At 45.6% G+C, this 106,472-nt stretch overlaps 1 protein-coding gene and 2 long non-coding RNA genes across 3 annotated transcripts; all 3 read left to right on the top strand.

The window, feature by feature from the left end:
* The first annotated feature begins 2,451 nt into the window (after nucleotides 1-2,451).
* LOC308475441 lies at nucleotides 2,452-29,774 on the top strand. Its single transcript, XR_013985198.1, has 4 exons — nucleotides 2,452-5,596; nucleotides 12,898-13,002; nucleotides 24,234-24,354; nucleotides 27,600-29,774. It is a non-coding gene; the product is annotated as an uncharacterized lncRNA (long non-coding RNA).
* On the top strand, nucleotides 13,026-15,891 carry LOC308475407. The gene is made up of 3 exons (XR_013985155.1): nucleotides 13,026-14,198; nucleotides 14,488-15,147; nucleotides 15,595-15,891. It is a non-coding gene; the product is annotated as an uncharacterized lncRNA (long non-coding RNA).
* Nucleotides 29,775-29,854: 80 nt separating the features above from the next.
* Nucleotides 29,855-64,323, top strand: CHRDL2 (chordin like 2). The gene is made up of 11 exons (XM_081002247.1): nucleotides 29,855-30,264; nucleotides 32,011-32,123; nucleotides 34,163-34,256; nucleotides 37,756-37,901; nucleotides 39,147-39,240; nucleotides 42,636-42,685; nucleotides 45,420-45,588; nucleotides 49,129-49,323; nucleotides 52,687-52,860; nucleotides 57,849-57,941; nucleotides 63,148-64,323. The coding sequence occupies exons 1-11, from the start codon at nucleotides 30,189-30,191 to the stop codon at nucleotides 63,225-63,227; spliced, it is 1,284 nt and encodes a 427-aa protein (XP_080858373.1). The 5' UTR covers nucleotides 29,855-30,188; the 3' UTR covers nucleotides 63,228-64,323.
* The last annotated feature ends 42,149 nt before the right edge of the window (nucleotides 64,324-106,472 follow it).

The raw sequence follows: 106,472 nt of genomic DNA, 5'->3' as shown, positions 1-106,472 counted from the left end.
AACCCATAGCCACGGACATGCCTTGGACCTGGTGTTTACCTCCATGGATGTTGGTGTTCTGACACTAAGTAAAAGCGAAACAAAAGAAGTGCCATGGTCAGACCACTTCCTGGTGCAACTTGACTTCTCCGCGACCCTTCCCCTCTGCAGGGAGGTGGGACCGATTCGGATGGTCCGCCCCCGCCACTTAATGGATCCAAATGGTTTCCAGAGAGCGGTAGGGGATGCTTTATCCCATGTTGATGGCCTTTCAGCTGATTCCCTGGTGGCCCGCTGGAATGTGGAGTTAACCAGGGCTATTGACTGTTTGGCTCCGAAGCGCCCTCTCCGATTGCATGGAGCCCGGATGGCCCCGTGGTTTTCCACGAATCTGAGGGCAATGAAACAATCGTTGAGACGGCTAGAGCGCCGGTGGCGGATGACCCATTCTGAAGCTGACCGGACACAGGTTAGAGCTCAGTGTCGAGCCTACCAAGTGGCGGTAGCGACGGCGAAGAAGGCTTTCTTCGCCGCCTCTATTGCATCTGCAGAAAACAGCAGCAGGAGACTTTTTCAGGTGGTCCGCAATTTAGCGGAACCACCTGCTACATCGGGGCCCAATACGGGCCACATGATCTCCTGCAATGATTTTGCAAAGTTTTTTGCAGATAAAATCGCTCAGATTCGGGAAGAGGTAGACGCCACCGTGGGAGCAGGGCCGGGGCGGGGGAGTGCTAGAGTCCTGTCTAGTCAAATTGTGTGGGATCAATTCCAATCTGTTACCTCCGAGGATGTGGACAGGCTGCTTGGACGAGTGAAACCAACCACCTGTCTCCTTGATCCTTGCCCATCCTGGCTTATAAAAGCTAGCCAGGAAGGGCTGGGCGATGGGCTTCGTGGGGTGGTGAATGCTTCCCTCCGTGAGGGAGCCTTCCCAGACCCGCTGAAAGAGGCGGTTATTAAACCGCTTCTTAAAAAACCATCTTTAGATGCGGCCACGATGGCCAACTATCGCCCAGTCTCAAATCTTCCATTCTTGGGCAAGGTGATTGAGCGAGTGGTTGCTGAACAACTCCAGGCACGCCTGGAAGAAGCGGACCATTTGGATCCCTTCCAATCGGGATTCAGGCCTCATCACGGGACTGAAACTGCCTTGGTCGCACTGGTTGATGATCTCCGGCGGGCTAGGGACAAAGGTGAGAGCTGTTTCCTAGTTCTGCTGGATCTCTCAGCGGCGTTTGATACCATCGACCATAACATCCTTCTGGACCGTCTTGAGGGGCTGGGAGCTGGGGGCACTGTCATACAGTGGTTCCGCTCCTTCCTCCTGGGCCGTGTTCAGAAAGTGGTGGTGGGGGATGAGTGTTCAGACCCTTGGGCTCTCACTTGTGGGGTGCCTCAGGGTTCTGTCCTCTCCCCCATGCTTTTTAATATCTATATGAAGCCGCTGGGAGAGATCATCAGGGGGTTTGGACTGGGTGTTCATCAGTATGCAGATGACACCCAGCTCTACCTCTCCTTTAAATCAGAACCAGTGAAGGCGGTGAAGGTCCTGTGTGAGTGTCTGGAGGCGGTTGGAGGATGGATGGCGGCAAACAGATTGAGGTTGAATCCTGACAAGACAGAAGTACTGTTTCTGGGGGACAGGAGGCGGGCAGGTGTGGGGGATTCCCTGGTCCTGAATGGGGTAACCGTGCCCCTGAAGGACCAGGTGCGCAGCCTGGGAGTCATTTTGGACTCACAGCTGTCCATGGAGGCACAGGTTAAATCCGTGTCCAGGGCAGCTGTGTACCAGCTCCATCTGGTACGTAGGTTGAGACCCTATCTGCCCGCGGACTGCCTCGCCAGAGTGGTGCATGCTCTGGTTATCTCCCGCTTGGACTACTGCAATGCGCTCTACGTGGGGCTACCTTTGAAGGTGACCCGGAAACTACAACTAATCCAGAATGCAGCAGCCAGACTGGTGACTGGGAACAGCCGCCGAGACCATATAACACCGGTCTTGAAAGACCTACATTGGCTCCCAGTACGTTTCCGAGCACAATTCAAAGTGTTGGTGCTGACCTTTAAAGCCCTAAACGGCCTCGGTCCAGTATACCTGAAGGAGCGTCTCCACCTCCATCGTTCTACCCGGACACTGAGGTCCAGCACCGAGGGCCTTCTGGCGGTTCCCTCACTGCGAGAAGCCAAGTTACAGGGAACCAGGCAGAGGGCCTTCTCGGTAGTGGCGCCCTCCCTGTGGAACGCCCTCCCACCAGATGTCAAAGAGAACAACAACTACCAGACTTTTAGAAGACATCTGAAGGCAGCCCTGTTTAGGGAAGCTTTTAATGTTTGATGTATCATAGTATTTTAATATTCTTTTGGAAGCCGCCCAGAGTGGCTGGGGAAACCCAGCCAGATGGGCGGGGTATAAATAATAAATTATTATTATTTATTATTATTATTATTATATAGCACGTGTGTGTGTGTGTGTGTGATATAAAGTCTCAAACTCAGACCCATCTCAGACCTTCCAAGTCTCTCTTTTTGCCTGGGACGTCCCTGATTTACAGAAGCTATCCTAGTTTCTGATTTTATATATATACAGGGTGAGTCTTTTAAAAGAGTATCCACGGGGCCTCTTCGAAAGGACTCACCCTGTATATAAAACATTGTTTCTCAGGTCAGCTCCCTATTTGGATCACTTTTCCTGTTTGCAATGCATAGTCTGTCACACACCAACTATAAGTATCAGTTATATATATATGAAGCTTTTTACACGTGAAAGTCAAATGCGAGGAAGCATCCAGAAGCCACAAAGAGATGGATCTTGTCCTTTGAGCTCCCTGGAAATTTAATTCAGAACCAGAGATTGTCTTTTAAAGTCCAACTGGAGTGGACTGTTGACTGTTGATCTGAATTGGACGGATGCCTCAGATACTTTCAATTGTGGCTACTGTTCTATATATATATAAATAGTATTAAATTTCCCTGAATTAAATTTCCAGCTTCAAGACTTATTTATGCCCACAAGCCTATGCAACAGTGGCTTGAACCATTTTTTTCCAGTACCCAGCCATTTTGCAGATTTTTCTGCACTGCTTTGAATGTTTTTTTATACTGCTGTACACACATTCTGGATGTTTTGCGATTGAGCGATACATAAATAAAAATACCGATTTATTTTTTTTCTAATGGTAGGCGGAGAGCTAGCTGGGCAGTCCCACAGTTTGGTGCCACAACTGAGAAGGCCCTGGATTTTATTTATTTATTTGTTTAAAAGAATTTATGTAATGCTTGATTTAAAAAAACAAAAGAAAACAAAAACCCCAAGCCTCAAAGCGGTTTACTGTGCTTCTGACAGTGGGGGCATCATTTAGCCTAAGGCCTCAGGAAAACACAGCAAAGGGAAGTTGGTACATGGGAAGAGCTGTTCCTTCACATAGTTATAAATAAATTCATGGATGTCAGAATCTACCGTATTTTTCGCTCCATAAGATGCACCTGACCATAAGATGCACCAAGTTTTTAGAGGAGGAAAACCAGAAAAAAAATATTCTGAACGAAACCGTGGCTGTATGATTTTTGTGGTTCATGCTGTGGCCACAGACATGTGATCTGATGGTGAATTTGGGGTGACCCAATGCAAAAATCCTGAGGATCCATGTGGATCCGTGCTTTGTAACCACGTTTTTGCGCCATTCTGGCCCCACGCAACAGTGTATGCGTGATTTTTTTGGTGCAGGCTGTAGCCAAGGACATGCTATGTGATCTGATGGTGAATTTAGGGTGACCCAATGCAAAAATCCCGAGGATCCATGAGCTTTTACCTCCCCCCTCCCAGGCAGCCTCCGCTAGGGTCCCTTATCTCCCTCCCAATCCCACCGATCAGCTGCTTCCTTTCAACACCCCCTTCCCGCTTGTTTGCCTTAGTGTCTTTTCCTTAGCTGGAGCAGTTTTTTGCTCCTCCTTTTCTTCTAATTTCCCTCCTTATTGCTTTAGTCTTCCTGTTTCCCCCCTTTGCAAGTTTGCTGTCTTTACCTCCCCCCTCCCAGGCAGCCTCCTTTATCGCTAGCCTCCCTTATCTCGCTTCCGATCGTTTGCGATCAGTGGCTTCCTTTCAACACCCCCTTCCCTCTTTCAAAAAAAAGAGCAAAAAAAGAGAGCATGATCTGTGTTATGTACTGAAGTTCTCACCCTGGGCCAGCAGGGGGATACTGTAGATAGTTTTCACTCAGGTCCACATATGCAAATAAGGGATTGAAAGTGACGTTCAGTGATTGGATAGTTACAGAAAGTTGTTACAGTTGCTTTGTAGTGGAGCTCTATATAACCAGGCTGGCTGAACCCTTCAGTTCAGTTCTGTTCTGACCTGTGAATAAACAAGAGCTGTTTGAAGAATCGCTGTGTTGTCTGATATGTTCACCCACAACTTAACAATCTGATTTTCGCCCCTGGGCAATTCGGCTCCAGGGACAATGCATTCTCTCCATAAGAAGCACAGACATTTCCCCTTACTTTTTAGGAAGAAAAAAGTGTGTCTTATAGAGCAAAAAATACGGTAGCTAATATTTGGGATAGTAAGGGAAAATGCAAGCTACAGAACTTCGCCAGCTTATTCAAACCAGCCTGGTCAAGCTGGCTGAATGCAAGCCAAGATGAAACAATGGCCGGGCATCTACGTATTTAAGAAGGTTCTCAGGTCTGTTCAAAACAGGGGTTTGCCGAGGTGTGTGAGGTGACAGGGAAAAGCGTTGTTTTACTGGAGGCTTGATTTTTTGGAGAAAGATGCTGGGAAAAAGAAGGAGAACGAAGGCCAAAAACCATCTCAGTGCTAGCTGGAGGAGGCTGCACTAAGAGACCGGGAGCCGCGACTGACGGCCGCTTTGGAGCCAAGCTTGCTGAAGCTATGAAAGGGGCAACAAGAGATACTCTTGGGATATAATGTTCTGCACCCCTCCACGGCAGACTTCCAGGTGTCATTCGGAATAAATAACAAGATGAAAGATGAAAAGATCTTTTTTAATAATTCAAGTAATTTAGCTTTAGTATGTATAATGGGACATGAATCCAATATCTCCATTCAGATCAGGTCTCTCCATAGTTTTTAGTTTGGTAATGAGTTGTAATTCAGCAACTTCTCTTTCAAGTGTATTTCTAAAATAAGACAGCTACTTTAAGATCTTGTATAGAAGGCAGTTAGAAGCTAATTTTGGTCATCTATTCCTTTAAGAATCCCTTGCCCTTCCCTGTGGAACCAACTGCCATAACAGTCCTCAACAGTTATAAGGCTGAAGTATCTGACGAAGTGTGTATTACACATGAAAGCTCATACCTTGAAAACTTATATTGAGTTGATCTTTAAGGTGCAACTGGAATTATTAAAAAATATTTTTCATCTTGTTATTTATTATGACTATGACAGATCAACATGGCCTTCCACCTGAATCTGGTGTCATTCGTAGTTGACCTCTCCCACGCACACTGTCTTAGGTGACTTATTCCAGTTTTCAACTTCGGCTTTTGATCTCAAAACGTTCTGTTTATCACAGCTGATTCCTCTGTTCGTCTTGATTGGAATCGGAGGGACCGGCCTGTGCACCATGCACCTTGCTCTTCGCAACCCTGCTGTCAGGTAAGTGCCACCCCTAAGGGCAGGATCAGCCCTTGGCATGGTGCTGACAACTGCCATCCCCGCAAAACCACTTCACGTGCTCCCCGCCTCCCAGTGGCCCCTGGGTGTCCTTCACTGATGGATGTGATGCTGCGCTTTTGAATGGGGCCTAAGCTGGACTCCCATCTGTGGCAGCTGCCCACCACTTTACGCAACTCAGAATTAGCCACAGGGATCCGTGGCCTGAGTGGATAGTAGTGAGTGTTGATTTAAAGCAGAGTCTCGTGCCCAGCGGAAGGATGAGGAGTACGTGCTGCATACTCTATATTGCTTTATTTACAGTTCAAAGCTGGTATATTACAGAAAGACATCTTGCCTCTGCCGGAGCAGAAAATGCATCCTCTCTCCTCGACAGCTCGGAGAGAATCACAAAGTGAAACAGCAAAGTACAGTGAAAAACAGGAAACCAGTGTACGTCACATCCAGTCTCCCTTTCCCGTGAGAAACTCCAACAGTACAGACTGTGGAATGTAAACACCTGTCTCGTGACAAGCCCTTTCGCTGCACAGTGAAGGAAAGCAGAAACCAACATCCTCCCCCTTTCTGTGAACATCACTGGGCAGCGTGTTCGTACAATATCAGTACAAACCCAACTTCTGCACATAGGTACAGTGTTGATCCCTCGATACAATCTTGGACAATACATCAGCAGGAATTTCATTACCTGGCATATAGGACACCGTTACGAGTCCCTTCTGAATACATTCCCTAGCATGCTGCAACTTTAATTGCAAGTGCTTCGTGCTTTGCTTACAACCTTCAGACTTCAGCAAAGCCAAACATGCTTTGTTGTCCTGGTAAACCTGGATTGGACATTTGACAGGAATTTTCATATCTTTGCACAATTGTACTAACCATTCACAATCCTTAAGTGAATACGATAGTGCATTCAGTTCGGCTTCACAAGTACTTAAGCTAACTGTTGTTTGCTTCTTGCATGACCAATCAAACAGACTCTGATTGTACATGTAGCAAACTCCAGACGTACTTTTCCTGTCTGTAGTGTCACTTCCAAAACTTGCATCTGCAAATATCTCAAGACCACCAGACTTCTGATTGTTAAATCTCAGTCTGTAATGCATAGTGCCTTTCAAATACCGCGCTATGCGTTTCAGAGCTTTCCAATCCTTGACACTAGGATTGTTGACTTGTCTGCTTAGCAAATTACAGCTAACAGCAATGTCTGGTCTTGAACATCTGGCAATGAAGTTTAGCTTGCCTAGCACACTTCTGTACAGTGTAGTGTCAGAAAATGCTTCTTCAGTGTCATCTACCTGATAACCTGTTGTCATCGGTGTGTCTACAGGGTTAGCATCCATCAGATTTAGTTTGCTTAACATATCAGCAATTTTCCGTGACTGGTGTACTAGAATGTTACCATCTTGATCTCTCTCTATTTCCAGAGATAGGTAGTTGTTTACCTCACCAAGATCTTTCATGTCAAAGTGCTCTTTCAGTTGAGCTAGGGCGTTATTGTACATTGCGACATCTTTCCAAAAGAATAATAAATCATCAACATAAAACAAACAGTACAGTTTCTTTTGCCCCTCCTCTTTGACAAATACACATGGATCAGCTTTTCCTTGCTGAAAACCTAGAGAAAACAATACTTCAGTGAGTTTTGTGTGCCAACACCGTGCACTTTGTTTGAGACCATAAAGGGATTTCTTCAGAGCACAAACAAATCCCTGTTTTACCTGTACGCCATCAGGTGGAAGCATATAAAGTGATTCATCTAGAGATCCGTACAGAAAAGCTGTGTTAATATCATGGTGACTAATGTGTAGATTTTCCTCTGCAGCTAGCTTGAGCATAAGCCTAATGCTTTCATATCTCACTGTCGGTGAGTAGGTCTCGTGATAGTCTTCACCTGGTACCTGTGCAAAACCTCTGGCTACCAATCTGGCTTTGTGTCTGACTATCTTGCCATTTTGATCTGTCTTCGCTTTGAAGACCCATTTGCTTCCAAGCAGTTTCATTCCTGGAACTACTGGAACTAGCTCCCATGTTTTGTTCCTTTCTAAGGAATCAAGCTCAGCCTTCATGGCATTTAACCATGGCTCAGCTTCCTTTGAATCCAAACCCTGGATTTCTTGGAAACTTGAAGGTTCAAATACCTTCTTGGAGCTTTTAACAGCTGTTACTGCTATCGTAGCAAACTCATCAGCAAATCTCTTTGGAGGTCTGCCTTTTGTGGCTCTCTGTGACCTACGAATTAGCCTTAAGTCTTCAACACTCTCCTCTTCCTTCTTAGGAGAAAAACGACCTACTGTGAACAATGGTTCCTCCAATTCTTGATCAGAGCTTTCAGAGGGTCGCATAGAGGCTTTCGCACTCTTGAAATCCTCTGAATCACCCGATTCAGTTTCAGATTCAGACTCAGAACCTTCATCAGTGGGTTGTTGTGGTTGCTTTTGACTATCCTCAGTCTCATCACCGTCATCAGGATAACATTGGAAAATTCCCACATTCTCCCCCCACTTTGCATTGTACTCAACACTTCTCGTGAGCTTAATTGTCTTAGAGTCAGTCATCATTATTCTGTAAGACCCTTTCTGATAACCTAGAAAGATACCATGCAATCCACGCTTGTCTAACTTGGAGTTTTGTGGTGAGCGAACCCACATGTCAGAACCAAAAATCTTCATGTGTTTGATGTATGGCTTCTTGCCAAACATCTTCTCATAGGGGGTACAACCAATCGCTGAAGATAACCTGCGATTGTAACTGTAAACAAAACACGAGAGAGATTCGGCCCAATAACTCTCTGGAAGATTGGCATCATGCAGCAAGGTTTTTAACCCTTGAAGCAATGTCTGATTTGCCCTTTCCGCAAGTCCATTCTGCCATGGCGAGCGAGGACTAGACAAATCGTGTTGAATTCCTTTCTCAGTCAGAAAAGCTTCAAACTGCTGAGAAGTGAATTCCCCCCGCGATCAGTGAAAAGAGTCTTTATCTTCTTACCATGCACATTTTCCAACCAAGCACAGAATTCCTTGAACCTAGGAAAAGCCTCTGATTTCTGCTTGAGATTGTGCACAAAAATATATCTAGAAAATGCATCAATGAGAACCATGAAGTATCTATTTCCACCCAAAGAGGGCGCTAGTGGTCCAACCAAATCAGCATGAACAACCTGGTATGGTTCTGTAGCTTGCCTACTAGACACCTTACCTTTCGCAGCCATTTTCACCTTGTTTGCTGCGCATGCTTTGCACTTCATGTGGTACCTGCAGGGTTTAATAGTCATACCTTCAACCAAGGCAGGCATTTTAGATACTGCCTCAAAATGCAAATGACCAAATTTTCGGTGAAAATCATGAATACATTCTGCATGCAAACTTTTGTTAGAACCTGCAATGCAACAAGTGTCATCCTTTTCAACATCATCATAATACAAAACAAACAAACGATCAACATATTCAGCATGCAATACATAATCATTTTTCTTTGTGATGATGCACTTCTTGTTCTTGAAGGAAACGTCAATGTTCCGCTCATTCAGCTGTCCAACGCTGAGCAGATTATGTTTGGCGTCTGGCACGTAAAGCACATTTTGTATCGATAAGTCCAAACTGTGAAGAACAACAGTTCCGTAGCCTTTACTGGGAATAGTGTGGTCATCCGCCTGGTGAATCGCACCTTCCTGCGGTGTAAAAGACACAAACAGTCTCTTATCGTTGCACATGTGGTGGGTCGCCGCTGAATCAACAACGAAGAAAGATCTAGACGTCTTCTGGACCTCTGCAACCTTTGGAGTGAAGCGTGAAACCATAGCCTTGTGCTGCGTTGTCCTAGACACCGGACCTTTGCCTTTGCCTCGGCCTTTTCCGCGCGATGAGCTTTCGCTGCGCTGCTCTGTCTTGGCCCTGGGATATCTGCATTCCCTCTTCATATGGCCTAGACGTCCACACGAGTAGCATTTCACTGCCTTCAAAGCTTTGGCGCCATCTGGTGGTTCCACTGCACTATGGGATGACGTCTGTGAAGACTCCCCCTTGCCCATGCAGCTAGCACCCCGGCGATCTGCTTCATTTAAAATCACGGCAGTAACAAAGTCCACTGTCAGCTGAGCAGTTGGCTGCACAGCAATCTGGGTTGCAACAGACTCCCAACCTGAACCCAAAGATTGTAGTATCATGAAAGAATACACAGCCTCTGGAAAGTTGAGTCCTCTCTGTTGCAGCTCATGTCTCAGATTTTGCATCTCCATCAGATGTAAACACACATCTCCACCTTCAGCAAGAGCCATATTATGCAGCTTGTTAAAGTAAAACATAGTGGATCCAGCTGCTGTCCTTAAGTGAGCTTCTCTCAAAGCGTCCCAAATTTCTCTGGCTGAGGTCTTATCACGCAATAGACAGAGCTCTTCTGGGGATACTATCAATGTAAGAGTTCCCCTTGCTTTGGAATCCTTAGCTTCCCATGCATCTGTAACTGGAACTGGGGGGGTTTCTGTAATCACCTCAAACAAACCCTCTTTCCGCAGAATTGCCTCTGCATACAGAACCCAGTCCGCGTAATTTTTCTTGTTGAGCTTAGGAATCCCACAAGCATCCTGAAGGGCCATCATGACTCTGGCATTAGCCTTCAGCGTCATATATGCTGCTTTAAATCTTGCTGCGTCACTGCTGCAGCTGCTTTATTCCAAAAGCGCACTTAAAAGTTACTTTCGATTTCCCCAGCATAGTAACTTGTGCCTGGGAGCCTTTTGCCTATTCCCGGCAAAACGGCTTTGAAAGATCAAAGTCCAGCCATAAAGCCATTAACTAGAAGTGGCAGGCTGCCCGGAGCAGTAGCACATACCTCATCAATCACTTTTACGCGCAGAGCAGATTCCGTTCCGATCTGTCCCTCTGCATTCCGATCCTTTGCCGGCACTCCGATTCGACTTCTGGAGCCCATAACCACGTGTTGATTTAAAGCAGAGTCTCGTGCCCAGCGGAAGGATGAGGAGTACGTGCTGCATACTCTATATTGCTTTATTTACAGTTCAAAGCTGGTATATTACAGAAAGACATCTTGCCTCTGCCGGAGCAGAAAATGCATCCTCTCTCCTCGACAGCTCGGAGAGAATCACAAAGTGAAACAGCAAAGTACAGTGAAAAACAGGAAACCAGTGTACGTCACATCCAGTCTCCCTTTCCCGTGAGAAACTCCAACAGTACAGACTGTGGAATGTAAACACCTGTCTCGTGACAAGCCCTTTCGCTGCACAGTGAAGGAAAGCAGAAACCAACAGTGAGCTTGGCTTCTTTTTAAAAAAATATAATTTTTATTAACAGGCCAATCAAATCACATTAATTCCAAATCACATTAGTTCCAAATTATACAGCCAGATTTTTAAAATTTTTGTTGGGGGTACCCATACTTCAAGCTCCGAAAGGGATCCAAACTTCACTCTTGCTGCTGCTGCTTTAATTAAACAGTTCTAACAAGTTCTGTCCAGATACTCTCTTTATTATTTTCCTCATCTTCTTGTTGTTATCATATATTCCTTTCTTTGTGATCTCTGATAATCTTCACAAGCGGGTTGAAAACAAATGCATTCTGTGTGGGTTTTACACTCTCCAAGAGTCATATCACATAAAGGACAGACGCCATTTCCACACCTCCGTAAAGAACATTCCCACAGTCTGTCCGTTGATTTCCACAGGCTTGCCAATCTATATCTCAGGGGGACTTGCCAGGTCCAGATCACATTCCGATAACCATACATTCACATTCCGCTGACCCTGGTCCTCCTCCCCCTCGTCCTCCTATGGGCAAGCCTGTCTTAACGAAACTCCATTTGTAACTGCGTCATAAAACTTTCTTTCCATTCCCCGATGTTTCCACCAGTCCTCTCTTTGATCAGTAATTCATTTCCACACAGTTCTTAACTCCTGCTTGTGATTAGTAATTAGCAATGATTCTTCTCTCTGGAGGGGAGGGTTATTGGTACTCACATAAGACAAAATAAGAAAAGTTTTTTCCTCCCCCTCCTTTCCGTTTTACTCCAACATACCAGTCTTTTAATGATGATTCTTCACTTGATTTATTTGTCCAGCCCGTCGCTCCGCTCACAGAGATCCCATTAATCAGCAGTCTTTACTCCCGATCTTCACTTGATGTATGTGCATTAGCTTCTTTCCAATTATATATTTCCAATTATATATTTCGAGCTAATGCGAACCAGTGCGCGATTAGAGACAGCATCAGGGAGAGCCGACCTCACCCGAGGGCTTTGTGCCAAGTGTCCTCACCCCCTTCTTTCGAATCCGGGCGTGAATTATGGACACAGCTGGCAAGGCAGTCCCCCCCCATTCCCTTGGGGGGGCAAGGGAGGCTGCATGCTCCCATATCAGCCTCTTAATTACCTCATGTGGGTTGGAAAGATGTTATTGTCGGCCATCTTCCAATGCGCCCCCTGGTGGCCCCCGTGAGCTTGGCTTCTTTTCAGAAGCGACACTGCCACTGAAGAGTGTCTGGGGACCCAGTGGCAGGGACTGGTGGCCTGGCTGGACCAGGCTGATAAGCACCCTTCCAAGCTCCTTGGGGGCAGACCTTTTGCCACTTCTTTAAGTGTTGCATCTTAAAGCACCACCTGAATAAAATATGGCCTGCCATGCTCCAGAGGTATAATAATAATAATAATAATAATAATAGTTATAAAACAAATTATAAAACCACAGTAAAACATTAGCATCAGCTTCTTAGCTTTAGAGTAAGAAAACCAACCATATAAGCACTGCCATTCCTCAGCCAAGTTGTATCCAAGGCATTGCAATGAGCGGTACAGCATAGCTAAAAGGGTATTTGGGAAGAGAGTAAAGCCAATGAACTGTCTGAGCAGAAAGCACAAAGTCTAGCAGGGGCCTATCATGGAGAAAGTGTAGGATTGGGTCGCCACCATTGAGTTCTGTCCAGCACTGCCTCACAAACTTGCTGTTGTCTCTGGTGCAAGGCAGTGAGAAGCTGCCCTTGCATTTAGGTAACTATGCGTTAACTGGCTTTAAAGGGCTTTTACAAATACTTGTGGTACGATGGACTTTTTTTTACTCTGATGGTGTTTCCTGCTTGGCAGGGGGTTGGACTCGATGGCCCTTGAGGTCTCTTCCAACTCTATGATTCTATGATTCTATGATCCCACATTATAAAAGAAGTGTGCTCTTCTGGTGGCACTGAGGAGGCCATGATTGTTAAATTTGGTGAGAACCACGTGCCAACAGTTGGACAGAGCGTTACGCTTTATGCTGTATGTTTTTCTTCTTCTTACAAAGATGTACTCCTTGCTGTCTGCCTCTTGTCACGTTTCTCTGCTTGGCTGGGACAAAAAGAGCAACCCAGAGCATTGGAACAAGCTGTGACCCAACGACCAGTACACGGTATGGTATGAAATACTTAACTAGGGTTATGATGCTGGTTATCCTATAGGCCAGGAATGGGAACCCTGGTGTCCAGCAGAGATTGTTGGGACTCCAACTCCCATCAGCCCCATCCCTGAAATCTACGGAAGATGGGCTAATAATAATAATAATAATAATAATGGCCATTTGGTGGGAGGAATAATAAGCTTCAGCTTTGGAAGGCCTGGTGTGTGTGATCACAGCATTTGGGGTTGGGCTAGATGACCCTTGGGTTCCTTCTATGATTCTTCATTCTCCTCTCCAGTTCAATCTTCTAAACTCTGACTGAATAAGCAGGAGAGATCCCTGAGTTTCTGCCATTGACTTGTGGTTCTTTCTGCAAAATTGCTTTTAAGCCCATTAAAGTTGAATGATTAGAGATCCTTTCCCCCACTGAGGCAAAAGTTGTAGCATCCAAGTCACCTTCAATGGTAGCCCCACATAGAGCGCATGGTAGTAGTCCAAGCTGGAGATAACGCTTAACCGTGCTGCCCTCTTTCAGTTCTATGCGGTGAATGCAGACTATGACAAGCTGAAAAAAGGAGCGCCCAGATATCTGAAGAGCAAATGAATCTTGGAGCTATAGTTTGGGTCTTTGGGTTTGATGCTTTTGTAACTGGATCTGTAATGGCTTTTAGTCAAATACAATAAATGATTGATTGATTGATTGATTGATTGATTGGTGAAAAAGTGCTTTTTTACTGAGATGCTAACTTTCTCTCTGCATGTCATTCCTTGCACAGCTTCCTGTGCAAAGATAAGGCTTGTGCATTTGACTAATGTTGTGTGGAGGTAAATGCAGCCCCTGGGCTGAAAAATGTCCCCTCCTGCCCCCTTGGGTTTCCAGTGTGGCCTTCACAGATATTGGCACAACGTGGGGGGGTGTGTGTGTGGCTGCTGAGCTGCACGCCCCATTGTGAGGGCTGAGGGGGTGATGGTGATGCCTCCCCAGCTGCTGCCATTGTCTGTGGGTTGACTGTGATGCCACAAAAGCATTTGGCAGCTGAGCGGGTATAAATGTGGGCCAAGGTGCAAGCCTCGGCAGTTGCCCTCCCCAGAGAGAAATGGGCAGCTCGGTGGCACTCAGCCCTGGTGGTCTCCTGCCCCGTGGCAGCAAGCTGGCAAGCGGAAGGAGGCAATCGCCCGGTGCTGGGATGCTGTGGAGCAAGGAGAAGGCAAGTACAAAGTTTACTTGCTGGTGGGATCGCTACTTGAAGGCGACTGATATTCAGCTCTGAAGCTGGTTGATGTCTGGCAATGGACCTGGCGAGGCTGCAGTTGGTGGGTGGTTGTTGGAAGAGTTTGCATTCAGGCTAGTGGAGGCCGCAAGGCTACGCTGGCTGAGATGGATGCAAACTGGTTTGGAAGCCTTGTTTGTTAACAGGCAGCCATACAGAGGAGGAATCTGGGGGGACGCTGTTGGATGGGGGCCGTCCCACTCACCTGTTTGCCTTTGCCTTACAGGGATGTCCGGAGCCGGTGAGGTTTTCCCCAAGTCCAAAGTCATGAAGAGAACCGCAGGACATCCCTATTTACATCAGAGAAATGAATGCGAAATACTGGCAGTGAGCAATGGACAAGGCTGTGGCCGTACCTGAGAAAAGGAGCTTTGAAGGAAGACTGCAGGCGGACATCTGCATTGCAAGTGATGGGGCAGTGGGGAGAGAGAAGAAAATGAGGGAGGAAACATTAGGCCACATTAGGCGCACCGTCCGTCCATTGGAAGTGCTATGAAGACGCTTTGAACAGGAATGGCTTCCCCTCAGGGATTCTGGGAACTGTAGGTGGTTAAGGGGACAGAGAGTTGTTAGGAGGGTTAGGCTTAGGCTTAGGAGTAGGAGTAGGAGTAGGGTAGGGGTAGGGTTGAGTTGGGGTAGGGTTAGGGTTCCCTTCTTGTCAGGGAACTTTGGGAAATGTAGCTCTAGTTAAGGGTTAAGGGTTAGCGTTAGAGTTAGCGTCAGGGGTAGGGGTAGGGTTCCCTTCTTTTCAGGGAACTCTGGGAATTGTAGCTCTGGTTAGGGAGTAGGGTTGGGGTTCCCTTCTTGCCAGGGAACTCTGGGAATTGTAGCTCTAGTTAAAGGGAAAGGGTTAGGGTTAGGGTTAGCATCAGGGGTAGGGGTAGGGGTAGAGTTCCCTTTTTGCCAGGGAACTCTGGGAATTGTAGCTCTAGTTAAGGGTTAAGGGTTAGCGCTAGCGTTAGAGTTAGTGTCAGGGGTAGGGGTAGGGGTAGGGTTCCCTTCTTTTCAGGGAACACTGGGAATTGTAGCTCTGGTTAGGGGTAAGGGTAGGGTTCCCTTCTTGTCAGGGAACTCTGGGAATTGTAGCTCTGGTTAGGGGTAGGGGTAGAGTTCCCTTTTTGCCAGGGAACTCTGGGAATTGTAGCTCTAGTTAAGGGTTAAGGGTTAGCGCTAGCGTTAGAGTTAGTGTCAGGGGTAGGGGTAGGGGTAGGGGTAGGGTTCCCTTCTTGTCAGGGAACTCTGGGAATTTTAGCTCTGGTTAAAGGTTAAGGGTTAGTGTTAGGGTTAGAGTTAGGGTTAGCGTCAGGGGTAGGGGTAGGGGGTAGGGGTAGAGTTCCCTTTTTGCCAGGTAACTGTGGGAATTGTAGCTCTTGGAGGGGAACAGGGGGTCTCCTAACAACTCTCTGCACCCTTTTCAAACTATAGCTCCCAGATTCTTTGGGGGAAGAAGCCATGAGTGTTTAAAGCGGCTTCATAGCACATTAAATGGTGTGGATGTGGCCCTGGCCTCCCTCACCCCACTGCCCCTTATTATTGCGGAATTGAAAAGATTTCCCCATGCAAATCTCTCGGAAACAATGTATTTCATCTGGAAAAATATTTAATAAAGATTATTTTTTATTAAAACCTTTGAATGTGTTTGAACTGTGTTTGAGTGCACAGAGAATGATTTCCCCATGAAAGCAATGCCTTTAGATTACAGAATCATGGAATTGCAAAGTTAGACGGGACCGAATCTTTTGCTCTACATGGGGCTCAAAGGACAGCCCTGAGATTAAGGGTGGCAGTAATCTGAGCATCCTGGACCCTGCCCCATGGTTCTCCTTGCCCTCCACCAAACACCCATCAAATGTAACAAAAAAGATATTTACATTTCCCTGTTTCCCAGCCTAGTTAATCACACCCTTTTGTCTTCATCTGGGTTTATTATTTCTGGAATGGCTACCTGTCTGGCACTCAGGTATCAGGATGCCAGGGATTATCACTCAGGCAGAGGGGCTGCTGAGTAGCTGAGCTCACATGTCTATATGCATTCCTGAAGTTTTCCCAGTGAGCCAGTACATAGATACATTTATCAGCATGTTTAGCCTGGAGAAGAGGAGGTTAAGGGGTGATATGATAGCCATGTTCAAATATATAAAAGGATGTCACATAGAGGAGGGAGAAAGGTTGTTTTCTGCTGCTCCAGAGAAGCGGACACGGAGCAATGGATCCAAACTACAAGAAAGAAGATTCCACCTAAACATTAGGAAGAACTTCCTGACAGTAAGAGCTGTTCGACAGTGGCATTTGCTGCCAAGGAGTGTGGTGGAGTCTCCTTCTTTGGAGGTCTTTAAGCAGAGGCTTGACAACCATATGTCAGGAGTGCTCTGATGGTGTTTCCTGCTTGGCAGGGGGTTGGACTCTTTGGCCCTTGTGGTCTCTTCCAACTCTATGATTCTATGATTCTATGATCAGTGGATTCTTACATTTGGTATATCGTGCAGCAGAGGCCCTTTGAATAGATAGGTAGAAACAGTGATGAAGTGCTTTGTGGGGACAAATCACAAAAGTCACAAAAGTGATTGTGCTGGTTTTGGTAGTGGGCTGCATGTGCATGATATCTGCTGGAGGGGCAACCGCCCCTCCCACGTATTCATAAATTCCTGCAACAGTACTGAGGTAAAATCAGTCACTGAATGGTTTGTGCACCCAAAAACAGAATGCTCAATGGTCTACTCCTGAGTAATCAATTTAATCTCCCTTTCACTTTTCTCGTTTGCTTCTGTTGTATCCAAAAATTAGATCTCAAGTAAAAGGTCCAGTTTAAAGTTTACAGCTGTGTCTGTTTTCCACGTGGTGAAACAAAGTAGAGTTAAATTGATCTCGTGAAAATGGTTTCCCTTTTCATCTTTTTAATAATAATAATAATAATAATAATAATAATAAACTGGTGAAACCAGTTCCTGGTTCCTGCTTGCTAGTTTTCTACAGGTTGGCTAGATGGGCCGACTCATCCTATGTTCCTATGTTCTTATATCTGATATTTTAATTTAAAGAAATGTACCAAAGGTGTGAATGAAAATCCATGTGTAACCAGCATGCATTCCACCACAGTTCCCAGCAGATGTCTCTGTTGCCCAGAAATACAATAGTTCCAACTGGAGTGTTAATTGACGAGGAATAATCACATACACATGCAGATCAATGGAGATCAGGATAGCAAGTATTAGTTCCCCTTTAACATTTATATTCTTAGCAACTCTGAATGCTTATAATCATAGGGTGGCTGGGTGTCCTACTTAAGAAAGGACAGTCCTCTGAAAGAGTTTAATTGTAGGGTAGTCCAGTCTGAGTCTTCATTCTATTAAAATCTTTTGCGTAGTTCCAGCTGCCTTCATAGGGTCAATGACTAATAATAATAATAATAATAATAATAATATATTAAATTTGTATACCGCCCTTCATCTGAACACCACACAGCAGTTCACAACATGAAACTACAAAATGGGGGAAATACATAATAAAACAAAAACACATTTAAAAGGTGATATAATGTTAATCAGCCAAAGGCCTGGTTATACAGAAATATTTCCCCCTGGTCCCTAAAGATATGTAATGAATCTTTCTTTCTTTCTTTCTTTCTTTCTTTCTTTCTTTCTTTCTTTCTTTCTTTCTTTCTTTCTATTACTATTTATTAAATTTATATCCCACCCTTCCCCCAAAGATCACAGGAGAGTTTACAACATAAAAACCACAAAATGCATGACACAATAATAATAAAACAATGATCCCCGCCGCACAGTCACAGTTGTTGTTGTTATTTATTAAATTTATATACCACCATTAAAACCACCCAATGTTGAACCTTTAAAATATTTTTGTGTGTATGTGTGAGACTGTTCATAACTCATACTGTTAGGAACTTAGGTGGGTCAGTCTGGATGTTGCCCTGAGATGGTTGCAGAACCGGACAGGCAAGCAAGACAATGGCCTTAGCTGGCCATTTAAGTGTCTTCATCATCATCCCAAAAGAATGAGCTCCTTTGCCGAAAAGGGAACTATTTATATATGCGATGACAGTGGCAATAATGTTGTATGCCCAGGGATGGAAGGAAGAAAGAACCCCATTGAAAGAAGAATGGATACAGTATTGAAACTGATGGATTTTGCCGAAATGGCAAAATTGACTGGGAAGATTAGACACCAAGAGGACAATAAATTTAAAAAAGAACAGCCTAACTTTATAGAACATATGAAGGAACACTGCAAATATCTCAAAACGTTAGCAGGATTGGACTAGCACTTGTAATTTGACAAAGGATATTAAAAGGGAAATTGAATAGTTCGGATTAAGGTATTTAGATGCAGAAAAGAGAAGAGATAATTATTTGAAACTGGGGAGAGGGGTGTGGAGAAGTTCAGGGGTTGGAAGAACCCCCATAAAATACTGAGATTGTTTGTGGACTAATGCAAATAATAATGTATGTAAAACCTTTAAAAATAAAATTGATATATAAAAAAAGGAATGAGCTCCTTTGCAAGAGGTACAACTAAGTGACGGGGCCATCTTAGCTTTTCCTCCACGCCCTCACTTTGCTGCTAGGTAGAAGAAGGAGAGCCCAGAGAGTTGTCCGTGAGCTGAGCTGGAAGCTGGAGACACAGAGACCCGTTTGCTCTGTGCTGGAACCAAAGCTGTGAGCAATGGAGAAGCAAGGTCTGTTGGGCTGTCAATGCTGTGAGACCCTCCATCCTATGCTCAGGTTGTATATACAGTGGTACCTCGGGTTAAGAACTTACTGTAATTCGTTCCGGAGGTCCGTACTTAACCTGAAACTGTTCTTAACCTGAAGCCCCACTTTAGCTAATGGGGCCTCCTGCTGCTGCCGTGCCGCCGCAGCATGATTTCTGTTCTCATCCTGAAGCAAAGTTCTTAACCTGAGGTAATATTTCTGGGTTAGCGGAGTCTGTAACCTGAAGCGTATGGACCCGAGGTACCACTGTACAGTCATATCTCGGGTTGAAGTAGCTTCAGGTTGAGCATTATCGGGTTGTGCTCCGCGGCGACCCAGAAGTAACGGAACGCGTTACTTCCGGGTTTCACCACTCGCACATGCACAGACGCTCAAAATGACAACACACGCATGCGTGAAAGTGGTGAATCGTGACCCACGCATGCGCAGACGCAGGTTGCATTTGCTTCAGGATGCGAACGGGGTTCCGGAACGGATCCCGTTCTCATCCAGAGGTACCACTGTATGTGTAAATTGTTGGGAAACGCTCTGGGGTGCCCCTGCAGCCCCCGAACTCCAAGTGTCCTCTGGTATGCGCAGCTCTGGAAAAGGCATTTCCCTTCTTCTCCAGTGCGCTTCAGCGACATATATCAAATGATAAAAAGGTAAAGGGACCCCTGACCGTTAGGTCCAGTCGTGGCCGACTCTGGGGTTGCGGCACTCATCTCGCTTTATTGGCCGAGGGAGCCGGCGTACAGCTTCCGGGTCATGTGGCCAGCATGACTAAGCCGCTCTTGGCAAACCAGAGCAGCGAACGGAAACGCCGTTTACCTTCCCGCCGGAGCGGTACCTATTTATCTACTTGGACTGGCGTGGTTTTGAACTGCTGGGCTGGCAGAAGCTGGGACGGAGCAACGGGAGCTTACTTCATCATGGGGATTCGAACCGCCGACCTTCTGATCGGCAAGCCCTAGGCTCTGTGGTTTAATCCACAGTGCCACCTGTGTGCCATATCAAATGATATATGCACACTAATCTTCTAGCATAACACAGCAAGAAGCGTGAGACATCGTAGAGTTAATCTATGTATTTATTTACACACTATGTATAGACAAAGGAATCATGGCACCCTCTCTCTCCAGCTCCAAGAGAAGAACAGGAACAAGTAAAAGCAAAAGTACAGCACAGTGGTACCTCAGGTTACATACGCTTCAGGTTACATACGCTTCAGGTTACAAACTCCACTAACCCAGAAATAGTACCTCAGGTTAAGAACTTTGCCAAAGGATGAGAACAGAAATCGTGCGGCGGCGGCAGTGGGAGGCCCCATTAGCTAAAGTGGTACCTCAACTTAAGAACAATTTCAGGTTAAGAACGGACCTCTAGAACGAATTAAGTTCTTAATCAGAGGTACCACTGCACAATAGTACATACAGCGGAAGAGATAAGACTGTCTTACACTCCCACACTCTTCCCAGACAGGCATGTGATTTACACCAATCTCATCTGCAGCTTTGGAGGTGTGAAATACTAACACACTCAGGCTGTATATATGTGTAAATAACACCAGATATCATAAAGATGCCATAGTCCAGGGGTCAGTAACCTTTTTCAGCCGTGGGCCGGTCCACCGTCCCTCAGACCATGTGGTGGGCCATACTATTTTTTTGGGGGGGGGGGAAATGAGCAAATTCCTATGCCCCGCAAATAACCCAGAGATGCATTTTAAATAAAAGGACACATTCTACTCATGTAAAAACACGCCGATTCCCGGACCCATCTGTGGGCCGGATTGAGAAGGTGATTGGGCCGCATTTGGCCCACGGGCCTTAGGTTGCCTACCCCTGGCATGGTCTCTGCTGACCTTCATTCCAAGGAAACTGAACTTGGGCAAACGCTAGAACCCCTGCGATCTCTCACCGCTCAGAGATTGGGGTGGCGTGCAAGAAAACTTTCATTCGGGAAGCAACAGAAGAAAGGGGAAGCAGGAAAAGATTGAAGAGGTGTCTGTGAAACTTGGTTGAGTCTTAGCATTATGGAGTTCAGTTCATCCCGAAGGCTATCGAGAGTCCAACCTCCTGCTCAGTGCAGATAGCTGAGAATAACGCCAGCAAGACAGAGTCTTTGGGTTATTGATTGCATGGTCCAAATGCTCTTAGCACCCATGTGTTCTTCCTAATGCTCAACCCATTGGAGGCTGATCCATGAAAGCAGGGATGTCCAACAGGTTGACCGCGATTGGCAGGTCGAGCCCTGGTTGTTAGAAGTCGATCACGGTCGATTGCTGGCTCTTTTTCGTCTGTGGGGGGGGGAGGAGCATTCGACCTCGCCCCCTCCCTCTGTCCTTTATCGCACACAATTTCAAGAACGGAAGTTGGAGTTTCCACTAGCGAGATGACTTATTGTTTATCAATTTATGTCGCAGCCCCACCAGAAAAGCGACAGAAGTATCAGCTGTCCCTCCCTAAAAAAAGGTCAAAAACTTTGACCTGCACCCCTAAGAAAAGGTTGACAATTTAGACTTGGTCCCTTAAAAAAGCTGAAAAAAACCCCAATGGGTAGATCACAGCCAGTTTTTTATAGATCACAGTCTCTTGGGAGTTGGACGTCCCTGCATTAAAGCAAACAGGGGCACTGCCCACCGAACTCAGTTTGCCTTCTGCTAACAGCGCCAACCTGCAACCTGCAGAGAATACTTTACCAAACCGTGCCCCAAAATATACACCTGGACTTGTTTCGATTCATTTCTATAGGAGACTTTGCAGTTTTTAAAGTCATAATTAGGAAAAATTGTAATAATCACATATAAAAGAAACAGTACACAAGAAGGAAATAAGGAGGCCATTTACAGAATAAAGGAAGTCTTTTATTTTTATGTTATGTTTTCTTTTCTTTTTTTAAAAAAAGTTTTTATTAACAATTTCAACATAACAAATTATCAAAACATATTATATTCATTATTCCCCCCTTCAAACCCTCCCCCTCAATACTTCCCTCAGCTCCTCTCTCTGATTTCTCAGCACATATTATTCTCTGCATGTTATAAAATTATACATATCCTTACATTATCAATCTACCATGTTATCAACCAATAAATTTCTGTAAGTTTATTCAAAACCTGCGAAGGAGCCCAATTCATTTTGTTGTATTTTTAAATAACTTGTAAAAAGCTCCCATTCTTCCATAAAGTCACAGTTGTCCTTGTCCCGCAATTTGTATGTCAATTTAGCCAACTCTGTTATGTTTTCTTTGTGTAAGGGGATAGGAGTTTAATTTTGATAATTCAATTGTCAATGGAGGTGGGTTTGTTTGTATGTATGAGCTGTTGTGGACTATGTTGCGAACAAAGTAAAAAAATTGAAATTGAAAATAAAAATAAAAATAAATACAGCATTGTAGGCTTGGAAGGGACCCCAAAGGTCATCCAGACCAACCTCCTGCAATGCAGGAATCACAGCTAAAGCATCCATGACCGACGCTTAGAAACCTCACCTAAAGGAGAGTCCATTACCTTTCAAAGCAGTCCATTCAGCTGTCGAACAGGATGGTGTTCAGGTGGTATTTAGCGCCCATCAGACTGGCTATGCTGTCTCATGGCTGGTATGTCAATGGAGGCGCAGGTCAATTCTGTGTCCAGGGCATCTGTTTACCAGCTCCATCTGTACACAGGATGAGACCCTCCCTGCCCGCAGACTGCCTCGCCACCAGAGTGGTGCATGCTCTGGTTATCTCCTGCTTGGACTACTGCAATGTGCTCTACGTGGGGCTACCTTTGAAGGTGACCCAGAAACTGCAATTAATCCAGAATGGGGCAGCTAGACTGGTGACTGGGAGCGGCCGCCGAGACCACATAACACCGGTCCTGAAAGACCTACATTGACTCCCAGTACGTTTCCGAGCACAATTCAAAGTGTTGGTGCTGACCTTTAAAGCCCTAAATCGCCTCAAAGTCCTAGTATATCTGAAGGAGCGTCTCCACCCCCATCGTTCAGCCCAGACACTGAGGTCCAGCTCTGAGGGCCTTCTGGCAGTTCCCTCCCTGCGAGAAGCAAGGTTACAGGAAACCAGGCAGAGGGCCTTCTCAGTGGTGGCGCCCACCCTGTGGAACACCCTCCCACCAGATGTCAAGGAAATAAACAACTATCTTACTTTTAAAAGACATCAAAAGGCAGCCCTGTTTAGGGAAGTTTTTAATGTTTAATGCTGTATTGTGTTTTTAATATTCGAATGGGAGCCGCCCAGAGTGGCTGGGGAGGCCAGGACAGATGGGTGGGGTATACCGCATTTTTCGCTCTATAAGACGCACCCGACCATAAGACGCACCTAGTTTTAGAGGAGGAGAACAAGAAAAAAAATGTTCTCTTCCTCTCTCCTCAGCGCCTCTCCAGCAAAGCGGGAGGAGAAATGGAAGGGGCTCCGTTTCTCCTGCTGCTTTGCTGAAGGGGTGCTGCGCAGAGAGGGGAAGCTGCGCAGCGGCTCTCCAGCGAAGCGAAACCAGGAGAGCAAGAGGGATTGATCCCTCTTGCTCTCCTGGCTTCAGCGAAAGCAACGCGAAGCCTCCGGAGCGCAGCAGGAGGAACACTTCCGCTGCGCTCAGGAGGCCTCGGGCGGCTAGCCCTGAAGCCAGGAGAGCAAGAGGGATTGGTGTGCACCGATCCCTCTTGCTCTCCTGGCTTCAGCGAAATCTGTGCAGCCTGCATTCACTCCATAAGACACACACACATTTCCCCTTACTTTTTAGGAGGGGAAAAGTGTGTCTTATAAAGTGAAAAATACAGTAAGTCATGGGTAGGCAAACTAAGGCCCGGGGGCTGGATCTGGCCCAATCACCTTCTAAATCCAGCCTGTGGACGGTCCGGGAATCAGCATGTTTTTACATGAGTAGAATGTGTCCTTTTCTTTAAAATGCATCTCTGGGTTATTTGTGGGACATAGGAATTTGTTCATTCCCCCCCCCCCCCGAATATAGTCCAGCCCCGCACAAGGTCTGAGGGACAGTGGACTGGACCCCGGCTGAAAAAGTTTGCTGACCCCAGGTATAAGTAATAAATTGTTGTTGTTGTTTTGAAATGGGATAGGTTCCACAGATGGGACTTCCCCGTGGGTTTGTGTTTTGTCAAGCTCACCCCTCTACTCTTTGCAAGTGAAAAGAAACCTGAAGCTGTACGCTGTGCACATCAATATAAAATAACAAAAGGCTTGATTTGCTTTATGAGATTCTAACATGCACTTTTCTCTACCTGGGACCTAAATATCTTAGAAATACTTAGCAAAGATGACCCGTTGTTTAAAGGGAGCTTCACCCCACAAGGAAGGGGGGCGTCACTTCCCCAGCAAAGGAATTCTTCCTGTGATGAGGAACGAGTCACTTCTGATTCATGGTAATTTTTTAAACTAACCAGCGCATGAAACTCACCTAACTTGCTTGATAATATCGTCTTAGGCAGGGAGGCAGAATCGCTCTTCCTATATAATATGAGCTTAAGATGACTTAACATCTCTACATGTATTTTTATTTCATTTTTTTATTTGTTTAATGAAATTTATATACCACTTGATTGTAAAAAAACACCCCCAAAACCTCAAAGTGGTTTACACAGGGAATAAAACAATAAAATTACCAGTATTTGTCTTGGAAGGCAACACTGTGTGTGGTAACTTTTTAAAAAAACAATAAATTTTGTAAAAAAACCCAGATAACCTAATAATCGCCCATCTTGTCCAGCATCCTGTTCTGGGCTGACCAGATGCCCATTACGGGAAACCCGCAATCAGGATTCGAACACAAGACCACTCTCCTCTCCCATGGTTTTTAGCAACTGATATTCAGATACATTTCTTCCTCCAGCCGTGAAAGCAGCGCATAGCCATCGTGGCCAATAGTCATCAATAGCCCTTTCATCCTCCATAAATTTCTCCAACCCTCTCTTTTTAAAGCCACGCAGGCTAGTGGTCATCATTGCCTGCTGTGGCAGGGAGTTCCACAGTTTAACAATGCACTGTGTGAAGAAGTCCTTTCTTTTCCCTGCCCTGAATCTTCCAACCTTCATCTTCATCGGATGTCCATAAATTCCAGTGTTATGAGAGAGGGATAAAAAAATAACAATTCTCTATTCACATTCTCCATGCCAGGCCTAATTTTACGGACTTCTATCATGACGCCTCTTACTCACTTTTATCTCACCTGGCAAACTGCTGCGTTTTATACCCCTCAAAATGGATGCCAACCACAGTTCTCTTCTCTCTAGTGTCTTCTGGTGGATCCTAAAACTTTAAGAGCCTTAATAATAATAATAATTGTACCCCACCCATCTGACTGGGTTGCCCCAGCCACTCTGGGTGGCTTCCGGCATATGCAAAAACATAATAAAACACTAAACATTAAAAACTTGAAAGTTTCATAGCTCCCTCACATTCCAATCGTCATTCCACTTACCTAGGAGGAAGCCCCACCGAAATCAGTGGGATTTGCTTCTGTGTAGGCATGGTTAATAATAATAAAAAGGTAAAGATAAAGTTACCCCTGTCCGTACGGGCCAGTCGTGTCCGACTCTAGGGTTGTGCGCCCATCTCACTTAAGAGGCCGGGGGCCAGCGCTGTCCGGAGACACTTCCGGGTCACGTGGCCAGCGTGACGAAGCTGCACTGGTGAGCCAGCACCAGCGCAGCACACGGAACGCCGTTTACCTTCCCGCTAGTAAGCGGTCCCTATTTATCTACTTGCACCCGGGGGTGCTTTCGAACTGCTAGGTTGGCAGGCGCTGGGACCGAGCAACGGGAGCTCACCCCGCCGCGGGGATTCGAACCGCCGACCTGACGATCGGCATGTCCTAGGCGCTGAGGTTTTACCCACAGCGCTACCCGCGTCCCTACTACTACTACTAATAATAATAATAATTTAAGTATACCACGCCCTTCCCGGTTCAAAAACCGGGCTCGGGGCGGCTAACATCATATTTAAAACACTTAATTGTAAAAGCGGCATAAAATAACAGTATAAAAACATGAATAACAATAAAATTCAAAGTTCAGAAATCAATTTAGGGGAAATCCATCTAATAAGCAAAGCAGAGCTAGCTGGCTGAATTAGTCCTACTTGGGCCAGGGGAGAATTAGCTGTGGGGTCTCAGAGTGGGTGATCTTCATAAAAGGGGAGGGGGAGGGAAGAGAAGGGAAATAAAAGATCAGGCTGAATTCAAATTAAAGGCCAGGTGGAATAGCTCTGTCTTACAGGCCTGACGGAAGGAGGTTAAATCCTGCAGGGCCCTGGTCTCATGAGACAGGGCATTCCACCAGGCCGGAGCCATCACTATGGTTATTCATGGACCTGAAGGTCCTCTGTGGGGCAGACCAGGAGAGGCGGTCCCGTAGCTACAAGGGCCCTAAGCCACAAGTCTGGATCCAACCTTCTCTCCAGGGCCCCTCCAGACTGGTGTTTTATTAGGGGTGCATTTCGCAACATGTTCTTGACACAATAGTAGCAGTGGGTTTATTCTGCTTGAGTTTTGTTCTGCGTTGCTTCCCCTCTTTGGAGGGCTCTAGCGCAACGAAAGCGGGGCAAAAATAAACCGGAACATTTCTGGCGTAAAAAGTTGCAGGATTTCAGCCGGGGGTTATAGGGATAAGCACTGATTGCAAATGAAGGAGTGTGAAAGGAGTGCTGATTAATCTGATAATCAAACTTGCAACACTGTTCCGAATGGCATGGCGCAGAATTGGTGCCTGACCTAGTACCCTGTTCCCTTCAAATTTCTTTTTCCTTTAGTGTTCTATCTAGTGTTCAACACCATCATACACAAGGCTTAGTGGCAAAGCGCTTACTTTGCAAATACCCTCACCTGAAAGACTGAGAGCCACTGCCAATTATTGTAGACAGTGGCTACTAGTCATGATAGCTATGGTCTGGTGCTCTTAAAGCTCTGAGCTAGACCTAGAGCTATTGGTCTGGCTCATTATAAGCCAACATTATCCTGAGTTTATTGATTTATTAAATTTCAAGGCTGCCCATCAGGCAGAGTCTCTTGGGGGCTTTTACAAAAAAAAAAAAAACACAACAAAATACATAAACATAACTCAGTGTTGTTGATGTTTTACAAAATGCATGAAAAGTCATAAGCCAGCATAAAGTAAAACCACACAGCATGAAATGGATAAACATAAAGAAAACATTATAAAAACCAATGGGGGGAAAACATTGGAGGAAAAACACATTATTTGATCTACAGTATTTATATCCTGACTACTAAACAAAGTTCTTTAGGTGGTTTACAATGTAATTAGAATTTTAAAAAGGCCTGAGGGAATAAGGCAGGCCTACATAGTTCACATTTTCTGAAACAATAGGTGAACCAAAACACAGCCGTCCTCCGAAAAATTGCACTCCTCTGAATTTTGCAATGCAGTTCGCCAGCCAAGCAGTGTGTACAGAAATGCACACAGTGGGGTAAAGGATACGTAAAAATGAATGTACAAGGGGAAATATCATGCAGAAATGCATTGTGTTTGGGGAAATCGGTTTGCAATTTTTTTTGCAATATTGCATGTGAACATGCAAACATTGGAACAAATTTTCGCTAAAGTGCTGGTGGGTTTTCACGACGGCTCTTCTCTTCCCCTCCAAAACACAGAATGGAGAGAACTGGATTTAAGACTGGAAGAGCGAGAAACCAAGAGATACTGAAATCTGCAGATTCGCCCTAGGACCAGGTGACCGTCTCAGGCCAGGGCATTTGACAATGGGAGCATTGCCGGCGAATCTAACCTCTTTTTGCTGGCCTCTTGCCCAGCCTCGTCTAGGTGGGGCAGGGTGGGGGCTGGAATCTGGGGAAGGGAGTGTGCCAGTCACACGCTGCGGATCCTGAACCCATGATCATTATAGCGAGGAGTACTGCCTGAGGAACAAGGAACCCAGAGTGGATGCCAAAACCATCCCGGGTTCAAGGTCGATGCAGATCTTTTCAAAGTGACAGGTTCACCATCAAAGGAGCCGAGCTGTTGCACAACTTCGATTCGCTGCGGGGTGGTCCTCAGGGCCTGTCTGAATTGGCCCCACGTGCTACCCTTGTGCTTGTGCCAATTAAGAAACTGCAAAGATGTGAGAGATAAGGGAGGCTGGAGCAGATGCAGTCCCTCCTTCGTATAATCGTAGACATGGAAGCGACCTCAAAGAGCATCTAGCTCAGTGGTTCTGAAAGTGGGTGGTATCGCTCCCTAGGGGACAGGGGATTTTTAGTGGCTGCTAAGAGGCAAGGGATGCAGGGGGCACTGTGGGTTAAACCATAGAGCCAAGGACTTGCTGATCAGAAGGTCGGCGGTTCAAATCCCCACGACGGGGTGAGCTCCCGTTGTTCAGTCCCAGCTCCTGCCCACCTAGCAGTTCGAAAGCACGAAGTGCAAGTAGATAAATAGGTACCTCCAGTGGGAAGGTAAACATTGTTTCCGTGCACTGCTCTGGTTCGCCAGAAGTGGCTTAGTCCTGCTGGCCACATGACCCGGAAGCTGTACGCCGGCTCCCTCGGCCAGTAAAGCGAGATGAGAGCCGCAACCCCAGAGTCGGCCATGACTTTACCTAATGGTCAGGGGTCCCTTTACCTTTAAGAGGCAAGGGGGTGGCAGTGGGGGCGGCAGCGAAGGTGTAAACAAATATCAGTGAATAAAGTCCATTGGTTTTGTTGAATTACCGTATTTTCCCATGTGTAAGATGAGGTTATTTTATTTTAAAATTATGCACAAAAATTGGGGTTTGTCTTATACATGGATGGTGGAGAGGTGGGATGGGCGATTGGTGGCTGCCGCGAGCAGACAATTGTCAGCGGCGTTTTGCGGGCGATTGGTGGGTGCGCTGGCTATTGGCTGCTGCGGCAATTGGGTGGCAATTGGCGCTTGCTTTTGGCAGACGATTGGTGGCTTCGTCGACGTGCGTGCGTTTGGCTGGGGCGGTCCTGCGGATGAGTGATTTTCAACCCCCCCCCCAATGTTTAACAAGTCCAGGCAACCCCCACCCCCGAAAAAAAAGCTCAGGAAATGTGGGCACCCCCCCAAAAAAGAGGGGGCATCTTATACACGGGGACATGCTATGCATGGAAAAATACAGTTATTAAATTTAATAGTTTTTGTTGGATTTTGAATACATGCACAGTTAAATGGAGCCAGTGTGGTGTAGTGGTTAAGAGCGGTGGACTCGTAATCTGGTGAACTGGGTTCGCGTCTCCGCTCCTCCACATGCAGCTGCTGGGTGACCTTGGGCTAGTCACACTTCTCTGAAGTCTCTCAGCCCCACTCACCTCACAGAGTGTTTGTTGTGGGGGAGAAAGGGAAAGGAGAATGTTAGCCACTTTGAGACTCCTTCGGGTAGTGATAAAGCGGGATATCAAATCCAAACTCTTCTTCTTCTTCTACTGCTTTTAATTTAGTTGTGTTATTATATTCCTTCGTGGGTCATGCAAACAGCGGTTCTGTACGATGCTTTTTCTAGAACGCGTTGGGAATGAGTTTATGGAAGCTAGTAGGGGGCAGTTTCCCCCCCCCCCGGCAAAAAAAATTAGGAACCACTGCTCTAAGTTAAGGTGTTTCCAGACGCTTTGGCAATTGTCATCATAATTATTATCATCATCAGAGCCCGCGACTGAGATGCTTCCCCAAAAGGTTCAGATAGACCAGTTAGACTATTTCCTTCATCTCCCAGGTTTCTTCTCACGAGGGAGGAGAGGATGGAAACATCTGAATAGTTGCTGGCATTTAACGAGCGAAGAATCCAAAAAAAGAAAGAAAGAAAGAAAGAAAGAAAGAAAGAAAGAAAGAAAGAGAAGTCTCAGAAATGAAGGAGTTAAAGTTTTCCGGATTTCAGCCCCTCCTGCTGCTTTGCTTAAGAAAACTTGGGAAGGGGGGGGGGAGAGAAGAGAGAGGTTTTTAAAGGCTGGTTTTTTAGAAATTGCGCTCCAGTGGTTCCTTGCTTTCCCTGAAGGAGGCATTATTGCTGAGCCCAGGGCACCTGGATCTGCCGGCAAGGACCAGCGCAGTTCTCCCAGGTGGATGGCCAAGAAGACATCTGCAGGCTGACGACTCTGGTCTTTGCTCCCTCCAGAAACTCTCCAAAGAGAGGCAGATAGATAGATAGATAGATAGATAGATAGATAGATAGATAGATATCGGGATACATCTACATTTTTTCTCTTCTTTCCCTCGCTCTCTCCTGGCGTCACATCTTGAGTGGAAGAATGGTTGCAGAAGTCCAAGCGGTTATTTTTGGCCTGGGATGCTTGCTCCTTTATTTAACTCTGGAAACCGATGCCGGTAAGTGAACTGCGATGGAAAGGCTTAAACAAAAATGATAGAAAGGTCCAGGTGAACGGATGGGGAGGCGGAGGATCTGTTGGCTGAAGGAGGCTGTGTGGTGCAGTGGTTAGAGCGCCAGCCAAGGACCTGGCAGAGACCAGGGTTTGAATCCCTACCTGTTTATGAAGTTCACTGGGTCACCTGAGGGGGGGGGTCCAGTCACAGTCCCTCTCAGCCTGACTTACCTCGCAGGGTTGCTGTGAGGATTAAATAGGGAGAGGGAACCATGTCAGCTACCTTGGGGATGGATGCAATAAATAAATAATAATAAATAAATAAACCTGGGCATTCAGCGTGTCAATTTTGACTGCGCAAATATTGTTAAGATGTTTAGATTTGCGTCTGTTATGAGATTTGCATCTAGCAAAGGGAGATAAAGTCAGGAAGAGGTGGCTTGACCTGTTTCTATAATATTCCTGCAGCACAATGATCGACTGGGGGTGCCTCTGATGCGAGACCCGTTTGGATGTTCTTCCTGGGACCCCTTTCCTTTTTGTTGAGGCTTGTGCTAGGGAGATTCTCTGGGCAGATTGTGCCCTATTTGAGCCACGTGCATGTGACTTTTTTTGCTCACCTTTGCAACAGGGCCGTCAGGAGCGCACCAACCACCCTGAGTCAGATCTCATGCAACCGGATTCAATCAAATTGCTCTTTCCCTCTCAATCTCGGCTCCAAATTTGTAGCAGAGGTGACGCTGTTGCAATGATGAATGGGGGAATGTCTCTAGAGCAGGCATAGGCAAACTCCGGCCCTCCAGATGTTTGGGACTACAATTCCCATCATCCCTGACCACTGGTCCTGTTAGCTAGGGATGATGGGAATTGTAGTCCCAAACATCTGGAGGGCCGGAACTTGCCTATGCCTGCTCTAGAGCATGGGTAGGCAAACTAAGGCCCCGGGGGCCGGATCTGGCCCAATCGCCTTCTCACTCACCTCACAGAGTGTTTGTAGTGGGGGAGGAGGGGAAAAGGAGATTGTTAGCTGCTTTGAGATTCCTTAGGATAGTGATAAAGCGGGATATCAAATCCAAACTCTTCTTCTCTTCTTCTTCTTCTTCTAAATCTGGCCCGCGGACGGTCCGGGAATCAGCGCGTTTTTACATGAATAGAATGTGTGCTTTTATTTAAAATGCATCTCTGGGTTATTTGTGGGGCATAGAAATTCGTTCATATTTTTTTTCAAAATATAGTCCGGCAACCCCACATGCTCTGAGGGACAGTGGACCGGCCCACGGCTGAAAAAGGTTGCTGACCCCTGTTTTAGGGTCATTCTACCTCCTGATTAGGGACGTGGGTGGTGCTGTGGGTTAAACCACAGAGCCTAGGACCTGCCGATCAGAAGGTTGGCGGTTCGAATCCCCACGACGGAGTGAGCTCCCTTTGCTCGGTCCCTGCTCCTGCCCACCTAGCAGTTTGAAAGCACGTCAAAGTGCAAGTAGATAAATAGGTACCACTATGGCGGTAAGGTAAACGGCGTTTCCGTGCGCTGCTCTGGTTCGCCAGAAGCGGCTTAGTCCTGCTGGCCACATGACCCGGAAGCTGTACGCCGGCTCCCTCGGCCCGTAAAGCGAGATGAGCGCCACAACCCCAGAGTCGTCCGCGACTGGACCTAATGGTCAGGGGTCCCTTTACCCTTTACCTTTACCTCCTGGTTGCTTTTCCCCTCCCCACTTTGAACACGACACCCTCATGTTTTGATTTCCAGATCCGGATGTCTCCTGCGTATTTAACAGCAAGAAGTACAAGGCGGGAGAGAGCTGGCACCCTTACCTGGAGCCGCAAGGAGTGATGTACTGCATCAGGTGCACCTGCTCTGAGGTACCTTGCGAAGTCCTTAAATGACTTGGCAGCAGGATCTCCAGATGATATATTTTGAGCGACGATGACCTGAGCAGCCATCGCCATCAATAATACGTATATGCTGCTTAATGTGCCAAATCCCTAAGCGGTTTGCGTAAAGCACAGTAAAATAATTTTTAAAAATGAAAGTGTATAGGCGATACAACATTTTAAACCAAAAAAATACCAAGAAATGTATCTGTGGTTTTAAGCAACAGCAGAAGTTTGAAGAAAGCAGGGAGGGAGTGACGCAGTACTCAAGGATATTTCATGTTTGATGTGAGACCAGTGCCGGATTTGGGTTTGATGAGGCCCTAAGCTACTGAAGGTAATGGGGCCCTTTACATGTCCAGCTGTCCTTTGTCAACAACAAATTGTCACTGCTTTTTGTGTTGAATATATGCTATGTGGTAATTTATGGACCTAATAGGTATCTAAAGCCATTTGCACATATTGCCATGCAACCTGTCCATGCACATAACAAAATATGCATTTTATCAAAGTAATTGTTGAACTGAAACCAGTGATATTTTAGGGAGCAGGCTAGCAGGCGGGGCCCCTGACTTACCTCATAGGAGCCTACACAACACAAAACACTGTTGCCGTATGTAGGTTTTATTTTATGTGTTTTTTATCTTATATTTTAGGGACGCGGGTGGCGCTGTGGGTTAAACCACAGAGCCTGGGACTTGCCGATCAGAAGGTTGGCGGTTCGAATCCCCGCGACGGGGTGAGCTCCCGTTGCTCTGTCCCAGCTCCAGCCAACCTAGCAGTTCAAAAGCACGTCAAAGTGCAAGTAGATAAATAGGTACCGCTCTGGAGGGAAGGTAAACGGCGTTTCCGTGTGCTGCTCTGGTTTGCCAGAAGCGGCTTAGTCATGCTGGCCACATGACCTGGAAGCTGTACGCTGGCTCCCTCGGCCAATAAAGCGAGATGAGTGCCGTAACCCCAGAGTCGGTCACGACTGGACCTAATAGTCAGGGGTCCCTTTACCTTTACCTTATATTTTGGAAATGTACATCCAGTTTTTTCCCCTTTATATTTTCTGTGGGCCCCAAAGAGAGTGGGGCCCTAAGCTATAGCTTGTTTAGCTAATACGTAAATCCAGCACTGTGTGAGATGATGGGGTAAGGATTGGCAGGCGTCTGCTCTGTGTTATCTGCCTTGTGGCTACAGTCAGTGATTTCAGCTCGGCTGAGGTGACCATTGCCCAGCAGTGATTTCAGCTTGTGGAAGCTAGCCAGGTCTGCATACCTAGCCTAGCATCCCATCCTCATCACCAGTGAAGTATAGGTGGGTTCCCACGAGGCAAGACACAGCGAGAACAGCAAGAGCCTTCATTGAACTACATAACTGGGAAACGGGGGCGAAGCAACTGCTTATATACATTCCTGAAAACCTGGGCCACTCCCACTCCCAACGTGATTGGCTGTCTAAACTTCTAAACTGCGAATCACGACTCAAAAGTTCGAGGGCCAATGGCAGAGGCCCAAATCCTGAAATGTTCTGTGATTGGACATCATGTATCAAATCAGAACACAGGAGCTCATCAGAATTCTCAGCCTAGACTCAAGCTCAGGCAAACTCAGACCACTGAATACAGAACAGGTTTGGCTGTCTATCGATCTATTAATTGATTCTAAGTTTTAATTTATATATTTTAAACTGTTGCTATATCTGTATTGTCCCTGTTATACCTAATTGCAAATTCAAATATATCCCTATCGTGTTTTTTGACTTCCTTGATATTGTATGTGGGCTGGAACTGGTCTGTGACCGAAATAATAAAATTCAATTCAATTGAGTGATTGATTGATCTATCTGGATAAACGTTGACCAGTCAAACAAAGGAAATGAAAAGGCATGGAGCTGTTTAAAGACTTTCGCTTCACTAAGAATTGTGTTCTTGAAAAAAGCTGAGGCTTCCAGGTCAGAGAGCAGAACTGGTGGGGATTTGTTCTGACGATAGATATTGAGCCAATAATTCAACCTCACTGATTATTCCCTTTTCCATGCAGGATACCAATGTCAGCTGCTCCCAAATCCAGTGCCCGCCTCTTCAGTGTCCGAATCCCATCAGCGACCCACACCAGTGCTGTCCTAAGTGCCCAGGTAAGTGGATTTGAATGCCCCTCCCTGACAGCACACAAATAGTTTATACATATCTATATCCTGCTATTTATAGCAGTGCCCCCCTTCCCCAGAAATGTACGTGTGAATGCATTGGTGGGAAATATCCTCATATGGGGCAGGGGGGAGGAGACAAAATTGCTGGAAAAAAAGTGTCCAGTAAAAGGCTGATGACTTTTCATGACTTTTCAACATGCAAACTGATGCAGAAATGTGGAGAATCATCAAATCGTAGGACTGGAATAAGTTCGGCCCCCGAAAATGAACTTAATATTTTTTTTAAAGTGAGGAAATAAAGCAGGCACATTTTTACCAAGCAAGATAATGTGACTTCAGTCGCAATCTCTTCTACTCAAAGATAGGGATATGGGATTAAAACAGTGTCTTGTGAGCACTTTGCCAATGTTATTTTTCAGATAAAGGTAAAGGTAAAGGGACCCCTGACCATTAGGTCCAGTTGTGACCGACTCTGGGGTTGTGACGCTCATCTCGCTTTACTGGCCGAGGGAGCCGGTGTACAGCTTCCGGGTCATGTGGCCAGCATGACTAAGCCGCTTCTTGTGAACCAGAACAGCGCACGGAAACGCCGTTTACCTTCCCGCCGGAGCGGTACCTATTTATCTCCTTGCACTTTGATGTGCTTTTGAACTGCTACGTTGGCAGGAGCAGGGACCGAGCAATGGGAGCTCACCCTGTCGCGGGGATTCGAACCGCCGACCTTCTGATCGGCAAGTCCTAGGCTCTGTGGTTTAACCCACAGCGCCACCTGCGTCCCTGCATATTTTTCAGATAGCCTCCATTAATTGTAGCATTTGGTGAAAGCTGGGAGAGAAGCCCAGCCTTCTGAATTTTGGGGGTGGATTTCTGGACAACTTCCCAAACTGCATCTGGATTCTGGCACAAAACTATAGGCTTCACCCTGGCACAACGTCACTAGGCTTTGCTACCAACGTTTCTTTTTCAATTTCCTTTTTTAAATTTAGTAGGAAGTCTTCTATCATCACCACCTGGGTTAAGAGGGGAATTTGCTGATATCAGTTTTCCTTTATATTTCACCCACATCTCAGTGATATTTCTTAATCAGGGATTTTCAATATTCTGCCACCATTGCCTGCTTGGCTTGAAAAAAAATATATTCGCTAACTTCTCCCTCATTTCCTGTGTACAGTGGACCCTTGGGTTATGTACCACTCTGGATACGTAATCTTTGGGTTGCAAAAGCGGCAAACCTAGAAGTGTATTCTTCCGGGTTTCGCCACTCGCACATGCGCAGAAGTGCTGTATCGTGCCATGCGCATGTGCAGAAGTGGCACCTCTGGTTACAGATTTTTTGGGTGTGCATGGACCCCTGAAACGAATTAAATTCAGCGGCCAGAATATTGATTGCAAAGAATTGGAAGGGGGAGAAAATACCATCATTATTAGAATGGCAAAGCAAGCTCTGTGAGTTTGTGGAAATGGCAAAATTGGCCGCAATCATTAGAGGCTATTCAAATCAGAGAATAATTAAAGAGTGGGATGGAGTGAAGGAATACATGAAAAAATATGGTTTCGGAACTGGAATATTAATAAATAATGTGTAAAATGTGCAGGGTTAAGCAAGGAAATAATAAAAGAATCAACTGAATAATTATTAAACTACGCCAACACAACAAGATGGAAGAAGTTAAAAAAAAAATTGAGATCACATCACACATGGGTGAAGGGGAGTGGGGGGTATAGGGGAATTTATAAAAAATTCTAATATAATATTTCTAATTGCGTTGCATTTATATATAGCAAAGGGAAGTCTATAGCAATTAGGTATATTTTAATCTAGTCAACTACTGTATGGAATAGGCTTATGTTACAAAACGAATATGGATTTTGAATCTGAGGTTTGTAATTCTTTTTCGGTTTTGGAATAAAGTTTAAAAAGAAAATAAAAGAAAGAAAGAAATGAATTAAATTCATAATCAGAGGGTCCACTGTACCACTCTCTAACCATTCTATCTCTCCTTGCTCTGTTATCCCATCTAAGATATATCTTAACCGATTTGCTATATAATATAAATTTATGCTGGGGAGACAGAGTCCTCCTGTTTTCTGGGGTTTATGGCATCTTCTTTTTGTTAATTCTAGGTTTCTTATCCCCATTACAAAATGTATTGATCATACCAACATTTCTACAATCCCTTTCCAGCCTAGGGGCTTCTCTGTGTTGTGGGTAGTGTGGCTGTGAGTCCCTCTTTAGAGTAGACAGTCCTCTATTGCAGCAGCACCCAAACTTTTCCAGGCTGCTGCCCCCTTGGTCCCACAAACGCCTCTGCAGTGCCCCCTATCCTATAAAAAGCAATATTCGGAACAACGGTTCGCATGTCCCACTAAGGGAGATAACAACTCAATCAAATCCAAAGCAGCGGCAATTGATTGCACACTTACTCAAAATCCAATTTAAGCCATTTAGTTTAATTAACTCAACAGGATGGATGAACCTGATTCAGCGATTCTAGCTTTTCAAAATCAGATAGTCATTGACACCTCCAGCACTCCCTTGTTTTCCCCTTGGCTCTTAGCACCCACTAGGTGACTCCCCCACAGGGAGTGGTACCACCACCCACTGTGGAAACCACAGATCTATTGGGGGGCCTGTCTGGTCGAAGCCCAGTTTAAAGATGAAGGACTCTAAGAAGGGAGAGCAGGTGTGTGTGTGTGTGTGTGTGTGTGTGTGTGTTATGTACTGAGTTGAATAGGATCCAAAACGCAGCAGTCTGATTGGTCCTACAACAATAGGATCCAGAATGTAGCAGTCTGATTGGTCCTACAACAATAGGATCCAGAATGCAGCAGTCTGATTGGTCCACAGGAACCACCCAATCCAGCTCCAGGTGGAAGGGAATCTGCAACCTGATTGGCCTATAGGTGAATCCCGGAATTAGCCAGTCACGTGGGGCCCATTGTGTAAATAATGTATATAAAGCAGACATTCTGGGGGAACTTCCATTCCTCCTCACCACTAGGAGCTGAATAAAGAGCATGAAATCTACTCTCGACTCCGAGTATATTTCAGTGTGTAAAGCCATCTTGGTTTGTGTTAGCAACACCAAAGTGACCTCTCCGGGGCGCATACCTGGTGGTCTTGGGCTGCCCAGATGACAAGACTCCCCTCTCAACCTCGCTGCATGTTAAATTGATGTTTTAGGGGTTGTTTTTAAAAGTCTGGAACGGATTAATCCTTTTTGCATTACTTTCTATGGGAAAGCGCGCCTTGGTTTTGGAACGCTTTGGTTTTGGAACGGACTTCCGGAACGGATTAAGTTTGAGAACCAAGGTACCGCTGTACATAAAATTGCCGGAGGGTCATTACTTCTTATTGGGGCTTGCTTGCCTGCCAGAGATCATTACATGTGGTTTGCCACGGTTGGCCACTCCTGGAAAAATCGTTGCAGGGGGATGTAGGGAGAGAAAATGTTCTCGATCGTGTCTTCTTCTTCCTCTGCAGAACTGCTCACCCCGCCTGGGGTCCAGACGCCAGCCAATTCCTCCTGCCGCTACAACGGAACAGCCTACCGGCATGGCGACATCTTCACCCACAACGAGCTCTTCCCTTCCAGACAGTCAAATCAGTGCACCCAGTGCAGTTGCTCAGTAAGTGGCTTCGGGGAGCCGTTCTGGTCGCCTCTCCCCAAAACGGACGTTGAGGAGTTGGGAAAGGTTTGGAAGAAGGAAACCCAAATGATCAAATCTCACGGAACAGGGCAACCCGAGCTTGTATCAAAATTGAGGAGCTGCAATGTATGACAACAGGCCTGGGGAAAACGAAAGAAAGTATTTGCTTAGCACACACTAACATCAGGGTAGGGGCCTCGTGGGCATACGATACGATACGATACGATACGATACGATGATACGATAATCTTTATTGTCATTGTCCCATACAGAACAATGAAATTGAAAAAATCTACATAAGACATTCAAAACCAACAAGCCTGCTATCCCAGCTATCCCAACCTGGTTAGCCGCCGAAAAACTCTGATATCCCATTTTTAAATACAATATACTCCCATAGAGACTACCTTAAAAAGGTAAAGGGACCCCTGACCATTAGGTCTAGGCCGACTCTGGGGTTGCGGCGCTCATCTTGCTTTATTGGCTGAGGGAGCCGGCGTACAGCTTCCGGGTCATGTGGCCAGCAGGACTAAGCCGCTCCTGGCAAACCAGAGCAGCGCACGTGAGCGCCGTTTACTTTCCCGCCAGAGCGGTACCTATTTATCTACTTGCACTTTGACGTGCTTTCGAACTGCTAGGTTGGCAGGAGCAGGGACCGAGCAACGGGAGCTCACTCCATCGCGGGGATTCGAACTGCCGACCTTCTGATCGGCAAGTCCTAGGCTCTGTGGTTTAACCCACAGCGCCACCCACGTCCAGAGACTACCTTACCCTGCGTTTAAAACCAAATTCACATATGGATAGAAACTGTTTCTCAGGCGGCTAGTCCTAGTCTTTATAACCCTGGACCTTCTTCCAGAAGGCAGAAGCTGAAAGAGATCATAAGTGTGTACTACCCTGCGCTATCTCTGCAGCTTTCTTATGGTACCCGGAAGCATAGATTTGATCCACCTTACCTTGGAAACCCAGCTAGATGCGCGGGGTAGAAATAATAAATTATTATGATATGTTTATTATTGGAAAGGCAGGCGTGTACAGGCAGGAGCCTTTTCAATCATAAGCTGGGCACCCAAGCTCTGGGGAAACGGACGGTTAGACTACTGCAATGTGATGTAGCTGGGCCTGCCCTTGAAGACGGTTTGGAAATGTTAGCTAGCTCAAAGCACATCTGGTGGGGATGTGCTGCTATTGACGAAGTATCTGGATTTCTTGTGTTTTTCTCAGGAAGGCCACATTTACTGCGGCCTGGTGACCTGCCCAGAGGTGTTGTGTGCTTCTCCCGAAACCATGCCAGGCTCCTGCTGTCAAGTCTGCAGAGGTAATATAAGAACCATGATCCTCGCCACATCCCTCGCTCCTGCACCATGGACCTTTGGAGGGGTGGGAAAAACAGCCAGAGATCTTTTATTATTATTATTATTAAATTTTATTGAATACAAAAAAGAATATCAAATTAAAAAAAGAAATACAAAACAAATTTCATACATATAGACATAAATATGATTATTTATACATCTATAAAGCAATATTCAGAAAGAAAGAGAAGGAGAAAAGACTAGACAGAGAAAGAAAAAAGGAATAAAGGAATAAAAGAAAAAAGGATTTAAAATAGAAATTTAGAAAGTTCCAGATCTATGCTTGCATACTACTATATATTTCCATCTTGCAAGACATCAACCTTAATTAAAATGTTTTTAAAAGACTTCCACCATTTACACCAAGATCTTGTCTGCTGCCAAACACTGCCCTATGTTAACATTTCCTGGGTTGCCCTGAGAAGGAATTGGTTGTTTTTTTCTTTTTCTTTTCTTTTTCTTTTTTTATAATAATTTTTATTAAGTTTTCCATATTTAGTCACGTTTTATTACATAAATCTATAACCTTAAGCATTGCTCAAACAGAGCATCGACCTCCTTCCCTCCCTCTTTCTGACTTCCAAACATCTTTAAGTAAATCCTTAGCATTTCTATAACCACTTTTTAACCTTCTATCTTCTTTTAACATTTCACCTCATTATATGTAAAACAGCTCCTTATTTTAACATTATAAAATGAAACATTTGTACTAAGGTCAAAGCCTTCTGGGATATAATATGCAATGAATTAAAGAAGGTTTTTAAATATAATTTCAACAAAATACCAGAGGCATTTTTGTTAGGTTTAATTGGAGAGGAAATTCAGGAAAAAGATGTAAATTTGTTTATGTATGCCACAACGGCTGCAAGGATACTTCTGGCCCAGAAATGGAAGCAGCAGGAACTTCCTACGTTGGCAGTTAAAGATGGTGGAATACGTCAAGTTGGCAAAGCTGTTGGGACGAGACGAACTGTTTCAAAAGGACTGGAGCAAATTTATATTTTACATGAAAGAAAATTGTAAACATTTGAAAACGTTTTTAGGAATTGGTTGTTTTTCTAGCGCCATCTCAAGCTCCTTTGCTCTCCTCCTAGAGGAAGATTATTTTTCTGGGTGGCGCTGTGGGCTAAACCACAGAGCCTAGGACTTGCCGATCAGAAGGTCGGCGGTTCGAATCCCCACGACGGGGTGAGCTCCCATTACTTGGTCCCTGCTCCTGCCAACCTAGCAGTTCAAAAGCACGCCAAAGTGCAATAGATAAATAGGTACCGCTCCGGCGGTAAGGTAAACGGCGTTTCTGTGTGCTGCTCTGGTTCGCCCAAAGCGGATTAGTTCTGCTGGCCACATGACCCGGAAGCTGTACGCCAGCTCCCTCGGCCAGTAAAGTGAGATGAGCACCGCAACCCCAGAGTTGGCCACGACTGGACCTAATGGTCAGGGGTCCCTTTACCTTTACCCAGGAGCATCTGGAGCTGTTTTGCTGCCTGAGGCAGAGGTCTAGGGCAGCAGGCTAGTTTGGGGGCTGCAGGGCAGACCATGTGGCCCCCATTCCTAGCTCTATTCCAACACCACCCGAATTTACCGCCTGAGGCAGCTGCCTCCCTCTGCCTCATGGAAGGACCGGCCCTGCCTCTCCCCATCCCATCTGAACTCCTTGCGTTTGGTTATATAGGGCGGTAGAGGTAGGGATTCTGTGGCAGGGGTCAGCAAACTTTTTCAGCAGGGGTCCACTGTCCCTCAGACCTTGTGGGGGGCCGGACTATATTTTGAAGAAAAAAAATATGAACAAATTCCTATGCCCCACAAATAACCCAGAGATGCATTGTAAATAAAAGGATGCATTCTACTCATGTAAAAACACGCTGAATCCGCGGGCTGGATTTAGAAGGTGATTGGGTCGGATCCGGGCCCCGGGGCCTTAGTTTGCCTACCCATGGACTAGAGCAGGCATAGGCAAACACCAGCCCTCCAGATGTTTGGGACTAAAATTCCCATCACCCCTAGCTAACAGGACCACTGGTCAGGGATGATGGGAATTGTAGTCCCAAACATCTAGAGGGCCGGAGTCGATTCCTGGACCATCTGCAGGCCAGATTTAGAAGGTGATTGGGCCGGATCCAGCCCCCTGGCCTTAGTTTGCCTACCCATGTTCTATGGTTTCTTCAAGTTCTCTCCCTTAAGAAGTTTCTCTCTCCCTCTGTTTGATATAGTGAATAGTCACTTCCTTGGGAGTGAAGGGCAATAGGGTGTCATGACGGAGGGGTGTGTGTGGTCGACTGCGTTTCACCTCGGGGTACTCCTGTTAAGCCCAGAGATCCCAGATATTTGCTGCCCTCACAATTTGAAAGTTAACTTTCAACTGGGTTAACTCTATGCACACATAACGTTAACATTTGATATGCAGCAATCGCTTCTTAAAGAACTACACGTAAAACGTTTCAGACGGAAACATTCGTTATCTTTCAAACAGAAACAAGAAAGAAAACTTGATCAATTTAAAAAGGGCCACAAAAGTGCTTTCAGGCCAATAAGTGAAAAATGGGTGCGTGATGTTACAGGCACCAGCCAGTCCATGCTGTGCTCAGTGGCCATCTTAAAGCTGCAGATCCATTTTTTCTTTCTTTTTTTTAATAATATTTTTCATTAAATTTTAACATATAAATTATAGTACATACCACAAAACTTCATCTCTTATACAATCTTTTTTGGACTTCCATCAACTCCTCTGATGATCCACCGTTTTAACCACTTCTTATGCAATTCTTAAAATTATATTACCTTTAATTGTCTTCACTAACCAACCCCCCCTTCCTTTTTGCAATAATTCTAATAATACTCTTCACAAAACTTCTTGCAAACCTACAAACGTAGTCTGTTCATCACAAATACTTTTCAAATAGTCTGTAAATTTACTCCAGTCTTCCGTGAATTTATGGTCCCACCGGTTTCGAATCCTTCCTGTTAATTTATCCAGTTCTGCATAGTCCATTAATTTCATCCTCCATTCTTCTTTCGTCGGTAATTCTTCTTGCTTCCATTTTTGGGCCAATAATGTTCTTGCTGCTGTTGTTGTGTATAAGAACAGCTTACATTCCTTTCTATTTATATCACTTCCTACAATGCCCAGTAAAAATGCTTCTGGTTTCTTTAAAATGTATATTTCAACATTTTTAAAATCTCATTATATATCATCTCCCAGAAGCTTTTCAGTTTTTCACTTTACTTGCCACCACTCAAATAATGTTTTGGTCAGGTTAGGAATCTGAATAAACAGGACAGGCTAAACTGATGGACCAAGATGTATGCTTACTATGTGAAGCTCCCACCTAGATCTATGCTCTTTCTTTCCTCTTTGCAGATAATTCCTTTGAGAGGTTGATAGAAGAGCCCCAATTAAACAGAGGCGTCGTAAGTAAAGCTTTCAGTTTTTATTTCTTTAAAATGCACAATTCATTAAGAGGCATGTTCTTATGACATCGCTCACTAGCAGGTCGCCTTGCGTGCAGTGAACGTTACGGGTTCTCAGAATTTGCCGTGATAAAAGGTGACATAGAGAGAGTGGATAGAGGAGGGGTTTTTTTATAGATTTATAGGTTTTTTTATATAGATTCATAGAATTATAGAGCTGGAAGGGAGCCATCTAGTCTCTACAATGCAGGAATTCCAGCTGAAGAATCCCTCTCATAACACTGGAATTGAAGCTGCATTTTGGGAGATTCAGGGCAGATAAAAGAAAGGACTTCTTCACACAGCGCACAGTTGAACTATGGAACTCCTTGCTACATGAGGCAGCAATGGCAACCAACCTGGATGGCTTTAAAAAAGGATTAGACTAATTCACGGAGGAGGAGAGGGCTGTCGAAGGCTACTAGCCAGGATGATGATGATGATGATGATGATGATGATGATGATAATAATAATAATAAAATTATTTATATCCCGCCCTCCCCAGCTGAAGCTGGGCTCACAGCGGCTAACAACAGTAATATAATACAGCATTCTAAAATCAATTCATTATAAATTCAGTTCAAATCAAATTGATGGCAACCATTGGGCTAGAGTTCTGTGAGGATTGCCAAAGGAGGGGGTCAGGCTGTGCCTTGGCCAAAGGCCTGGCGGAACAGCTCTGTCTTGCAGGCCCTGCGGAAAGATGTCAGGTCCCGCAGGGCCCAAGTCTCTTGTGACAGAGCGTTCCACCAGATCGGGGCCACGGCCGAAAAAGCCCTGGCTCTGGTTGAGGCCAGCCTAACCTCCCTGTGGCCCGGGACCTCCAAGATGTTTTTATTTGAAGACTGTAAGGTCCTCCGTGGGACATACCAGGAGAGGCGGTCCCGTAGGTACGAGGGTCCTAGGCTGTATAGGGCTTTAAAGGTTAAAACCAGCACCTTAAACCTGATCCTGCACTCCACCGGGAGCCGGTGCAGCTGGTATAGCGCTGGGTGAATGTGATCCTGCAGCAAAGACCCCGTAAGGAGTCTCGCCACGGCATTCTGCACCCGCTGGAGTTTCTGGGTTAGCTTCAAGGGCAGCCCCACGTAGAGCGAGTTACAATAATCCAGTCTATAGGTGACTGTCGCGTGGATCACAGTGGCTCTGTGTGTCTCCACAGTCGGAGGCAGCAGTGCTTGTGAATCCCAGTTGCTGGATACCACAGGAGGGGAGAGTTGCTCTTGCGTTTGACTCCCTCTTGCGGGTTTCCTGCAGGCATCTGGCTGGCAACTGTGAGAACGGGATGCTGGACTAGATGGGCCGTTGATCTGATCTAGGAGGTTCTGCTTAGGTTCTTATTCAACTGATTTCCAGCACCGTCCCATTTACAGTCATACCTCGGGTTACAGACGCTTCAGGTTGTGTTTTTTTGGGTTACGGACCGCCGAAACCTGGAAATACCGGAACGGGTTACTTCCAGGTTTCGGCAGTTGTGCATGCGCAGAAGTGCTAAATCGCACTTTGCGCATGCTCAGAAACGTCAAATCACAACCCACGCGTGCGCAGACGTGGTGCTGTGGGTTGCGAACGCTGCGGGTTGCGAATGTGCATCCCACACGGATCACATTCGCAACCCGAGAGTCCACTGTATTTATTTATTTTTAATTGCAAACAAAAAGAAAGAAAGGACTTTGGCCTACATCCACAGTGATCCATTAATCCCAATCTAAAAATATATATCAGTATAGGCAGCCCATATATCACAATAGCTATCCAAATGAGATTGATGATTAGAAGGTATACAGTGGTACCTTGGTTCTCAAACTTAATCCGTTCCGGAAGTCCGTTCCAAAACCAAAAGTGTTCCAAAACCAAGGCGTAATTTCCCATAGAAAGTAATGCAAAATAGACTGATCCGTTCCAGACTTTTAAAAACAACCCCTGAAACAGCAATTTGGCATGAATTTTACTATCTAACGAGACCATTGGTCCATAAAATGAAAGCAATAAACAATGTGCTGCAGTCACACAATCAATCAATCAATCAATCAATCAGTCAGTCAATCAGTAGCTGAACTGGGTTCCACACAGTCACAAAAAAAGAAAGAAAAAGAGCCACAAAGATGCAAAATAAATAGCAAAAACAGACAGACCTCAGCGTAACACTCAAAGCGGAAGTGTGGCACTCAAATCGGAGCACGTTTGGCTTCCAAAAAAAGTTCGCAAAGCGGAACACTTACTTCTGGGTTTGCAGTTTTGGCTGCCAAGTTGTTTGAGTCCCAAGGTGTTTGAGAACTAAGGTACCACTGTACTGTGCTTTCAAATGTAGAATGTAGAAAGGTCAGCGAGATCTTCAGACCACCGAGTGACGGGCGGTGGATCTTTATCCTCCCAACCCTGAAACATAGCTATCAACGTTTTCCTTTTTTTAAGGGAAATTCCCTTATTCCGAATAGGATTCCTCGCAAGAAAAGGGAAAAGTTGACAGCTATGCCTTGGAATCTCTTTGCCTCCGTAAGGGCTCTCGGAATCCGCTTTCGTTGCCCCCCGTTAGTCCCCGCATCTCAGGAACTGTAACTCTAAAGAGCCTTTAACTGAATGAGACTAGAATTAGAGTTGGCTGAGACACCTGAGGGTCATCCAGCCTGACCCCATGCAATGAGATCGCCTGCTGAATTGACTGGGGATCTTTCCATGTTGTCTGGCTCTGCAGAGGCACCCCCGTTACCACTGCGCGGTGGGTGCCGGGAGCAGAGGATCTGCCGGAGCAGTTGATCCCCCGACGGGCGCCTCGTTGGAACTGATTCCCAAGAGCATCAAGCAGAAAGTGGGGAGTGGCGGAACGACGGTCAGAATCATCCTGAAGGAGCAGAACAAAAAAGGTAACATCAGTTCAGGTGAACACTGCAATGTGCTTTAGGCGAGCCTTCTTCCCTTGCGCCTGAAGCTGCGGTCAGCGCAGGATTGGGGCATATCGGATTTTTCAACTTTCCTTTTTTGAATAATTTTTTTTATTGGCATTTTTGATAATTTTATACATATTTAACATAATCATTTCAAACATTAAAATACATGGTTTTTTTGAACTTCCTTCCCTCCCTTCATGGGTTCCACGTTTAAATTTGTTGCATCTTTTAATAATAATAATAATAAATTTTTATTTATACCCCGCCCTTCCTGGTTCAGAAAACTGGGCTCAGGGCGGCTAATAACAAATTTAAAACACTTAATTGATGCAAAGAAAAACAGCATAAAATACAGTATAAAACGTAAATAGCAATAAATTCAGAATTCAAAAATCAATTTGGGGGAAAATCCATGCAATAAACATAAGATGATCACCAGGGCTAGCTGGCTAAATTAGTGCTATTTGGGCCAGTGAGGAGACCGGGGGAGAATTAGCTGTGGGATACCAGAGCGGGTAATCTTCTTTTACCATTATCCATCTGTTATATATCCATGATTATCATAAATAATTCCACATTACAAGTGTCATTACATCCCTGCCAAAGATTTTAACTGTTTATGATGGTCCTTTAAATAAATTACAAATCTGCTCCCGTCTTTAGAAAATACTTGATCTTCCTGGTTTTGGATTTTCCTCATCAGTTTCGCCATCTCTCCTTACTCCATCAGTTTCGTCTTTTGTTGGTACTTCTCCTTCCTTCCATTTCTGAGCTAGGAACATTCTCACTGCCATCGTTGCGTACATAAAAAGTATTTTGTCTTTTTCAACTTTCCAATTCCCGAAATGATTGGTGCCACAAAGTTGCAATGTGACTTGAGAATTCAAAAGATATTTTGGTTACATCAATACAATTGAGTTTTGCTTGGTAAGAAACGAGTGTGAAAATGTGCGCAGAAATCATTAACAATGATGGCCAAGGAATTGCATTCATATTATTTATGTTTTTAGCACGACCTGACATTTTCAGAAGGTAACGTTAAAACCCTTTGCTTTTCCGGAAGCAGTTGATGCGCTTCTTCATCAAATGTAGACTTACCAAGCTAAAGTTATTCAAATAATAATAATAATAATAATAATAATAATAATAATAAAAAATAGCAGATTGGAAATTCTCACACTCCAAAACATATTTTTCAGACCTCTCACGGATGAAATAAGCAAAAATTAAGCTTCGCGCCCTAAAAAGGCACACCCTAGTGCACGTGTCGTATGATACAACACCTGGGCTGCTCAGAGATCTGCAAGAGTTGGGCTCTGCCATTGATTTGTTTGCAGAGAGGTTACTGTGGGATGTGATCCGTGAGAGGCAGTCAAGTACAACATTCCTTGAAATGCTAGAGAAGACATGCCAGGAACTTCCTGTTCCTCCTGGCTGGAGCATCCTTCCTTTTGCATGTATTAGAAGGTGGGTGTGACCTAACCTGTCCAGGTAACAAAAGGACGAGTCACGCAGCACACCTCTCTCTCTTTTTGACTTTCTTCTTCATTTGACCAGCTTCTAGCTAGGACTGCTCTGCCAGCTCTCAGCCAGCAGAAGCACTGGGATTATTCCCCCATATGGGGTAGATCCACATGTACATATTTGTAACTAAGTCTGCTTTCAGGAATCCAACCGTGAACTGATGTGAGTAAACTTCTTTTATTGACTTTGAATAAGAGTGTCGTGTCTTTATTCTTTTAAGAGGGATTCAAGGGAACTTACCAGGAACGTACAGTTCAATCTGAGACACTCTGAATTGTATAATAGTGAGAGGCTCACACGAGCCTTCAACCAGCTATCTGCTGTGCATATAAAAAGGGGGAATGTAACTCTGCTACATAAAGGAACTTGCTAGCGCAAGTTAGGAAGGATATGAATAAACAATATATCCTCTCCTGCCACCCTGAACATTCCCACAGTTACATGACAACAAGCATTGATTCCCCTTATCCCCCAAGCCCTGCTCCAACTGAATCTGTCCCTATGCACCTGCCATCTTGCTGGATGTAATCCATTAGTACAGTCAAATGCAACATTCCTTATTTCCCTAGCACAGGGAGAGGGACATCCAGTCAGTGTAATTTCCTGTTCCGCTGGTCTGGAGCGTCCTCCCCCTGCGTGTGACCTGGGAGATGCGGCTGGCTCTGGCTGACTCCATAAAAGAGCCGCGTCACGCAGCCATTTTCTCAGTTCGTCTTGAAGTTGTCTTGTTCCAGTGTTGTCTTGTTCTCTCTTTTGCTGCCACGCTGCTCTCCTGCAGCCACTTTGTTGTCTTAATGTAATCTTGCTCTCTGCTGGCTCTCACGTGAGTTCAGTCTCCCTATGAGATGAACTCACAGTTTCTTTATGTAACTACCAGGTAAAGCCTGCCTTTCAGGCATCAAATTGTGAACTGAAATGTGAGTAAACGTCTTGTTACTTTACTCAGAAAGACTCTCGTGTCTTTATTCTTTTAGGAGGGATTAAAGGGGACACCAGGAAATGATCTTAACTAAGAGATTCAAACAAATCTGCAAACTAGCTTCCAGCTATATTGAGGGGAATCTGCTCTGCTACATCACTTACTAGCTTGAGAGAAGGAAGGATAATACTTATTCAATATATCCTTTCTTACTATCCTTAAGGACGCGGGTGGCGCTGTGGTCTAAACCACTGAGCCTCTTGGGCTTGCCGATTGGAAGGTTGGTGGTTCGAATCCCCACAACGGAGTGAGCTCCTGTTGCTCTGTCCCAGCTCCTGCCAACCTAGCAGTTCGAAAGCATACCAGTGCAAGCAGATAAATAGGTACTGCTGCGACGGGAAGGTTTCCGTGCGCTCTGGTTTCCGTCACGGTGTCCCATTGTGCCAGAAGCGGTTTAGTCCTGCTAGTCACATGACAAGGAAAGCTATCTGTGGACAAACACTGGCTCCCTTGGGCTGAAAGTGAGATGAGCGCTGCAACCCCATAGTCACCTTTGACTGGACTTAACCATTCAGGGGTCCTTTATCTTTAGTCATGTCCGCCTCTTCGTGACCCCCTGGACCAGAGCACGCCAGGCCCTCCTGTCTTCCACTGCCTCCCGCAGTTTGGTCAAACTCATGCTGGTAGCTTCAAGAACACTGTCCAACCATCTCGTCCTCTGTCGTCCCCTTCTCCTTGTGCCCTCCATCTTTCCCAACATCAGGGTCTTTTCCAGGGAATCTTCTCTTCTCCTGAGGTGGCCAAAGTCTTGGAGGCTCAGCTTCACAATCTGTCCTTCCAGTGAGCACTCAGGGCTGATTTCCTTCAGAATGGAGAGGTTTGATCTTCTTTGGACTCTCAAGAGTCTCCTCCAGCACCTTTACCTTTTACCTTCCTACTATCCTTAACTTTCCCAGACATCTCAAATGGCTTGAACTTGGACTGCACTCTTTATTTTTTTTGTATTTTCACCTGTGGTCTTCTCTCTTTCTCTCTCTCTCTCTCTCTCTCTCTCTCTCTCTCTCTCTCTCCAGCTTGTGTATACAACGGGAAGACCTACTCGCATGGAGAAGTGTGGCACCCCACGATCCGCCACTTTGTGCTCCTCCCCTGCATCCTGTGCACCTGCAAAGACGGGAGCCAGGATTGCCGGAAGATCACATGCCCCAAGGAGTACCCCTGCGAGGAACCCGAAAATGTGGAAGGGAAATGTTGTAAAGTCTGCCCAGGTAATAAACAGACACACTGACTGCATTTCATGCTTGTGTGTATTACCCCTTTGCTGTATAGGAAGGGGGGGGCGGCAGATTGCGGGGGGTGGGGGTGGGGTGGACTAGATGAATCTCAAGGGTCCCTTCCAAGTCCACAATTCTAGGATTCTAGGACTAGGAAGAATACTAAGGTGGGGCGTGCACAGAAATGCATATATTTCCAAAACACATGGGGAAAGATGCATGCCAAAATGTGAATTTTAGGCAACACTGAATACAAAAATGTGTACGTTAGGAGGAATTTGTACTCAGATCGCAAACTGGTGTGGAAATGTGGAGAACGGATAGACACCATATATTACAAGGACAGGAAGAAACATTACAGACAGAATAATTGCCACACACAGGAAGAACCAGAAGAGAGTTTGAATGCTTCACCTGTGGGTGTATTAATCATTTCATGTGCCGATACGAATGGAAGCCGTTAAAACTGCAGCTGCAAAGTAAAGGATTGCTATTTCGACTGGAGCCTAATTGGAATTTGTAAGATCTTGGAAAGCAGAAATAAAGCAAATCATCAAACCATCAATTCTAGCTCACAGGTTGCCACCTAAATTGTTTAATTTGGCATCTTGGTGATTGGTATTATTAGTTGTATTGTAATTTGGCATTGTTATAATGAGGTTATGGGACGTGGGGGCACTGTGGGTTAAACCACAGAGCCTAGGGCTTGCCGATCAGAAGGTTGGTGGTTCGAATCCCCGCAACGGGGTAAGCTCCCATTGCTCTGTCCTAGCTCCTGTCAACCTAGCAGTTTGAAAGCACACCAGCGCAAGTAGATAAATAGGTACCACTCCAGCGGGAAGGTAAATGGCATTTCCGTGCGCTGCTCTGGTTCGCCAGAAGAGGCTTAGTCATGCTGGCCGTATGACCCGGGAAAACTGTCTGCGGACAAACGCCGGCTCCCTTGGCCAGTAAAGCGAGACTGGACTTAACTGTCAGGGATCCTTTACCTTTTTATAATGAGGCTATTATTGGATTATTGTAATTGAAAACTAATAAAAAGTATTTTTTAAAAAATGGAAATGTGGAGAGTGGGAAAGTGGGAAAAATTAGAATATGGGAGCTCGCAAAATGGGTGGACTGGCCCATCCCAATGCAAGGGTACGCCAGGGTTATGTGAAGTCTACAAATCACTCGGTGCAAATGTGGCTCCCACATCTCTGCCACAAGAAATTTCACAGGTTCCCTGAAGGATGAACTTTGGGACATGCTGCTTGTATGCAGAGCTGCCACCTCTGAATTAAACACCACTTATTTATAGCTCTGTCCCAGGAAGAAAATCTCAAGGAAGTGGCCACTGCCGGCTGGGGTGATCAAGAACCTCGACTAGACACAATAAACCCAAACTTAATTTATTAATTACTCCGCAAGCAAAAATAGAACATTACCAGTGGCGGGTGAAGGAAACACCCCGAGGGCCAGACTACGTCTCCGTGAGCCCCTTGGCAGGCCAAAGATAAACATGGCAGGCGGTTGGAAAACAAGAATGATGCAGGGGGAACCGGGAAGAGTGTAAATGACACCTCGGCGTGGGTGTGTGAAGGAGCCAGCGGGGTGTCACTCATTTGGGTCCTGGAACTGGGACCATGCCATGACCTGAGGCTTTGGTGGACTGTCTCGCCAGAGTGGTGCATGCTCTAGTTATCTCTCGCTTGGACTACTGCAATGCGCTCTATGTGGGGAAACAGGACAGGGGAAGGAAATGTGGTTCATGTTGTTGTAAACAAAAATTGCCCTTTTCCCTTATGGGGTATCCAAGAGCCTGTATAGAGTCCTTACATAGGTTCCCTATTGGTAGGAGAGAATAACAGAGGCCAACCAGAGAATATTGAGAAGCAAAGCAGCTAGTAAGCTTGATCTTTATTGATCTGTTGCAACAGGGTGCTCCCCTCAGACACAGGAGAGGAGGAGGAACCCAGAACAATGGTGCGCAAGGCCTTACAAAGACTTTTGAAATTGCCACCCTGTAGATCAAGAACACCCCCAGAAACATCATGCATACATCACAGAAGGGGTGTAACCTAAGACCACCACTCAGATACATCATACCTACATCACAGAAAAGGCGGTCTTAAAACAGAAATTTGAATGTTGTTTTTCTCCTGTCATTGTTTATCTCCTGTCTGACAGGTTACTTGATTGGATTGCCTGGGGAGCCTGGCCAGTCTTTTGTACTGATAAATACTTAGTTCCTGGGCCATGTCACAGGCTCACACCCTATTCATATCTTAAATGTGCCCTTAAGACAGGATTTGTGAGGAAAGAGACAATGGGGAGGTTTCCCACTTTGACCTTGCAAAGGAAACATTTGCTCAGTTTAGGAATCAAAATGGTTCCAGGTCGGTCTTCCTGTGCTGATCTATGTACATGCTTGGTTGGTACACTTATGAAGATTACCATATATCTAAGACCTCAAAATTCCTATCACAATATGAAGGAGTGCAGAGGCGGTGTGGGCAGCGGGATGAGCTGTCAGGAGTTCAGCCTACACTCGAGTAGGACCCTGGCAGAGACACATACCCGACTGGCATGTTCCCTCCCTGCTGGTCGATTGTTCGGGAGCTTCATAAGCTTTCTTCAGTCATCACAATGACCGATGCCAACAGAAACCGGCACACTTAGGGATCTGCAGAGTTTGCGCATCTTGCGTGACAGACCTCAGCAACTCAGCATTTTGGCTAATCTACCTTTATTTACATATAAACACACACGATGCACTGCAACATGGCTCCCTCTCTCTCTAGCATCAGAGAGAAAGAACAAAGGACAATAGTCCCACTTCACGGAACACAGTAACACAAACATCCTGTCTCCTTCACGTCCCACTCTGTGGAGTCAAAACGCATACTGTCATGTGATAGACAACAATCCCATGACTGCAGTCATGGAGCAGGAATTCTAACAGGCTCCGTGCAAGGCAGTGGAGAAGCAAGGGAAGGAGGGAGGGGCGCTGGGGCAGCAGTTGCAGTGTGTAGCCTCGAGCGTGGGGGTCTTTTGAGGTAGAGTGGATGGGGGGAGCGGTGGTAGAGGCATGTTTATTATGCGCAGAGCTTGGGATGCAAGCACACACCACACAGCCGAGGAGGTGGTGTGTTGCGGAGCTGGCAGAGAGCTCTGGACTGCGGGAAAACATCCAGAGTGTTCCCGCCTCCGACGGGCGCCCGAGGCACACAGGCACCAAGGCCCCGCTCCGCCTCGCTTACCTCCTGCTCTCCCCTCCCCGGACTCTCTGCCTGGTACCCTCCACGGCTTGGAGCCCTGGCTTGCAGCGCCACTACGCCCAATGGTAAAGATGTCTCTGTTTGTGTGTGCTTTTAGAGGACAAAGAGGCGCCCACCGACAGTGGGGTCGATACCACCAGATGCCAAGTGTCCGTCTACATGTTTGTTCCGTCCTCCGCCTCGGAGAACCCCAAAGAGAACTTGAGGAAGATTGCGATCGAGCGGGAATCCTCGGAAGATGTCGAGATCTACATCTGGAAGCTCGTGAAAGGTGAGGAGCTCTTTTGAACCTGCAGCGCTCTCGCTTTTTTAATGAGTATTATGAGTTTCATCTATTTATTTCGAGGACTTATACACAGTCTTTCAACCAAAGCATTTTCTCTTTTTTAAATAATAATTATTATTAATTTTCCATTTAAACCTGTTTCATTGAATTCTTCACCAGCCAATTAGTTCAACACTTGTAAGTAGAGAGATATGCAATTTCTTCATTAACCAATCTTTTTTTGAACAGATATAGACATCAGAATTGGACATTTGCTGATTATACAAAGCTTCACAGGCTGCTCTCCGCTGGGTAAAGTCTGGCACTGTGATTCATTTAAGGACTTTCAGAGACTTCAGTTTGTTAGTTTTGATGTTTTGAATTATTCCATAAAGTTTTTCACGTTGTTATTGTTTCTGCCCATCGTGTTGCTTTTAATAGAGAATCAGGCAATAACCTGGGAAGTAAAATTTACTTACTTAGAATCTGGCCCAAATATAAGCCGCTCCTTTAATGCAGCAGTCTGGTTGGTCCTAGAACAATAGGCTTCAGAATGCAGCAGTCTGGTTGGTCCACAGGAGCCACCCAATCCAGCTCCAGGTGGAAGTGAATCTGCAACCTGATTGGCCTACAGGTGAATCCCGGAATTAGCCAATCACGTGGGGCCCATTGTGTAAATAATGTATATAAAGCAGACATTCTGGGGGAACTTCCATTCCTCCTCACCACTATGAGCTGAATAAAGAGCACAAAATCCACTCTCGACTCCGAGTATATTTCACAACTTGAGAGTCCAAACTCAAAGCAACTCGGAAGGAGGGGGTAGTAAATACTTCCAGAGTAACAAATGCTTTCTGGACCAAGAGAGCAGGTCACCCAGTTCCTTGTCATGTTTGACCAGTGATATCACTTACAACCTGTCAGCGGTGGAGGCGCTATGTTTGTGGGGGTTGCCTGTTTTATACGGCGTTCGTTGGGTGGTCCCTAGGCTGGAGACCAGAGGAGAGGAACCACCCAAAAGGAGTGATGTGGAAGGAAAGATTCTGGGCAGCGGAACAAGCCAAACTGAATTTCAGGTTTTTGCCAATGAATTGCCCCCCCCCCCAAAAAAATCACGCGCAGAAGGTTGCCGTGTGAGAGATTGTCCCAAAGTCGCTCGGTGAACTTCAAGGCCAAGACAGGATTTGAACCCAGGACTCCGCAATCCTGGCACTCTAACCGCTAGACCACACAGCCCTATGGGCTTGATAGGAGGCTAATGGCGCACTGTCCCCTCTCCGCCTGCCACATTGCAGTGTAGTGGTTGGGCTAAGGTAGGATGATGGTTCTGGGGGTGGTCTTCGACTCCAGGATGGACAATTTAAAATGTCTATATAAGGATGGGCACACCTTTGTTCTGGGTCTTCCTCCTTCTCCTGCGTGTGGGGGAGAACCCTGTTGCAACAGTTCAGTAAAGATCAGGCTTACAAGCTGCTTTGCTTCTCAATATTCTCTGGTTGGTCTCTGTTGTTTTCTCCGACCGATGGAGAACCTGCAAAGGACTCCATAAGGGCTCTTGTGTTCCCCGTAAGGGAATAAGGGCAGATTTTTGTTTATTACATCATCATCATCATCATGGATCCATCCGAAGTCTGAGGGCCCATTTCACAGAATCGTGGAATTGTAGAGTTGGAAGGGTCCTCAAGGCGTCATCTAGTCCAACCCTCCGCAATGGAGCTTGCCTCTGTGTGGATGGGGGTCCAGGAGGGGTCTCTCAGAGCAGGGCCCAGACCCCCAAACCATTTTTTCTGAGTGCCCCAGATGTTTCTCAGTAGGTAATTAATTTTGGGGAGATCGAATGGGAGTAACCGGGTAGGATATTTACACGAAGAAATAAACTAATTGAAGATGATTTTATCTAGAGTTGCGAAGGGGGGGTGTTCAGGGGGTGATAATTGAAGGGGAACTGAGTTTATTTGGAGCGGGATCTGTGGTGAAGTTAATTGGAAGGACCTGACCTAAGGTAATCTGGGGTGGAGCCCCAATTAATAGGAGACTATCTGGCAAAGGGCTGGATGTAAATATCAGTTGGCATGTCTTCTGTGGCATTCAAATTATGGATCTGCATTGTGTATGTGGGAATTAGCATATGCAAATTCCATGCAAAGTTGTGCCCCGAGGCTGCAGCCCCACATCTTTTATGTGCCTAGCAAATTGCCCCTGCTTTAAGTCTCTTGGCAGGATTCGCCTCTGTGACTCAATGTGGGCGCCCTCTCTCTCTCTCTCTCTCTCTCTCTCTCTCTCTCTCTTTCTCTCTCTCAGAAAAAAAGGCACCTCAGTCCGTTTTCCTCTCCGCTTTAAACAATTGACTCAATGGCAGCGGCACAGAAAGGCGCATAAATCTGCAGACAAATATTTTTATATTTCCTGTTTGAGCCACGTTTCAAAACGTCGGGGGATTAGCAGAAACCCAAAACCCAGTTGCTGTGTCTGCCAGGACGGATGAAATATGTACCACGTTTGGCCAGAGCTGTGGAAAAAAAGGGAAGGGAAGGGCAGAGAGGAGGAGGTTTCTCTTAGATAGGAGAAGGGATGAACGGGCAAAATAGAATAAATGCCCTTTTTATGCTCCGTGTTACGGCACAAGCCGGAGCTCCAGGTGGTTCGACAATAGAGCCAAAGAGTCATAGGATTGTTGGAGGGGGTCTCCAGCGGTCATCTAGTCCAGCCCCCTGCAATGCAGGGATATCAGCAGAAGCATCCATGACTGATGGCCACCCAACCTCTGCTTAAAAACCCCCAAGGAAATACCATATTTTTCGCTCTATAGGACGCACCGGATGATAGGACGCACCCAGTTTGGGGGACAGGAGAACAAGAAAAAAAATATTTTGAATCCCAGAAGCCATAACAGCAAGATACCGTGGGACTTCTGGGATACCGTCTGGCTGTTCTGGCTTCTGGGATAACTGCGCCAAGCCTCTTCAGGGCAACGGGATGAAGGCTCCCCCTGCCCGGAAGAGGCTGCGCACAGCTAAGGCAGAAGCCAGGGCAGGCGCGTGGCTGAAGGGTTGCTGCGCAGTTCAAGCGAAGCTGGAAAAGGACAGGCTTCGCAGGACAGGCGCGTGGCTGCGAAGCTGGAGGAGGAATAGAAGGAGACCCTTCTGCTGCTCCTCCGGCTTCTAGGCAGGCGCGTGGCTGAAGGGGTGCTGCGCAGTTCTCCCTCTCTGAGCAACACCTCTCCTGTGAAGGAGAGGCGCTGCGCAGAGAGGGAGAACTGCCCAGCGCCCCTTCAAGTGAAGCTGGAGAAGAAACAGAAGGAGACCCTTCTGTTCCTCCTCCGGGTTCTCAGGACAGGCGCCTCGCTGGGAATCTGGAGGAGGAAAAGAAGGAGAAAAAAAGTGTGTCCTATGGAGCGAAAAATACGGTAGTTTGAGCCTGTTCTTAGGTTCGCTTCCAGCGACATACCTGAGGCCGGGGAGTTGTCCATGCACGTGACAGAATGAGGTGGTCGAATCCTGGCAAGGCAGCATGGCCTGTGCCACTTCAGTCTGCATAAGAACATGAGAAGAGGCTGCAGGATCAGGCCAGTGGTCCATCTAGTCCAGCATGTGGTTCTCACAGTGGCCAACCAGAGGCCCATTGCGGTGTTAAGCTGTGGGCCAGACCAGGGGCGAACGAAGGCGTCGTGACACCCGGGCAGGGCGTCGCTACGTAGGGCGCATGTGCGGTGTCACTATGTATGACACATGTGCTGTACGTAGCGACGCTGCACATGCGCTGTCCATAGTGGTTTGCCAGCAGCAAGTTTTATAACATATAACTTTTTTAGATTCCCCTTTTAAACTCACAGCGGTTAGCTTGTTGCAAGCTTGTTTAAGCTTCTCAATATTAGATTCCTGTAAGGTAAAGGTAAAGGGACTCATGACCATTAGGTCCAGTCGCGGACGACTCCGGGGTTGCGGCGCTCATCTCGCTTTATTGGCCGAGAGAGCCGACGTACAGCTTCTGGGTCATGTGGCCAGCATGACTAAGCCACTTCTGGCGAACCACAGTAGCACACGGAAATGCCGTTTACCTTCCCGCCGGAGCGGTACCTATTTATCTACTTGCACTTTGACGTGCTTTCGAACTGCTAGGTTGGCAGGAGCAGGGACTGAGGAACGGGAGCTCACCCCGTCGCGGGGATTCGAACCACCAACCTTCTGATTGGCAAGCCCTAGGCTCTGTGGTTTAACCCACAGCGCCACCTGCATCCCTTTAGATTCCTGGTAATTTCCCTTATATCCCTCTTAAAAGAATAGACACGACACAATCTTGTGTAAAGTATACAGTGGTACCTCGGGTTAAGTACTTAATTCGTTCCGGAGGTCCGTTCTTAACCTGAAACTGTTCTTAACCTGAAGCACCACTTTAGCTAATGGGGCCTCCTGCTGCCGCCACGCCACCGGAGCACAATTTCTGTTCTCATCCTGAAGTTCTTAACCTGAAGCACTATTTCTGGGTTAGCAGAGTCTGTAACCTGAAGCGTATGTAACCTGAAGCGTATGTAACCTGAGGTACCATTGTATATAAAAGAAGTTTACTCACACATTCAGTTCACAGATGGATCCCTGAAGGCAGACTTAGTTACAAAGTATATACATCTGGAATCTATCCCATATGGAGATAGTCCCTTTGTCCTCTGTTGGCTGGAAGCATCTCTAGCTAAAAAGCTGTTGCTCCAACGATGGAGGAAGTCAAAGAGTATGCAGTGTGCCTTGTCCTTTTGTGTTACCTGGTCAGGTAAGGTCACGCCCACCTCTAGTCACATGTAAGAGGAAGTAAGTCCCAGCCCAGGAGGAAACAGGAAGTTCTGACTGGCTGGACCAAAAATCCCCTTGCATGTCCACTCCAGGAAAACAAGGGATGTTGTACTTGACTGCTATCTATGTATCACATCCCACATAATTTTCTAAACTATGCATCTGTGTCTGGTTATTGGTGGTTGTTTTTTGTTTTTGTTTTTTTTGTAGGAATCTTTCATTTGATCCAGATCAAGAAGGTCAAGAAACAAGAGTTCCGGCAAGAAGTGCAGAACTTCCGGCTAGTTTCCAGGACAAACGAAGGTATGGTTGACCCGAGCAGAGCTTTCGAAGGTGGCTTGGCGGTTCAGATCGGGTCCGTTTGGGGCTTTGCCAACACAGAATCCCAGAGAGGTGGTGGTTTGGTAAAAATGTTGTTAACTCCAGCGGGTGGAACAACCGAACTTACAAAAATGTATTTAATTCCCCCTCCCCTCTCCGCTGAAGCATAAAGGTAAAGGGTAAAGGGACCCCTGACCATTAGGTCCAGTCGTGGCCGACTCTGGGGTTGCGGCGCTCATCTTGCTTTACTGGCCAAGGGAGCCGGCGTACAGCCACAGGTCATGTGGCCAGAATGACTAAGCCACTTCTGGCGAACCAGAGCAGCGCACGGAAACGCCGTTAACCTTCCTGCCGGAGCAGTACCTATTTATCTACTTGCACTTTTGACGTGCTTTTGAACTGCTAGGTTGGCAGGAGCAGGGACTGAGCAACGGGAGCTCACCCCGTCGCGGGGATTTGAACCACCAACCTTCTGATCGGCAAGTCCTAGGCTCAGTGGTTTAACCCACAGCGCCACCCACGTCCCTTCCATTGAAGCATAGCTGTCAACTTTTCCCTTTTCTTGCGAGGAATCCTATTCGGAATAAGGGAATTTCCTTTAAAAAAAGGGAAACGTTGACAGCTATGCATTGAAGCAGGAAAGATGAGGTAGGATTGCAAGACCAGTGGGGTTGGGGTTGGGGGGGGGGGATGCAATAAAATTCAAAGACAAGCTACCTTGAAACATTTGGCTTTCTTAGCTGTTGAGGTTAATGCACACACCCCCAGACACTTTACTTTCTGGTACAGCTAACAACATCGTATGGGGGCTTCTTGTAAAACTAAGCATGCCATGTGCGGCAAAGCCCTCTTGGGAGTCTACCACTGAGATTCCAGGTTGGGGGGTGTGTGTCTTGAGTGTTTGAATGCTCCCCAGTGGAAAATAACTCCTGGCTTGCAGAACACTAACATGCCAGAGAAAGTTTGGAGTCTTTTGGTTAAGGGGGGGGGGGGAGAGAAGATGCCTGGGAATGATATGCTAGAGCAGCCATAGTCAGCCTGGCACCTAAATAAATAAATAAATAATATTTATACCCCACCCATCTGGCTGGGTTTCCCCAGCCACTCTGGGCGGCTCCCAACAGAATATTAAAAACACGATAAAACATCAAACATTAAAAACTTCCCTGAACAAGGCTGCCTTCAGATGCCTTCTAAAGGTCATATGTTTATTTTCTTGACATCTGCCAGGAGGGTGTTCCACAGGGAGGGCGTCACTACTGAGAAGGCCCTCTGCCTGGTTCCCTGTAACTTTGCTTCTTGCAGGGAGGGAACCGCCAGAAGGCCCTCGGTGCTGGACCTCAGTGTCCAGGCTGAACAATGGGGGTGGAGACGCTCCTTCTGGTCTACTGGACTGAGGCCGTTTAGGGCTTCAAAGGTCAGCACCAACACTTTGAATTGTGCTCGGAAACGTACTGGGAGCCAATGTAGGTCTTTCAAGACCAGTGTTACGTGGTCTTGGCGACCGCTCCCAGTCCCCAGTCTAGCTGCCGCATTCTCTGTTCCCCAACAAACACTTCCCCAACCTGACAAGCACCGGAAAGGAACGGAATGTGGGTGAGCTTCAAACCAGCTGCCCTTGCAGACTTAACCAGGTGCGAACACATCGCCTTAAGATAAATAGATAAAACTTTATCTGCATTAGCCAATGGCCATAGCAACAGTAAAACAGTACAGTATACGCAGAAAAGGAGATTGGATATAAGAGCACAATTTAAAGTCCTGAATCAGCCGTCAGTTAGTGGCCCTTATTCTGACTGCCCCTGCTATGAACCTAGCAACCTTTGCTGTTATTTGATAGAAGAAAGGCCATTGTGGCAGTGGTTGAGCGTCCTGGGATGGTTAGTATGAGTGGGGTGATGATCTCGTTCCTCAGGTCTTTGGAATCGACCCTCGAGTACCACAGATGGCAAAACATCCAGTCTTGCAAGTGTAAAAGCACGTCTGTATTTTGGGATAATAAGTTTGTGCAGCTATGGGGCCCGAGAATCAAAATGGAGAGGTGGAAAATGAACATACCAAGGGCAGAATTTCCTTATAGTGGCCAGGTCGTTCTGATGCTCGATATCTTTTAGACATTGACCAATTAGACTGTTTGCTTTAGTGGGGCCCATAGTGAGTAGGCGTTGTGGGGATCGGCCACAAGAGTGAAGTTTTTGATAGACGGTTTTAAGCCAGGCACTTTTATGGGAGTCTTGAAGTACTAGGGATAGCAAACCAGGGGGATTTGAGTTTAGGCGGAGCATAAAGTTAAGAGTTCTTTGCCAAGTCCGTACTTCTACTGAAGGGAGACTTGCCTCCAGTCGCAATGCACATTGCCTTAAGCTCGCAATTTGTTCTGTTCTGCGCCCTCTTAGTCACTGGACTGCTGGACGTCTTTCTTCTGTCTCTGCACTTTATGGGACATCAGAAGCTGCCAGAGACACCCGCTCACATTTCGTCGAGGGCGGGTCGAGGGTTACGAAACCCCCACCCACGCTGAATCGCATCCCTTCCCGAGTCTGTAGAGCTGCTTGGTGTCTAATAATATGCAATCCATCTGGCATTCTGGGAAGCGGAAGATGTGTCAGACGAATCCATTCCCCCTCCCCATATTAAAAATAATCCCCCATATTAAAAATAGCTCCTGGAGAATTCCTGGAAGATATGTAAGTGTTGTTACCAGAAACTGCAAGGACAGACTTTGCTTTCCTGTAGGAATCATTTGTTAAGATTGCTTAAAAGGCCAGCAGACAGATACCTCTCTAAGGTTAGCGATTGTGTCATGGCTGTTCCGGAGCATGAAAGACGCAGAACGTCATTAAACTCTGGGACTCGCTCCTGCGCATAGCTGTCAACGTTTTCCCTTTTTTAAGGGAAATTCCCTCATTCCGTATACGATTCCTCACAAGAAAAGGGAAATGTTGACAGCTATGCTCCTGTGGGAGGCAGTGATTTCCACCAAACTTTAAAAGAGAATTGGATAAATTTGTGGAGAACAGGACCATCAATGGCTTCTAGCTATGATGTGGCTGTGCTCTGCCACCATAGCTGGGAGACAGAAACGCTCCTGAATACCCCTTGCTGGAAACTACAGGAGGGGAGAGGGCTTTTGTGTGAGAATTTTCTGCTGTGGTCTAAACCCCTGAGCCTCTTGGGCTTGCCGATCAGAAGGTAGGCGGTTCGAATCTCCGTGACGGGGTGAGCTCCCGTTGCTCTGTCCCAGCTCCTGCCAACCTTGCAGTTCAAAAGCACGCCAGTGCAAGTAGATAAATAGGTACAGCTCCAGCAGGAAGGTAAACAGCATTTCTATGCACTCTGGTTTCCATCTCAGTGTCCTGTTGCACCAGAAGTGGTTTAGTCCTGCTGGCACATGACCCGGAAAGCTGTCTGTGGACAAACACCGGCTCCCTCGGCCTGAAAGCGAGATGAGCGGCGCAACCCCATAGTTGCCTTTGACTTGACTTAACCATCCAGGGGTATTTTACCTTTTTACCTTTGGGGCATCTGATTGGCCACTGTCAGAACCATAGGTGCCAACTCTTAAGGGGCCCAGGTCCCTCTGCTGCCCCCCCAATAAAATATTTGCAGTGGGGGGTCAACAGTCAGTTGCAGAGGAGGCTGATCACAGTGTGGCTTGGCTTCAGTGGCTGCTGGGGAATTCCCAGACATGTCCTCTTTTGAGGGCGAGGGTCCTATATTCTCATCCGGAGAGAATTTTACATTTTAACGCAAATGTCCTGGATTTTGAGTTTTTTAACTTTTGCATGCGTCATCAACCCCCCCCCCCAAATCTTCTGGTCAAGTTGGTGCCTCTGGTGAGGACAAGTTGCTGGACCAGAAAGACTGTTTAGTCTTCTCACCTTCTTAATGTCTGCCACGAATCTGTTTTAAACCCACAGACGTCCATGACCTTTCCATATCTTGCAGCAAGTTTCCATTTAATGTTTGAATAATAATAATAATAATAATAATAATAATAATAATAATAATTTATTATTTGTACCCTGCCCATCTTCTGGGTTTACCCAGTCACTCTGGGTGGCTCCCAACAGAATATTAAAAACACAGTAAAAGATCAAACATTAGAAACTTCCCTAAACAAGGCTGCCTTCAGATGTCTTCTAAAAGTCAGGTAGTTGTTTATTTCCTTGGCATCTGATGGGAGGGCGTTCCACAGGGCGGGAGCCACCACCGAGAAGGCCCTCTGCCTGCTTCCCTGTAACCTCACTTCTTGCAGGGAGGGAACCACCAGAAGGCCCTCGGAGCTGGACCTCAGTGTCTTTGGTCAGCTCGAATCTAGAGGCAGACTTGGAGAGGCCCTTGGCTGAAACATTGGAAACCCACTGCCAGCGTGGTCCAGCCTTTGGCAACCTGGTGCCCTCCAGCTGTTTGGCACTACGGCTGCCCTGCCAAGTGCCAGGGCTGGATCTACTATGAAACTCATGAAGCTGCAGCTTCTGGGCCACTAATCCTGGAGCGGCCCCAGAAGCAACTTGAGTACACATTGCTTTAAAAAATTGGCGCATGTAGACCCAATTTGAGTCATGCAACTCAAACGAGTTATTTTTGTTGTTGTGAAGATTTCAACAATCTCAGAGTCTGAGAGCCAGAAGCAAAGTTGTTCTAAAGGGGGTTGCGATCTGTTCTGGAACAACTCCATTGAAGACGATATTGATGGGACCCAATGTTGCGAAGGGGCCCCCATGACAATTGAAGCTTCATGGTCCCCAAAATTTAGGTCCACCACAGCCAGATGCAATTGACAACGCTGGCTGGGAACGATGGGAGTTGTAGTCAAGGCATCTGGCGTTTCGCCAGGCTGCCAAAATCTGGTGTAGGCAATACCAAGCTAGGCGGACCCTATGTTTTAACCTAGCCAAAGTCATCTTCCTGCGTTCCTTATAGAGGGCGTGTGGTTTGCGAAGGAATAGATTCATTTCGCAAAAGGCGGTTCATCTGCAGAAGGAGATTCTCATTTGCAAAAGGTCACGCTGCAATAAATTAGTATTTAAAGTACCAGAGGATCCTTTCTCTTTGCTAGCATTTTTTATTTTTTGGAGGATGGGGGGTGGGGGAGAGATAATATTCTATAAATAGTTTATTGCCCTTATAGGGTATACGTTTCATGGGAATAGTGAGTAATGAATATCCTTCTATCTTCTCTCAGCTTACTGGAACACGTTCCTGGTGCAAGGCCCAGAGGCGAAGATCTCCGAAAGTCCGGACAGAGAAATCAAGAACTTGTAAAAGAATTGGGGGTGGGGGGTGGAGTCTATTGATATTAATATATATGGGGGAAAGTTGCCTTATTGAGTAAACTATCGCCGCAGAAGCAGGAAAGACAATCTGCAACCAGCTTTGTGAAAATGCCAGCAAATTAACCCCTGGGAATGAGGACGACCAATATGGCTGCTTGACTTCAACGCTCTAGGTGCTGCCGATGCACCCAGCCTTTCCAAATACTGCAAGAGTGAATGGATGGCTCTTTTGCCTGCTTCCTGCGAAGGGTAGTGGGGGGGGGGGGAGAACCAAGAAAGATGCTTTAACCTTTTAGGGGAAGGGGAGACTGAGGGGCTGCCACTTCCTATAGAGCACGTAGGAAACCGTCACAATAGAGCTTTGATTCTGCTGTTTCACCGATTGTTCTGGGATAGCAAAGGGCAAATAGGAAGAGGGTTTCCGTTGCAGAAACGGAATATTTTTCATTTGCCTCCCAGCCGCTCTGTCGGAGTCTCTGTGTCGCTCGAGGTTTTGGGTGCAACCAAGAATTGATGAAACTCCAAACCTGCAAGTTTTGTCATCCGATGCCGGAATTTGAAGTCTGAATTCAGGAACTGGAACAGGCATTCCAAATTTCAAACGATCTCCCCTGGATACTTTGACAAACTGCACTTTAAAAAGCCCATTTTCCTTCTGCCTCTCATTTGAATTTTGAATGTAAACCTTATGTCAAGTGCTTTTGTTTTGTTTGGGTGTCTGGCGCAGAGGTTGCCCAAAATTAACCCCGCCTTGGCATTCCGCAAACTCATCCCCATTCCCCCGCTACTTTACCCTATGAAAAGCGTTCTTCAGAAAAGCAGTTTGCACAACCCACCAAGGAAGATAATAACACAACTAAATTCAAAACAGTAGCAATTGCACATTTATTCCAAAGTCAATTGAAACGATTTAGTTTATTATTTTTATTTATTAAATTTGTATACTGCCCTTCATCCGTAGATCTCAGGGCAGTTCACAGCATAAAAACACAAGATAAAAATAGCAAATACATAGCAAAGCAAAACAATAACCCCCTTCCCGCTGCCGCCAACCCCCCAAAATAAGCAAAATGGATGAATTTTATATATATATATAAAAGTGGTACCTTGGGTTAAGAACTCAATTCGTTTTGGAGGTCCGTTCTTAACCTGAAACTGTTCTTAACCTGAGGTACCACTTTAGCTAACCACTTTAGTGATTTCTGTTCTCATCCTGAAGCAAAGTTCTTAACCTGAGATACTATTTCTGGGTGAGCGGAGTCTGTAACCTGAAGCGTATGTAACCCGAGGTACCACTGTATACTTTTCAGATATATACATTTCACTCATTTTTCAACCAGTTCAACATTTCAAAACTTGACTTCCTTCCCCCCTCTTTCTGTGGGCCCTTCATTTTATTTTTAATATCTGCAATGCAGGAATGTTCAGTCGTCCCATATGGGGATCAAACCTGGAACCTTGGCGTTATCATCACCAGTCTCCAACCAACTGAGCTATCCCGGATCAGGTTCAGCAATTGCCTTGCACTTGCAAACTACCTAGGTGCATATGCACTGTATATTTTTTTAAAAAAATAATAATAATGGCAGAGATGGTAAATGCTGCTTGCTCACGGCAGATGCGTGGAAGAATTGGGACACATGATGTCTGCATTCTGCTTCCACAGTCAGAGGCAGCCCTGATTCTGAATCCCAGCTGCCAGGATCCTGTGCTCGAATCCTGTTTGCAGGCTTCTGGGCTGGCCACGGTGAGAACAGGATGCTCGACTAGATGAGCTGTTGGCTGGCTCCAGCAGGCTCTCATGTTCTCAAAAGTGGTTCAGCCCTTCCCACATGGAGTTGTTGTTGTTTAGTCACTTAGTCGTGTCTGCCTCTTCGTGACCCCATGGACCAGAGCACGCCAGGCACTCCTGTCTTCCACTGCCTCCCCCAGTTTGGTCAAACTCATGCTGGTAGCTTCAAGAACACTGTCCCACCATCTCGTCCTCAGTCGTCCCCTTCTCCTTGTGCCCTCCATCTTTCCCAGCATCAGGGTCTTTTCCAGGGAGTCTTCTCTTCTCATGAGGTGGCCAAAGTATTGGAGCCTCAGCTTCAGGATCTGTCCTTCCAGTGAGCACTCAGGGCTGATTTCCTTCAGAATGGATCGGTTTGATCTTCTTGCAGTCCATGGGACTCTCAAGAGTCTCCTCCAGCACCAGAATTCAAAAGCATCAATTGTTCGGCGATCAGCCTTCTTTATGGTCCAGCTCTCACTTCCATACATCACTACTGGGAAAACCAGAGCTTTTACTATATGGACCTTTGTTGGCAAGGTGATGTCTCTGCTTTTTAAGATGCTGTCTAGGTTTGTCACTGCTTTTCTCCCAAGAAGCAGGCGTCTTTTAATTTCGTGACTGCTAGAAAACCCTGTCAGCTGTCCCCATGTTTAAAACCAGACTTTCCCCCATCACTCGCCTGTGCCTGGAATGATGGCGGTTTTGGTGCCACGGGTCTCGCGCAGACTGTCTACACTGTGCACTACGGTAGTGGTTTAGCACATGGTTATATCACATTTATAATGTATCTCACACTGTCCTCCGCTGCACTCAACTCAACTGAGAGATGCGTCTTCCCAAGAACCAAATGTGGTCCATTTGTCACAAGAGGAGAGCGTGCAAAGGGACTTGCACTCACCCCTGTCCGTTTTTTGGGGAAAAGGTTCACAGTCTGATAAATGTATTTATGCCTGTTTTGATTGGGGGGTGTTTGGGGAGAAATCTATTTATTTGGAGATGCGTATCTCTGTCTCATAGATCGGAATAAACTGGTTTCTGAAGCCAAGCATCCTTCTCTTGCTATTTTATATATATAATGTCTTCCTTTTTTTAATAATAATCTTTATTAATTTAAATTACACACTTATACAAAGAATTTACAAACTCATACTACAAAAAGAAAATTAAAGAAAAAAATTAAGAAAAAAGGAAAGAAGAAAATAGAGAAAAAAGAAAGAAGAAAAAGCAAATTTACGTACATAATTTTTAAAAAATCTTCCTAATTAATACTTAATTAAACACTTAAATAAAAAAGACTTCTAGCAAAACAAGTCTTCCAATCATTCTCATTATACTCTTTATACTGTGGTTGTATATTAAAGAATATAAAACTGTGCGGGGGGGAGGGGAATAAAAATAATATCTTCCTTAATCATATTGTTCCACACCACCCTGATCTCTGGGATTTCAGGTGCTTATGCAGGTTTAGTTTCCTTGAAATGAAGAAGCAGAATAATATTTATGTGCATCAGCAACTAGCCGCCGCGATAAAATAAAATGTACCAAAGATAGAGGTAAAAACTTAACTATAGAAAATACATTTTGGGGGTTTACAGCAATAATCAAATAATAGATCTTATTCCAATTGCCCCGCTAAAAAACTTGCCGTTTTTGCTGTCACCTGATCATCTTGATCTGCTAAAAGAAAGGACACAGTATTAATGGTTGAGCAACCCAGCATGGACAATAGTAGAGGGGTAATAACCTCACTCCTCAAATCTTTATAATGGGTGCAAGCCAGAAGCACATGAGCCACTGACTCGATACTGCCACCTCCATAAGGGACAGAACTGCTTTTCTAGTGGAATTTTTTGAAATTGACCCTCAAGTACAGCCGAAGGCAGTATATTCAATCTTGCAAAAGAGCGCCTGTATTTTGGAATTGTCAAATTTTGCAAATAGGGTGGCAAAGTGTCAAAATGACTAGGTGGGAAAGAATCGTATCACGGGGAAAATTTCCTTATAGCGACCAGATTATTCTGTCGCTCAATGTCATATAGACGCTGTCTAATTAAATTATTTGATTTACCTATCCCACAGAGATTGATTCAAAGGCAGCTTTCAGATCAATGGAATGAAGGTTAGCAGAGACTGCGCTGCCTTTAGGGTATATGGCCTTATTTGCAAATACAGTGATACCCTGGTTCTCAAACGCCTTGGTACTCAAACAACTTGGAACCCAAACACTGCAAACCCGGAAGGAGGTGCTCTGGTTTGCGAACTTTTTCTGGAAACCGAATGTGCTCTGTTTTGAGTGTTATACTTCCATTTTGAGTGTTATGCTGAGGTCTGTCTGTTTTTGCTATTTATTTTGCGTTTTTGTTTTTGCAGCTCTTTTTGTTTGTTTTTTTTTGTGACTGTGTGGAACCCAGTTCAGCTACTGATTGATTGATTGATTGTGTGACTGCAGTACATTGTTTATTGCTTTCATTCTATGGATCAACGGTCTCGTTGGATAGTAAAATCCATGTTAAATTGCTGTTTCAGGGGTTGTTTTTAAAAGTCTGGAACGGATTAATCCGTTTTGCATTAGTTTCTAGGGGAAAGCGTGCCTTGGTTTTGGAACGCTTTGGTTTTGGAACGGAGTTTGGTTTTGGAACTTAATCCGTTCCGATTTAATTTGAGAACCAAGCTACCACTGTATAAACCAGGGGTCAGCAACCTTTTTCAGCAGGGAGCTGGTCCACAGTACCTCAGACCATGTGGTGGGCCGGACTATATTTTTTTGGGGAGAAATGAACGAATTCCTATGCCCCGCAAATAACCCAGAGATTCATTTTAAATAAAAGGACACATTCTACTCATGTAAAAACAGATTCCCGGATCGTTCGCAGGACGGATTTAGAAGGCGATTGGGCTACATCCGGCCCATGGGCCTTAGGTTGCCTACCCCTGGTATAAGCAGCCTGGGCATAAGACAGAGAGGCTCACAGCATCAGCACCAAAACAGGTTGCGCTTCTCCATTAGTCGCAGCTTTGGGTCCACCACAGAGCAACCAGGACTCTGTGTCTCCAGCTCCCATCCTTCCTTCAACTCGGCTCTTACACAACTCTCTCACTCTTGTTCTGCTACCCAGCAGATAGGTGAGGGGGCTGGAGGAAAAACCCACCCATTAGCCCACCCTCTATTAGCGGTATCTGTCCCAACCTGGCTCACCTTTTAGGGATGCTGATGAGGACACTCAGGGGGCCAGGTGAGGTCATTGACTTCTCATTTGTCAGACCAGTTCAGCAAAAGAAACCTCTCTTAGATTCCAGGACCCCAAGAATTGGGGAGGGACGCAGGGCATCATCCTGACTCCCAAATCCACAACATCCAGTTGCCATCATGCCTGTCAAATATCTCAGGGTAAGGTAAAGGACCCCTGGACGGTTAAGTCGAGTCAAAGGTGACTATGGGGTTGAGGCGCTCATCTTGCTTTCAGGCCAAGGGAGCTGGCATTTGTCCACAGACAGCTTTCCTGGTCGTGTGGCCAGCAGGACTAAACTGCTTATGGCACACGGAGGACCGTAACAGAGGCTGGAGCGCACGGAAACGCCGTTTACCTTCCCGCTGCAGTGGTACCTATTTATCTACTTGCACTGGCGTGCTTTCGAACTGCTAGGTTGGCAGGAGCTGGGACCGAGCAAGGGGAGCTCACCCCGCCGCGGGGATTCGAACCGTCGACCTTCTGATCAGCAAACCCAAGAGGCTCAGTGGTTAGACCACAGCGCCACCCGCGTCCCATCCTTTTATAGACCCATTTATGACTTCAGGGATGGAAGTTACAGCTGCCCACTGAAATCAATGGAGGAGAAATCCAATATTATAGTGCAGCTCGGATCGACAGTCGGTGCAGAAACAAAATGGAGTGGGTGGTGGGGGAAACCCCAAACAAGAGAGAATTGGCAAAACAGCCAGATGAGCACTAAGCTTGCCCGGTGGGCAGGGATTACAGACTGCAGACTGGCTTTTGGCAGGCTGGGATGTGGGATAGCGCCACTTGCAATATCGTCTGGAGGGATGTGGGGGAGATGCGTCGGGAAGATGTAGAAACCTCTGCCTTTTGCAGACATTGCTTCTCGTGCAACGGTAATAATAATAATAATTATTATTATTATTTAAATATAACCCGCCCATCTGGCTGGGTTTCCCCAGCCACTCTGGGCAGCTTCCAATCGAGTGTTAAAATCTTGATAAAAAAGCAAGCATCAAAAACTTCCCTAAACAGGGCTGCAGCGCAGATATTGTAAAGGGGGTGGTGATCCATTGAAGATGACATTGATGGCACCCAATGTTGCTGGTTGCGAAGGGGCCCCCATGGCAGTTGAAGCTTCAGGGCCCGAAAAATTTAGGTCCGCCACGGCCAGATGCAATTGATCGTGCTGGCTGGGAATGATTGGAGTAATAGTCAAAGCAGCTGGAAGTTCACCAAATAATGTATGTGGTTATATGGTTTGATAATTTGGTATGTTGAAATTATTTAATATTTTTAAAAAATAAATAAATAAATAAATAAATAAATGTGGTATAAACACTGACAGGTGGGAAACACTGGCCTGTGAGCGCTCCAGTTGGAGAACAGCCTTTACCAAAGGTGTCATGGGCTTTGAAGACACTCGAACTCAGAACGCAAGGGAGAAACGTGCGAAGAGGAAGGCACGCTTGGCAAACCCTCACCGTGATAAACTCCCGTCTGGAAACCAATGTCCCCACTGTGGAAGGATGTGTGGATCCAGAATTGGCCTCCACAGTCACTTACGGACTCACTGTTAAGACCGTGTTTAGGGAAGATAATCTTACTTGGCTACGAGGGATCGCCAAATAATAATAAGAAGAAGAACCTGCTTCCCAAAACCAGGCAAGCTCTTATCAGGCTTCGGAAAGGAGGTGTGAGGCCTGTGTCCCCCTTTTTAACAGCAGAATGGGGGTTATATGATACTGTTATAAGAATTCTAAGGTCCCAAATATAAAATAAACGTTCATAAATGTACAAGGCAAACACATACATAACTATATAAACCATGTGTCCAAAATAGTACAGGAAAGCAATCCTGAAGCCATTTTGACTCTCCCAAACCATTTTGACTGAAATATACTCGGAGTCGAGAGTGGATTTCATGCTCTTTATTCAGCTCATAGTGGTGAGGAGGAATGGAAGTTCCCCCAGAATGTCTGCTTTATATACATTATTTACACAATGGGCCCCATGTGATTGGCTAATTCCAGGATTCTCCCGAAGGCCAATCAGGTTGCAGATTCACTTCCACCTGGAGCTGGACTGGGTGGCTCCTGTGTACCAATCAGATGGCTGCCTTCTGGATTCTATTGTTCTAGGACCAGTCAGATTGCTGCATTCTGAATCCTATTGTTCTAGGACCAATCAGACTGCTGCATTTTGGATCCTATTCAACTCAGTACATAACATTGACTCTCCCAAATTGACCTCGAATATTTCTCTGCAAGTAGGGGGACTTCCGGGACGCCGCGGCCACGGGAAGGAGCGCGAGGCACCTCGTCTGAGGAGCCTCGAACAGCGTGGGGGTCTTAGAGGGGTCACGAAGGCTCCGTGAACCCCTAAACCACAGGTGGAATATCCTGTTGGCCATAACACCCAGCAAGGCTGCGTGTGCTCGCCTGTGTTGCCGGCGTTTAACAAGGCTGGAGCCGCAGCGAGAAGGGGAAATATCAGACTCCATGCTGTGAAGCCTCAGGCTCCGAGTGAAAGCGGCGGACCTCCGACAACAGAGGAAAAGCTGGGAAATAGTTCTAAAGCTTTGATGAAAGCAGAGGAGGGAGAACACTGGAAAACAATCAAAATAAAAGCAAAAGGAATGTTGAATGAAGTACCCAGCGGAGAAGTAATTAAAGACAAAAGAAGGAGGAATTCACTACTGGCGGTAAGAATGATAAAGGAGTAAAGCGAAAAGCTGGCAGACGTGAATGAAAGAGCAAGAAAGTAACCGCTAGCGAGGGGAAGGAATATCCTCGGTAATAAAGTACATTTTACAAAGTACAAAGTACAAAGAGTTGGAAGCAAGGTAATACTGAATTTTCTTTTTTTTTGATTGAGAGACTCTTTACCGGGTTTGAGAGGAGGAAAGGAGATTTCTGGGGCATTTGGTTGATGCTTTAACTGACAGGTTTTTTGAGGACGTTATTGTTAACATCAACTTTTTTGTTTGAAGTGGGTGGAAGAAAGCCTGGGTCTTCCCCAGACCTTAATGCTGGTTTTATGTTAGTGACTTCCCTATGGGTATAAAAAAGGGAGGAGGAAGCCATTTCGAGACTTAACTTGGCTTTGTTACCCGCCATTTCATCTTGTCCTTGATCTACTACGCCTCTGCATGTATTTGAGATTTAAAGGGACATGCGCCAAAAGCCAAATAGGAGAATTTAAACCAGCATAAAGAACACTTCCTGAAGAACCTCCAAGTCTCCAGTAAAGGAAAATTTTTGGTGACGCCAGACCTCTATAATACCACCCTCTAAGAGGACAAAGACTGTAAAAGGTAAAGATTGTAAAACTTTGTGTATAGCCTGATGTGTGATGACTAATATCTGCTATTATACCCCAACGCCAGACCCGGTAACTTATTAACCCATCAGAGACTATCGGTGATCCTGTGCCTCATCCCTTTTTGAATAACATTAGTGTGGTGGACCCCAAGACCTTTCAAGCCTACAAAATGACAAACGGTGCAAAAAAAGGCGTGGCAACACCAGCGGAAAGGAGGCCGTCGAGGCAAGAGGATGCTAAGGAAAGTAAAGAAATTAAAGACTATAGCAGTCTGATGGCCGAAATAAGGAAAGAGTTCAAAAATAATGAACAATATATTGAGAGAAAATTACTTGAGGTACAGGACACTTTGGATAAGAAATTGGAGGGAGTGGTGGGGGAATTGACAGGAAAGGTTAAAGATTTATCAGTAAGAACTAAGGTTTTGGAAGATTCAATGAGAAAGGTGCAAAAAGATACGAAAATTAGTAAGAAGGAGGTGGATAGAATTAGAGTAGAAGTTAAAGAGATAGAAAGAGTGCAGGAAGAGTTGTTGGACAATATGGCTATGACGCAAATGAGGCAAAATCAAACCAACCTAAAACTGAGGGGTGTACCAGAGACCCCAAATGAGAATATTAGATCTAAAATGATAAAAGAGCTGGCAACTTGGTTAAATAAGAGCGAGGAGGAGATAAACTGTCATTTAGTAAATATTTTTCGAATAAGACCAAAATTAGACAGAGCCAGAAAGAAAAAGCTGCCAGGCGATGTAATTGTCATGTTCAACACTTTGGAAATAAGAAATGAAATACTGCAACAGAACCACATAAAAAGGTTATATATTGGAGGAAGCCCAATTATTATCTTTAGAGAAATTCCTTCGAGATTTCTTCGAAGGAGAGAGCCATACAAAAAATTAACAAACCAATTGAAGAAGAATGGGATATTGTATAGATGGGAGTTTCCCGAAGGCGTTTCATTCTACTTTAAGGAAAAAAGGTTTAAATTAAGCACCAGTATTGAACTTCAAAAATTTGCGAGGAGATACGAGAAGGACCTGGGAAAAGTTGAAGGGGAGGTGGAAAGGGAGGAACGACAGAGAGACGGGGAGGGTGAAGGGAGTGAAGAAGAAGAAAAAGAGGAGAGCTTAACAGGAGAAGGAGAAGAACAAGAGGAGGAAAGCAAGGAACAGTAGTCTCTATTTAATCTAGTTAAATTAGCTAGAATAGTTTAATAGATGGCTTTAAAAACAATAAGCTGGAATGTGAACGGTTTGAATAATAAAAATAAGAGGAATCAGATTGCACATGTATTGTTGAAAAAGAATTGGGATTTAATTTGTCTTCAAGAAACGCATGTTATAGGAAAACACAAGAGAGTATTAAGTAATAAGAGATTGGGATTGGACTTTGTGACCTCCGACAAGGTTAAGAAAAGAGGGGTAGTAATTTATATAAAGGAAAAATATGACCCGCAATTACTGTACAAAGATGAACATGGGAGAATAGTGGTGGTACAGATGGTGTTTCATGGAGAAAAAATAGTTGTGGTTGGAATATACGCCCCGAATGAGAAAAAATCAGCTTTCTTTTTGGAATTAGATAATATACTAATGGAATGGATGGACCAGAAAATGATATTGATGGGAGATTTTAATGGGGTGGTGACGCCGAATATGGATAGATTAACAAAAAGACAAGATGGGAAAGAAGGTAAACTACCACGATCTTTCTTCGACATGGTAAATAATTTGGGATTGACGGATGTCTGGAGGTTTAAAAACCCTACTGCAAAACAATTCACTTTTTTTTCAAATCCGAATCAGAGCTGGGGGAGGATAGACAGTATTTGGGTCTCGAGGGAATTGGTACAGAATTTAACTAAGTCTGAAATTTGGCCCCGAACTTTATCTGATCATAGTGCGGTTTCCATGGAGTTAAAAGGTAGAGAGGTTAAAACAGCCAGATGGAGAATGAATGAATATTTATTTAATGATCAAAGGATAGTAAATAAGGCTATAGAAACAATTGAAGAATACTTTAGGTGGAATTTAAATGGAGAAACTTCCATAGAGACGGTGTGGGACGCAGGAAAAGCGGTCATGAGGGGTTTTTTGATTCAGAAAAATACCCAATTAAGAAAAGAAAAAGAAAAAAAGAAAGAGCAGATTTTAACACAGATTATGGAAAATGAAAGAAAATTAACTGTTAACCCTAGTGAAGAAAGTTTAAAACAGAACTTAAAAATACTACAAGCTAAATTTGCTACAATAATTAACCAAGAGATAGAGTGGAAAATTAAGAGGATGAATCAAAAGAACTTTGAGTCCGCAAATAAGATAGGGAAATATCTAGCGTGGCAGTTGAGAGAAAGGAAGAAGTTGAGTACGATCAGTAAAATAAAAGAAGGAGATATGATTATGGAAGAACCAAAAGAAATAAAAAGAATATTCCAAAGATATTATAAGGATTTGTACAAAAGAGGAGAGGAAACAGAACAAGAAATAGATCAATTTCTGCAAAAACACCATCTGGAACAAATTGTAGAAGATGAAAGAGCAGCACTAGAGGAGAAAATAACACAGGAAGAGATAAAAAAGGCTATTAAAAAGATGAAAGCTGAGAAGGCGCCGGGACCGGACGGCCTTCCGGCCAAATATTATAAAATATTAATTAACCAAATATCACCAGTGCTGGGAGAGGTTATGAACAATATATTGAGAGAAGGAAAGATACCTAATACCTGGAAGGAAGCCTATGTTACATTGATCCCTAAAAAAGAGGTGGACACTATGGAAGTAAAGAACTATAGGCCAATCTCATTATTAAATAATGATTATAAGCTATTTGCAGACATAATGGCGGAAAGATTAAAGAAGGTCTTGATTAATAAAATTCATGGTGATCAAACAGGATTTCTCCCAGGGAGACAATTACGGGATAATGTAAGGAATTTGATTGACATTATTGAATACCTGGACATGAAAATAGACAGAAAAGCCGCACTGGTTTTCATAGACGCCGAAAAGGCATTTGACAATGTTTCCTGGAACTTCCTAAAGAAGGTTTTGGAAAGGATGGGAATTGGCGAAAAATTTAGAAGAGGCATAGAAGCAATATACAAAGAACAGAAAGCAAAGCTGGTGATAAATAATAATACAACAGAATATTTTAACATTTATAAAGGGACCAGACAAGGTTGCCCCCTGTCCCCCTTATTATTTATTGTAATTTTGGAAGTACTTAATAAGAGACTGAGGGAGGCAACAGAAGTGAAAGGAATTAGAGTAGGAAAGAAGGAATTCAAAATTAAAGCCTTTGCCGACGATATTGTTCTGACTTTGGAAGATCCACAAGATAGTGTAAAAGAAGCATTACAAAAAATTGAGGAATTTGGAGAGGTGGCAGGTTTTAAGGTAAACAAGAATAAAACTAAAATGCTGGTTAAAAATCTAACTAAGGAAGAAACGAAAGATCTAGAACAAAAAGTGGAAATCATGGTGGTGAAAAAAGTGAAATATTTGGGAGTGTGGATCACGGCAAAAAACATAAACCTATATAAAGATAATTATGAAGTTACATGGAAAAAAATAAAGAAAGATCTGGAAATATGGGGGAGGATGAAATTTTCCTTTTTAGGGAAGATAGCAGTGGTTAAAATGAACGTTTTGCCGAGGATGTTGTTTTTATTTCAAACTCTTCCAGTTATTAAAGGTTTAAAACAATGTAAAGAATGGCAGAGAACCCTGATGAAATTCATCTGGCAGGGGAAAAGACCAAGGATTAAACTGAAAATACTAACTGATAAAAAGGAAAGAGGAGGTTTTGCTCTCCCAGATCTGAGCCTATACTATGAAGCAGCGTGCCTACTTTGGCTAAAAGATTGGATAAAATTGGAGAACAGAGACCTACTGGATTTAGAAGGTTTCAATAATCGGTATGGGTGGCACGCATATCTCTGGTACGAGAAGGTGAAAGTCCACAGGGCTTTCTTAAACCATATTTTCAGGGGACCAATATATCAGGTCTGGGAAAGAAATAAGAACCTTCTCGAAAGAAAAACACCATGGTGGATTTCACCAGTAGAGGTCTTAACAATAAAAAAAAATAACATGGAAGGGAAGACAGCCACCTACGAAGATTTGGTAAGAAAATCAGAACAAGGGCTTAAACTTAAACCGTATGAGGAAATAAAGGATCAATTCACCGGTTGGCTACAATATCATCAGGTGAATGATATGTTAAAACAAGATAAAAGAAAAATGGGCTTTGAGGACAAGAAATCAAAATTCAATATAGAAATAATAGAAGGCAAAAACAAAACATTGTCTAAATTATATGACATATTACTGGAATGGCATACAAAAGACGAGGAAGTCAAAGAGGCAATGATTAAATGGGCAATTGACTTCGGTTATAACATCGAGTTTGAAAAGTGGTTGAAATTGTGGAATAGAGATATTAAATTTACGGCCTGTACGAGTTTGAGAGAAAATGTTTGGAAAATGCTCTATAGATGGTATCTTACGCCGGCAAAATTGGCTAAAATCTATAGATCAGAAAATAAGACATGCTGGAAATGTGGTGAAGTGGAGGGAGACCTCTACCATATGTGGTGGCAATGCAACAAGGTGAAGGTTTTTTGGGAAGCAATTTATAATGAACTTAAAAAAGTTTTTAAATATACTTTTCCCAAGAGACCTGAGGCCTTTTTGCTGGGAATAATGGGTAAGGAAATAAAAAATGAAGATAAAAAAATATTTCTCTATGCCACCACAGCCGCAAGAATTATGCTGGCACAAAACTGGAAAATAGAAACTATTCCTAACATAAGTGACTGGCAGGTCAAAATGATCAACTATGCCGAGCTAGATAGATTAACAGGCAGAATACGAGACCAAGACGACCAGAAATTTCAAAAAAATTGGAGTAAATTTTGGAATTATATTGGAACGGATATATAGGAGGAACTGGCGGTATTAGAAAAACTTTATCAGCTAATAACTATAAACTTTAATAAACTAATTACGCAATCCGAGATTTATTTGATACTTACCAAAAGGGTGAAGGGAAGTCAAAGGCTAAGGAGAGCCTAATGGTTATATTATTATTTTTTGTATGATTGTATGTTTCCTTTTTGTATAGTATGAATAATTTATGTTAAAATGTTTATTTTTGTATTTGTTAGTTCTTTTTTCTTTTTTTCTTTTTTTTTGTACAAATTCTGAATAAAAATTTACTTGCCAAAAGAATATTTCTCTGCAAGTAGGAAGGAAATGGGAATGCCTCTCCATTGTCATTTGCTTACCCGTCTTAAGGGTGTATTTGTGTGTGAACAGGGTGAGCTTATGACCTGGTTTCAGGAATTAAAGTATTTGCCATCACAAAAGAATGGCCAGGCTTCCCTGGTAAAGGAATCAGTGAACATTGTCAGGTATCCTGGCAGACAGGATTTCTGCTGTAGACTGCCTCCTTCTGTGATGTATGTATGATGTTTTGGGGGGTGGTCTTGGGCTCCGGGTGGGCAATTTCAAAAGTCTATATAAGGGCTTGCACACCATTGTTCTGGGTTATCTCCTCCCTCCTGCGTGTGGTGAGTGGCGACCCTGTTGCAACAGTTTAATAAAGACTTACTACAGTGGTACCTCGACATCACCTTGCCAACAAAGCTATGGTTTTCCCAGTAGTGTGGAAGTGAGAGCTGGACCATCAAGAAGGCTGATCGCCGAAGAATGGATGCTTTTGAATTCTGGTGCTGGAGGAGACTCTTGAGAGTCCCATGGACTGCAAGAAGATCAAACCAATCCATTCTGAAGGAAATCAGCCCTGAGTGCTCACTGGAAGGACAGATCCTGAAGCTGAGGCTCCAAGACTTTGGCCACCTCATGAGAAGAGAAGACTCCCTGGAGAAGACCCTGATGTTGGGAAAGATGGAGGGCACAAGGAGAAGGGGACGACAGAGGACGAGATGGTTGGACAGTGTTCTCGAAGCTACAAACATGAGTCTGACCAAACTGCGGGAGGCAGTGGAAGACAGGAGTGCCTGGCGTGCTCTGGTCCAGGGGGTCACGAAGAGTCGGACACGACTAAACGACTAAACAACAACAACAACAACCTTGGGTTAAGTACTGAATTCGTTCCGGAGGTCCGTTCTTAACCTGAAACTGTTCTTAACCTGAAGCACCACTTTTGCTAATGGGGCCTTCTGCTGCCGCCGTGCGATTTCTGTTCTCATCCTGAAGCAAAGTTCTTAACCCAAGGTACTATTTCTGGGTTAGCGGAGTCTGTAACCTGAAGCGTCTGTAACCCGAGGTACCACTGTAGCCGCTTTGCTTCTCAATATTCTCTGGTTGGCCTCTGTTGCTTTCTCCTTCCGATAGGGAACCCACTTAAGGACTCTAGACGGGCTCTTTGATGCCCCATAAGGGAAAAGGAGCAGTATTTTTCTTATATCAATACTTTGCTCAGGAGGGGAGGTGGTCCTTGAGCCAGAAGAAAAGTCCCGCTTAACTCTGCTGTTTCAAGATGGAACGAAGGCATGTGGAGCACAGCTGAAAGCAAATGTCTTCCAGTTTGGATGACCCCCAAATGTCCAAATCTTGCACCCCACAAACCCCAGAAATATCTCTTTCCCTGAACTGACATCTTCTTCCCTGTCTTTCCCATTTATGGCCAGGCTTCTCCTTATCTCCTCCCAGATCTTCATTTCTACAGCTCCCCTCTCTCCAAATTCTTCCTGCCTCTAATTTCCACTCGATTCCACCCCCCACCCCCGGCTGCAGCAAAAAATTAAAAAAATTAAAATGTACATTGTCCTTGCTGGTGCCCCAGCAACTCTCCTGCCTAGACTTTGGTGCCAGATATCTGTGATCTGCTTTTGCTGTTACATTGAGATGCATTACAGCGGGAAAATTGGTCCTGTTTGGCTGACGTTCCTTTGGCAGCGGACTCTCAGGCAAGGCCAGCGAAGGACACGCCACCTATGTGGGCCCATTAATCATGGACCGACCTGCCTCCCATAAAAGGGTTTGGCTTAGCAACGCCACCCTTGGCAGGTTGACCTGTCAATTTGGATCAGGGCACACTTTGCAGGGACGCAGCAGTCAACTCGCATTTCTTGCCTCTCCCTATGAAGTTCCAGACTCTGAGGCTCTTTCAACTGCCGTAATATTTATTAGTACGCTTGTACTCTGCCCTTTCGGGGACGCGGGTGGCGCTGTGGGTTAAACCAGAGAGCCTAGGACTTGCCAATCAGAAGGTCGGCGGTTCGAATCCCCGCGGCGGGGTGAGCTCCCGTTGCTCGGTCCCTGCTCCTGCCAACCTAGCAGTTCGAAAGCACGTCAAAGTGCAAGTAGATAAATAGGTACCGCTCCGGCGGGAAGGTAAACGGCGTTTCCGTGCGCTGCTCTGGTTCGCCAGAAGCGGCTTAGTCATGCTGGCCACATGACCCGGAAGCTGTACGCCGGCTCCCTCGGCCAATAAAGCGAGATGAGCGCCGCAAACCCAGAGTCGGTCACGACTGGACCTAATGGTCAGGGGTCCCTTTACCTTTACCTTTACTACACTTTGCAGGAGGGGTGGAAATGTCTCCCCTCTGACGAAAGGCTTGTTGAAGTTAGGGTAGCAGAAACGCAGCTAAGAAGCTCAACTCTAATAATAATAATAATAATAATAATAATACTTATACCCCGCCCATCTGGCTGGGCCTCCCCAGCCACTCTGGGCAGCTCCCAACAGAATATTAAAAACGTGATAAAGCAACAAACTTTAAAAACTTCCCTAAACAGATGTTTTCTAAAAGTCAGGTAGTTGTTTATTGACATCTGATGATGAGGGCGTTCCACAGGGAGGGTGCCACCACCAAGAAGGCCCTCTGCCTGGTTCCCTGTAACCTCACTTCTCGCAGGGAGGGAACCACCAGAAGGCCCTCGGAGCTGGACCTCAGTGTCCGGGCTGAACGATGGGGATGGAGACGCTCCTTCAGGTGTACTGGGCTGAGGCTGTTTAGGGCTTTAAAGGTCCTGGTGTTCTGTACTATAACAGAAAGACAAAGCTCCTGTTGCTTTGTCCCAGCTCCTGACAACCTAGCAGTTTGAAAGCACACCAGCGCAAGTAGATAAATAGGTACCGCTGTGGCGGGAAGGTAAACAGTGTTTCCATGCGCTCTGGGTTTCTGTCACGGTGTCCTGTTGCGCCAGAAGGGGTTTAGTCCTGCTGGCCACACGACCCAGAAAGCTGTCTGTGGACAAACACCGGCTCCCTCGGCCTGAAAGTGAGATGAGTGCCGCAACCCCATAGTTGCCTTTGACTGGACTTAACTGTTCAGGGGCCCTTTACCTTTTTACCTTCTTCTGGTCGGCCCAAAAAGGAACTATATAACGACAGTTCAATGCTCCACCAAATAAATCGGCTCCAACCTTAGAAAGGCGTTTTGCTGTTTTGCAGCAGAGCTCGTTTAATATCAAAGGTGCAACGTTATGTAATGTTGAAAGCCCACGATCAAAAACCATGGCAGGAGGCACCGCGTGAAATGATAGATGATAATTTGTTTCTCTCCTCTTTCTAGGTTCCAATGCTTTATAGTTCCAAACAGGCACAGGGCCAGCCACAGCCAGCTGCGCCCTCAGAGGTGCGAACAACCGTCTTATCATGCGAAGTCCTCTTGGGAAGATCCAAGCGGGGACTCACGCGCTGGGTTTGCATATGCCTCTCAGGGCTTGTTCCCTGCCCCAGCAAGAACATAAAAGCACAGAAGCAAACATATCGATCAGGTGAGAAGGAACATGACTGGCGAACGTTGCCCCCCTGCTAGCAAAGCCCGGAGGGAGGGAGGCAACGCAGGCTGGGCTGCTTTCGCTGCTCCACCCAATTTCCTCTGGAAGAAAATCAATAACTCTCAGGTAAATGGAGTCAGCATCTCTGCCTACCCCCCACCACCCCCCGTCCATGTTTTCAACCTCTCTTTCAAATCAGAACCAGTGAAGGGGGTGAAGGTCTTGTGTGAGTGTCTGGAGGCCGTTGGGAGGATGAATGGCGGCTAACAGATTGAGGTTGAATCCTGACAAGACAGAAGTATGGTTTTGGGGGTACAGGGTGTGGGTGGGTGTGGAGGACTCCCTGGTCCTGAATGGGGTAACTGTGCCCCCGAAGGACCAGGTGTGCAGCCTGGGAGTCATTTTGGACTCACAACTGTCCGTGGAGGCGCAGATCAGTTCTGTGTCCAGGGCAGCTGTCTACCAGCTCCATCTGGTACGCAGGCTGAGACACTCCCTGCCCACAGACTGTCTTGCCTAGGGATCAGCAAACTTTTTCACCTGGGGGCCGGTCCACTGTCCCTCAGACCTTGTGGGGGGGGGCCAGACTATATTTTGAAAAAAGAAGAAGAATGAATTCCTATGCCCCACAAATAACCCAGAGATGCATTTTAAATAAAAGGACACATTCTACTCATGTAAAAACACGTTGATTCCCGGACCGTCCACGGGCCGGATTTAGAAAGCGATTGGGCCGGATCCAGACCCCGGGCCTTAGTTTGCCTAGCTATGGTCTTGCCAGAATGGTGCATGCTCTGGTTATCTCTCGCTTGGACTACTGCTATGCGCTCTACGTGGGCCTACCTTTGAAGGTGACTTCCGGGGGCGGCGCGAACGGCAATGGCGGTCCTCTTCTGAACGGGAGAGGAGGCTCCCCAGGCAACGGGTCGTCCGCTACGGCGAAGCGGAGACCCACTTTGGAAAACCCCAGGCGGCAAGAGCCTGGGGTCTTGAGGCTCGGTGGGCGCCTAGAGCGACCCTCCAAGTGCAGAAGGAACCCCGTAAGGGGCTCCGGAGCACGGAGGGGGGTTGCGGCGCTGTGAGCTGTTTCACAGCCTGAGGAGCGAAGCCGCGCTGCTACTGTCGGTGAGCGCTGATCCCTTTTCCTGCTAAATTACGGATCCGGACGAAAAAGCAACTAACTTGTGAGTAAAAGACTGAATCACTTGAATTTGAGACTTTAAAAGGGAAATTTAAATTGGCTTGAACTTGGCTGAGAGCGGAGAGACGTGGAAGCAGGAAGTCCGTCTTCCGCAGCCATTGAACTTGAAAAAAAAGCAATCAGCTGGAGGAGTGGAGGCTGAAAGAAAGAGACTCTAAGTTTTACAGATCTAAGCATCTATTTGAACTTGCATCTTAAAGTAAAGACTTTAAGCTAAAGATTTGGGATTTCTATTTGCACTTGACTTTCCTCCTCTTATTGGATTACAAACTAGAAGGTGAAACCCAGAATCAGGAGTTGCCTGAGTACTAAGGGAGCTGTCAGTACTGCAGATTTGGATACTGTATATTGGAACTTGAAACAATCTGAGGGTATTGAGACCTTTTAAATTTGAAACATTCTTTTTGGAGATAAATAAGCACTGTCTGCAACAAAGTGACCATTTATAAACTCTGCTAAACATTTGTATTTGAAGGTTCTTGGACATTAAATTAGACTCTGAAAGACAGATTAAGCTCCCTCTAGAGGATTGGATTATAACAGTGATTTTACATACACTTTTTATTTTCGATTCCCTTGCTGTTTGCTTGCTCTGGACCTTTCCATTCTCATGGGAACAACTCAGTGTGACCTTGACTGACAGATAACGTTGGAATGAGTGGCACAAGAAAAAGAGGGAGAGCTAAACAAACAACTCTAACAACTCTAACCTCAGCCTCACAGACACGCAGATCATCTGTGCCTACTTTGCCCTCAGAAGTGGAGGGAGAGGGCGAAGCAGAGCAGTTACAACTGGAAGATATGGCCTCAGGAGCATCTGTTTCTGTACTAGACAAAATTTTTGAAAAATTGGAAGCTTTGGACAAGAAAGCAGATGCCCAATCAGCAAAGATTGATAAAAACACAGAATGTCTAAATAAATTAACCACACAAGTGGTACAGAATGCACAAGCAATTGGACAGTTAACGGAGGCCTCAGCAGAAAATCGGAAATTGACTGAGGACACCAGACAAAGATTTGAAAATTTAGAGCAAGAGGTAAGACCACTCACTAAACAAGTCGGGGAACACCAGATTTATCTCTCGATGATAGAACTGCGAAACCGTGAGAACAACTTAAGGATTAGATCACTACAAGAGGCAGAAGAAGGACATCTAACTGAGTTTTTGACCAAAGAATTCTCCAAGTTCTGGAACTTGGAAGAAAAGGACTTTAAAATTGTGTCAGCTTTCAGACTTGGAAGATTTATAAAGAAGGAGAGGCCCAGAGACTGTTTGATAACATTGAGATCAAAGGAGGAAAGGGATAAGATTTTGGGACTACACTTTGTAAAATCACTGGAGGTGTTGGATAGAAGAATTGAAATTTATAAAGATATCCCAAGACTACTGCTTGATCTTAGAGCCGCCTATTCTGAACTTGTTAAACTACTAAGGAGCAACGCAATTCCATTCAGGTGGGAATTTCCCCAAGGATTATCTTTTACCTTTAGAGGGAGAAAGGTCAAAGTGAGAACACTTGAAGAGAGAGACAAATTTCTGTCTACATACGGAGAGGACCTTCAAAAAAGAATTGAACTACCTTCTGGGCCTGAGGCAACGCCAGTACCAACATCAGCATCTGTGGAACCTGAAGACCCTGAGAAGATACCACCCCTTGAAAAATAACCAGATAGTTCAGGATGTCTCTGCAACTGTTGAGCTGGAATATTAATGGTTGTAACATTCCGGAAAAAAGGAAGAAAATATTTCATATATTAAAAAAAGAACAATTGGACATTATTTGTTTACAAGAAACACATGTGACGAGGCTCCACAGAAAAGTGTTAATAAATAAAAGATTGGGCCAGGAATTTGTATCTTCGGACAAAGTTAAGAAGAGAGGCGTGGTGATATATGCAAAAGAGAGCCTGTCACCTAAATTCCTGTTTAAAGATGAACATGGAAGAATTTTGGCTATTGAGATACAATATCAAGGAGAGAAACTGCTGATATTAGGAATTTATGCACCTAATGAAGGGAAATCGGAATTTTACAAGAAGCTGCAGGAGACAATGCTGGACTATCTAGACTACAACAACATCATAATGATGGGAGATATGAATGGGGTCGTATCAACTAACATGGACAAGTCACAAAGTCAAAATGTTACAAAAGACGGCAGACTACCTAAAACCTTTTTTGAAATGACTGACAATATGGATTTGATTGACATTTGGAGGACAAAGAACCCACTAGGAAGAGAGGGAACATTCTTTTCTGAAGCCCAACTGACCTGGACAAGAATCGACCAAATATGGATTTCTAGAGGCCTGGCGCCTAAGGTCAGAAAAGTGGAAATCTGCCCAAAGACCTGCTCCGACCATAATGCAGTAAAGATGGATATGACACTATTACCAACTGGATCCTTCAGATGGAAGATGAATGACAATTTGTTTAGAGATCAGGAAATTACCAAGAAGGCCCAAAAAGTTTTGAAGGACTATTTTGAGATAAACATGAATAATATGGTGGAAAAAAGAATAATCTGGGACGCAAGCAAAGCTGTAATGAGGGGATTCTTGATACAACAGAATGCAGTGAAGAAAAGAACACAAAATGAGAAAAAAGATAAGATTTTGGATAAAATAAAAGAATTAGAGAAGAAATTAAGAGTGAATCCGAAGTCACAGCCAACTCTGAGAGAAATTAAACTTTATCAAACACAATATTCTAAATTGATAAATCAGGAAATTGAATGGAAGGTTAAATTAATGAAACAAAAAACGTTTGAGTCGGCGAATAAATGTGGAAAACTGCTAGCTTGGCAGTTGAAGAGAAGACAAAGATTAAATACTGTTACAAACTTAGAGGTTGATGGAAAAAACATCCAGAATCCAGTGGACATTAGAAAGTGTTTCCAGAGATACTTCAAAAAACTATACACCCAAGGGCCACAAGATGAGGTTGAGATTAAACAATTTTTGGCAAAAAACGGACTATCTAAATTGTCACAAGAAAATAGGACAACCCTGAATTCTAAAATAACACGACAGGAGATCGAACAAGCTATCCAGAACATGCAACTTGGCAAATCTCCAGGACCAGATGGGCTGACCTCCAAGTACTATAAGACATTGAAAGACTATTTGATACAACCTTTGATGGAGGTCAGCAATGAAATTATGGAGGGGAGGAGGGCACCGGAGTCGTGGAAGGAAGCGTTTATCACATTAATACCAAAGTCGGAAGCTGAAAAGACACAACTTAAGAACTACCGTCCCATCTCTCTTTTAAATGTGGATTACAAAATATTTGCAGACATTTTGGCAAATAGATTTAAGAAAGTTTTAAATGAAGTAATTCATAAGGACCAGGCTGGCTTTCTCCCAGGAAGACATCTGTTTGCTAATACAAGGAACATTATTGACATTTTGGAACTTTTGCAAACAGACATAAATACAAAAGCAGTTTTAATTTTTATAGATGCGGAGAAGGCCTTTGACAATATCTCCTGGAAATTTATGATGGGAAATTTGAAAGAGATGGGAGTGGGACGGGGTTTTGAGAATGGGATTGAGGCGATATATTCAGAACAGAAAGCTAAACTGATAGTTAATAATGTGGTTACAGAAGAGTTTAAAATTGAAAAAGGGACACGACAAGGTTGCCCTATCTCCCCTTTGTTATTTATTTCGGTTCTGGAAGTGCTATTGAACATGATTAGAAGGGATCGGTTGGTGGAAGGAATTCAGGTCGGTCAGAAACAATATAAATTAAAAGCTTTCGCAGATGACCTGGTTTTGACCTTGCAGAAGCCAGAGCCCAGTACGAAAAGAGTATTACAATTGATTTATGACTTTGGTCGGGTGGCTGGATTTAAATTAAATAAACAGAAAACTAAGGTTTTGGGGAAAAACTTGACTAATACAGAGTCAGAACGGTTTCAGAATGAGACGGAACTTAATGTGGTTAAAAAAGTAAAATACCTAGGGGTAAACATAACAGCAAAAAATCTAAGTCTATTTAAGGACAATTATGAAAAATGTTGGACAGAAATTAAGAGAGACTTAGATAGTTGGTCAAAATTGAAACTTTCTTTGTTAGGCCGAATTGCTGCTATCAAGATGAATGTATTGCCAAGGATGTTGTTCTTATTTCAAACACTTCAGGTTTTGGACAAAACGGAGTGCTTTCAGAAGTGGCAGAGAGACATTTCTAAGTTTGTCTGGCAGGGCAAAAAGCCCAGAATTAAGTTTAAGATATTAACCGATGCAAAACAAAGAGGGGGCTTTGCCCTGCCAGACTTAAAGTTGTATTATGAAGCCGCAGCGTTCTGCTGGCTAAAAGACTGGCTACTTCTTGAAGACACTGATGTGTTAGATTTGGAAGGGTTCAACAATACCTTTGGATGGCATGCATATTTATGGTATGACAAGGTTAAAGCAAATAAGGCCTTTAAGAACCATATTGTCAGAAAATCATTGTTTAATGTCTGGACAAAATATAAAGACTTGCTGGAAAATAAAACACCAAGGTGGCTTTCACCTTTGGAAGCCAAGGCCCGAAAAAGACCCAATATGGAGGCTAAATGGCCAAAATATTGGGAAATACTAGAAAAGGATGGAGACAATTGGAAATTGCAGAGTCTGGAGAAAATGAAAGACAAAGTGCGAGATTGGTTACATTACGCTCAGATTAAAGAAGTTTTTAAAAATGATAAGAAACTAGGGTTCCAGGTGGAGAAATCGAAATTAGAAACAGAATTGTTAGAACCAAAGATTAAGGTACTTTCAAGGATGTATAACTTGCTGTTGAAATGGAATACACAAGACGAAACGGTTAAATCGGCTATGATAAGGTGGGCACAGGACATTGGGCATAATATCATGTTTGAGGACTGGGAGAGGTTGTGGAGTAATGGATTGAAATTTACTGCATGTAACGCCCTGAAAGAAAATGTAATGAAAATGATTTATAGATGGTATATGACCCCAGTCAAACTTGCTAAAATTTACCACCTGTCTGATAATAAGTGTTGGAAATGCAAAGAGTGCGAGGGAACGTTCTTCCACCTCTGGTGGACTTGCCCTAAAGTGAAGGCGTTCTGGGAAATGATTTATAATGAACTGAAAAAGGTATTTAAATATACCTTCACCAAGAAACCAGAGGCTTTCCTTTTGGGTATTGTCGGCCAAGGGGTGGCAAAGAAGGACCAGACATTTTTTATGTATGCAACAACAGCAGCAAGGATACTTCTCGCAAAACATTGGAAAACTCAAGATCTACCCACACTGGAAGAATGGCAGATACAACTGATAGACTACATGGAACTGGCTGAAATGACCGGCAGAATCCGTGACCTGGGAGAAGAGAGGATTGAGGAGGACTGGAAGAAATTTAAGAACTATTTACAAAAGTATTGCAATTTGAGTGAATGTTAAATAAGATGCTAGATCAAAATAACTGAGCACCACTAAATTTAGAAGTTTTTAAGAAAATAAGTAAGACTGTGAAATTTAGCTTCTTCTGAGAATTATAAGATTAGGAAATATAGAAGGGATATAAGAATTTAAATAAGATGATAAATTGCTGACAAAATGTTTTAACGATGAAAATGGGAGCGGGAGATGTGAGGAAGTCCAAAGAAAATGTGAAAATATGTTAAGATCAATGTTACATTGTTTATCATGTTTATTTTTATTGTAAAACTTAATAAATTGCTTTAAAAAAAAAAAATGAAGGTGACCCGGAAACTACAACTAATCCAGAACGCGGCAGCCAGACTGGTGACTGGGAGCGGCTGCCGGGACCACATAACAGCGGTCCTGAAAGACCTACATTGGTTCCCAGTACGTTTCTGGGCACAATTCAAAGTGTTGGTGCTGACCATGCAGGGTGCAGGCTAGGATCCAGTTCCTGATCAGGAAGGGCACTGCAGTTTGAATTCCACCGTCGGGGCCCCAGTGAAGCCTCCTCCATCCCACAACGCCCCTGTACCCAGGGAGGTAAGCAGACTTATTGTCTTGGCTATGATCCGCCTCCGCAGTTTGAATCCTGCTTGTTGGTTTCCCTATGGGGTATCTGGTCAGCCACTGCGTGTTAATAATAAATAAATAATAAATAAATAAATTTTTATTTATACCCCACCCTTCCCAGTTCAGAAAACCGGGCTCAGGGCGGCTAACAACAAATTTAAAACACTTAATTGATGCAACAACAAACAGCATAAAATACAGTATGAAACGTGAATAACAATAAATTCAGAATTCAAAAATCAATTTAGGGGGGAAATCCATCCAATAAACATTAGATGGTCACCAGGGCTAGCTTGCTAAATTAGTCCTGTTTGGGCCAGCGAGGAGACCAGGGGAGAATTAGCTGTGGGATCCCAGAGCGGGTAATCTTCATAAAAAGGGGAGAGGGAGGGAAGGAAGGGGAATAAAAGATCAGGCTAAGTTCAAATTGAAAGCCAGGCGGAATAGCTCTGTCTTACAGGTCCTGCGGAAGGAAGTTCAATCCTGCAGGGCCCTGGTCTCCTGGGACAGAGCATTCCACCAGGTCGGAGCCATCACCGAAAAGGCCCTGGCCCTGGTGGAGGATAGCCTGACTTCCCTAGGGCCCGGGACCTCTAAACTATGGTTATTCATGGACGTTAAGGTCCTCTGCGGGGCAGACCAGGAGAGGCGGTCCCGTAAATACGAGGGCCCAAACTAATGTGTTAATGCTGCTTTCAAATGAGGATTGCCTCCAAACAGAGGAGTGTCTTCCGTAAAGCAGAGCTATAACACCTGCCCCAGATATCTCCTCTGTATCTGCTTTGCTGCCAGGAGGAATTTGAAGCCAGATTTGCCAGCCAAACAACAGCCTTGCTTTGTGAAGGGCCTTGAACCTCTCCTTTGGAGTCGCTTCCAGTTCTGCAGTCATTACTCACCCCCCCTGTGATTTCCTTTTCTCCCTTCCCCTTTTTTCTTTTTTGCCCATGGTGAATTGTGTGATCAAAAAACACCAACCAGGAGTCTCTATTGATCTGCTTGCACCTGTGAGTCTGGCATCCTCTCTGATGGTTTTGCCAGTAAATGTCGAGGATGGGGGGTGGCACCTTTGCAAAAGAAAAGAAGAACGCCAGGCAAGTTTTCAACCCCCACCCCAGCCCCTACAGGTACCAGGAAGTGCCATTAGGCATAGAACGTTTGAAAAACACACAATTCAATCAGATTTAGTATCCCTACAAAAGCTGGCACAGAAGGCACAATCTCCAAATTTTGCCAGAACCAGACTTCAAAAGCGGTTTTGTTCTATGCTTTTAAGTTACGGCATGTTTCTGGGTGTTTTGGCAATCGCCATCATCATCGGAGCCAAGTTCTAGGTATGAATGTTGGCTAATGTTGGTACTTAACCCCTGTAAAACTGGCTAAAATTTATAAACTAACATCGAATCTGTGTTGGAGATGTAAGGTATCAGAGGGATCCTTATATCATGTATGGTGGGGATGTGATAAAATTAAGAAATTTTGGGGAAATATACACGAGGAACTGAAAAAAATGTTCAAAACAGCAATAGGTAAGAAGCCGGAAACATTCCTTTTAGGAATTATAACAAATGTCATCCCAAAAGAAGAAGAAGAAGAAGAAGAAGAAGAAGAAGAAGAAGAAGAAGAAGAAGAGTTTGGATTTGATATCCCGCCTTTCACTCCCTTTAAGGAGTCTCAAAGCGGCTAACATTCTCCTTTCCCTTCCTCCCCCACAACAAACACTCTGTGAGGTGAGTGGGGCTGAGAGACTTCAGAGAAGTGTGACTGGCCCAAGGTCACCCAGCAGCTGCATGTGGAAGAGCGGAGACTCAAACCCGGTTCCCCAGATTACGAGACTACCGCTCTTAACCACTACACCACACTCTCTCTTCAAAAGACATGAAGAGAATCTTTTTATATGCAACAGCTGCAGCAAGGTTAGTGATTGCAAAAAAATTGGAAATCAGAAGTAGTACCAACATTGAAAGATTGGCAAAATAATTTTTTTTGAAATGATTGAATTAGCAAAAATGACGGCAATAATTAGAATGCAATCCAATCAGAATCTCAAACAGGAACTGAAATGTTGGTTGGGCTTGGGGCCCCTCCAGACAGCAGTAGCATGGTAACATCAGGGTAGGATCAGGGAAGAACAAACTGTTCTGTCTGTCTCAAGGAACAATGGAGTGCGCCTTTGCGGCTGAAGTTGTTAGCAGCACTGAAATACACTCGGAGTCAAGTGTGGATTTCATGCTATTTATTCAGCTCATAGTAGCAATGAATGAAACTTTCCCCAAATGTCTAGCTATATATACATTATTTACAGAATGGGCTCCACGTGATTGGCTAATTTGGGGCTCCTCCTGTGGGCCAATCAGGTTGTGGATTCACCTCCTCCAGAAGCCTGATTGGCTGCTCCTGCAGGCCAATCAGGTTGCTGATTCACTTCCACCTGGAGCTGGATTGGGTGGCTCCTGCGGACCAATCAGACTGCTGCATTCTGCATCCTATTGTTCTAGGATTCAGCTCTGAAAGGAAAGGAAAGCCATAAGTTTGGCACCAGCTTGGCTGCAGGAGTTGCCGGAAGGAGGCGTACAAGACTTCAGATTTGTGTAGGGTTTGTTTCCTCTCCCAAAGATATCCCAGAAGCCGGCGGATGTTTAGGATCAGAGTTTTCCTTCTCCACTTGCGATTCCCAAGCAAATTTCTCCCCATTCCTAAAATAAAATGAAATAATACTCTCTGTTGCTGGCCCAGGGTCTGGGAAGAGGGAGTCTTAAAACCCTGATACGATCAACTTCCTTGTGTGCCCATTTAATTTCCAGCCGCAGTAGTGGCATACTTAAATAACCTTTTTCGACACCTGGGAATTTCAAACTGAATTACCCCCAGCAGAAAGGACTCTGGTTTTTCGGTGGGGAAAGTACTTCTAAACTTTTTTTTCCCAATTCATTATGGATCATTTCCTAATATTCTTTTACCCTGTTACAAGTCCGCCACATATGAAAGAACGTTCCCTGCTGTTCTCATGTTCCCAAACTTGCTTTTCTGAACAATGGTGAGTCATCACCAGCGGCATTGACATCACAGGTCATGTTGCTAATCATTATGCAAAATTTTTCTTCGTAAAACAGGCCACCTCATTGCGGGTTTTCCGCACGGTTTAATTGGCCAGGCTTTCAGGTGCCGAAAGGTGTCTGAACAGGTCTCTTTCTTCTCTCTTTGGCGATCACTCTTAGCCCAGTGAGATTGTCTTCCATAAACACGGTTTGTGGAGTCCATAAATGACTGTGGAGGCCAGTTCATTGTATAAAGGTAAAGGTAAAGGGAGCCCTGACCATTAGGTCCAGTCATGGACGACTCTGGGGTTGTGGCGCTCATCTCGCTTTATTGGCCGAGGGAGCCGGCGTACAGCTTCCGGGTCATGTGGCCAGCAGGACTAAGCCGCTTCTGGTGAACCAGAGCAGCGCACGGAAACGCCGTTTACCTTCCCGCCGGAGCGGTACCTATTTATCTACTTGCACTTTTGTGCTTTCGAACTGCTAGGTTGGCAGGAACAGGGACCGAGCAAAGGGAGCTCACCCCGCCGTGGGGATTCGAACCGCCAACCTTCTGATCGGCAAGTCCTAGGCTCTGTGGTTTAACCCACAGCGCCACCTGTGTCCAGTTCATTGTATATCATTTCCCAAATCAGCAACTTCTCTTTCAACTCTATTTCTGAAATTCTTTTGTAGTAAGACAGCTGCTTTGAGATCCTCTATTGAATGTCCTGGGAGACTGAAGCGTTCTCCTACTGGCTTCTCTCGATATGCTGACCATCTGCAGTGCAGCCCGGCAGAGCAAGGAAGGCGTCCTTTATGCAACATTGCACCTGCAAATAAAAAAACGGAACGCAAGGCCTGGGGCATGGGGTGGATTAGAGAAGGTTGCCAAGCGGATTTTTCCTCCGCTTCCAGGGAAAACTGAGGCAGAAACAGCTCCCTTTCTGCATCATCCCCTTTCACTGCAGGGTTTATTTATTCCTTCATTACATTCATGGTATGGTTACCAGATTTTTTTCAATGAATCTGGGGACACTCCCCCCCCCCCCCAAGTAGCAACAGGGAGTCAGTAGTGGGGATGGTGAGGAAAAGACCCTGGGCCCAAGCACACATGCATATTGTTTAAAGGTGCAAAGCCCTTCTTTCACACCCTGTGAAACATAAATGCGCAGAGTTTTTTAAAAACTGGGCAACGAAGCACCGCCTGCGACTCCCGAGCCTCCCCCGATCAGTCAAAACAAAGGGGGCAGGAGATTGCACAAGACACATCCTATGGGGACTTCTGGCGAGGGAAAATGGCACAGCAGCGAGCAGCTCCTGAAGCCAGCCAGAGCCAACTGCGTTACCAGGCAAACAACAAATGGTCGCTGTTTTTTTTTGTTGAATATATGCTAGATGGTCATTTATGGACCTAATAGGTATCTAAAGCCATTTGCACATAACAAACAGAAGCCTACACAACACAGAACACTGTTGCTGTATGTAGGTTTTATTTTATTTTATTTTTATCTTATATTTTGGAAATGTACATCCAGATTTTCCCCCCCCTTTAAATTTTTTGGGGGCCCCCAAGAGAGTGCGGCCCTAAGCTATAGCTTGTTTAAAGGTAAAAGGACCCCTGACCGTTAGGTCCAGTTGCGGACGACTCTGGGGTTGCGGTGCTCATCTCGCTTTAATGGCGAGGGAGCCGGCGTACAGCTTCCGGGTCATGTGGCCAGCATGACTAAGCCGCTTCTGGCGAACCAGAGCAGCACACGGAAACGCCTTTTACCTTCCCGCCAGAGCCGTACCGATTTATCTACTTGCACTTTGTGCTTTTGAACTGCTAGGTTGGCAGGAGCTGGGACCGAGCAACGGGAGCTCACCCCGTCGCGGGGATTCAAACCGCCAATCTTTCGATCGGCTAGCCGTAGGCTCTGTGGTTTAACCCACAGTGCCACCCGCATCCCTTCATAGCTTGTTTAGCTTATACGTCAATCCAGCACTGCTCCTATCCTTGGATTATTTGCTCTCCTCCTTCAGGGGAATTGACCTTTTTGCTGAGCTGTCACTGCTTCCTGGAACCCAGTTTTTGATAAGCGGCTCCAACCTTTTGATTTCCCGCGAACTGACTGCGTCTCACCAGCAAGCGAAAGCAAGACGCTTGGCAGCCCGAGGTGGGTGGGTGGGATGAGAAAAGACAGCCCTTGCCTGGCCGTGGGCGCTTTGAGCCATTTCTGGCACCGAGTGGGTGGCTGTTTCTGGAATGCCTTCCCCCTCCGGGGAACGGCTTTCGGCTTCTGCCGTCATTCCTGAGCCCAGCACAGCAACATCCTGCCGTATGGTGAGCGTCAAAAGGTTTCCGCGGTGCCAGGGATGAAAGATCATGGAAACTGAAAAGGAGGGATTGTCGTGCCCTCAAAGAACAACAACAACAAACCACCACAAGATACTACAGTGGTACCTCGGGTTACAGACGCTTCAGGTTACAGACTCCGCTAACCCAGAAATAGTACCTCGGGTTAAGAACTTTGCTTCAGGATGAGAACAGAAATCGTGCTCCGGCGTCGCAGCAGCAGCAGGAGGCCTCATTAGCTAAAGTGGTGCTTCAGGTTAAGAACAGTTTCAGGTTAAGAACAGACCTCCAGAACGAATTAAGTTCTTAACCCGAGGTACCACTGTAAATGGAAGGAGTTAACTGTAGTAGATAGATGATTTTGGAGAACTGTTACAAGGTGATACAATGAAATTCAGCTAGAGGGGATTCGAGGAAGTCAATTAACAATGAAATTTAAAATGAATTTTAGAAAGAAGAAGTGTTTTTATTTTCCTTTTTTTTTCCTTTTTAGTAGTATTGTAGGGTGTTTTCTTTTGTATGTTTTATATGTTCTAGTTGTTAAAATCAATAAAAAAATATTGAAAAAAAGAACAGTTTCAGATTAAGAACGGACCTCCAGAACAAATTAAGTTCTTAACCCGAGGTACCACTGTACAAAGATACAGGAAAGAGAAAGCAGGCCTGGTGCATCCTTTGCAGAAATCGGGTCCTCCCTTAAAGAGGTCACGTATTGTGGTGAGACCTGGACAACCAACACCCTGTGTTGTGGGTGGGTTCAACTGGTTAGCCACAACACCCGATTGGTAGGTCCCTCGAAGCTGGGTGCAATCTAGCCAATGGGACGCAGTCCAAACGGTTCGAGGGACCTATTTATGCCCATGCACGTGACCCAGAGCTTCCTCTTTCGACGCATGCATTCGGAACACCCACCCACCTCTCCCTATTTTTAAGGCTTTGTGCTTGACCTTGCTACGCCGTCGTGTGTCGTCTGTTGTTGGGACAGGGGCACGGCAGGAATTTCCCCCACTTGGCTGATGGGCTGTGGCCATTTGGGTTTCGCCTGCCGCGTTGCAAATCGTCACAACTTGTAAGGTTGCGGATAGGCGCTGGTTCAGGTGATAGGGATGGGAGAAGGCTCTCGCCATCCCTATGGGAAGGGTATTCCGTTAAAGGAATCCAGGGACTCAATGGTTTGGTCAAGCCCTGAGAGGGGGTTGTGCCCGTGCCGGAGTCCAGGGGGACATTTGGGTGGTAGAGTGAACCCATGCCCGGCTTTCCGCTTGTCCAGGTGTTCACCCTTGGCTGTGCTACCTGCATGCCAGGGAGCTGGTCGAACCAGAGCCTATGCAACCAGCCACTTTCTGTAATTAATAACAACAACAACAACAACAACAACAATAATAATAATAATAATAATAATAATTTATTATTTATACCCCGCCCATCTGGCTGGGTTTCCCCAGCCACTCTGGGCAGCTTCCAACAAAGTATTAAAATACAGTAGTCTGTTAAACATTAAAAGCTTCCCCAAAGAGGGCTGCCTTCAGATGTCTTCTAAAAGTCTGGTAGTTGTTCTTCTCTTTGACATCTGGTGGGAGGGCATTCCACAGGGTGGGTGCCACCACCGAGAAGGCCCTCTGCCTGGTTCCCTATAACTTGGCTTCTCGCAGTGAGGGAACCACCAGAAGGCCCTTGGAGCTGGACCTCAGTGTCCAGGCTGAACGATGGGGGTGGAGATGCTCCTTCAGATATACTGGACCGAGGCCGTTTAGGACTTTCAAGGTCAGCACCAACACTTTGAATTGTGCTGGAAACGTACTGGGAGCCAATGTAGGTCTTTCAAGACTGGTGTTATATGGTCTTGGCGGCTGCTCCCAGTCACCAGTCTAGCTGCCGCATTCTTAATTAGTTGTAGTTTCTGGGTCACCTTCAAAGGCAGCCCCACATAGAGCACATTGCAGTAGTCCAAGCGGGAGATAACTAGAGCATGCACCAATAAAGTTGTGGCCTAAATTCTGCCAAAAACCAAAACCAAAATTTGAGTCTTGTGTGAATTTATTGAGGGAGGAGGTTTCTGGGTCCAAACACACAAAAGAACAAGATGGCATCACTCCTGAGAGATCAGGAAAGGCTCTGCAGGATCAGGCCAGAGGCATCTAACGCAGCATCTTGTTCTAGCCAAACAGATGCCCTGACGGGAATCGGGCAAGTGGGACCTGAGTGAGAAAGCAGCTGATATTTCCCCTCCAAGCAGCTGGTATTTCAAGGACTCCTGCCTCCGAACCGAGCCATTGTGGCCAGAAGCCATCTCAGTTGCATTGCATTCCACTTTTGTTTAGTGTACTGCTTTTCTATATTACTACGCACAAGGTGGTTTACCACAGCAATAAGACGCGGGTGGCGCTGTGGAGGGATGAGGGTGGCACTATGGTCTAAACCACAGAGCCCAGGGCTTGCCAATCAGAAGGTGAGCTCCCGTTGCTTGGTCCCAGCTCCTGCCAACCTAGCAGTTTGAAAGCACGTCAAAGTGCAAGTAGATAAATCGGTACGGCTCCGGCGGGAAGGTAAACGGCGTTTCCGTGCGCTGCTCTGGTTCGCCAGAAGCAGCTTAGTCATGCTGGTCACAAGACCCGGAAGCTGTCTGCGGACAAATGCCAGCTTCCTCGGCCTATAGAGTGAGATGCGCGCGCAACCCCAGAGCCGTCTGCGACTGGACCTAACGGTCAGGGGTACCTTTACCTTTTCTATATTACCATGCACAAGGCAGTTTACCACAGCAAAAAGACTGATACTGATGAATTGGAAAAAGAAAAATGCAGCTCCCTTCCACGATTGGATCGAAGACTTATACAAACTTGCAACATATGAACAACTTGCATATAAACACAGACTTGCCATGGACAAATTCAGTGTTATTTGGAATCCATTCTTTCAAATACAGTGGTGCCCCGCAAGACGAATGCCTCGCAAGACGGAAAACTCGCAAAACGAAAGGGTTTTTGGTTTTTTGAGTTGCTTCGCAAGACGATTTTCCCTATGGGCTTGCTTCGCAAGACAGAAACGTCTTGCAAGTTTGTTTCCTTTTTCTTAAAACCGTTAATACAGTTGCGACTTGACTTCGCGGAGCAACTCATAGCACGCGGTGTGGTAGCCTTTTTTGAGGTTTTTGAAGACTTTGGTGATTTTTGAAGCTTTTCCAAAACTTTTCCGACACCATGCTTCGCAAGACGAAACAAACCGCAAGACGAAAAAACTCGCAGAACGAATTAATTTCATCTTGCGAGGCACCACTGTACTGTAATAGGTTAAGATCTGGTGAACTACAATAACAAACTTGTAAAATAAAATCTTTTGGGGTCTCCTTTATTTTCCCTTCTACATGAGTTCTGTTTCTCTTCTCTCTCTCTCTCTTTTATTTACATCTCACCATGTTTAGTGCACATATAATTATGTACTTTTTGAACTTTCAATAAAGGTGGTGTTTTTTTAAAAAAAAAACTACATACAAGGCGGTTTACAGCAAGAAAATAAATCAATAAAATTGTCTGTAAAAAATGCTCTATAAAACTGTTGTTGTTGTTGTTACCCCTTATACCTGCAGGTATCAGGACAGTTCACAGGATAAAATCAGAATATAAATCCACAAAGTACATAATCAAATAAGAGCAACAACAACCCAAATCTCCCCCAACACGTTTTAAAAGGATGTAGGTGAAAGACAGTTATAACACCATAAAATATATATTTTAAAAAGATTTCAAAAAACATTAATTTAAAAGCAATTTAACAGAAGAAGCAAACCAAAAACAATGAAAAAGAGATTAAAACATAGACCAATGTCTGGGCAGGCTTGACTAAACAAGTCCCCCCCCCCCTTTGAGTGCTGAAAAGAGTACAGTGAAGGTGCCTGCCTGGTGTCAAGTGGCAGGGAGTTCCAGAGGGCAGGTTTTGCCACATTAAAATATCCGGTTTTTACAAACGCAGAACGGGAATTATGTGGCATCTCTAACAGTTCTGCCAGTTCTGCAGACTAAAGTGGTTGTGTGGGCCACATGTTGGGTAAGGCAATCTTGCAGGTATGAGACTTATACGACTCTATGAACGCACACAGAGAGGAATTTCTTTCTGACGCCTTCGCTTTGCGTAGCTAATGGTTTTACAAACCTCCGCCGTGCCCTTCTGAGTCATGCCCAACGTTGTAATGACACGTACAAGGATTGGGGCGATACGTAAGAGATTAGGCATGTCGAACGACCTAGATTAAACCTCAGGTCTCGGGGCAGTTACAACATAAAATCACAATGCAAAAGCACAAAATTTGTAACAAAAACAGAAGAACCTGAGGTGCCAACCTGAGCCTGGACAGACCCACAATATTGGGTGTGATCGGAACACCTTGGAATGGATAATTTTGGCAAGGTTGCGACAGGACCCAGCTGTAGCCCGAGAAAACTGGCAGCAGCAGCAGCAGCAACAACAACAATAACAATAACAACAATAACAACAACAATAACAACAATAACAACAATTTATTTATACCCCACCCATCTGGCTGGGCTTCCCCAGGCACTCTGGGCGGCTTCTAACCAAATATTAAAATACAGTAATACATCAAACATTAAAAGCTTCCCTAAACAGGGCTGCCTTCAGATGTCTTCTAAAAGTCTGGTAGTTGTTATTCTCTTTGACGTCTGGTGGGAGGGCGTTCCACAGGGGGGGTGCCACTACCAAAAAGGCCCTCTGCCTGGTTCCCTGTAGCTTCACTTCTCGCAGCGAGGGAACCGCCAGAAGGCCCTAGGCGCTGGACCTCAGTGTCCGGGCAGAACGATGGAGGTGGAGACGCTCCTTCAGGTATACTGGACCGAGGCCGTTTAGGGTTTTAAAGGTCAGCACCAACACTTTGAATTGTGTTTGGAAACATACTGGGAGCCAATGTAGGTTTTTCAAGACCGGTGTTATATGGTCTCAGCAGCCACTTCCAGTCACCAGTCTGGCTGCCGCATTCTGGATTAGTTGTAGTTTCCGGATCACCTTCAATGGTAGCCTCATGTAAAGCGCACTGCAGTAGTCCAAGCGGGAGATAACCAGAGCATGCACTACTCTGGTGAGGCATTCCACGGGCAGGGAGGGTCTCATCCTGAGTACCAGATGGAGCTGGTAGACAGCTGCCCTGGACACAGAATTGACCTGCCCCTCCATGGACAGCTGTGAGTCCAGAATGACTCCCAGGCTGCGCACCTGGTCCTTCAGGGGCACAGTTACCCCATTCAGGACCAAGGAGTCCTCCACACCCGCCAGCCTCCTGTCCCCCAAAAACAGTACTTCCGTCTTGTCAGGATTCAACCTTAATCTGTTGGCCGCCATCCATCCTTCAACCGCCTCCAGACACTCACACAGGACCTTCACCGCCTTCCCTGGTTCTGGTTTAAAAGAGAGGTAGAGCTGGGTATCATCCGCATACTGATGAGCACCCAGCCCAAACCCCCTGATGATCTCTCCCAGGGGCTGCATGTAGATGTTGAAAAGCATGGGGGAGAGGAAGGAACCCTGAGGCACCCCACAAGTGTGAGCCCAGGGGTCTGAACACTCATCCCCCACCACCACTTTCTGAACACGGCCCAGGAGGAAGGAGCGGAACCACTGTATGACAGTGCCCCCAGCTCCCAGCCCCTCAAGACGGTCCAGAAGGATGTTGTGGTCGATGGTATCAAACGCCGCTGAGAGATCCAGCAGAACTAGGAAACAGCTCTCACCTTTGTCCCTAGCCCACCAGAGATCATTGACCAGTGCGACCAAGGCAGTTTCAGTCCCCATGATGAGGCCTGAATCCTGACTGGAAGGGATCCAATGGCAAGGGCAGAGGAAGGCAAGAAATTTTGGGGTCTGTGAGGCTTTGGGGCTGGTTTGGGCATTAGGCATGCGACCACGAGGTTTTCTCGTGATACCTGCGCCCTCCAGAGATGCCAACCCCCAGCTGGTTGTGTAATGCTAAGCAGGAGAGAGACAGGATTCTTCCTTTAATGTTCTTGGCACCTGCCGCTCTTCTTTCTAATTTCTTGGAAGCTCGCAACCAGCATCTTCCCATCTCCCAAACTGTGAAATCACAAAGCCTTGGCACCCTGGGACGTTTTAATTTAATTTCATTCTATTGGGTGGGTTTTTAATTTTCCAATAGTTGGAACTTGCCCGGAGGAAACAGAATTCTTGCTATCGTTGACAGGAGCCCTCGGGGAATGGAAAGCTTTGACTCAGTTGGCAAAGGGGCGCAGGGCTTGTGTTTGAGGGGCAGGGTGCCCGTGCCACGGGGACGGAAGGGGTGGCGGCAGTGCCCCCTTCTGGCCACCCTTGGCTTCAACCACAGGTTGATAAAACAGCATGGAACAGCCACACGGATACTGTGAGTTTCGCTGCTGTCAGGATTGTTAATTACTGGACTGAGATTACACCATGCTGGGGATTAATAATAATAATAATAATAATAATAATAATAATAATATATTTATACCCCGCCCCTCCCAGTTCAAAGAGGTTCAGGGCGGCTAACAACAAATTTAAAACACTTTAAAACACTTAATTATAGACGTGGATAACAATAAATTCAGAATTCAAAAATCAATTTAGGGGGGAAATCCATCCAATAAACATGATCCCCAGGGCTAGCTGGCTGAATTGGTCCTACTTGGGCCAGCAAGGAGGCCAGGGGAGAATTAGCTGTGGGATCTCAGAGCGGGTGATCTTCATAAAAGGGGAGGGGGAGGGAAGAGAAGGGAAATAAAAATCAGGCTGAATTCAAATTAAAAGCCAGGCAGAATAGCTCCGTCTTACAGGCCCGACAGAAGGAGGTTAAATCCTGCAAGGTCCTGGTCTCATGGGACAGAGCATTCCACCAGGTTGGAGCCATCACTGAAAAGGCCCTGGCCCTGGTGGAGAATAGTCTGACTTTCTTAGGGCCCGGGACCTCTAAATTATGGTTGTTCATGGACCTTAAGGTCCTCTGTGGGGCATACCAGATAAAGAAGGAACGTAAAAAGCTTGTATATAATAGTAACAGAAATGATTTTGCAACCAGTCAAGCAACAAAGAAGCTTTTGACTGTGATTTTGAGTGTGACTCCTGTTCTTGTCCTCTGCCTCCAGGGAAACCTCTGCTAGAAAACAGTAAGAAGTGGTTTTGCTGAGGTGTCACCACACAAGCAGAAAGCGCAGCGGAAGTTTGTGGGCAGTAACCTCTAATACTGGGATTCACCCGCATGCAGAGAGGAGGAGAGTGACTTTCGCACCCTTGCCATCAATGATGGGCAGCACCTTAACTCCCCTTTGGGTTGTTCTCTGCCAGTTTTAGGATAGCAAACCAACCATCTGCCTGTCAAATACAGCTGTGTCTCAGCTTCTGGGACTTATACGTGGCAAACGGGATGTATAATCAAATGAAAAGGCACTAAGCACTTAAGAGGGACGTGGGTGGCGCTGTGAGTTAAACCACAGAGCCTAGGGCTTGCCGATCAGAAGGTCGGCGGTTCGAATCCCCGCCATGGGTGAGCTCCCGTTGCTCGGTCCCTGCTCCTGCCCACCTAGCAGTTTGAAAGCACGTCAAAGTGCAAGTAGATAAATAGGTACCACTCTGGCGGTAAGGTAAACAGCCTTTCCGTGCGCTGCTCTGGTTCACCAGAAGCGGCTTAGTCATGCTGGCCACATGACCCGGAAGCTGTACGCCGGCTCCCTCGGCCAATAAAGCGAGATGAGCGCTGCAACCCCAGAGTCGGTCAAGACTGGACCTAATGGTCAGGGGTCCCTTTACCTTTAAGCACTTAAGAAAGGTGGTTGTGTTTAAGGGGCTTAGGGAACAAGAGCTCTCACACGCACACCCCACACACTTTCCTCCCCATTTACAACAGGAGGATTTAATAAGAGGGTTGCGTTGTTTTTCTACCCCACCTGGACAGAGAGAGCACGCCGCATTCCACATCTGCCAGGCGGCGTAACCAGAGTCTAATTAAAATCGCACGCCAAGCGAGAGTCAGGCTCCCAGCGCAAAATGGGCCTTTGGAAGCAAGCTGAGAACATCAGCCTTGAGGTGGAACGGGGAGGAAGGGGGGGGGTCTGTGGCTTGGAGCACGTCCACTGAGGAGAAGCAACCAGATTTTGGAAGGGATGTCTTTGTGCATGTGTGACGAAGATAAATGAGAAGACCCAACAGGTTGGGCAGAGGCTGTGAGGGGAAGGGCCTGTCTGCCGCTCGATGGACCATGGTCAGGGCAGCTTGTAAAGGCGCTGAGAGTTTGGCTGCTGGAACAGGTTTTATGGCCGGCTGGGAAGGGATGTCGTGAGCAAAGGATCCAGGTGGTCTTCTTGGGAGTTATTGGGATGACTCACAGAACCTGGCAGAACCACCCTAAGGTCCTCTGACCCTGAGGAAACCGAAGTTGCACAGTTCTCGCTGCACTCTTGCGGCTGCTTGATCTTGAACCAGACCTTTGGTTCATGGATGGATCTCAGTCTCTCATTGCATTCTACGTAGGGCTGCCTCTGAAGATGGTTCGTAAATGTCAGCTGGTGTAGAATTCAGTGGCCAGTTTGCTCACCGGAGCAAGACAGTCTGAGCATATTACACCGACTGCACTGGCTAACAATTAGTTTCTGGGCCCAATTCAAAGTGACACTTGGAATGTAGAAAATATTGTGGATGAAAATGGAGAGATATAAAGCTTGGATGACAAAATAATACGCAGTTGAAAAGGTTGACAATAGGACCCATGGAGGGGTCTCTAGATTCGGAGAAATCTCTGAAGATGGTTATGTACCGTATTTTTTGCTCTATAGGACGCATTTTTTCCCTTCCAAGAATTAAGGGGAAATGTGTGTGCATTTTATGGAGTGAGTGCAGGCTCCTTGGCTTCAGCGACAGCAATGCGAAGCGCAGAGGGAGCGCTCCCTCCGCCCTCCGGAGGCTTCACGTTGCTCCCGCTGTGCTCTGGAGGCTTCAGGCAGCTATCCCTGAAGTCTGGAGAGCGAGAGGGGTCAGTGCGCACCAATCACTCTTGCTCTCCTGGCTTCGCTTCGCTGGAGAGGCGCTGCACAGCTTTCCCTCTCTGCGCAGCGCCCCTTCAGCGAAGCGGGAGGAGAAATGGAAGGGGCTCCGTTTCTCCTGCCGCTTCGCTGAAGGGGCGCTGAGCAGAGAGGGAGAGAATTTTTTTTTCTTGCTCTCCCCCTCTAAAACAAGGTGCGTCCTACAGTTGGGTGCGTCCTATAGAGCGAAGAATACGGTATTTTGTACTGTTAAAATTTTATAGTTGTAAAATCAAATAAAAATTATTTCAAAAAAAGATGAAACCTCTTGGGAGGTTTGAAGGATGGAAAGGACAGGAGTGAATCAGGAGACATTTGGACCCCATTTCATCCTAAGGGTGGAATCCAGTGGAGGCGAAGGAGATTGTTCTGCTAGCCTAATCTCCCCCCGATATGCTGTCCTGGGGGTTCCCCCAACCTTCTTGAGTGGATTTGGGGAAGGCGTTGGGTGAGGATGGGGAAAGCTCTTTTGAGATAGCAGGATTCCTTGTGCTAACTTCTGCCAGCGGAACAGGTTAGCTGAATCCAGCCCTATAGATGTGGATCCTTATAAAAACAAAACAATATACCGTACTTTTCCGTCTATAACACGCCCCCATGTATAAGACGCCCCCTATTCTGGGGGACTCTAATTTAAGAAAATGGAGGGAGATGGCACAGAGTTGTTGAGCTTTTTTGGGGGGAGGGGATTACCCAGGGTTGCTGAGCTTTTTCTAGGAGGATTGCCAAAAATTGCTCGGCCACACACGTCAATAAATCAGCCATTGCCAGCAGAAGGTGACAAACTGCCAGAGCGTCAGCCAATCAACACGGTCTTTCATGGACAAGCGGATCAGCTGGCTCAGGGAAACATCAAGGTTTGCATAAGTCAGGGGTCAGCAACCTTTTTCAGCCATGGGCCGGTCCACCATCCCTCAGACCTTGTGATGGGCCGGACTATATTTTGAAGAAAAATGAACGAATTCCTATGCCCCACAAATAACCCAGAGATGCATTTTAAATAAAAGGACACATTCCACTCATGTAAAAACACACTGATCCCTGGATCATCCGCGGGCCGGATTGAGAAGGCGATTGGGCCGGATTCAGCCCCCGGACCTTAATTTGCCTACCCCTGGCATAATAAGGATGGGGCACCAGAAAGGGGTGGATGCCACCCAAAACAGTCCAGGACTGAGCATGCTCAGTGAGTGCCAAATGCTTGCTGTTGAGGCCACAGAAAACAGGAATGGGGTGGAGTATCCTGGTATAGGGTTTGGCCAGGACTTTGGACCAGAAGCACTTTACGCTGCAACATTTTGTTGAAGGTCAAACTGGTGTGCAAATATTAAAATGACTTGTTGCCTAGTCTATTGTAGGACCGTAGCTCCAGGGGCACAGCACCATGTTGAATCTCCACTAATAACTTTGGACGATGCTTTCACTCATTGAGCTCCCATTTCCTCCATTTCTTTCCCCTCTACTTCTTTTTTCACAAAACTTTATAAGAAGCCAATCAGAAATAACAAGGTGCTCAGAAATCTCAGAAAAGTGGTCCACTCCTTTTTCATGAAAAGTTACGTCTCTGCACGGCTGTTGTGCCACTCAATTACTCACCCTTTAATAGCCCACCGTGTTTCCCTTGGCTCGAAGCGAGATATTTTCTCTGCACATTCACCAGCGGCTTCTCGCTTCCCCAGCCATGAGCCATTACCTGATTTCTTCATCAGAACTGACACTTTTCACCCGAGTGTCAGTCTACTAAACCGAAGACAGAAACCTTATTTGTTCAGCAAATATTAGCTTGACCTCTCAGGACTGTAAAACCGGGGAGCGGAGATATAAAACAGAGGGACCCCATTGAGATGACTCGTTCTCTGGGGAGACTTGCTAAAAACTTGGCCAAACACCATTCGGAGATTTGGGTTTATGACTTATCGGGCAATTGGCGGCAGAGGAGAATGATTTATGTATTTATGCCCCTGAAAGAAAACAATCCCTTCTCGCATCCAAGGTATGGGCAGGACTTTATTGTATGACGGTGCAAAACTTATTTTTAAACAGCACGGCTGTCTAATCCACGATAGACAGAGGCGCTTTGTAGCCACAGCTGTCTGCGGTCAGCGCTAGAGTGAAAATGTCGCGGTTGTGGAGCACAAATCCTAAAGCAGGAGGGTGGCAGGGGGGACGATTTTCAACCTTTCCTCCTAGGTAACCTTGTCTCATACTGAACACAAATGGTGAAAAAGACTATGACTAAAAAATGGAGACGCAATGTGTAATTTTCCTTGTTTGTTTGTTTTGTAACAGAAGAAGATATTTAATAAACACTATTGTTTAAAAAAGGAAGGAAGGAAGGAAGGAAGGAAGGAAGGAAGGAAGGAGAGGTGTGGCCTCAGGGGACAGTGTTTTGGGGGTGTCCCAAGACAGAGGAGCCTCGAGATTTCCCCATCCTTGTTCTACAGTCTTCTGCACCCTGCAGCAGTGATGCAAATTGAACAGATTCTCCCTGGCTTTTCTTATCCTGCATAACTGTATTCTGTATTTGCAAAGTGAGGAGGAATTAAAGAACCTTTTAATGAGGGTGAAAGAGGAGAGCGCAAAATATGGTCTGAAGCTCAACATCAAAAAAACAAAGATCATGGCCACTGGTCCCATCACCTCCTGGCAAATAGAAGGGGAAGAAATGGAGGCAGTGAGAGATTTTACTTTCTTGGGCTCCATGATCACTGCAGATGGTGGCAGCAGTCACGAAATTAAAAGACGCCTGCTTCTTGGGAGAAAAGCAATGACAAACCTAGACAGCATCTTAAAAAGCATTGCCGACAAAGGTCCATATAGCTGAAGCTCTGGTTTTCCCAGTAGTAATGTATGGAAGTGAGAGCTGGACCATAAAGAAGGCTGATCGCCAAAGAATGGATGCTTTTGAATTATGGTGCTGGAGGAGACTCTTGGGAGTCCCATGGACTGCAAGATCAAACCTACCCATTCTGAAGGAAATCAGCCCTGAGTGCTCACTGGAAGGACAGATCCTGAAGCTGAGGCTCCAATACTTTGGCCAGCTCATGAGAAGAGAAGACTCCCTGGAAAAGACCCTGATGTTGGGAAAGATGGAGGGCACAAGGAGAAGGGGACGACAGAGGACGAGATGGTTGGACAGTGTTCTCGAAGCTACCAGCGAGTTTGACCAAACTGCGGGAGGCAGTGGAAGACAGGAGGGCCAACAACAACAGTATCGGGAGGAGCTGCTGCTGACTTTATTCGTCCCTATTTGCCTTCCCGCAGTTCCTCCAAGGCTCCTCTCATCACCTGGACCAATACATCCCTCCCCCCCCCCCTCCTTACATCAAGTTTACTTCTGCTAACGTGCATCGCTTCTGACCTCCCATCAGCACCAGAGCTGGATCTGACCTAAGACCCACCTGGGTACCTGATCTGTGACCCAATACCTCCGCCCTGGCCTGACGACACACCTCAGCCCTGACCTCGGAGCCCCTACTGCTCTTGCAGGCACAAGCAGGCAGCCAAGGTTGGCGTACGTCAATTGCGACGCCAACAGGGAGCCAGCCACCTGCTGCTCCCAGCCTGGGGTTCAGAAGCTGCCAGCCTGCCGATGTTTCTTCCCCATTGAAATGGTGGCCTTTCGCTCTCTCCTTATTAATATCATGCACAGAGGTTAATTTGGAGCCATTCCCAGACCTCAAAGCAGCAAAACAGCTTGACCTTTCTGCTAACAAGAAAGCCAGCTTCCTTGCAGGCCTGGATGTAGCAAGCGCCAAGGTTTGAATGCTTTTTCTTCTTCTAATTGCTAATTAAAGTTATATGCCGCCCTTCATCCGAAGATCGCAGGGCGGTTTGCAACAGAAAAGCGCAAAATGCATCATTTTACAGGTTCCTGGCTGCCTGCAAAGGCACTCCCCAAAGGCTCAGAGGCACTCTAGCTCCACATGCCCTAGGGCGGAGCTGTGGATTGAATTGTTATTACCATATATACTCGAGTTTGAGCTGATTTCTTCAGCAAATTTTTTATGCTGAAAAAGCCCCCCTCGGCTTATACTCGAGTATATACGGTATGTCCTGAGTTCTAATGACTTGCCTGCATACTGAAACGATTTTGATTCTGAGCAGCAGGAATGCAGGAACCTTCTTTGCTCGGAGACTGGCTCTCAGGGCCCATTCTGCAAAATGGTCTTGCTCGGCAAAGGCAGTTTCTATGTTCCAGCTGCAGGTAGCACTGAATGGATGTGAACGGGATGCTAAGGCAAAAAAAGGCGCAACTCCCTCTAGAGACAATGTGCAGCATTACAGGGAGAAATGCAGTCAAATCATTTTGGACCAGATTTGAAGTCTCCCTGGGACTCCCTGGTCCTGAATGGGGCAACTGTGCCCCCGAAGGACCAGGTGCGCAGCCTGGGAGTCATTTTGGACTCACAGCTGTCCATGGAGGCGCAGGTCAATTCTGTGTCCAGGGCAGCTGTCTGCCAGCTCCATCTGGTACACAGGATGAAACCCTACCTGCCCGCAGACTGTCTTGCCAGAGTGGTGAATGCTCTGGTTATCTCTCGCTTGG

This window comes from Podarcis pityusensis (genome assembly GCF_964106645.2).
Source record: "Podarcis pityusensis genome assembly, chromosome: 4".
Taxonomy (NCBI): Eukaryota; Metazoa; Chordata; class Lepidosauria; order Squamata; family Lacertidae; genus Podarcis; species Podarcis pityusensis.
Note: the sequence above shows the minus strand (reverse complement) of the source record. Positions and strands in the feature narration are given on the sequence as shown.

Bases quoted from the DNA above. Each gene is read 5' to 3' on its own strand.
- CHRDL2 (XM_081002247.1), top strand. From the start codon at position 30,189: ATGGTTGCAGAAGTCCAAGCGGTTATTTTTGGCCTGGGATGCTTGCTC. The intron at 30,265-32,010 runs GTAAGTGAACTG...TTTGATTTCCAG, and splicing joins AACTCTGGAAACCGATGCCG to ATCCGGATGTCTCCTGCGTA. The intron at 37,902-39,146 runs GTAAGTGGCTTC...TGTTTTTCTCAG, and splicing joins GCACCCAGTGCAGTTGCTCA to GAAGGCCACATTTACTGCGG.